At 32.2% G+C, this 144,179-nt stretch overlaps 6 protein-coding genes across 8 annotated transcripts in view; 2 read left to right on the forward strand and 4 right to left on the reverse strand.

Moving 5' to 3' along the window:
• Positions 1–21,720: 21,720 nt before the first annotated feature.
• LOC143081472 (allene oxide synthase-lipoxygenase protein-like) lies at positions 21,721–57,835 on the forward strand. Its single transcript, XM_076257361.1, has 15 exons — positions 21,721–22,231; positions 32,888–32,932; positions 35,507–35,635; positions 37,533–37,630; positions 38,468–38,603; positions 39,511–39,606; positions 41,285–41,381; positions 43,291–43,408; positions 46,243–46,335; positions 46,661–46,721; positions 49,692–49,800; positions 50,486–50,577; positions 52,355–52,528; positions 54,839–55,002; positions 57,488–57,835. Exons 1-15 carry the CDS (start codon positions 21,773–21,775, stop codon positions 57,600–57,602), a joined length of 1,986 nt encoding a protein of 661 aa, XP_076113476.1. The 5' UTR covers positions 21,721–21,772; the 3' UTR covers positions 57,603–57,835.
• A 15,802-nt stretch (positions 57,836–73,637) lies between these two features.
• On the reverse strand, positions 73,638–79,879 carry LOC143081488 (death-associated inhibitor of apoptosis 2-like). Of its 2 annotated transcripts, XM_076257362.1 has the most exons (5): positions 78,385–79,879; positions 76,405–76,586; positions 75,668–75,812; positions 75,247–75,423; positions 73,638–74,238 (listed from the first exon to the last, which is right to left on the reverse strand). In XM_076257362.1, the coding sequence occupies exons 1-5, from the start codon at positions 79,739–79,741 to the stop codon at positions 74,039–74,041; spliced, it is 2,061 nt and encodes a 686-aa protein (XP_076113477.1). In that variant the 5' UTR covers positions 79,742–79,879; the 3' UTR covers positions 73,638–74,038. The 2 variants fall into 2 exon arrangements, with proteins under 2 accessions (XP_076113477.1, XP_076113478.1); XM_076257363.1 differs by lacking the exon at positions 78,385–79,879 and having other exon boundaries at positions 76,405–76,610.
• An 8,475-nt stretch (positions 79,880–88,354) lies between these two features.
• LOC143081514 (baculoviral IAP repeat-containing protein 7-like) lies at positions 88,355–93,306 on the reverse strand. The gene is made up of 5 exons (XM_076257364.1): positions 91,948–93,306; positions 91,152–91,333; positions 90,838–90,982; positions 90,235–90,414; positions 88,355–89,242 (listed from the first exon to the last, which is right to left on the reverse strand). The coding sequence occupies exons 1-5, from the start codon at positions 93,254–93,256 to the stop codon at positions 89,043–89,045; spliced, it is 2,016 nt and encodes a 671-aa protein (XP_076113479.1). The 5' UTR covers positions 93,257–93,306; the 3' UTR covers positions 88,355–89,042.
• A 10,460-nt stretch (positions 93,307–103,766) lies between these two features.
• Positions 103,767–116,707, reverse strand: LOC143081557 (mediator of RNA polymerase II transcription subunit 8-like). The gene is made up of 7 exons (XM_076257367.1): positions 116,561–116,707; positions 115,724–115,842; positions 114,972–115,116; positions 112,324–112,464; positions 111,167–111,251; positions 109,316–109,477; positions 103,767–104,172 (listed from the first exon to the last, which is right to left on the reverse strand). Exons 1-7 carry the CDS (start codon positions 116,564–116,566, stop codon positions 104,090–104,092), a joined length of 741 nt encoding a protein of 246 aa, XP_076113482.1. The 5' UTR covers positions 116,567–116,707; the 3' UTR covers positions 103,767–104,089.
• LOC143081530 (nuclear transcription factor Y subunit gamma-like) lies at positions 116,621–129,006 on the forward strand. Of its 2 annotated transcripts, none has more exons than XM_076257366.1 (10): positions 116,621–116,741; positions 120,903–121,031; positions 121,698–121,769; positions 122,230–122,343; positions 122,956–123,051; positions 123,452–123,626; positions 124,666–124,730; positions 125,198–125,386; positions 125,717–125,851; positions 126,737–129,006. In XM_076257366.1, the coding sequence occupies exons 2-10, from the start codon at positions 120,915–120,917 to the stop codon at positions 126,833–126,835; spliced, it is 1,062 nt and encodes a 353-aa protein (XP_076113481.1). In that variant the 5' UTR covers positions 116,621–116,741; positions 120,903–120,914; the 3' UTR covers positions 126,836–129,006. The 2 variants fall into 2 exon arrangements, with proteins under 2 accessions (XP_076113481.1, XP_076113480.1); XM_076257365.1 differs by lacking the exon at positions 116,621–116,741 and adding an exon at positions 117,151–117,180.
• Positions 129,007–143,273: 14,267 nt separating this feature from the next.
• The window catches only part of LOC143081572 (dnaJ homolog subfamily B member 4-like), a 3,818-nt gene continuing 2,912 nt past the window's right edge, over positions 143,274–144,179 (reverse strand). Inside the window, exon 2 of the mRNA XM_076257373.1 lies at positions 143,274–144,097. Within this exon, the coding sequence (XP_076113488.1) occupies positions 143,864–144,097 (234 nt within the window). The 3' untranslated portion in view covers positions 143,274–143,863. The remainder of the gene's footprint in view (positions 144,098–144,179) is intronic.

Raw genomic sequence — 144,179 nt, forward strand, 5'->3', positions numbered from 1 at the left:
ATATGTAACGCAAAAATGCACCCGCTTTCAAACGACCTAAATATTTTTATCGGATAATCCATCAACGACACAAGCTATCTCCATACATAGATATAGAAAGATGTGGTATGAGTGCCAATGAGACAAATCTCCATCCAAGTCACAATTTATAGAAGTAAACCATTAAAGGTCCATACCTATGTTGAATAAGTTCGACGAACAACGAGAATATTTAATACCTAAAGCATGTATAGATATTTTGAGTATTGCAGAAAATTGGTATTTAGTCAAACTAGCTAACCAACAAAAGACGAAATAGCGGTCCACCTACTACAAGTCTATCTGGCAATTAGCAAAGCAATAAAAGCCACTGGACATATACATTTGTCTAATTGCGCAGGACTGTGTATAGTTAACCCTCTACCAAACTGATCGGTCTTAGATGAAACCAAATGAATTTCTACATATTTCTTGTAAATTTTGACATCATTTTGTTTAAAGCATGATTTGTAGAACATGCATTGCTCATATTTTGAACTGTCAACTCCCCAACCATGCATAAAAAGACCACGTCAAGCCAAGGAAAAAACCGCCTGGAATAGCCTAGCTTTGTATGCAGAACTTCATATACCTGATCATATTGACAAAATACGATGCAATATCTCTCTTAAAAAGTCAGCCTAGTGTCCATCTGAAGCAACCTTGAACGCTCAAAACCATCGCTTACTATTAATTTTTAGTAAAGTCTTCATAATCATTTAGCTTATTGTAAATGCTTAAGCCTGATCAAGCCTGATCGATGTGTACGTATTGTTGAATGAGCAAATCCTAATTTAACATATATGCAGTAAGAGCAACAATGTCCCGCAAGGACGAAAGCTATACTTTGGCAATACCGAAATCTTTCCTGAAACCATTTAACAAATTTAAAGCCCGGGTAAACTTTTCTGTACTATCAACTACCGAATTGTTTATTTGAAAGTATATTCCAGTTTCGAAATGACCATATGAAAGTTCATATTAGGAATGTCTGGTATAATAAATGCTTCCGGTCCCAATGTACGGGAACGGATCACCCGAAAACGAGACAGAGAATCTGCACCTGCATTACTTGAGCCTGGAATATACAACGCTCGAATCTGAAAATATTTACTCAGTAGTAACAATACTAGAGGACGAATCAACATCCTTACTAACTTTGATTTTGATATTTGCTTGTTAATTATCAAATATAGTGCTTGGTTTTATATATATTCTTAATAAATAAAAAAAAATTGTTGCTAAATTGAGAGGTTCAAATTAACATTTAACAAACATTTAATAAGATTAAAAGTATCCGATCCCAGCTCTGGATTGATTTTCACATGATAATACGAACTTCCGTGCTTAAGACATTAAATTTATTTGCGGTAGTTTTTAACCTTCATATGATAACCTTAAGCCAAAAGTAAACCCCTCAGCCGGAGCTAGGAATCTACACTTTTGTATAACCCCCAAGTTACATTCTTTTAATTCAGTTATGTTTAATGGAGTCCACCCTTTATCCAATAGATGATACATCAGTTTGGATTCGAAATCAATACAATCCAAATTCTATACAAAAATAAACATAAGATAAATATCACAAAAATTCTCAATTTGATATCTCTTTAAGATCAATTGTAATTGCATTTGCTAAAAATTCACTTCATATTTTGCCCAGTATACGAGTTCGTACTGATGGGATACTGCAACGAGTTTCTTACACGTGCCTTTTATCTCGGTCTAAACTGAGGTCTAGTTTGCTTTAATCTTACATTTTGCCTGCCTTCAGGAAACAGTCTTGTCTGGGGCACTGAATCATAAGTGGGTGCTGATCAAAGCATCTTAAACAAGAATGAGTAAAAGCACATCATTGATTCACGCATGAACCTTGGTAATTGAATACGTAACATTTTAAGCGCCCAATGCTTATTGCCATTAACAATACTAGATGGAGGATACATATTGAGCAGCCATAAGCAAGGTCAACGACAGCCTAAAAACCAGCTGGATCCTGTGACATTCTGAGACGAAATTGTTCATTGTACGACTTCCATCCTAGTGCTGACCGCTTACCGCCTAGCCGTATACTATGCATGTACTTGAGTAAATCTTGAAAAACAGTCGAGTGAGCAGTAGTACAAAATATACTAATATAGACTAAAAAACGCATCTGTCCAGTTACACAATGTACCTATTGTGTAAATTTCTTTTTTTTTTTATACCCTGTTCTAACCAGAAAACATTGCAAAACATACCCTGTTCTAAACAGAAATATTGAAAAAAAAAATCACCTGTTCTAGACACGCTCGGAAAATGTATACCTTGTTCATGACGGAGACCTATATTTTCTAGACTAGTTCAGAAATATAAAACCTGTCACCAAACAGTTTAATAATGTAAGCAAAAACATACTTGTGTCAATATCCAATATCCAATCTGTCCTTTTTAAATCGATTGTTTAAAAATAACCCTGTTCTAATCAGCAAAACATGAAAATAAAGGACCCTGTTTTTGTGTCACATTCGTATATATAAAATTATAGGAAGAACACCCCCCCCCCCACTTCCGGGGTATCAAAAGTTCCTGTGAAATAACGACTTTCTAATTACCCCTAGAAGAGGCCTGTGAATAAAGTAATGGTAAGGCTAGATCAACATATTCTCTTGAAATGTTTTAACTTCATATCGACATTTCTTGCAAGCTCATCATTATCCTTACTACACGGAGATGGGTTTTGAAAAAATTGGAAAATTACCTGATTATCATCAGCAGAACTAGAAGTAACGGTCGTGAATACCGGAGCCATAATCATAGACATAACCTCTGAACTGTGTAAAGTTGTTGCTACTGGACCCTCTATAGATCTGTTAACACCCGAATCTCCATCAAGTTTGAACGCAAAAAAGTTTTCTTAGCCGATGTTGACCACATTGTCGCCTCTTCCTACCAGATACCCTAAGCATTTTAAACTGAAAAAGACATGCTATGATAAATTATGTAAATATGTATATGAACATATAAGAATTAAAACAATGCAAAAGAAACAAACAACAAAAAAACGTTAAAAAAAAAAAAAAAAAAAACCCAACACATCTGCTGATTCTGCTGTGGCCGATCGTGTCTCCGAGCACGAGAAAAAAAATTGAATATAAGATTTGCTAATGGCCCATCCATCGTAAAACAACAATATTTTTTATTTTGTATTCAATAATCCAGCCATCTTAACATTTTAACGTGCGTCTCTAATCAACCAAAATAATGCTAAATTTAGATTTAGAAGTTTGCTCTAAATTTAAACTAAATTCAAATTGTCAAAATTGCATATCGGAAATAAAATTTAGAAATAATTCGAAGTAGAAGTAATTTATTTTCTTCTCAGAATGACGACAAAACCTGACCATGCCGTCTGCTAAGAATCATAATTTTGCCATGACCCTTCGACAATTGTATCCATCGAGTCAAAATAAACGACAATTAAATCCTTGATAAATATTGTTTGAAACAGTTTGTAAAAAAATAAGGTTTTTAACAACTTATGTGTCAGATTGGTGTCGATTTTTTAGAAGATAAATCTATGGCTAAAAATGCGTCTGCTTTTCCTAAATGTCGACGTCAAAAGGAGGATTATGGGTAAATCAATCACTTGCAAAGATCGATAATCCAACAAGAAACCAAATACTATTACTTGACGAAGTAGTATAACGACGGACAGTGGTATGAGCACTACCGATAACTGATTTAAAATTTAGATTTTAAATCCTATTAACGTTTTATCAAGCTGTTTTGAACGTTAGTATCTTACTTGACTTTTTGTACTAATGTTTGCAATGTATATGAGACAATATCTGAAAAAGTCTAATTTTTGCAAATAAGAAAAAACAACATTTTTTTTTAGACCCAGTATTTTAATCGCACAAATCGAAGAACACACATTGGGGATCTAGGAACTGTTGTCTGTAATTCAAACAATTGTTTAATAAGGAAACAATGGCTATTTTAAAAATGGTACAAAAAAAATCCAGTTCTTTCCTGTTACCAAAGTGAATCAATTTTAAAAAGTTTCTAATGGGAATAAGGAATAAGTTTAAGACACTATTTGTGGTTTACTAGTATATCCTGCAATAGTTTATCAAATGCCAATTATTGATTTTAGCATTTGCAATACAAAAGGTTTAGAAATATACGTAAATATAGTCAGATATGTCGGTAACATGAAAGAATATTGAGTAACAGCACACCGGTAACAGGACAGAGTTGGTAACAGAAAGGATTTTTCTGCTTTACTTTAATGTTTAAGAAAAATACATCATTTTAAATTGGTCACAATTGGAAGATAACAGCAAACAATGTCATTTATCCTTTGAAACTGTATTTGCAAGATGAAAAATCTGCCTAGGTAATGAAAAATTCTAAAATAAATACCTTTCTGTTACTATCTACTATACTAGAATTGCACAATGTTCTCTGCTGTTATCAAAAGCAAAAAACCTATTTTTTTATTCAATATACTGTATATTATTTTGAAATTTATTTAATATGGTGGTGATAACTTATATTAAATGAAATGGTTGGCATATAGTAGATTAACTTTTCGATTCTTCAGTAAAATTGTCTTGAACATCCTTCCTGTTACTGATGATGGTTATGCTGTTACTTTTTATCAGGTAACATGACAGAACGTAACAGAAAGGAATTACGCGATAGTTTTTGTCCTTTTTATCACATTAAATGTAAGTGTATTTCCTGTGACATATAACTTTTAAAAAGATGATATAAAAACACACTTAATGCTGTGGTGCACACTTAAAAATATTCTCAGAAAGTATAAGAAAAGGCTGTAACAGGATAGAACACCAATAAGTATTTTTCTATAAATTCTTACCTTGGATGGGCTTGAATTTTCAAACCTGGCCGCCTTTCCAACTATTTCTTTGTACTAATGCATTCAGGAAATGATGCTCTTCACAATACATAATGGGAAAATAACTCTTGGTCTTGTAAACGTTTCCACAGGTAAAAAAAAAAAAACAGTGGTAACAGGAGGGAAATCACCCCTGGGGACATTTTTTTTTTCTGTTAAAATTTGCACAATTTTATTACATGCTATAGTTATAACATAAAAAGACAAATTAGGGGCAAGTTTATTATATAATATATCATATATGTTAGAATTGGACGCCTGTTTAATTAATTTGGATATTATTTGAATGATTTAGTTTTCAAAAAACACAGGGGACAACATGATTTTAGGGGGGGTTGAACATTTAAATTACAATATTTTATTGGAAAAAATATAAGAATGAGTGTTTAATTGGCAGGCCATGGTGCATTATATAATTTAGTTTATACTGAAACTTAAAATTTTCAAAAAAGATGGTCGAATAAAAAAATAATTGCTGGTGAAGTGCGGGACATGGAAATTAGACTTTTTCAGATATTGTCTCATATGTCTGAATTTTGTGTATGATCTTTCAGATGAGGGTCTCAGCTAACTGTGTAACCCTCTTAATATAAAGTATTGCTGTTATGTTGTAATTACAAACTAGGCAGTGTGGGTTATTTGGAAAAAAATGATTTGGTATCGTGTCATGTCGGCACGTTTATGTATCTAAAACTTCGTCGAGATTGTCTTCTAAATTATTGAAGAAATAAAACTTTAAGCTTTAAGTAATTATTGTTCCCATTGTTGCAATCAGTATCAAAAAAGAAGATCTGGTATGAATTCTAACGAGACAACTTTTTCCAAGAGACCAAATGACACAGAAATTAATAACCATAGGTCACATTTCCCAAGACAAGGTAATGTTCGCGCTCACTGAAAGTTAGTTAAACTAAGGATACAAACAATTAAAAAGTATATAAATTATATACATGATGTACGAATTTGATATTAAGTGACATACACACATCCAGTTTGCATTCCCCCCTCTTTTTGCTTGGACTTTTTTAATGATTAATCATACTAGACTTCGTGAATTTTGCCATTTCCCGTGTATACTTCTAAAGATATTTTTCGCTGGTATTTACTGATTATGTCAATGTCATGTTATTCGCTGTGGTGGAGTTGACCAGTTCGTCGAAAAAACGTCACTCAGTCATTTTGAAATTCAAATTACAGTAGCACATTGCATAGGCTGAGGATGACATGCAATCATGACACATTCAAAGCTACACATGATTGAGCATGAATGTATTAACTTCTTTTTCTTAATTTATTATTTTTCTTAAAAGTATCCTGGATTTCTACCAAACTTGGACAGAAGCTTGTTCCTGATCATATTAAGATAGTATCCAGAAGAAAATTTTGTTAAAATTTTGTACCTGTTTATCTGTATTTTACTAATAAATGGACCCTTAAAAATTTTATTATAAACAATTTTAAATATGTAGAATACAGCATAAAAAATGTCCAACCCTTACACTTTAACTATATAATATACATTCCCACGTCAGGAACCGTTTAAAAAGTGCATTTTATGTTTTTAGCCAATAAATGGTCCAAAAAAATTTCGCCTCGCTCCGCTTAGCGACCTTTGAGAACTTTGCCCCCTTTCCAAAATCCTGCATCCGCCCCTGCACATCGGCTGTTCTTTAATTTGGATAGTGTTCATTTTTTTAAATTTTTCCCATCTGTGTTGTCTGAAAGTGATTACATTATAGGTTTGTGCGATAATAATATTCATACGACTTAAGTATCTCGCTTCTATAAAAAAAAAAAAAATGCTAAAATGCGACTTTTCGCTCGACATGCATGGTAAAATCGTATGAAAATTGTGTCCTGCATTTTTTTAGTTGTGATCTCTGTCCTGTCTTTATATGGTTCACTCTAACCGATCCTGTCTATTTGTTCTCCTTACTTTTTTACATAAATTGTCATCTTATCTTTTTTTATTTTGCCAAGTTGCTCATCCTGACTTTGTTTTACTCAAAACTCCTGTTATGCCTTTTTCAAATTTAAAATGGGGGGGGGGGTCCAAACCCAGGACAAAAGGGGGGGGGGGGTCCAACTATATGTCCCCATTGATCGGACAAAAAAGGGGGTTCGAAGATCGACTGGTAGGATCCAGATTGACATTCCTTATTTCCCAGTTAGTTTTCACCATGATATTTAATACTTCTAATTTGCCACTTAAATTTTCCTTCATTCAAGTTTGCATTTCTCACTTCCAACAGGACATTTTGAACTTGTTTCAAAATGCTTTTTATGTTTTGGCCGTCATGTGTAGTTATTAGAGTTATAGAAGCGTATGTTGATAAGTTACGGAATTTCTCCCGCATTGTTTTACAGTTCATTACATGGGTGTGTTTGACTTCGTGTAATTCCTGTCATTAATGCATGACCAACCATTGTTGATGATTTTCTTTAATTTCCAATGAACGTAAGTATTGTTCATATTTAATCAAGGAATACCTTTTCTGATAAAAATATCATATCAAGACCATATTTAAAAATACTTTATTGCTAACCGCGTTACGACGAAGGTTATTATAAAATTCATGTTTTTTAAAACACTATACACGGTGGGTAAGGTTGTCCTGCGAGAAAACGTTCTGTGCTGGTGATTCGGTCCTGACTGTTGCTGGTGATCATTGAAAAAATGTAAACAAAGAAGAAAATGATGATTTTTGACGTTTTCTCTCATAAAAAATGGAAGGAAACAGTTGAGATTTTTCAATTTTTTTTCTTATGGGTTCATAAACAAACCATTAAAACATTGACCCTCTAAACTGTTTCAGTAAGCGTAACACAAAAGTGCTCATTTTCAGAAAATCTAGAACTGGAAAAATAAAACAAAAATGCTCATGAAGTCCGCTTTTTATACTCAAATCCAAAAGACAAAATTATTTTGTGAAAAACCCGTGCAATTTAAGAAAATTTTGCATTTTCTCAGTTTATTTATGTCCTGATACTGTGCTGGTGGGTCCTGTCATTGTGCTGGTGGGTCCTGTCATTGTGCTGGTGCTGGTGATTTTGGGTAAAAAGTTTGTCATATTTGAAACAAATGTTACAAAATCAATAAAATTTGGCTGATAATTGTATTCAATCGGATCTATGACTCCTATTTTTACTTTAGTACATCCATTTGGCTGTTTTATAAGCGTTTTCAAATAATAGTAACTTATATTACACATTACACAAATGAGCAACATCTTCCGTCCAATAGCAGATAAAAATGTATCTAATTAGAATAGTTTTATTCAAGATATTTAACGTCTTTGAATCGATGATTCTTTACATAATATGTTAACTTAAACAGTTTTAAAAGGTGCATAAAGTAAAGCGACATTTATAAGAGGGGGTCTTTTATTGACATTAAGGTTTGACTGGTTTATTCAGTTAAATATGCGTTCCACACACCGCTCGCAACTCCATCAAACCAACCCCTCCTCCTTTCCTCATTCATTGGTACAGTGGTGTAACAACACAACAATTTATCACATAAAACAATAACATTAAGACACAAATTATTGAACAACGCATACTCGCAGCTACTGTGAAAGCTAGTTCAAAGCCGCATTTTCTACTAATACCGGTAGATAAACCAAGTTATCTTAGATAAAAATCTCAATCGTACCGATCATAAAGTTCATGTTTTAATGTTTGATAAAGCAGAACTTTGAAAGTGTGCAGTGAATCTCGTGCTCACAACAGTTATTTCATAACTATGTATAAATCAGACATCTTAATAGAGAAGATACCGAGAAGTATTTTACAGTTAATGATCATGAAGGGGTAGAGATTGTATAACCCCGTGAAATTGCGGCATAAGTCCGTGAACTTCGGCACGGGTTACATTAAAGTCTGTAGGTCTATAATTGACACTATGGCTGCTTTAAACGCAAGACCGTATAAAATATATATACAAATTTATTCACAAGTTTACAGCTTGAAAGCTAGGGGAAGACTGCCCCAGCAACAGTTTACAAAACATATAAATTAAGTCCAAGATAAGGGTATTAAAACATTATAAAAGGTTCTCATGAAATATATCTATCATTGTCTAATCTTATGTAATAATAAACGGATTATTGTCCTCCGGCTTAACTTAACAAAATAGCGATAATTGCTTCTTTTGAAGTTGAGTGTAAGTTTAGTACTTTTGACAGCCATCGGATTAAGTTGTAAAATAGTAAATATATAATCTCTTTGGATATTTGAAATAAGAAACATTATATTTAAGAAAACAGGAACCTTTAAAACAAGAATATTCAACTAAAACTAAAATGAGAAATATTCAATTTAAAACTAAAACGAGAGTTCATAGAAATAGAAAATCAAAACGAGAGTTCATATAAATATTCAATTCAAAACTAGAGTTCATGTAAAAGCACTTTGCGAATTATTGTAAAAGTTCCTAAAGTCACTTTTCTTCCGGTTATATTCTCCACTACTTCCCCGAAGTGCTCGTCCCGAGCACAAATTGCTATATTTCGTATTTGGGTTGGTAATGTTATTTCATCTGTGGGTAATTCGTCCTTGGGTAATTCGTCTATGGGTAATTCGTCTCTCTGGTTGCTGAAAGTGTGTACATACTGAAAACATCACGAACATAGAAAATGCACATATTGGAGCTTTTAATAGATATACAAAGGGGGTATGTGGAGGGGATAAACATAAACATAGTAGGTATTCTGAGGAGGGGGACTACTGACATAAGTATACTATACTCTGAGGAGGGGACTATTGACATAAATATACTATACTCTGAGGTGGGGGACTACTGACATAAGTATACTATACTCTGAGGAGGGGGACTACTGACATAAGTATACTATACTCTGAGGAGGAGGACTATTGACATAAATATACTAATATCTATTTCAACTTCACAACTCAAAAGAGCATGGCTCTATTATATGTATAGATATATAAACAACAAAGGGTGCTTTTATCATAATCATAAAAGTAGAACTAAGTATCTGAGTATTCAATGAATTGCGGAAAAAAAAGGGCGGGCAATAATGATCATTGGCCCGTTTAGGATTCTAACAATCTACACTATACTGTCTGGAAGGTTTTCGAAAACACTATCAAGAATTTAAACCGATTATCAGATTATCAGTGGAGATATTTGTACCTTGTAAGTAGGTTTTGATCAAACATAATAATACATTTTTCTGACATGTAGTATACAGGTCGTCACTCCTGTACACCCATGGAAACAAGAACACAAGATAGGTGACGAGTCCATCTTGCACTCCTGTTTCGGACCAAAATTGTATTCTAAAATGATTTTGTTATCCCACTGATAATCTTTGTATTAGAAGGAAACTCACACGTGTAAATTCAACTTATTATACCATGTTGCGTGAAATGATACAAAATAATAACGACAACTAAACAATAATTGTGGTTATTTGGTATACTATAGTCAGTGATCTTTGTTCAAAGTTACAACCTTTACTTGTGTAATACACTAGGTTCTATGATACAACAAAGATACACAGACTTTAGATCGATGTATTGGTGGTTTTCTTACTGCCAGTGACAAATATCTCAGAAAAAAGTGAATATTCATTTTAGAATAATGAAGTGTTCCTAATAAAATAGATTCTTAATGTGAAAATGAAAACAAAAATAGACTTTTCTCATTCAGTTGATTAACTAGACTCGAAAAAAAAACATGTACTGAAAAAATATTTGGCCTTATTTGTTTTCAAGTTAACCATGTCGTTTTCGCTTATTTTTACTTTGACTCTGAGCATGAAAGTGTTGGATTAAATTATTAGGTATGTTGTTTGATGGTTCCCATGTATTTTGTGAACTACTATAACCTCGACATTTAATAAGGTACTGTTTAATGTTGCCTCGCTTTCTACACTTAAGTATTCCTTCGACATCATATATGTCCTGTTGAGGGTTTGGATTTTGTGACGGTTGCTTATTTTTGTGTAATTGTGTTTGATCATTTTGATTATTTTTGCCTACTTGATTTTGTGTATGATTGATTATTGTGTCATTGACTCTGTTAAGGATTTCAGGCATGTCCATGAGTTCCTCTGGGTTTAGATCGTGATCCTCATTAACTTCATTGGGTGGGTTCGTGGGGCTATTCTTGGGGTCGATCGAGATACTTTTTCAATCGATTAGCGTGTACTGGAGCCTTCAATATTTTATCGTCAGAAGCTTTGCGCAAACGGTACGTATATTCGCCTATGTGTTCCGCAATATAATATGGTCCAGTCCATTTTCTATGAAGTTTTGGCGACAAACCAACTGGTGTCCGTGTACAATAAAGCCATACTTTGTCTAATATATAAAAACTTGGTTCCTCTACGTTTTTGTCGTGTTGCGTTTTGTACTTCTGTTGTGCAGCTTCAATATTTGTCTTGGCTATTTTTCTGGCATGGGTGAGATTATCAACGATCGATTTTAGGGCTGACTCTGCATCTTTGCTCAATCCTTTAGTAGATTCTGGAATCAGTGCTATGTCTATAGGATTTCGAGGCTCTCTTTCAAAGACCAAATAATATGGACTATATTGTGTGGACTCGGTTTGAATTGTGTTTCTGAAAGACATCATAACGCCTTGTAAATAGTCGGGCCATGTCGACTGGTTGTCATGGCAATACATTCGCAGAGATGTTGCTAATGTACGATTTTGTCGTTCGGTTACTGCATTGCATTCTGGGTGATAGAATGACGTATTGAGCTTAGTGATCTGGAAAATTTTACAGATTTCTTTTAGGAGGTTCGAAGTGAAGTTTTTCCCTAAATCTGTAAGAATTTGTCTACAAGGACCATATCGGCATATAATTTCGTTGTACAAGACTCTTGCAGTTTCTACGGCTCCTCCCGCTTTAAGTGGAAAGGCTTCATACCATTTCGAGAACGGACATACTACTAATAATATTTGGTTGAAACCACCTGCTGACTGTGGTAGGTTGCAAAGAATGTCCATGTGTATTCTTTCAAACACGCCTGTTGCCGGAAGAGGCTGTAATGGTGCTCTTTTAGAGTCTGGATTCGTTTTGCCCTGTTGACATTCAATACAGGTTTTCACATAATCTTCAATGTCTGAGTACAATCATTCTCTTCCAGTAATACTTCATTCGGATGTTGTTGTAAGTTCTGTCAATACCGGGGTGCGCTGCAATAATTGCATCATGGTACGATAAAAGTACGTCGTTACGTAATGACTTTGGTACAACTAATTGTTTGATGACCCTATCTGATAAGTGTCCTTTCCCTCTTGGATAGTAATGGTGAAATAGTATACCATTAGAAACAACGTAGTGATTTGACTCACGGACTACAACATCAGCTTTCTTTTTGTCTTGGGGTAACGTGTTATGTTCAATGTATTGTAGCATTTGTCCTGCTTCTTCGTCTTCATTTTGAGCTGCTTGGATTCTACCCTGGGTAAGGTTTGTGGTTTCGATCATCATGAGTAATGGATCTGCATTACGATATTGATTATCTGCTTCAGTGACTGCCTTAATTGCTGATACTGATTCATGTTTTGATTCGTCTGAGTGTTCTAACTGGACTGGCTGGATGACTGAACTTTGTTGATTGGTTTCTTTTCTGGATTGATCGGTTGCTGTATATGTAGCCTCGATTTCGTCTATACTGAGTCGACGCTGACGCTGGTTTTCTGGGTGCTGAATTCTGGAGAGGAAATCTGCGCATATGTTATCCTTTCCTGGTTGGTAGTGAACCTCAAAATTGTATGTCTGAAGATACATGGACCATCTTGCTAAACGTCCGGTACTCTCTTTAATGCGATGAAGATATTACAAAGCTATATGGTCAGTATAAACATGAAATTTGTTGTTTGCCAAATAAACATGGAACTGTTTGATAGCTACAACTAGTGCAAGGCATTCTCTGTCTTTAACGTCCCATCTTTGTTCTGGTTTTCGTAGCATACGTCCGCCATACGCAATAACTCGGAGTTTCTTGTCTTTGTCATGTTGACCTAGAACATATCCTATTGCAGTACCACTTGCGTCAGTATGTAAAATAAACTCTTTATTGAAGTCCGGAAATACTAGAATAGGAGCTGAAGTGAGTTTTGTCTTGAGCGTTTCGAGCGATCGTTGACATTCGTCTGTCCAATGAAATTGTTGATCTTTGTGTAGCAGTTGATTGAGCGAAGAAGTTATTTTGGAGTAGTTGTGAATGAACTTCCTGTAATAATTGCATAGTCCAAGAAACATACGTACTTCTTTGACATTTTTCGGCGCTGCAAAGGAATGTACAGATGCAGTTTTCTTCGTTAGTTTTGATACTTTCTATAAACTCAAAATTTTCTTTTAATTCTCCAAAAATTTTATCATCTTGAATTTTAATAAAATTTCCAACTATAGTATTTTGTTTCAGTGTTATTACAGCATTTGTAGGATTTAAAATTTCAAAAACAGAATTGTTATTATGTGTTTTAATTAAGCACCGTGCTCCCATTATACTGTGTTTGCCAGCAAGTGAAAAATTTGGTTCAATTATACCTGATGTGTTTTCGCTAAAATTATCTATTTTCACAGGAAAAATTACTCTTTCTCTAGGTTGAAATGTAACATCGGATAGCACACGAACAAAATTGTGGGTGTGATCCCGATCTTGGCCCTGACTTAAAGAAACTTCTGTCATTCCATTTTGTAATGATAAAACTTGTTTGGGGAAACTTATCTCAGCTTTTTGATCATGCATGAAGTCTCGGCCTAAAATAAGTGGCATATTGACATCATCCAAAATATAAAAATCGTGAAATAAAGTGAGCTTTCCTATTTCAACGGGCAGTGTGACTTTGCCTAGCACTCTGATAAAATTGTCATTTACACCACGTACACCTAACAAATCTGATTTATCTACAGGGTAAGGTTTGTCTACTTGTAATGACTTATAAGTATTTGTATTTATGACCGATACTGCTGCACCGGTATCGACAAGAGTATGTATAACCGAGGAACCTATTCTAACATTTATTTTACAATCGGCTCTTGAACAGCCTGAATTTGCGAACAGATTAACAATATTCGGATTAGGCGGGCTATTTCTAGAATTCATAAACATGTGTCTGGTTGAATTATGGGACGGGTTGGACTTGGCACTTCTTGGATAAAAATTCAATTTGTTTTTCTGAAGCCTTTTATTTGGGGGGCGTATCTGTTGTCTATTCACATGATTAAGTACATTGACAGGGGGAACGTAAAAATGTGCATTCTCAAATTGTTCGTAATTATGACAGTATGTATCACACTTACCATTACTTCTGGGTTGGTTCTGCGGTGTAGGATTGTCCTTAATAGCACTGGTGACTTGGTCTGGTTCCGGTTTCGACTTCAACTGAATTGTCATGTCTGCTAGCAATGCAGCATCGATAGCCTCACTTATGGTAAACTTTTGTTTGAGACCAGTTGCGGTTACAAACGGAACAACTAATTCTGGTCTAAGTCCTTGATATATAAAACGCTCCATAAATACGGTTTGACCTGCTAGAAAACATAGTCTCTCAACCCTAGATATGAATTGTGAAACGGTTTCATCGTCTTTTTGTTTCAGATTGGCCGCTTCCTTCCAAAATCCTACTTTTTGCATACAATTTCTACCAAAACGGTCCTTGAACTTACGGAATAGTTTATCTTTGCTGTTCCTGTCTTCGTCGTCAAGTAGCATATACCATGCTAAAGCATAATTGTCTATGAAACACGTGAATGCTCTTGGATCTCTTTATCCAAACGTCTGCATTTTCTGTTTCGAACGCGTTAAAAAGTTCCAATTTCGGTAATTCCATTTTTAAATTTTCGTATACTGGGACTAGTTCATAAGTAAAACACTCGCTTGGCTGCAAAGGTTACGGTAATCCAGGGATCCTTCCCAATTATAACCCCGTGAAATTGCGGCATAAGTCCGTGAACTTCGGCACGGGTTACATTAAAGTCTGTAGGTCTATAATTGACACTATGGCTGCTTTAAACGCAAGACCGTATAAAATATATATACAAATTTATTCACAAGTTTACAGCTTGAAAGCTAGGGGAAGACTGCCCCAGCAACAGTTTACAAAACATATAAATTAAGTCCAAGATAAGGGTATTAAAACATTATAAAAGGTTCTCATGAAATATATCTATCATTGTCTAATCTTATGTAATAATAAACGGATTATTGTCCTTCGGCTTAACTTAGCAAAATAGCGATAATTGCTTCTTTTGAAGTTGAGTGTAAGTTTAGTACTTTTGACAGCCATCGGATTAAGTTGTAAAATAGTAAATCTATAATCTCTTTGGATATTTGAAATAAGAAACATTATATTTAAGAAAACAGGAACCTTTAAAACAAGAATATTCAACTAAAACTAAAATGAGAAATATTCAATTTAAAACTAAAACGAGAGTTCATAGAAATAGAAAATCAAAACGAGAGTTCATATAAATATTCAATTCAAAACGAGAGTTCATGTAAAAGCACTTTGCGAATTATTGTAAAAGTTCCTAAAGTCACTTTTCTTCCGGTTATAATTGCATGGAAGTTAAACTAGTATAAGAAAAAAAATATAGTATGTTCTTGCGAAAGACTTTAAAAAGTCTTTGCATTAAACTCTAAACAGCTTCTTATTGTCGTAAATTGTTAAATTATCAACAAAATCTCAATAACTTTGTTGGAACAAACAGAACAAAGGTGACCTATACATGTAGTTGTTAATTTCTATGTCATTTTGGTCTCTTTTGGAGAGTTATCTCATTGGCAATCATAAGCACATCTTCTTTTTTTATATTTAAATAAAATTTTTATGGAGTTTGATTTACTTTTAAGCTTCAACCCTGGTGAGCCATGTTAATTGTCGGTATGCTGTTGCACCCATCGCACGTAAATTTTCATATTTCTATCTTTTTTTCTGATTTATTTTTTGGGTTTTTAACCGATCTATGAACATGATGAATACAGAGATATCATCAACATTCCTTATCGCTTGTTATAAATCCATTTCTTTAATGAATACTCATCGAATACTTTTTAAATAAGATAAATATTAATAACATTAAAATGTTTTGTTGTTTGTATATACAATAATATCTATGCACACGCATGGGGAAGAATATCCCAAAAACGTTTGCAATCTCAAGGAATGATAACTCTGCATGGATGATTAAACATATTTTGCGGGAAAATACGAATGTCTACTCAAATCCATTCTATTAGAAAAATCGAATTATTTCAGTAGAGTGTCCAATATGCACTTGTACTGCACTATTATTTATATAGTAGAAGAGAATGATATACAAATACATGAACATTATATATACATGTAGCTGTAATAAACAAGTATGAATATAATAAATAACGATAAACCAGTCTGAGAGTATACTGAGTTGTATCACTACAATATACAATGTAATAGTCATTACGTGGAGGTTGAATTCCCTGTCAGTAATTTATTATCAACGCACGAATTTGTCCCAGAAAAAGAAATTATATCTGTAAACAAACCTTACTTTCAGGTATAGAGATGTGATTTTTTTCTGAGACAAGTCTTTATCATTATATCCATCGGACAGCTGTCATCCGATGTTCAGTACATCAGTACTTTGTTAACTGTTATGGCTTTTAAAAGTTAAATGTACTAGGTGTATGATTTAGGGTTTTTTTTTTTTTTTTTTTTTTTTGCATCTTATATACTTTTATAATTATAACTCAATTGGTAGTATGAAGCTACGAGATATTTTAATTTTAATTTTTGAAATTAAAAGCACATTTAACAAAACCGATTTCTGTATGTGCAAACAAGTGTAAATTCAACTGAAAAAAAGTACACGAAAAGATAAAATATTGATTTTAATTTGCATATCTGACCCTCCTTTCCCATCCAGCAACAGCTCTTTTTTTTTTTTTTAACACACACACGAACTATAATTTACCAATGGCCATTTTCCTGACTTGGTAAAGGACAATTTGATAAATAAAAAAATGGTGGGTTGAACCTGGTTTTGTGGCATGCCAAACCTCCCGCTTTCATGGCAGTGTTAAATATATCATTAAAATGACAACATAACATGTCAGGACTACAATTCAAATAAATGGGAGAACATATACTGATGATATAGGACAGAGAAACACACGAATAAAAGCTAACAAAAAGTACCAGGTTTAAGATTTAATACGCCAGTCGCGCGTTTCGTCCACACAAGACTAACCAGTGACAGTCTTATAAATTTACAATCTAAAATCTAGTAAAATGAACTGGGTGACTAATTATCTTTACCATATGCATATTTTTGCCGAACCTAAAGATTACCTGACTGAAGTAAGCTGACCACTGATATTTTGGCCCCTTCACGGATTATTTTTAAACATATGGACACACTATAAATGCATAAGCACTGCTATATGTATACATTTTGGAACATTGGTGTACAATTTTTGAAGATCTTAATGGACATGTTATACCAAAATCAAAACGTAATTGGAAGTAAAACCGGTTAAATATTTAAATAAAAAGGAATTTATTCCAGATAAAGATGTTCTTTAATGCAAAATTTTACAAAAATGTAAAATATGCAAATTTTTCGTAAACAGGATATGTAGAGCTGGATATACATTTTAACATGCAGTTGAAAGCCATTCTATGCGGTACTGAATTGTTACGAGGATCTACTGTATCATGCAGAATCAAAGAGGAAGGGCCATTTTGCCGGGGATTTTTTTCACAGAAGGGCCAATTTCAAAAAGTGCCGACAGAATAAAATTCACTATAAAAACAAAAAATAAAAATGCTTTTTGATATATTTCGATTTACATATATTATGATATGTGTGTTCAATAGTTAATTTAACCCTCAAAAAGAATGAAAGTCCAATATGCGGATTTTTGGGTGTTTTTAAGTGGAAAAAACAGGGAATCCCCCCAGAAGGACATTTCAAACCAACAAAATGTTATGTTTTTTATGACTGTTGTTATTCATAATACTTTTTCCCTCAAACATGAAATTGGTTTAGTGTGTCCTTATTACATAAAAAAACAACTTTTTGAAGAAAAAATTGTAGCATCGATAAATTGTACCGATATAGCTTCTTAATAAGAAATCTAATGATAAGTATCGCCGTAGCTCCATCAGCAGAGCACAGAACTACTAATAAATGATGGTTTTGAAGAAAAGGTTCGAATCTCGCTCAGAATAGTTGCATTTTTTTGTGTTGTTAAATTAAATTCTAATGTTTCTATTATATTTTTTCGGATGTTTGCTTAATTCATATGAAAATTCTGGTTCATTTTGACTATATAGTTTACTAGACTAAGTATATCTTTTTACATGCATCAAAGAAAAAATAATGTATAATTGCTTATTGTGTGCAATCCTATGACTTCCATACTCTCGACTTACTTTATTTTCATGTGTTTATATTTATTACAAAAACAGTCATATATTCAAGGGACAACTGCCGTCAAACTGATGTAGGTGCCTGTACATAACCAATAACCACGAGAATTGATTCTATAGAAATGAAGCCTACATGTTGTGGGTGTAATATACACAAAAAGTCATAACTTATAATAAGGCCATTGTTTACAAGTTTCAAAACAACAAAAAACAATTTTCGAAACCTTTTTTGAACATGGTATTATATGTAACAAATGCAGCCAACAACAATTGTGTCGCCAATTCACAAACTGTATAGATACTAGTACTGATTTTTTTACCACCGTCCCTACACTGGTACCTAAGTCATAAAAAAAAAACCAAAAAAAACAACACAACAGAACAGAAAAAATCAGTTACACTACAAATCGTAATTGTAGGTAAAACATCAACAAGCTGTTGCATCTGTATCAAAACAAAGGGCCGATTTGTTAAAATGACGGAAAAGGCAATATAACATGTGATAGTAACACAGGGTGATCTATGACCAACTGATGTAAGATCTTCTCCGGTTAAAATATATACATGTATTATCTTATCTTATCTTAAAGACGACAAATTCAGATATACATATATTCAGAATGAGAAAGTCACGATTTGAATGTGTTCGATATTATTTGGCTCCTTGACAAGTTACGTGTTATGGCACCTAAAGGATGTTAATAATAAAATAAAATCAATATTAAAAAATCAATAGCCTTGGCCTTGTTTTTGTAGGAATACCTGTTCAAGGTATGAAAATAGATGATGTGACGTATTTTCATGTACATTGTACTATAATTAGCATCTATCGGGCTATTTAAAACATGATTTTACCTATCTTATCGAATGAAACAAATTGCCGGCAAATTGGCTCTACCTCAAATTTTAGACAAATAATTAAGTGTAACCACTCTAGACCTGTCCGATTTTTCAGTTTGTTTATCTTATCATACTAGTAGATCAAATGTAATGGATTGATTGATTTTTTGGTTGTTAACACCAAGTGGCGAATATAGCATGCATGCCAAGAACGATAAACAACTAAAAATAAATACAATATGTACATGTAGGTCCTGTAATAGGAGCCGCCCGGGATGAAGGTCGAGAAATTTGGACTGCAAATGTAAATAAGCGTATATTGGATAGGGACAGAAGTTTGGCCTTGCAACAGGTCACCTACGGACCTTATAAACTGTTGATACAAGGGTTCTTAACGTGCAAAAAATGCGGCACTCTGTCTTCTCGAGTCATCGGATTTAACGTCCCAATTCTGACTGGATATGGCTGCCTATTCATACATCCCACATAGCCAAATAGACACCGCACTTTCTCAAGGGTTTCTCTGCCGGTCAGAAGTCAGAACACAATAAGTGATAATATTGATAGATTTCTTAATCGCCCTTATGAGGAAAATAACTGATTACAGGAACAAAATTAACCGCAATCCTGTAAGCCCGTCTTTATATCCTCAACTGAAACACAACAGAATGCGAGTTATCTTCTTCTCCTTAACTGAGACATAATAGAATGCGAGTTATCACCACAAGCGAAATGGGTTACTTTTATTTTAGTAAGTCATTCTCTATTATTTGTGTATAAGCTCTTACAAGCAAAATAAATTTTGTATGAACTTTTGAAAACATGTATCGTTAAAATTCCCCCTACCGATGAAAATTATATAATTTGACGTCACAAATATTCATATCTAATTATATTTACTAAATGTATGATTACTTAAACTCGAATATATAACCATTTTTTATGCAAATTCGGCAAATACTTATGACTAATTAATACATGCGAGTAGATTTCGCTATCGTGGTGGTTGTCGTTGCCTCCGTTAGATTAGCAGACATGTATATCGCCTTCTGGTTGCTGTCTTTCTTAGAAATAACTCGGTAGAATTATGCTTTTTTTTTTTATTCTTTAGAGGAAGTAGTGAATAACGGAAGTGAGGGATAAGCAATACATACGTTCACAGGGACAATTAAATACTATTATGCAATATGAATATTTTTAATATAATTATGGTCCGTCTGCAATTCGTCAAACAATTTCTTTTCTTTTCATATCGTTTTTTATTTTCTTCCCAATTGCATTGTAAAACAACCCTTTCGACACCGGATTAATATTTATATATCGAGGAATGCAGTATAAATGCTTTTTTAAACTTCCTATCGATTCGGAATTGTTTGTCAATCATAAATAATCAAAAGTATAACATATTGTCCGAGTTCACAGTTATTTCGTAGTGCATTTCTTTTAGACAATAAATAAAAATTAAAAAAAATCCCACCTGCGTTTTCTCAATAATATTTGTACAGTGTGTTGTACTACATTTGGAAAAAATTATACCAAAACTATAGAATATTTCATCGACTCTAACTCAAAATATAGACAGTTTTATATTAAGGGGGTCTTGAAATCTATTAACAGCTTTCGAAATTCTAAATTTTAAACTTTTGCAGCTGGACCAAATCACTACTTTACTTGAAAATTCATGACCCAATTTTTTTTTACAGTTTCATTCCGCCCATTTTACCCCCCATCCCACCCCCGTTCCCCCTACTTGCTATTTGAGGCATTAAACATGGAGAAATAAATTTGGAAGGGGTATAAAAAAAATTGGCAAGTAACACACTGTCCACACTAAGGACTATATTCGTACAACGCAGGCGCGGATCTCGGGGGGGGGGGGGGGGGGATCCGGGGTTGTAGCCCCCTTTTTTGGACGATCAATGCATTTGAATGGGCACATGTAGTTGGACCCCCCCCCCCCCCCCCTTTTTTTTGTCCTGGGTTAGGAACACCCTTTTAAAAATGGCTGGATCCGCCCCTGCAACGAACAATGAAAATCAAAGGACGTTAACTGTGTACTCGGACCATTTTGCCGACTGTCATTTTCATTGTAATTACTTAGTCCAACTCATACCTAGTCCAAATGAAAATGACGCCTTCAAAAGCTGTTTTATAATTTTGCATGCTATTTATTTAGTTTTGTGGCCAGATAAATGTTCACTTGCATGAATATTTATTTTACTTGTTTTTGAATTTGATCAAGAATACAATGCGTGTTACCGCAGGTTCAATACCACCATGCAAAATCCAGATGTACATAAGATTTCATAATAAACGATTTTAATATGACTAGCATGCGTGTTTACAGGGTGCATTAAAACAAATATCTTAAGATTTTCAATTCAAGATTATTACCCAGCTCTACGATCGAGTTACAATAATTCACGAAGGTTTACATAATAGAACAACAGAAACAGATTTTGTTATGAACGTCTATTATCATAAAATTACATTTAAACTTTAAAATTAAAATCGGTTCTGCTTGTTGTCTGTTTATTTAATACACGCATGATGTACATTTTAAAAATCAACAGGTAAACGTCTTGTAGACTGAAAGTCCTGTCAGTATGGTGTCTTATAAAATATCCGTAAAAACTGGAGATAAAAAAGGAGCAGGGACCGATGCCAATGTTTATGTAATACTGCATGGAAAAGGTACTAAAACAAGCGAGCAGAACCTTGATACTTTCTTTAAAAATGATTTTGAAAGAGGCAGCATTGATACGTATTCAGTTGATTCTGATATCAACATACCCGAAGTTCAAAGAATCGAGCTATGGCGAGACAATAATGGTTTACTCAGCAACTGGTATTTAGATTGGATTGAGGTTACCAATGTGGAAACTGGTATCACGTCTATATTCCCTGCGATGAAGTGGATCAAAGAAGACAATCATTACTTTTTCAAACACATCGACACTTGTCTACCACAAGATGATCCTTTTAAAGATATGAGAATGCTTGAATTACAGACTATACAGAAAGACTATCAGTTACAAGTGAAAGTGCTAGGACTACCTGCCCAGGTACGTGTCTTTTTGTTTTCTTATTCTATTTTAGATATTACAGTGGAACCTGTTTAAACCGAACCTCTTCAGGACTTAAGATTTTGTTCGGTTTTGGCCGATGTCCGGTTTTATCAGGTTCACAACGCACTTTATTTGATATGATGGTACTTACGAACATGTTTGGTTTAGGTATAAAACCACTAATTCATAGCCCCATTGCTTTCTATGTTAAATTCTGCAATTTCAAGAATTTATGGCTACTTTGTCGTAAGTTCAAATAAAGTGGCAGTTATTTCATGTCAAAACTGTACCTTATCCTGACTTGTGCTGCAAAAATCAACATACTGTACCTTTAATTGCATATTAGGGCGTACTGGTTCCCTGAAGTTTGATACATGTAGTACAAAAACAGGAACGTCTGATCTGAACAACCGGTCAAATGTGCCCTTCTATAAAATTCCATATACTTCTTTATTATTAACATAAATCTTTCAACAAGGTTTGTACAGTGATTCCAAGTCCACAAGCTTTCATTTGATACCACAATTAACCAAATATACCCGCTATTGACAAAGCTACAGCTATGCGTAGGAACTACTTTGTTTAAAATATGTACTACTTTCTTGTATGTTCTTTTCGACCGGGCCTGAATTAGTGGTTCTATACCTTTATACAGGTTTTCGGTTTATACAGGATTTGGTTTATTCAGGTTTCACTGTAATGCGATACAAAACATAGATGTATAGTAAGTTGAAACTTACCACACCCGATTAATAAGATGAAATGCAGATGTGTTGTTAAAAAAGCTATATGCCATTATTTTTTCTTTTCTTCAAATAATTGCCTCTCAAATATGAGAACACTGAAACGATTATGCATTAAAAAAATTAAAAAAACAAGTTTAAGATCATATCAAATGACTTGATATTATTAAACGAAGACGAAAACTGATTGTTAATGTAGGCCCATCGGATATCCAGTCGGAATCAGAAAGAAAGATTTTTTAATTACTCGTTAAAATGTTTGGTTGCTCGAAGTTTTCTTTGTCTAGTTTGAAAAAATGAAAATACTGAATAATGAAAAACAGGGACATAACTGTGCGTGCAAGATAAACGATTTTAACGCTTTTTGCAAATATTTGTATGCATAGTCATTTTATATTTCTTTAAAATGTTTAAGAATGAAATATTTTTGCAATATCGAGCGACCGCCTTTTATACAACCGAAAAATAACAATAATTTTTGACCGTCCTTGTTTTTGACAAAGTTGTACTAACAAAGGATTAGTGAATGGGCAACTAGTATTTTCGGAGTGACACGCCCATGAATGAATTTAATTGTACTTTGCAATTCATTCTTATTCCTTGAAATGAGGAAGTTTTGTGATAAATAGTTCCAATGTAAAGACCAGAAATACATGTAGTAAAAAGACACCCGATTTACACAAAAATGGCTGCCATGGTCAGGATTAACCTAGTCAATTGTCAAACTTGAACGTCTGAACTGGACGGAACGAACCGCAAAAAACATTAGATTTCAGAATTTAATCATTAATTTTGCAGTTAAAAAAAAATGACCGAGCAGAGTTTTGTAACTTTGTACAACACTGAATATAAATTACAGATTTTACAAGCTTTTGTAAACAAAGTCATCAAAGGACGTCGCTATAACCAACATGAAATGATTTGTATCCAAAGGCAACAGATAGCTTTACTTTCATCATAATTATGAATGTGGTTACATTTGTTTGTAAGAATGTCCATCATAGAGTGGGTTTTTACGAAAGCCGAGAAGGATCATTCAAAATTCAAAATTCAAAATTCAAAATTTAAAATTCAAAATTCAAAAATAAAAAATCCTACATTAATCTATCATGATTCCCCGCGCTTACGAAAGCCAAAAAAGATCGCACTTTACACTTTAATATCATACTGAAATCTATTTTAGAAAGTTTGTTAAGAACACGAACCCATTGAAACAAGGCAAAGGATCTGTTAAACCTTCATAGGGATACATCCAACTTTACCATTTGAAACCCTTGGTAACACAGCGTCCTTGCAAGTAGCAACCCTCTATCAAGAAAATAGGAAAGGAAACCCGTGCCCTATACTACTACATGTAGCTGGAAAGTCGCTTCACTGAAATGGAACGTTCACAATGGAAAAATTGAAATCATCGCTTTTTCGTAAATTTTAAATATGCATGAAATATTTACCACTGGAGGTTAAGCAAACAACAACAAATTTCTTATAATAACCTAGTTTTCTAACGGAAGAATCTAGTTATTTTAAAATATGTATATACAAAAGACAGATTTTGTGTATCGTTTATCAAATTCTGATAATTTTTTGTTGTTATATCAACAATAATTCGTGTTAAGTTTTTGACGATTTTTCTTTATGTTATTTGGGAGTTACGGTCTATGATTGACGAAAAATGATACTTTTGGCATTTATTTATGTAATTCCATTTATTACAAAAGCGTATTAGGGTCATCCTTTTTATTTATTTTTTTTCAAATTGTCGACTTTTATCTTGGAATTATCAACTTCAATCTTGCAATTTCCAACTTTAATCTTGGAATTATCAATTTAAATCTGGGTGGAGGGGTTAACTTTGATTTTTTTTTGGTAGGGGTGTACTATGTATGTCTAAAACAATGTACCCATTTTTATATAATATGAACAAATATATGGTACCTATATTTATATATTAAAATTATCACCCGCCATGACATTTCCAGGCTTATGGAGGTAGAACGTCATTGTTAGAAAAATTATAAACATGATAAATATCGAGATTCAATGAAATACGTATTTGTGAAGAAGAGATAAACACTTTCCTTGGCTTCTTTTTTGCGGACGCCGAACTATACATTATATATAAGTTTTGAAGAAGTTTTACTTTATCGTTTGAAGTGAAAAATATTTGAATCTACATTTTAAATTGATACACAAAAAAAAAAAATAAAAATTCTCTGCTCTATATATTTTATTTCATAAAAGGAGTCTGAAATATATCCATAACAAATTAAATGCACCGTATCAAATGCATATAAGAGAACACCTACTTATAATGTTACGCGTCGCTTACTATGTATAGAGACATGCATAATAAACCTTAATTAAAAGAAGGAACTCTTAAAGCTTACTTTGACAAATTTTAAACTAACTTCATTTTAACAAGTTTAAATTACATATTCTAAAATAGAGCTGCCAATAAAAACAAAATGCTCTGCTCTATAGATTTTCTTTCATAAATGAAGTCTGAAATATATCCATAATAAATACACCGTATCAAATGCATATATGAGAATATCAAGACTTTTAAACTGTTACGCGTCGCATACTTTGTTTAGAGACATGCATGATAAATCTAAATCAAAAGACAAATTTAAAAAAAGGAATTCTTAAAGCTAACTTTGACAAATTTCAAACTAACTTCGTTTCAACAAGTTTAAATCACATGTTCTAAAATAGAGCTGAGAATTATTTATATTGAATTTATGAGCCGTGTTTCTATTGATAAAGATTTGAACGAGCGATGAACTTTCTCCAGCTGTTTAAGATTTAAATGTGTGTAACGGTACAGATTAGATCTGTCATAGATACAGACTTACAACGACTGATGAAGTATAGCAAATTGCCACCTAAGTTAAAGTAATCAAATCAATTAAGAATGACTAATATTTATTATATATAATTACACAGACTTGTATTCAAGTTATAATATATACAAAAGAACTAAAAAACATAATATAATATAATACAAAAATATAAAATTGGCGTTACGGGCAACATGCTAGCAATTGATATGTATTTAAAAAATAAAAATAATACATATCTCAATTAAATTCACATTATTCGAGCATCTATCGCGGCACTTGCACTTGACGACAGAGTGTAGATGTGGTACCGTGACTTCAAATAACTTTGACCATATACTTTAAGGAGAAAGTCACGAGCCACTTTAGTATACATCAAACAGAAACATAACTCGTAGAGTATTGAATGAAACCTCAAACAATGTGAACCTAATAGCAAAGCGAGCTTTTTAAAAGAGAGTATTTACAAGAGCTCGAAGCATAATTCAAAGAACAATATGTTACTTCAAAATACCTCTCTACGAGTGACATGTTGAGTGCTGGCCCATCCCATGTCAAACATAGGTAACTCAAGTATACCCACTCTTTTAGTTTATTTTAATTAATTTTAATACCTGCATGTTGAGCGCTGACCCAGCCCATGCTTAGAGGGTATTGGCTCACTTTGCAACCTGAGACGGATAACCTCGAGTGAAAAAACCATTTGCACACTAAAACATGTATCCAAAAGAACTGTCAAATGGACAAACAAATGATTCGTTCACCCGACGAGAGGGCTGCCTAGTTATCCATTTTATTCAGGGCTGCCTGAGAACTCAGGTAATAATTTTGTGACAAGTAAAGAATGGATGAAATTCATTATTACATTGCCCAAACGAAATGCTACACATGCTGCCCTTGTAACGCATTGAGTATCCCCAAAATTATTCCGAGAGAGTGGTTGTGCCAAATTGAATATTGTTACTTATTTACATGTTTTCGACTAATTAGAGCAAACTTTACAAAAATAAGCAGAAATCGATTAGTCTACTAAAATACATCAAAAATGATTATAATGAATCACTAATAAAATGCTTGAATCGTAATTATTTACACATTTTCAACAGAGCTTGACGAATGTCAACTTCAGATGTTCTTATATAACGACTGTAACAGTCAGATTTCCAACGTCCTAAAGTTTGAATCATATGATCTTGGATACCATTAGAACTACAAGTTGTCGCTGCTCCTATTCGGAAAGAATGTCCACTATATTTATCGGCATTTAAACCTAAGTGTGATAGAATTGTTTTCAATTTGTCTATAAATAACGATCTGCGTAAAGCTAAATTACTACTGTCAACCAATAGCGGATCATTATCTGTTGCACCGTTCATATTTCTGGATGTTACGTATTTTGACAACTGTACATATGGACAAATATTTTTATTAGTTTTAAATAGTTTAATGATTACTCCATGACGAAAAATGTCGGTTTTGGATGCCTTCAAACGTAAATTAACTTGACAATCAGTTACAAATACTACATCATCCATAGTTAAATTCAAAGCTTGATCGAATGACTGTTTGCATGTAAATTCAGAACAACGCAGGAAACCGAAAAAACCTATAACAGCTGCAGTTAACATAGTAAAATCTAAATGCGGGTCAAAAATACTTTTCTGTAAATGTTGGTAAATCTGTTGAAGCACACTATAAGTAATCGGTAGTTTTAGTCGCACACTTTTGTTTTCAGATTTCTTTATACCATTTAGAATATTTTGTAACCGTAGCAAAGGCTTACCTACATTATCTACTAAAGGATTGACACTACAATTGGCAATAGAAAAATGACGTATTCCAGCAAGATATAACTTGATAGTTGAATATTTCAAACCTAACACTGACTGGCAATATGATACAAAACAAATTAATATATCCTCGGAAATATTAGACATTACATTTCCAATATTTTCTCCCTCGAATTGAGAGGTAAAATTTATATTGAAGTAAATTCTTTGAAATTTAATTCTTTGAAATTTAATTCTTTGAAATTTTATTCTAATACGCTATTGAACATTACTAAGAGCCAATAAATACAATAATTTTGTATATTATAAATTAGTTCCTTCAATAAATAAAAGTTTTAACGCTTGTCTGTCTGTACGTCCGTACGTATTCATGGGAAAATTTACAACTTGGACGTTTCCGCAATTTAACTTTATTTTGCCTCAAACAAATGCTATGAAACTTGTACACATTGCTAATTACCACCAAACTGAGATGAAGTTTAAATTTGGCTTGCATCACTTTCACCGTTCAAGCCCATTTATAAATGGAAAAAATGTTAAATGTGTCGTCTACGCGCTCTTACTTTATTTGCCTCAACCAAATGTTATGAAAGTTACATACAATGCTTATTACCACTTCAACAATGAGCAAACCCCATACCACATAGCAAATCATATAATACCCTGATGTAATTATAAGAAAAAGAGGACTGCTTCAAATGACATCAGTACCACTGAACCAGTCCTTCAGCTGGCCCCTAAACAAATATATACTAGTTCATTGATAATGAACGCCATACTAATTTCCAAATTGTACACAAGAAACTAAAATTAAAATAATAAAAGACTAACAAAGGCCAGAGGCTCCTGACTTGGGACAGGCGCAAAAATGCGGCGGGGTTAAACATGTTTGTGAGATCTCAACCCTCCCCCTATACCTCTAGCCAATGTAGAAAAGTAAACGCATAACAATACGCACATTAAAATTCAGTCCAAGAGAAGTCCGAGTCTGATGTCAGAAGATGTAACCAAAGAAATAAACAAAATGACAATAATACATAAATAACAACAGACTACTAGCAGTTAACTGACATGCCAGCTCCAGACTTCAATTAAACTGACTGAAAGATTATGCTTTCATCATATGAACATCAGGCACAATCCTTCTCGTTAGGGGTTTAGTATCATACCATCATAACATATATGAATAGAACATAACCCGTGTCATGCCAACAACTGGTTTTTGAATAAATGTGTTTAGTTCCGATGCAAAGACCCTATAAGTGAATCAATATTAACGCCAAAATATGCAATCTTTAATGACCTGACAACAGTATCGTAACTATATCCCTTCTTAATAAGTCTATGCAAAGGTTTTGTTAGTTTTTGAGGTGAATACTGACACCTTTGTGCTTTATAAAGAATATTTCCATAAAAAATTGGATGTGAAATACCTGAACGTATAAGAAGTCTGCATGTTGAGCTATATTTACGAATGCTGTCCTTATACCGAAGATAAAATTTAGTAAATGTTTTGACTAGTTTGTGATATCGAAAACCCTGATGTAATAATTTTTCAGTAATACATAAATTTCTCTCGTTAAAATCTAAAACATTGTTACATACACGTACAAGTTCAGATATATAAACACCGTAAGATGGTGACAAGGGAACGTCACCATCTAAAAATGGATAATTAACGATAGGAAATGAAAAATCATCTCTTTTATCATAAATTTGAGTATTCAGCTTTCCATTAGTGATATAGATATCAAGATCGAGGAAAGGACAGTGGTCATTGTTAGTATTAGCTTTATTTAAAGTAAGTTCAGCAGGATAAATTTCTTTAATATACATACTGAAGTCGTCATTACTGAGAGCCAAAATATCATCCAAATATCTAAAAGTATTATTAAATTTGTTTATCAGATGTTGTTTCGATGGGTCTTTGCTTATTTTTGTCATAAATTGTAACTCATAGCAATACAAAAACAGGTCCGCAATAAGTGGTGCACAGTTAGTCCCCATTGGAATTCCGATAATCTGACGATATACGGAATTCCCAAAGCGAACAAAAATGTTATCTAGTAAAAATTCAAGGGCATATATAGTATCAAAGCATGTCCAATTGACATAGTTTTTTTGTTTATTGCTACTAAAAAATGACCTAAAAGAGTTTGAACATATATATTCACATGACTTTTAATTAGCATGTTCCAGAGAGGTATTCAGCCGGCAAAAACATAAATTAAAGCTGGTACTCCAGGAATTTATTCGCATAGAAGTATTTTCACCTAATTCGACACAAAGCTTCTTTTTTTATCTTTATTATACACAATATTTCTGTAGCCTGTTGTACTCGTCGTTTAATTGCTATTTTAGGGGGGAAATGATAACTTTATTTGGAAATGTTGTTTTCTAGGGCAAATCTTTTTTATTGAATTTGTTTCTACCAGAAAGTTTTCTTGTGAATTTTTAACTTATAGTGTCTTTGTTAAAACAGAACCTACATTCAATTTGAAAGATCACGTTTTCAGTGTTTACTTGGAAGGTAATATTTTGACACTAGATTTCCCACTGACAGCAATGAAAAATCCGAAAACCCTGGGTAAAATTGATATCCAGGAACATTGCAAAACATTTTCACCAGTTTTAAAGACGGTTTCGGGTTAAAGAAATAACAGAAATAAATTGATAAATAATCATTTTAAAAAACAGTTGAAATTTTATATTACAATCAAATATAGTATGTCAAAACAATGTAAGCATCCTCTACAATGAAATTAAATTTGTCTTTTCGGACACAATGCCAAATGCTTAATTTTTTACAGCATAAAACTCTCAATGTGTTCCCTGTGTGGATAAAAAAAAACAACACTATGATCTCCATTCTTCGCCTGCCTATTCTCTAATTTTACACCTGACAATAATTCTCATTCACTACAACGAAAAGTACACGACATATTTTTTGTGTTGTATAAATGAGGATGGTGCACATTCTGTATGTGTCTGTCCCAAGTCAGGAGCCTGTAATTCGGTGGTTGTCGTTTTTTGCTGTATATCAAATTTGTTTATTCGTCTGAATTGTTTTACATTTGTCATTTCGGGGCCTTTTATAGCTGACTATGTGATATGGGTTTTACTCATTGATGAAGGCCGTTCGGTGACCTATAGTTGTTAATTTCTGATTCATTTTGGTCTCTTGTGGAGCGTTGTCTCATTGGCAATCATACCTCATCGTCTTATTTTATATAACGAAAGATTCTCAAGATTCTCATAAAAAGAAAAAAAGGAAAAAACATTCGAATAAGGATTGAAGTGACACTCGATATCTCTCTCCCCCACCCCCGAGTAAAAGTGATAACAAGAAATGTTTCACTTGTCTGACATAATGTCGGCACATATCCTTTGACCTTTGAAAAGTGTTATAATGTTTGTCTGTGCATAATTATATTATTAATCTACGGTATATTTTAGAGATCAATAAGACAATATTTGTTGTTTTTGGATTGCAACAGTACTGCAATAAAACAGGATTATCTTTCTTGATTTGCGAGTTTTGAATTCTGAATTATGAATGATCCTTCTCGGCTTTCGTAGGTTTGTTTTATAATTACGTAAAATTTTGACAAAATTTGTATGAAATTGCGTTGTTTTTTTATATTAAGTTGAGGTTTTTTTTTTTTTTTTTGGCGTTCATAAAGTTGTGTGATTTGTTAAGAAATTCAAGCCATGCTTTTGCTAGAATCGGTAAGGGCACACATTGAGCCATGATACTGTGAATTATGCAAGCATTAGGAAAGTCTTTTTGGGAACGGTCCTAGTGTGAAATAAATTTATATAAAATTTGTCAGATTAAATTTGCCGTATCAATTTTTAATATTTAGTATATCGCATTTCGTCATAGCAGAGCTACATAACAATTTACTGCAGGTTGTGAATTTTACCATCTTTTCAAATGCTATTCATACAACATGTACTTAAATATTGTAATATCTTCAAGATTTATTACTAAACACTCAAACACAATTTTATGTAATAACGTTATTTTAAATATAGAACAAATTAAACTTATTCAAGTCAATTTAGTTGGGGGGACGATAATGTGATATTATGAGTAACTAAGGCTGGGTCAGGATGTTTTTCGCCATTTTCTAGGCTGGCTTATCTTTTTATATTATTCGATTTTAAACACAACTATTTCAGAACATCAAATGAACGTCTCCATATCGTGCTTACTTTAGGGGTAAATTCGGTAAATAAATATACGTCATCAGGGAGAGCTTTCTGTATAACACTGAAGTCATATGCTCTTCTGATTGGTAGATAATGTTTGTAATAAATATTTTTTGGCAGATGGATCAAAACTAGAGTTGAAAAAAAATAAAAAATAAATGCTGAATGTACTAATTTGTTTTACTACAGGGTTGAAAAGTAATGGGGGTCAGTATAGGAATTCAGTGCGAATCTACATTGTTTGTAAACAAGGACATCCGAATGCCCAAAAATGCCGAATGAGCCGATGTTTTTATTAGTGCAAAAGATAGCCTAGGGCTACATTTGTACTTTCATGAATGTTATATGAAAGATTCCAATTTCTAAAGGTAAATCAGGTATAAATTTAATTCCATACATAGATTAGCATTAAAGTCAATGGAAGATTTTTTACTGAATTTACCCCTATACGTTTTGATGAGTTACAGGAAAACAACTGATCAATGATTCAATATAACATACTAACAAGTATAGGTTTTTGTAGAGTTTGATACTCCTATTACTACCGAGTATGAAACAAATCTTTAAACTTAATGATATTCGGAAAACTTCTGCACAACCTTGGTAAAACTATGTGCTTTTTAAAAATAAATAATTTAATTTTGGATGTAACGCGTCCTCTAATTGGCTGACGTTATTTTGTTATCAGCCCATAGACATAATTTAGTCATGTGACCGTGACGTCATCAACGTTTTTTTCATGGTTTTCTACGGTTTTAAATGGAATTTAGAATTAAACTATAAGAAATGACTGTAATATTTTTTCTGTCTATTCGAAATAACATGAAAAATGTGGTGCACACTGTTAAATAACCCGTCACGCGCGTTATTCAGTGTGCACCAATTTTTTTATGTTATTTTTTCATAGAAAAAATATTACAGTCATTCCTTAAATAACTTTTTCATATATACTATTTTTAATAATTTTAATCACTTTATTTACATTTTCTATGCTTGTTTCTATATGGCCCCAACATAAACAAGAATTATTTATTGTATTAAAATAATATTTGATGCATTTTGCAGGTTAAAGAGTTACCAGATGATGAACGTTTTTCGTTCGATTATAAAGTGAGTATATGATTATAAAAATTAAGAATAAAAGAATTTCTGGAAAATATTATTATTTCCAATTCATTATGTCAGCCGATAAAGAAACAACTCCAGGTAAGTAGTTCGCCTTTTCAGAATCTAAAGGACTATGGGTAATCTCATTGTTTGTACACTAAAATGAAAATAACGTTACGTCATGGCTTGAATTTCAATTATTTAGAAAGTTTTAAACCAATCACGTTTTGGTGCACATTTTTGAAAATATTACCCAGAATGCATTAGATTCTGAATAGGCTCATTCTGAGAGAGGTAAATTGACCATTTTCGTCACGTTCAGTTTCTTTATTCAAAATAACTTTTTTAACAAAGCTGTGATGTTTTGTAGTTTTTTTGTGTGTTTTGTTTGTTTGTGTTTTTTTTTTCAAATTTGAAACATATTTTATTAATAATCACCTGTTAGTACAGTGTTACATCAACCATAAGTTGCCAACGGAAGCAACTAATAGGCCACGATATTTACAGTCTCATTTCTTGGGGGAAAAGCAAAAAAAAAAAAGCTCCCTTTATAAATAATTTACATCTATCTTTATACATAGCATATATCGTTGTACAAATATTTTAATGTACATGTAATTATCATTTATCTGTATATTGAAAAAAGAAAAAAAAATAAAGGTAGAAAAAAAATATTTACAAACAATTTCAAGCTAACAAACTAAAAGACCAGAAATTTAATATAACAGAAATTAACATAACAAAAGAACGGGTTGAAGTACTATAAAATTGAAACTGGTTAAATCTTGTGAGAAAAAAAAATACAGATTGAATGAAGGGACAATGAATACTTTATTCAAATGCATATATATGGTGTGATGTATCAATATAAAGATAAATGATAATTACATCTACATTAAAATATTTGTACAAAGGTATATGCTATGTATAAAGATAGATGTAAATTATTTATAAAGGGAGCTTTTTTTTTCTCATTGCTTTTCCTATAGGTATTATGTGAGTGTTGTTGTTTTAACATGTTGTTGGATTTTTACGTTATATCTTTATAGACCATTATTTAAGTATGTGCCTGTCCCAAGGCAGGAGCCTGTAATTCAGTGGTTGTCGTTTGTTTATGTGTTACATATTTGTTTTTCGTTATTTTTTATGCCCACTTAAGATAGTAGAGGGGCATTATGTTTTCTGGTCTGAGGCTCCTTTCGTCCGTCCGTTCGTTTGTTGTTCGTTCGTCCCGCTTCAGGTTAAAGTTTTTGGTCAAGGTAGTTTTTGATGAAGCTGAAGTCCAATCAACTTGAAACTTAGTACACTTGTTGCTTATGATAATGATCTTTCTAATTTTATAGCCAAATTAGACTTTTGACCCACATTTCACGGTCCACTGAACATAGAAAATGAAAGTGGGAGTTTCAGGTTAAAGTTTTTTGGTCAAGGTAGTTTTTGATGAAGCTGAAGTTCAATCAACTTGACACTTAGTACACTTGTTGCTTATGATATGATCTTTCTAATTTTAATGCCAAATTAGACTTTTGACCCCAATTTCATGGTCCATTTAAAATAGAAAATGAAAGTGGGAGTTTCAGGTTAAAGTTTTTGGTCAAGGTAGTTTTTGATGAAATTGAAGTCCAATCAAATTGAAACTTAGTACACATGTTCTGTATAGTATAATCTTCCTTATTTTGATGCCAAATAATATTTACCCAATTTCACGGTTCATGGGACATGAAAAAGTATAGTGCAAGTGGGCCATCCGTGTACTTTGAACACATTCTTGTTTTATATAAAAAGGCCGTTAGTTTTCTCGTTTGAATTGTTTTACATTGTCTTATCGGGGCCTTTTATAGCTGACTATGCGGTATGGACTTTGCTCATTGTTGAAGGCCGTACGATGACCTATAGTTGTTAATGTCTGTGTCATTTTGGTCTCTTGTGGACAGTTGTCTCATTGGTAATCATTCCAGATCTTCTTTTTTACATGTCCTTGTGTTGGAAACAGAAATATTTATTCATAGTTGCATTTGAGTTGCAGAAATGTCTTCGAAATACAACCGCTAACTAATAGTCTAATTACTTTTTATATTTAATTTTGTAATTTCCAGCATTAATGGCTATTTTCTCATGTTAACACTATATTTACATTATCCTGACGAATGCTGAAAAAATAAACAAATTAGAGTGCACTGTGTCTCTGAAGTTTAGAATTGCAAAAACAAAAAACAGGTCTTTCCAATCTGCACAACAGGGCAATTGTACCCTACTTTTATGATTTCATATTTTTTTTATTATTCCAAATAAACATTCAACAAGGGTCTTATTATCATCTATGTTCCCAAGCTTTCAATACTTATTGATACCAAATGTATCCAAATGTTTTACTAATTGACATAGTCAACCCTATTTTGTGTACAAAACATGTACTTCTTTCTTGTATGTTCTTTCTGACAGGGCCAAAATTATTGATTTTCTATCTTTAATAGAATGATTTGTTTTGATAGAATGATAAACACAAAAACCAAAGTAAATTCATTAAATTTTAAAACAAATGCTGTGCTAGATGATATGATATGTATTCTTCAACAGTTCAACATTGGAATGAAGACACAAAAATATAAAGAAGAAAGTAAGAAATTAGTTATGGCCAGTGGCTACGATTGGAAGGATGTAGATGACGTCAAGACTGTGTATACGCCAGTCTTTGGAGTTCCACAGGTACATTTTGTAACATCTTAATAAAACATGTATCATTTACCATTTATCATTGATAGATGCTTTTGTGCGTTTTAGTAAAATTGTTTCTTTTAAAGTTGTAACATTGTGATGACTGCTGTACCCTTAGTTTGACTATTTTATTTAGTATGTCTGTTTTGTTCATGCATCGTTGTAAATATAACGGAATTTGATGAGACTGTCGTACAAGTGAGAGGATTAACGCTATAAATCGTTCAATCCACCATTTTCTACATTTGAAAATGCCTGTACCAAGTCAGGAATATGACATTTATTGTCCATTCCTTTTCGATTAGGGATTTTCCGATTGAATTCTCCTCGGAGTTTTGTGTTTTTGTGATTTTACTTTTTACCCTCTTAAAACACCAGTTAGCAGTCTATCCTAAAAATTCAAATAAAGTTTTTTTTCACAATAGTACTATCACAATTAATTATACAACAATAATTCGTCCATAGTGCATGGATGCCCTACAATCATTTTCTATGTTCAGTGGACCGGGAAATTGGGTGAAAATTCTACCTAACTTGACATTAAAATTAGAAAAATCATATAAGGAACATGTGTACTAAGGGTGCATTTCTTTCTAACCAAAATTTTGTTAACGTTGAGTGGCGTTTCTTGTTGTTTTCTAAACGCTACAAAAGTAGAAACAAATACATTGTTTAATCAGTGTTTACTGACCTTGTTTAAACTCTCAATAATGCATGCACATGTTGTTGGTAAACAGACATTTTTTACATAAGTAGAAACAAATACAATGCTTAATCAAAGTGAAGCTAGACACAAATGAAGCGTTTGTTCTAACAAACGGTGACCGACAAACTGTAGACGCATTTTTAGCGAGTGCATAGTTTGTCAAAGTTTGCAAACGTAACTATGTAAGAAACAAATGATCAAAACATGTGCGCGCTAAGACGTTTGCATTGTTTGTGTCAGAAATAAATGCACCACAAGTTTCAAGTAGATTGGACTTCAACTTCACTAAATACTATCTTGACCAAAAACTTTAACCTAAAGCGGGACAGACGGACGAACAGACCAACGATCCAATCAACTGACTCATATACAAGATACCATAATGCCCCTCTATTATCGTGGGTGGGGCATAAATAACATGAGTCGAAAAAGTTGAAACTTCTGCATATGAATATCTTATTTGAACTTGTTGGTTTTTTTTTTCTTTTGAACACTGAACTGTATCTATGAGTTTGACTGTCCGTACTATCGTAGGTGGGGCATAAATAACATGCATGAGTCGATACAATTGAAACGTCTGCATATGAATATCTTATTTGAACTTTTTATACTTTTTTTATTTTTTAACACTGAATTGTATCTATGTGGTTGACTGACCCTTTGGTACATGTATCTTTCGCCCCTCTTTTGCTTTGATAGGACTACTTACTGTAAATCACTTCAGAATTTTACACTTCTCAAGTATTATCACTACACAATGTTACATTACCATTATAAATACTAGAAAATATTCAATTAACGTTAATATAAAATCGACTTTGTCACGTAGATGAGATTATGGTTAAATGGATCGAACAATAATATTAAAATCAAGTACCAATTTACTCATCATAGATACCAGGAATACAATTTAATATTAACGCAAGACGCGCGTTTCGTCTACAAAAGACTCGTCAGTGAAGCTCAAATCATAAATGTTAAAAAAGGTCAAATAAAGTACGAATTTGAAGAGCATTATTCCTAACAAACGGCCAAGGCAGCCCCTGATAAATATTGCATAATGAAAGTAACACTTTATAAATTTCCAGGGGTGTACTATAAATCGGTATAAATGGTAACAATTTTTATCAAAGAAGATTTAACATTTTCCGCAATAATCCGTATTATTTTCTCTGTTTACAGGGTTCAGAATATTTTAATGATGATGCAGATTTTGGGAGGCAGAGACTTGCTAGTTTGAATTCTTCTCTCATCACCCTATGTACAGCAATCCCAGAAAAGTATATCTCTACACATATTTTAAGAATTATAGAATTGTGTGATAATTATAGATTATCGTTGGTTATCTCAACGAGATTAATTTGCTCACGGCGAAAGCGAGAAAAGCAGTCGAGTTGAGATGACCAATGATAATCTGTTTATGGCTATTTTAACTATAACGACGTTGTCAATTTCATGTCAATTTCATTAGCAACGCCACATGGTTCCTTAGTTTCTACCGATAATTTTCCATCTCAAGCGAGTAGAATGATATGAAAAATTTTCACAAAATAAAATCAAAGGAAAAATACACAAAATTGCGATAATCAAATTAAATTTAAATAATATTGTGAAAGATCTGTTGCTGATTGCAGAATTCATAAAGAAGTTATTATTATCTTCTTCATGTTGCTAAGATATTTGTTTTTCTATAGAGCCAATTTATCATTGTCTTGATGTTTTCAGTTGAAAGAGGATTAGTTGAAAGGGGATCAGTTGAAAGGGGATCAGTTAAAAGGGTATCAGTTGAAAGGGTATCAGTTGATAGGGGATCAGTTGAAAGTGGATCAGTTGAAAGGGTATCAGTTGAAAGGGGATCAGTTGAAAGGGTATCAGTTGAAATGGGATGAATATACCAACAATGAGTTCGTATTACAAATTAAAAAGATTTTCTCAATGTTCTTGTTATATGGTAGCTTCCAAGAGGTTTGCTCTATAACGTTTAAATTGAAGGGTGATACAATCTTGTTAGAAACACGCGATTTAAACACCCAAATTTGTATCATAAAGTAAAAAACAAAAAACAATAAAAAAAATATTAAGTAAAGTGTGATTTAAATTTGTTGACATTTTTATAGGTTTGGAGTTACTGAAGAAATGGTTAAACCATTTTTGGAAGGCAAGACTATAGCTCAAGCCATGGCTGATAAAAGACTGTTCATTATTGACTTGGCAATTTTAGAAGGATGCCCTGCAAAGTCAGAGGACATTGTTGTAAGCGACATTGATATCTTGTTATTCATTTGAGCGTCACTGATGAGTTTTTGTAGACGAAACGCGCGTCTGGCGTAAATTTTAAATTTTAATCTTGGTATCTATGAGTTTATTTGTAATAATATAAAAATAATGAAAGCTCTATGATCGAACAAAGCCCCAGTCATGACACTGCATATTTTTTGTTGCTAAGATGCGTTTTACTGTTGAATTGCATCAGTAATATTATTGATTTCATTTGTGAAAATGAATTCAGAGATAAAGACGGGAGTTTCTTTTCAGAATGGTGAATATATTTAACTAGTATTGAAGTGCAGAAAAACGTAAAATATATATATACGATATATATTTCAGATATAATAGTATTAAACATATGTACTCTGGAAGTTATTTAATCGTAAACTGGAACGATCAATCTAAAAATAAAAGAAAAAAAGTCCGAAAATGCAGAGTAACATAATTTCTTGATTTATTGGATTAGGACCCTTAATGTTGTCATTTTCTCATTTATAACTTTACAATGTTCGTTGTCAAAATATTTAAAAGTTGTATTTTTTTTTTAGATAAAATCTTAGAAAACCAACATTATGTAAACCATCCGCCCATGGAAGGAACGAATTTTATAGATATTCAGGATATAATATATTAAATTTGATGCGACTGTCATACAAGTGGGAGGTTTAGTGCAATAAAATCAGGTTCAATTCACCATTTTCTACATTTGAAAATGCCTGTACCAAGTCAGGAATATGACAGTTGTCCAATCTTTTCGATGTTTTTTGTCATTTGATTTTGCCATGTGATTAGGGACTTTCCGATCGAATTTTCCTCGGAGTTCAGTATTTTTGTGATTTTAATATGTACTATAATTTGGTATTCTATTGATCTCTTTGTATATTATTTGTAGATAACTTGCCCTTTTGCCTTGTTTTATTTCAACAATGCCGACAATCTTATGCCGATAGCTATACAGTTATTTCAGGAAAAAGGAACGAATAATCCAGTAAGTTGATTATTTACATGTGTCACATGTCTGTCAATACCGTACCTCAAGATTAAGAAAAACAGAGTCACCTGAAGTTAGCCGATTGGATTAACTTATTATTTTCCTCTAAAAAGGATGACGATAAAATGAACCCTATTACTATCCTTTCACTACTTCATGTTTTGCTAAATAGATTGTGTCCTTTTGATGAATAATTTGAAGTTTGATTATTATACCGACTGGTCCTTTCGTACTATATTTAAAGAAAGGAAACTACAGAAATAGTCAGTCTGCTTCGTAAAATTCTCATTCACCCAGAAATAACTTACGGATCTATTGGGTAGCATACTTTATAACAAACATGACTTCAATATTCCATATGTGAATTTTCAAATTATTTTTTACACGTGCGAACATTCCGACAGCGTATAAACAGTATATGTCTACTTATTAAAACGACATGCTGCGGATAACGACAGAACTGTCCCAATACCATCCTTGTTTTCATTATATAACTTAATCCTTTTTTTCATTTACAACACGACAACTTGTCATAGCTTATTTTGTGATTGCTTTGTACTTTATTCATAATGTTTATAATGGTCAGTCTTTCACGTTTGGTTTAAATTTGTGTTTGTCTGTCGTTTGATCGCATTGCTGTTTATATTCAGTTGACTATCGATTTAAATTGACTCTTGACTCTCGTGTTCATTTCCCAAAACATTCTGAAAATTAAGTATATCATAAAAATATATGTTCATTTGACTGTCTGAAGATATAAACCTCTTAAGGGGTTTTCTTCTTTTTTTATACATTTTTCTGTTTTTGTTGTCATTAACGGACTGACTTTTAATAGGAAATCTTTCCTAGTCCTGTTTGATATTTATATCGATGAATATAAACATTTTCTTTTTTTCTTCATATAATGCAAACTCGTTTGTTTAGAGTGAAAATCCAAATTTGAGGTTAGGCAGTTATTTTTGTTCAGTTTCACACGTCTGGTAAACTTATTCGGACATCTCTTGAAAGACTTCCTAATTAACTAACTGTGGTAGGTTCGGTTTTTACAGACAAATCGATTATATTTGAGTGTGCTTTGTTTAATGTGTCCAGACCTTTCAGTAGTTAGAATTTTAAATGTACGCTTCAATATCATATTGTATTTTCATAAAAGCTACTGGACGATACTGAATTGACAACTAGCAAATCATAATTACAGGGCCAAATTTACCGCAATGAAGAAGTCTTATAATTTACTGAAAGACTGAACATAACTTTAAATTTATTGCTCAGACTTTTCAGGTGTTGTAAAGATAAAATTGACCATTTATAAAGACTAAATGCCATTAACCAGCGTCATATTTGCAACATAATGATCTGTGATCATAGTTTTACGTATTTGTTACAACAAATATGAGACTGGTCTATGATGTCTGCTGTGAAAATCGTTTAATGTAAATTGCGGCTTTTGTTTTGATAGAAATAGGACACAGAAATATATAAAAAAAAATTATTCCCGCTATGTAGATATTTGTGGTTCTTGAGTAAACGTTTTTATACTTTCAATAAATATATAGTATATTTAACTGAATGGCATTGTTAACTCTGATCCAGATATATAACATTTTTATACACGATACTGGTGTTATTTTTTATTTTAAATTATTTCTTGATTGTGTTCTTATTCTTTAAACAGGTCTTTCTACCATCCGATCCAGTGTACACATGGATGTTGGCAAAGATGTGGTACAGTCTGGCTGATGCGACATATCATCAAGGTCTTACTCATTTGAGTACGTAGTAAACTATTTCACATAAGGCCTGCTGTAATATAGTCCAACTTCTCATTCATTTTAGATACTGTTAAATATTGAAAAAAATGAATGATCTTTAAGCGTAGGTCGTATGCTACGTAAGTCGTAATAAAAAAGTAAAAATGATATAATGATAACCTGACTCATTAAGACTGCTATCAATGTCGTTATCTTTGTGTATGTAATCAAAGTGTAAAAATGCATCATGCATTCAAAACTATGGTAGTAACATATTTTCAACACGCGTGTGAAGTTTCGCGCCTAGTAAAATAAATAACCTTCCAAGTGCTTTCCGTGGTTTAAGGAACGCCCGAGCTCAAAAATTAAAAGTCAAGGATGTAAACATACTTGACAAACCTTTACTCAATTCATATAATACAATTATCGCCCCGCTGGTAATTTATCACATTGTGATGGGTTTAACGGCGTCACGTGGTGACCCCCTATGAGACCGTAGGGGGTTAGTAAATTTCATAGGGGGTTCATGTCGCTTATTGGTGACGTCATCTATTAATGTAGTTGTGTTTCATTGTTTATTTTTCCACAAAACGCAGCAGTCGAGCGTGCGATACATTCGTTATACGATTAACTACTGACCCCCTACGGATCCAGGCCCCCTGCGTCACCCCTATGGATTTTACTAGCCCTCTATGAATCCGTAAGGGGTCAGTAGCGAACCATATAAGTTCGAAAATCAGCCCTTACCAGAACTACTCCTTTTTCCATATTTGAACAGAACTTAATTGTATTGCTATACACCTGAACATTAATAATACCTACGTTCTGTCTACAGCTATATTTTGGCATTGCACAAGGTCATGCTTTTTCTGTGTTGTTGACACTTATTTTCCCTAATACCATTGGATGTTGAAAGTGGGTCTCATTGGGGTCTAAACGTGACGCGGGGTTGCCGATTTTTTGTAAGTGTGACACGTGAAAGTCAAATTATTGTGTCGTGAAAACGGGAAATGAGGTCTAGCGGGACCCGGGAAATGACAAAAAAAAGTAGAATTGCTTACGTATATAGTGTAAGCGGGATACGGGAATCTGACAAAACAGTAAGCGGGATCCAGGATCGGAACCCCCCAATGAGACCCCCTTGAAAGTGTGCTGATTGATATGTATGTGTTGATTTATTTTTTCTGTAACATTTAACCATAAAGCTAATTGATTTTATTATAATCCATTAACAGTCTCCGGGACAAGTTTGCAATTCCGCTGAGTGCAAAAGTTGTCACCTTAATTAGTTTGTATCACTTTATGCAACAAAACTGTTCAGCTGTTGAATACTTCTCTGTCTGTCTTTTAATGTAATAATAATGGACAATAACAGTTATAAAATCAATATACATTTTCAAACATCTAACACAGGAATAAAAAAAAAATATTTCTAATTTAAATGACAGATAACCTCAAAGCTTTGATAAATGACAAAGAACAATTAATAGATATAGGCAGATGTGGTATGATTGCCAATGAGACAACTCTCCATCCAAGTCACAATGTATAAAAGTAAACCATTTCAGATCAAGGTACGGACACGGAGCCTAGGCTCACACTGAACGGCAAGTTATATAGGGGCCCAAAAAGTACTAGTGTAAAACAATTCAAACGTGAAAAAGCAACGGTCTAATCTACATGTATATAAAAAACGAGAAACAAGAAACACTTATGAACTACATAAACAGACGACAACCACTGAACATTAGATTCCTGATTAAGGACAGGTGCAAACAATTGCAGCAGATTAAATGTTTTAATGGTACCAAACATTCTCCCTTTTCTAAAAAAAAAACGTATAACATAACAACAACTTTTTTAATTGACAGAGAACCTTTAAACTTAAAGAAATGATTATAAATTGACAACTGTGTTTTTTTCTCTCCAGATTTTACTCATTTCATGATGGAAGGAATATGTGTTGCGACAAAGAGAAACCTTTCACCGTCACATCCTATTCTGAGATTACTTAATCCTCATTTTATCTACCTAATGGCTATCGATTTGTATGTATTTCATTATTTCATTTAAAATGAAGCCTGTTACAGTTTCCATGAACAAAAGATTAAAATTCATATAACAGTGTGGCAGTTCAAATTGAAAGATGAACAGTTTTTCGGGGATTCAATATTTTGACATATCATTTAATTTTCCTCCTGTTTTTCATGGTTATTTATTATGTTCACGAGAACCATAAAACAAATTATCAAAGGGGCACTAGCTACGAGATAAAAAGTATAAAACATGTTTTTGTTCAATCATTAATGAAAGGGAAATAGTGAAACATTAGTTCGCTTTTAGTAGCCAGTATGGTCCAGTTTTGTCAAAATGAGCTAAGAAATATTGATGATTAATTATTCACTTGCAAGTGAATAATTCGACTTCATTCAATCTGTATTTATGTGAACTTCAATTTAGCCCTTTAGGAAGAGATGGATAACGCATGAATTATTTGCCCAATTGATTAATTAAAGGAAAAGAATGTCAACATTGAAAGTGGAACAAAAAAGGTAACTCATTTGAATGACTGATTCGATCCTCAAAATAATAATTTTTATACAGGTAAAACTGATGATTAATATATATCTTTAATCTATAAATGAAATTAAATAGACATGGAAGAATCAAATTGCACGAATTCCGCTTTTTAGCTCACCTGGCCCGAAGGGCCAAGTGAGCTTTTCTCATCACTTGGCGTCCGGCGTCCGTCGTCCGTCGTCCGTCGTCCGTCGTCCGTCGTCGTCGTCGTCGTCCGTCGTTAACTTTTACAAAAATCTTCTCCTCTGAAACTACTGGACCAAATTAAACCAAACTTGGCCATAATCATCATTGGGGTATCTAGTTTAAAAATTGTGTCCGGTGACCCGCCCAACCAACCAAGATGGCCGCCATGGCTAAAAATAGAACATAGGGGTAAAATGCAGTTTTTGGCTTATAACTCAAAAACCAAAGCATTTAGAGCAAATCTGACATGGGGTAAAATTGTTTATCAGGTCAGGATCTATCTGCCCTGAAATTTTCAGATGAATCGGACAACCCGTTGATAGGTTGCTGCCCCTGAATTGGTAATTTTGAGAAAATTTTGCTGTTTTTGGTTATTATCTTGAATATTATTATAGATAGAGATAAACTGTGAACAGCAAAAATGTTCAACAAAGTAAGATCTACAAATAAGTCAACATGACCAAAATGGTCTGTTGACCCCTTTAGAAGTTATTGCCCTTTATAGTCAATTTTTAACCATTTTTCGTAAATCTTAATTATCTTTTACAAAAATCTTCTCCTCTGAAACTACTGGACCAAATTAAACCAAACTTGGCCACAATCATCATTGGGGTATCTAGTTTAAAAATTGTGTCCGGTGATCCGGCCAACCAACCAAGATGGCCGCCATGGCTAAAAATAGAACATAGGGGTAAAATGCAGTTTTTGGCTTATCACTCAAAAACCGAAGCATTTAGAGCAAATCTGACATGTAGTAAAATTGTTTATCAGGTCAAGATCTATCTGCCCTGAAATTTTGAGATGAATCGGACAACTCGTTGATAGGTTGCTGCCCCTGAATTGTTAATTTTAAGGAAATTTTGCTGTTTTTGGTTATTATCTTGAATATTATTATAGATAGAGATAAACTGTAAACAGCAAAAATGTTCAGCTAAGTAAGATCTACAAATAAGTCAACATAACCAAAATGGTCTGTTGACCTCTTTAGGAGTTATTGCCCTTTATAGTCAATTTTTAACCATTTTTCGTAAATCTTAGTTATCTTTTACAAAAATCTTCTCCTCTGAAACTACTGTACCAAATTAAACCAAACTTGGCCACAATCATCATTGGGGTATCTAGTTTAAAAATTGTGTCCGGTGACCCGGCCAACCAATCAAGATGGCCGCCATGGCTAAAAATAGAACATAGGGGTAAAATGCAGTTTTTGGCTTATCACTCAAAAACCAAAGCATTTAGAGCAAATCTGACATGTGGTAAAATTGCTTATCAGGTCAAGATCTATCTGCAACAACAAAAGAAAGAGAGTTTTTAACGACCTCAGCTGGCTATACAACCCTTGCACAATCAACTGAATTTTGCAGAAATCATTAATAGGATAGATTGCCCTTATATGATAATTTTTTATTACCTTTTTGGTTTTTTTTGGCAAAGTGGGGGGGGGGGGGTTGCACAACAACAAAACTACTTCACAACTTTCTCATTACTTTGCATTTCTTGTTAGATAAATTTTACAAAAATTCTCCCCTGAAACAACTGTTGAATTTAAACAAACTTGGTTTAAATCACCACTAGGATATCCAGGGACCACTGTGTATGATGACCCTGCCTGCCCACATGGCTGAAATAAAACATAGGTTTCAAATGCACTTTTTAGTATTATATCTCTGAAACTAAACGACAGTACAACAGTTGCATTTATCATGCAACAATTGTAAATAAAAATATCAGGTGAGCGACACAGGGTCCTTGGACCCTCTAGTTATTTATATCTATATTTATGTTTATGTCGCTGATATGGGCATCGGTGGTCTTAGGGAAGTCAAATCGACAATTAATTAGGTGGCGTCTTGACTAAAATACACACGAAACGAATCTACATATAATCGAGCTCATGCCTTGTAAACTGTAAACTTTAGACTTAACAATTTGGATAAAGGTTTACATTGTTATAAAACAAATATAAGAGTTTGAGTCAAATCGGGGAACTAGAATTTGACAGCTAATGCCCCTTTAAGAAGATTTATTTTTGTGGTGAACGTATATAGATAAAAACAGTGAAAAAGTCCTGATAATGCATACTTTTCAAACCTCTCAAAAACTTTATTCTGTTTAGCCTTGGTCTTGGTACTTTGGTTAACCCAGGAGGTTTCTTCGATCAAACTTCAAATGGTGGAATTAATGCTGCCTTCCACTTAATGCGAAAAAGGTGAGAACATTTCATATATTTTTTCAAGCCAGCTGAATTTTACCAACACCTTTAAAACAAATAACAAATGAAAGTGATGTTGTTTTTTTTTCTGCCAGTAAAAAGCTTTTGCTTTAGTTAATTACACGAATTCCTTTTGAAAATTAAAAGATAGATACAAATATCTATACTTAAAAGTCTTAAACTCTTTCATTTTTCTAATTATGTAATTTGTATATTTTCTTACACATCGTTGTATCTGTGTGTTTAGATGAGACATACTTTTTACATTCTAATGTAATAAATGTACATTATTTTTAATTAATTTCTACTTTACATTTTTTAGCATGGAATTCTGGAGATTGGATTTGAACGGAACTTTTCCAGAAAGTTTAAAGAGCAGAGGGGTTCGTTCAGATATATAATATGTTGTTACATACGAGTTTGAAGGAATAAACTAAGGGGGGAACACTTAAAATCTAAGGATAAAAATTCACACATTAACGGCAAATGGGATAAAGATCAGTGGCAGTACACAAAAACTACATAAAAAGTTAGAAGTATATAAAAGTAATATAAATCGTATGAAATATGGAGTTATCTCAAGTGCCTCGAAAGTGAAGTAATACTTTCTGTACTACTTGTGCCCGGCTAGTTCCTCATATTTGGTGATTGAATTTGGTTAAAAGCCATTTAGGTAGCATAATACAAATATACCTCCAATTCCCCAGTTTCAAAATTCTAAAACTTTATAAAACTTGAAAATTTATAAAAGTGGTATTTATGGATAGCTAACAGATTACTCTTTCCAAGTAACGCAATGTTAGTATTATACAACAATTATGTAATCAATTATAATGTTAACTGTGTCGACAAAATTCTACAAGAAATTTCAGTTTTCAATTAAAATTAGCCCTTCAAGGATAACTGGAGAGGGTTGATTTTATTACATGTTGTTCCTACTTCTAGAGCCATTATCTACAAAAGGGTGTCTCAGATTTCGGATACAATGTATAGATCAAATTATACACCTAATCAAACATTTCTTGTGTGTGGTTAGGATGTTTACACTAATAACAGATTTATGAGAGAATGAAATACGATAGCGATAATTTGAGACACCCTTTTGTAGCTCCTGTTGTGTTGTTTGAGATTTCGTTGAAATTTCCTGTATAGTTCTAGAAAGAGCTAAATTCATTCAAATGAACTGACCAAGATTTTGCCATTAATTGCATAAGAATTGATTACATAATAATTGCATAACAAATATATTGCATTCAAAAAGATAAATTTTTCTACTATTGATGTATACTTCCTTAATTAATTTAAATGCAGTCTTAAGAAAGTAAAAGCATTTTGGCAGATTGGCAGTAAAAAAATCTTTAATAATGGAAGACAGGATTTTGTCTCCACAAAATGGAACATTTCATTGGTTATCTGTCAGTGTCCATTTAGGTGCGCTGAATTGTTATCTTATGCAATTAATGGCAAAATCTTGGTCAGTTCACTTGAATGAATTTAGCTCTTTCTAGAACTATACAGGAAATTTCAACGAAATCTCAAACAACACAACAGGAGCTACAAAAGGGTGTCTCAAATTATCGCTATCGTATTCCATTCTCTCATAAATCTGTTGACAAAAGAGATGATTTCAGCTTTCCAATTGTGAACTTTCCATTTCTAAGTAGCAACATTCCAGCAGCACCTGCATACGGGGTATATATCTCCCAATTGATACGATATTCCCGTGCTTGCATTTCCTATCATGATTTTCTTGATAGAGGTTTGTTGCTCACAAGGAAGCTATTAAAACAAGAATTCCAAATGGTGAAGTTCAAATCATCCCTTCGTAAATTTTACGGACGCCATCACGAGTTGGTTGACCGTTATGGAATAACCGTTTCACAAATGATATCGGATATGTTCCTTACGTCGTAACTACAATCCCCTTCCCTTTCATGAATATGACCTACCGAATTAGACTATTTACCGGATTTGTAATCACATAAGCAACACGACGGGTGCCACATGTGGAGCAGGATCTGCTTACCCTTCCGGAGCACCTGAGATCACCCCTAGTTTTTGGTGGGGTTCGTGTTGTTTATTCTTTAGTTTTCTATGTTGTGTCGTGTGTACTATTGTTTTTCTGTTTGTCTTTTTTATTTTTAGCCATGGCGTTGTCAGTTTGTTTTAGATTTATGAGTTTGACTGTCCCTTTGGTATCTTTCGTCCCTCTTTGATAGTTTTTGGCATTCCTTTTGAAAATCAACAAACAAATATTACATTCAATGAAACGTAAAAATTACAACTTGACAATTTTATTTGGGTTTTTAAATAATTTCATCAATAGTTCTTGTTTTTTCTCTCTCGGTTTAATCATTAGATCATGTATTAGATTTCAAAACTGATTGCCTCTTCTATAGAATACCATTTTAGCCTCTGAGTGAATATGACATTTTAAGGTCTTACATTCATTTCGCCTTGTGGAATAAAAGTCTTCAATGCTTGCGTAATACGTAATTTATGCCCTCTCGAGTGGAGAGTCGATCACGGGGAGGGACTGACATATGTTGGTTACTTGTATGCATACATATACTGATTTATTTATTTTTATTGATTTCTGTTACGACAAAGGTATATCTTGTATTTCGTTTTATAATAAATCGGAATTTTAATCATTATATCCTTTTAAGTTTAAGAATGTTGGCTAGAAATCTATTCAGTGCACATTTACGTTACCAATTCAATATTTGACTTTTACTTCCGCGATTTTGAATAAGCTCTACGAAAACAGGCAGCTATGGGGTGTTTTCCATGAGACAAATGTCTATTTTAAACAATAGAACCAGGACTTTCAACAGCTTGATGACATCGTAGGTCTTCAAAGCACGTACTGTAAATAATTCGGAGACACATTTCATTGTTAGTTTTTTCGATACAGGTGAACCACATAGTCAAATGTTCAATGAAAAAGTTTTCCTCAATACATGAAAATTGATACCAACGAACATAAAGGAATCCACGTTTCGTTTGAAAAAAACTCTAAGTTTAAAAGAACAGGACCGAAGAATGGCAAGCCTTAGCGTATGTCATACATTTCTATACTATTTTTGTACAGTAATGTCTTATTCGTGAATGATATTACTTTGTTTAAAATTATTACTAGAGGATAGTTAACCCATTTGCTGGTGATAGTGCAAATATATTGCATGACATGGGGTTCACTTAATGCTCACACTAAGCCATAACCTTTAATATGATGAGGTAACATATAGACTTTTGTATTATAAAATTCTATAAATTGTTTATTACTCGTCATATTTGTTTTTGAATGCATGGGAACCAAATGCGTCATTCACAAATGTTTATGTTTTCAGGTTTTTGAAGAATCTGTTTTAAAAGGCGCCTATCACATGAGGGATGATGGGCTTCTCCTTTATGATGCAATCAAAACTTACGTTCAAAAATATGTGGCTCACTATTACTGTAAGTCCCACTAAATTCATGATAATTAATTGACAATATTAACCTATTTTTCTGGAAATTCGTGAACGTTTTATTTCTATATTTGCACTTCAATTATATAACATATCTAGATTCCAATCCAAATTTGGAAACAGTTTGTGTCTTGCATTGCAGACTTTCATTGTGTGTCTTTTATTCCTGAATGTCAACTGTGTGTTATTCATAGTTGCTTTCAATTGTGTCTTTTGTCAGCGCTTCTTGTATGACTGATTTCCAACCCTGTTTCGTTTAGCAATTAATATTTTTTTCTTAATTATTATTCTAGTTTCTGCATTACAGATAACTTTAAATTGGTCCAATCATTTATAGTGAATAATAATACAGTTTTGTAAGGGTATATTCAATAATATTCAAAAGTATTTATGTTGTAACTTTGATTTTAAGTTGTTGTTTTTTTTACATTTTAAATGCTAGTTCTAAAGTATAAACAACCTCATCCGTCTTGAAAACGATACCAGGCTTGTAGATTTTGACGACGTTTGCGTGTTTCGTCTCATAAGTAACGCTCAAATCAAACAAAGTTGAGAGTCTTAACACATGACACAGAAATAATCAGCTATAGGTCACAGTACGACATTTAACAATGAACAAAGCCCATATCGTAAGCCTATATTAATAGTTATCACAACTTCATTTTTATTTTTAGCCGTAGAAGGTTCAATGAAAGCTGACTATGAAATACAGAACTGGGGCGCAGAAATTGTGAAATCAAGGGATGATAGTGGTGTAGGAATTTTGGTTCGTATTTTCTAATTAAGTTGTATATATATTACATCGTTCTCAATATTCCAAAAACATTACAATCATTGCGCCAATTCCTTGAAAAGAAATCTGTGAAAATATGACCTCTCATAATTGTTTACTTACATTAGTGGTAAACTGAAATGCAGTTTTAAACGGATAAATTATTTTCTTATTGTAACGTTACGGTGATAAACCTTTTATTGTAAATAGTATCCGTGTCAGATTTCCAATCTTATAATAACTTGTTCATTCGTCTCCTTGTATGTTCTTTAAAAAAAGTCAACTAGACTGTATAGAACTTAATTAAAGTCAACTTATCGATCTTCGATGTTTGGTGTGTATTTCTGGATTCAGTGGCAACAGGAACTCTCAAAGAAACAGTTTCAGAAAACAAAAAGTCTTATAAATGCAATTAAAACTATAATCTCATAACTAACGAATAATATCAAAATTCAAGATCGTCTATGGTCAACCAACAACTAATGAGTGGCAGATTACAAAATTAAGCAACTTAGAAATAATGCAATACATCATTGCTAGTGTCAAAAAGAATAACTACATGGTGAATGTATCTTTGAAATCCTACAGTTAAGTAAGTAAACAGCTATAATATTAACTGTAAGGTATATCACATATTCAAATACTGGTATATTGTTCATTTGTTTGGTTTTTTTGGTGAAGTAACAATTGATATAAGTACTCTTTATTTTATTGTATGTATGTTCCGGACCATATGAGTATTTGGACCATACGCGTATGGTCATGACCATATGCGTATACTCATATGGTCCGACCATACGCGTATGGTCCGACCGTACGCGTATGGTAGGACCATATGAGTATAATACTCGTTTGGTTATTAACGGGCCGGACCATATGAGTATTTGGACCATATAGGTATATTTATTTTTCCAAATTACATTATAAACGTTTCAATAATACAAGAACTTTATCTAAAAAAAACAGTGATGGTTTAAAACATGACAATTTTTTAATTTTATAATAAAAAAAACTACGTAAAAATTTAATATTGATGCCATAGTTAGTTTTCATCGCTAGTTACATTAGTGCATGTAGGCTTGGATGACATTCACTTCCACACGGTATCATAGCTTTTTTGCATTTGCAAGTTTTGTGCACGATCTTTTTCATTTACACATTTTTTTTGCGAGTGAAAAACAAGCCTTTTTTGCAGCTGCGTACAGTGATACCGAGGTCTTTGGCAATTCTGATGTCTACAGTGTTTTTAAGAAGCTCTAGATCTCAAATATCGTAAAATGGTTGACTGCAATACACCATCTTCACAACACAACTTAAATAAACTAATAGTATGCTACTTTCCAGTGACTTCTTATGTAACAGTTCATTAAGAAATTTTTGGAATTTAATTTTTTAGTCGACATATTGCCATTTACTCGTAATAACAAATCGGTTATGACCATCGGTAATGACCATCGGTATAAAATGTGTATACTTTAAATTTGACAATTAAGTAAAATTAACAATGTGAAACTTCTTATTTTTATTTAGCTTATCTTTTTATTATAATATAACGATAAAATTACCTATATGATAGCGTCTTTTGAATGAACGGTCATACCATATGAAGAGTTTAGAAGTATTAAAAGTAAACTGTAACATAGTGTTAATTAACCCGACCATACGCGTATGGTCCAAATACTCATATGGTCCGGAACATGTATATATTAATTAGTAAGTACATGATTTTTTCCCCAAAAGTAACACCAACATATAATACAACATATTGCAGGGTGTTCCAAATAATGGTCACTTTGAAACAATTGACCAACTAGTGGTGACATTGACAGCCATTATCTATACATGCAGTGTCGCCCATGCTGCAGCTAACTTCCAACAGTATGACGAATATAGTGCTCCGTTTAGATTCCCATTCACCATGCATGGAGTTCCTCCTAAGGATAAGGTAAGACCTGTTCGGGGTTTTTTTTGTAAAATTAATAATGAAAAACCAAATAATAGCTTACTTAACACGGGAATGCAATCTAGTGACACACAGAGATATGAGCATATTAAAAATGAAAGGGACTTTTTATTCATCTGTACATAAAACAATGTAAAAGGATTCGCCTTCTTACTGTACAGTTCAACTGATCACATAAACAGTAACACCTAATTCCTCCGAACAACACTTGATCGATAGAGTCAGACTGGAGCTGCAAATAATGATATTACCTTGAATTTTACCAAGCGTCAACGAAAACTGCAACAAATATTTACAAAATCAAAAAAATGTTTACTCTAAAAAGGAAAATGACAAAAACACCCAACTCCAATGTAAGTTCAGAACGGAGAGTTCCTAATCAAATTACAAAATATAATGTGCAAACATATCAAACGAATGGATGATACCTGTCATATTCCTTACTTGTTACGGGCATTTTATTATGTAGAAAATGGTGGACTAAACTTTGGTTAATATAAAGTTAAACCTCTCACTTGTATGGCAGTCGCATACAATTCCATTATATTGACAACGATGTGTGACCAAAACAAACAGACATAATAGAAGACCAATTGGTGGCCTTCGGCTGTTGTCTGCTCTTTGTTCGGATTGTTGTCTCTTTGACACATTCCCCATTTCGATTCTCAATTCTATATCGATTCTATAATATATCGATAAAAATGTTCAAAATAGAGATTTCTCGCTGCATTGAAGACCCATTGGAGGCTTTCGGCTGCTGTCTGCTCTATGGTCGGATGGTTGTCTCTTTGACACATTCACCATTTCCATTCTCAATTCTATACAACAAAGAAACACAAAAATGCATATAGGAAAGCACATTTGCAAAACTGAAAAACAACAATACAAAAATTTACCATGGCACAATAACACAATACCTAGATGCATAAGTACCAAGCCACGTCAAATGGATATTACTGCAAATAAATTAAACAGTAAAAGATATATTCACAAAGACAAATAAAAGAATACGATAAAACACATCAGTTCCTATAAGCTATACTTTAAGACCATGGTGTATTTTGTGAAGTTGATAAGGAATATTTATCAACAAGGTCTTGGTACCTTCAGATGAATATGATTCGAAAAAGAACGACAAGTCTTTGGTTCATCTACATTCTGCTCAAACACTGGTGACATTTTATAAAGAGTCGCAACTGCAAGCTCTTGAATGTCGATATGTATTTCCCAAAAGCAGATGAAGTTGGTATATTGCTTCAAAGATAGGGGAAATTGATAATTTCTTGAAATCTAAATCGTCTCGCTTGTCATATATTCTGTAGTAAATAATTTGAATTACATGACAAATATTTATAAGAACATGTGATCAAGTCTCAATTTGTAAAAGCAAACCAGTATAGTTCAAAGTACGGTTGCCAACAAAGACCCTGGGTTCACACAGTAAGCTATAAATGGCATAAACTATGACTTGCGTAAAGCTATTCAAACGGGAAACCAAGGGTCTAATATATATAAAAAAAATAGAAACGAGAAACACTTATGAACCACAGCAAAAAACGACAAACCACTGAACATCAGGTTCCTTAATTAGGACACGTGCAAACAAATGCAACAAGTTTAAACGTTTCAATAGGTACAAACCTTCAATCTTACCCGAACCAATAATGTCACATGTACATCGCAACATAGAAAGAATGCTTTCTGCTTGTTTCATTCGACATAAAACAAATGTATTTGTTGTTTCTTCTTTAGATCCTCTTATCGAAAAAAAATTAGTGGTATCATCGGGGCTAGGTGTCAATCAGTAGTGTTATCAAAGCATTAGTTGTGATAAACGGTTTATCAAAGTTCCATCTGGATTATAGTTTTTAAGGGTTGACACATATTTGATTACATGACTCAAAATTGGTGCTATAATAAACAGTAAAAAGATCAAATATATCTTGATAATAACGCATTAAAACAAACAAGAACATCTGAAAAGTATCTTTATTGTACATTTTAACACATGTCGTAGGAAAGTTTAATATGAACGTCCTGTGTCAAGGAAAATCGCACGGATTCCTCTTTGGATACTTTAGTTGACAGGATACATGTATATCGAAAGAACAGTCTGAGTGTAAAAAAAAGAAAATCAAAGATTGACAGTTCATGTGAGATACATAAAAATAGACAAGAATAAATAACATCTCTCGATAATAAACCCTTTATACATTGATAAAATAGCAGCCTTCATATTATTTAATATGAAGCTTCTCAAATATTATTTTTTTATCATTTTATTTATTTTAGAGTCCAGTAGTGATTGAAACTATCTTGAAGTCTATTGCTAATCGAGCTGAGCTTCTCGGAGTAATGTCAATAACAAAAGTACTTAGTGAGAAGGCAACACAAAGTCTTGGTGATTTTGAAAAGCAGTTGATTGTAGATCCACCGGCAATACAAATTGTAGATGAGTAAGTTTAAACTTTGTACAGAGTTAATATTTCTGATGTTTCCTTTCTAAATTATTAAGGATATTAGTAATAGAGTATTCTTTATGGTTGTAAACTACTTTGATAAATGAAGTTTTTATATCATGCCTTAGCATCTGTTACGAATCTATGCCCTTTTGTAAAAGGTAGGTAACAAATGTTTTTGTAATTTTAAACATAAAACGTGTACTTGCATTAAAATCGCCAGACGGACATGCAAATATTATAAGAGTTTGGTCGGTTTAATGAGTTAGTATATATAATACAAAACATTCAATATTTTCGCCAGTTACAGATTAAACCATAGGGTGGTCTATCTCATTTACAGCAGCTGTATAAATGTTTTGCTTATTATATTTTGTTCTGAATAAGAAATAATGATTGGCATTTCAAACACCTCGCATAATTTACAGTCAGTGCTATTAGTACTTACTTTAAGTTTTAGTAAACTTTAATGTAGCTTCAAAAGTGGTAAATTTCTCAACTATTTTATGAAGGACTTCTTTAATTAGATTGTCGAAGCTATTTACTACCTGTACGAACTGTGACGCCCGTATATGACACGGAAACCAGGCGTAAAAATCATACTTTATCCTGGCGGCATTGCAGTGTTTACTGAATGCATGTCCAGGCGTCAACCAGGCGTAAACCAGGCGTAAATTAGGCGTAACTAAGGCGTAAACCAGGCGTAAAATTAGGCGTAATATTTAAATGAGTACGCCTGGTTCACAAAAAAATAGGCGTAATATGCAAATGAGTACGCCTGGTCAATAAATAAACCAGGCGTAATATCCTTACATAATACTACACTTATTTTAGTTCAGTGTATTAACCCTAAGCTGTGTACTTTTGTGTATCGATACAAACTTCTGTACTGTTGCTTTTATTTCTTATTGTTTGACAAAAAACTTGAAATATTAACCATTGAAGAAGCTAATATAGAAATAAATACATTTTATGCAGACAATGGCTCAAATAAGTTTAAGTTTAAATCAGAATTATAACAACTATTTTTTCTTGAAATAGCATTTTAACTAAGTTGTTTTTGAAAATTATTGTCTTTTGAACTAATTTATAAATGATAATACTGCAATTTAACTTTAAGTAAAAGATTTTAATGTTATTTATCCAAGGATAAAGGTTTTGGGATTTCAAAAATTCTGATAGAACATAATACTTTTAAATAACTTAGTTATACTCACATTATTATTATTTACCATGCATAACTACTTTCCTTTTATTTCACAATTTTCATTTATTTATTAGATTCAGTATTTCCAATTTCAGATTCTTCCAAAAAGCACAAAACAAGCAAATTATCCCTGAATATATGAAGCTGCCATGTGTCCAACCTTTACACACTAAAACCAAAGAGCCAAATTTTGAAAAAAAAATCCCATGATCCTTTAAACAAAGCATTATGGGTATTTCTATTTACGCCATACCAACAGTTTTACGCCCGTAAGAAAATTTACGTCTTGCCTATTTCAATTTACGCCCGTAAGAAAACTTACGCCTTGCTTATTTCAATTTACGCCAGGTTAACTGCTTTTTTCTACGCCCGTAAGGACTACAAATTTACGTTTCCTGCTCCCTTACGCTTGGATCTAGACACGTAACTACCACTTACGCCTGGTTTACGCCTTATTTCCAGGCGTAATACGCCTTATAATTTCGTACGGGTAAGTGCATTTCAAAAGTAAAACCACAAAAGTACTGCACTCCGAAGAAAAATTCAAAACGGAAAGTCCTAATCAAATGATAAATTTAAAAGCTCAAACACATCAAACGAATGGACAACAACTGTCATATTCCTGACTTGGTACACGCATTTTCTTAAGTAGAAATTAGTGGATAAAACCTGCATTTATAGCTAGCTAAACCGTTCACTTGTATGACAGTCGCATAAAATTCCATTATATTGATAACGATAGGTGAACGTTCGTGCGTTCGTCCGTCGATTCGTGCGATCATCCATCTGTTCGTCTGTCCCGCTTCAGGTTAGTGTTTTTGGTCAAAGTAGTTTTTGATGAAGTTGAAGTCCAATTAACTTGAAACTTAATACACATGTTTCATATGATATGATCTTTCGTATGTTTTTACCATATAAGAGTTTTGAACCCAATTTCATGTTACACTGAACATAGATAAAGATAGTACTAGTAAGGCATCCGTGTACTTTGGACATGTTCTTGTTTGTTTTTCTTGAAGACGTCTTCTGACAAACACGTTGACTTCTTCATCGGCATGTAGACATAAAAAATTTAGAAAATACATAATATCAAACCTGAAAACAAATGTTTGGTATATTATTCTTGTGGGTCTTTGAACGGAATTTTATTTTTTCGATGTTCAAGTTCATATACCAGACAACACCACTGTAATAAATCGTGCAACTGTTTTTTAAATTCTTAAATACTTTCTTTAGTTGTTTGTTCATTAGTCCGTCATCTTGGTGTCTTTGTAGATTTCGACAAAGCTTATGGGATGTAGGGAAAAGGATTGACGAGCGCAACAAAAGTCGGGAGCATCCATATGAATGGCTTCATCCTTCTGCGATACCAAATGCCATTAGCATATAAAGTTGTGTCTATGTTGTATTAACTAAACACTATCATACAGAATATTTACCATATTAATAGTAATTTCTGAGGATCAATCTATATTTGTAAACTGTTGGTTTAATTATATGATTTGACCTCACCATAACTTTATATGTTTCTTTATATGCTTGGTATACTTAGCCTACTTGAACCAGCATCTTAATAATTTTTTTTATGTCCAATGTACATGGAATTAAAACAAATAACTAGCATCAGTGTTTCTTGTATTTTGAAACGAGTCTCTTATTCAACAAATTTAATGGCATTGTTTTTGCTGAATAAGTTAAACTGGTCTGTTTTAAAGAACTCGTGCTTCCCTGCTATATATTATTAAAATCAAAAATATTAGAAGATATAAGGTGTGCGTCGTTGACTTTGATAGATGAGAAGCTGTTAACGTTATTTTTTGTTAGCTGTCGTAATGCCAAATAAAGTTATACTTCAGGAGTACAAATCAATTCACAAGTATTGCAGGTACTGACAGTCGCATCAAATTCCATTACATCTACAACGATGAGTGAATAAAACAGACACAATAGGCAAAAATGTCAATATAGGTGTACAGCAGTCAAATAAATTTAATATGTAATCTACGTCAGCATGTTATACCCTGTTTAGAGAATACGACCAGAATGCTAATGTTTGGTTTTGATTTAAACTATAGATCGTTACAAATAACCAATACATAATTACTGATGTGCCTACGCGTTCAATTTTGTCAGACCTGGATTACATTAGTGATACTGTTATTGAACAGATAAAGCAACTCGAACAGCTGACACACCCTTAAATATATATCAATAATTGGGTTGCTGGACATAGGTTGTTTTAATAATCTAGTGAAAGTTCAGAGGATTACAAAATATAAAGGGAACATTAAAAATCAACACCCTTAATCGTACCATTTTGAACATACTTTTATCTTCTTTTGAATGTCTGTCAGGTTGTTTGCCTGTTTCGTGGAACTTTTATTTTTGGGGTGGAAAAAATATAGCCATAGTGGAAATTTGAATTGATTTTTGTTCATCATTATGCTGCCTGCTATATTTTATGTGTATTTTTGTACTCCAGTATTCATGTTCACGAGTGACGTTTTTATGAATTTAATGCTTAGTTAAAACAAATACACTAGAGCTTGATTATTGACTCCTCTTTTTTTAATGTATGGTGATGTAGATTCTTTCTTTAACATTTCTTTGAATTGTCCTTATTTTCATGTGTTCATTCTTCTTTGCATACAATTACAGTAGACGTAGTTCAACATGTCCAAATTTACTACACCTTCCTCATTTTCCTCGTTTAATAAATAGTAGGAACGAACCCTGTACTTTGTGCTCTTTGATGAATTACACCCAAAGACAATGGTGTTGATTTGTGTGATCTCAGCAAAGTGTAAAGAAAATACTGCAGCGTACGTCATGACAAACTTTTGGGTACAGTAAAAGCAACAGTAGTATACTGCTGTTCAAAAGTCATAAATTGAATATGAGAAAACAAATCCGGGCTACAAAATTAAACCGCGGGAAACACCGAAACAATAGAAACACTAGAGTGCACCAAAAAGAAACGGCAATGCAACATAACAAAGAAACGAACTATTATATTACAACTGTCATATTCCTGACTTAATAGTGGACATGTTAAGAAAAAAGTTAAAGGTTGAACGCGGTTAAACATTTTAATGTTGTGTCGTTGTTCTCCTCTAACATTAAATACGTTTCCCTCAGTTTTAGTTTGTTACCCCGATTTTGTTTTTTGTCCATAGATTTATGAGTTTTGAACAGCGGTATACTACTGTTGCCTTTATCTAAATTATTGAAATAAAGAGCCGATACATAAAAAATACAATAAATATGACTATTTGCTAGATATGTACATCTACTATCCTGATGCAGATTTGGTTTTCATATTATTAGTAGTATATCCTATTAATAAATTTTCCTAGCTTACATAATTAGTTTTAATTTCTAAAATGCCTGTGTCAATTGAGTCAGTTCTTGCAAGAAATCCATTAGCGAAAACACAGCCTAAATTATTCCATAAGCTTTCAAAAATAGTAACATTAAACGTCGTCCAAAATAAACTACATATATTCATTCTTAAAAGAGGGACGAAAGATACCAAAGGGACAGTCAAACTCATAGATTGAAAATAAACTGACCACGCCTTGGCTAAAGATAAAAAGACAAACAGACAAATATTAACCAATACCATCAATTATCTACTTTTGGAAAAAAGTAAGGTTGTTATACATATATAGAACATGTATAAAGAAGCAATTCTATCTGCTTATTTAACGGCACTTGTTGATGTTTCGGGCTGATATCGACTGGTAGGCTTTATAATTATAACCGATTCCCGTTTGGAAATAATTATACATTTTGGTTTGAAGTTGATAACATTTACATTTTTGTCATGAAATTGATATTTTTTCTGATAACAATTGTTATAGTCATCAAAACTGCGAAACAGCAGTTGCATTGGATCGCTTGACTGGCAAACACCCAACGTAGCGTAGCAAGAAAAACGTTACAACTGTTGATAATCATTACAATATGATTAGTCTGAAATGCATATATTGATGCAGCTTATAAAAGAGCGCTTTGATTTATTTATTTTCAATCCTCTTCGTGCGCATTTGCACATGACGCCACCGCCAAAGCCCTCCACTGTTGCCTGTCTTGTGCCTTTCTTTCTGCTTCTCCCCGTGTCATTCCTATGATTCTCAATTCACTCTCTATTGTGCGTCGCCATGTCTCTTTCGGTCTACCTCTCTCTATTTCAAGAGAAATTTATGTCATAGTATACAAAAAAAAAACCAAAGCATCCCGTGTGATATGATTGAAAGGACATATAGAGTATACGCTAATAAGACATAAAGTAATAGCAGCATATCAAACTCAATCACAAATTAGAACATATTTTATTATATTTGATTGATTGATAACTGTTATTTACAAAACATCCAGAAACTTATATTAGACACATGTGTATACGATGAAAGCAACTAAATATGACATCAGTCGTCATTCTGAAATAGAATAAATAATAAAATATTAAAAAGAATGCACATAAAAAAAGAAAGCATCAATTAAAAAATTTGTATCGCTATAATGTATACAATAGTCACATTTATAAAAACTTTCTCTTTTAAATTAAGATAAACTTGTTCGATTCATGAATCAACATACATAACCTATGTTAACAAAAAAGGTAGAACATGATTTCCTTCATCCAAAAAAAAACAAAACATTGAGATATTTCCAACTTATATTTCCGACAAGACTCGTGTCGTAATGGCAATCAAAACATGTGACAGGGTTCAACTTTTTTCTACGATACACATCGTCAACGTTTTGATATCAATCAGATAAAATACGGAAATGAACATACACTTAAAATAAGTACATTGTAGTTCTACAGTCTAATTGACGAATGACGTAAACCCGAAATCTGTTTTTGTTTACATGAAGAAATAATTTCATCTGAAACTAGATTTAAAAACAGAAGTTAAAGTCTCATTTTATTTTATATTCTATTGAATAAATAGTTCATGTCCTATGCGTCCTTTGTGCAATAACAATGAAACTGACAAACTTACTACTTATATTCCTTGATTGATTATATAAGGCTACATCTTCTCATAATCATAATCAACAAATTTTAGGTTATATTTGACCATTTCTTAATAACTTTGGGTAAACGTAAAGTTCGTGAAGTTCACTTTTTATCTTCAACGTAGTAATCTGCATTGTCAAATTATCAAAATGTAAAACGAAGAACAACTTTGTTTATTTTACCATCAAATGAATAAGAATTAAAGAGTTATCTTTCTTATGCTAACATGTCGCGTTAACCACTTTCATATACCTGTTCTTTCAAAAATCAACATTGATTATTATTAAAAACATGCAGTGATAATAATGTACACATTTTAAAAACAAAACATTTTTATTTGTTTATTTCGGGGTTGAATATGGTAATTTACACTATTTATTTTCACGAGCTGAAAGGCAGTTAAGTTTAAATATGTAATGTTTTTGTGTGTTTTCTTTGTTTGAGCTACTTGAAATTGTAAACACGTATTATATGGAAGCCGATATGCACATCAAAGTTAAAGACATATAGTTAAGAAATTAGAAATATACAACATTTAAACAATAAACATTATTCACATCATTTATATGAACTTATCAATCCGGGGCCCAAAGGTTATAAGATAATCTCTGAATAACACTTTTGGAATAGGTTTTTGCAAGGCAAACATGTATTTGAAATTAATGGTTTAAATTTGTAGATAACATATATCTTTAGTATTACGAATTTCGAAAAAAAAAAATGTTTTTTTTTTTTTTTTTAATCCAGCATTATACACGTTAACTGCAATAATCATGATATATTCATTTGGAATCTGGATTGCTTCTGGTTATTTGAATAGATATAGGAAGATGTGCCAAGGTGACAACTCTTCATTCAAGTCTCAGTCAATAAGAGTAAACCATTAAAGTTCAAGGTAGGGGGAACATAGGCTATAAAATTCCTCATCAATAAGGGTTTTCGAAAAAAAATCATTTTAAGTTTTTTTTTTTGGGGTTATTTTTTTCTATTGTATGGTCTTTTGATTGAGAATATTTGGCTTGATTTAGTTTATCAGCATTACATTTTTTAAAATGATCAATAATAGTTTTATAACGACGAGTTCTTTTAACTGAATTTAACCCGATTGTTTTACATTATAAGTATCAAAGGGGTAGGCACACGAAGGTTAACATTGGCTCAATAAATAAAAATTTCTAGAAATCTTAGCAATGCAATTAACAAAAGTCTTTAAAAAACGGAAACAATATTGTTATGTTTGCAATTAAATCCGAGCATATTTATATAAAATATGTCAACACTTCTGTTCTAATGTATTGCCTAAACAATGGTTTACGTCTTAATAGACGCTTAAATAAATATATATACTAACCATTCGTTTGTATTTGGTTTCCCAAACTTTTCATTTTGATACTGAGCAAGTTCAATGTCCATGTTTCGTGGATCGCAGGAATCGGAGGAATTCCATGTAAATCTTGTCATTTGATTATTTTTATCCTTTTGTCCTGGACCAATATGAATAGTTAAAATCAATGTAGATCTGTCTTGGGCTGTCCGTAGTTTAATCTGCAGTGATCCTGTGAAAACATACTATATATATATTACTATTATTTTTTATCAACGAGTATATAATAATTTCATTTTTCATTACTATTATCTTCTTCTTCATGGAATTGTACGCATGAGTGCTACAATTGATAAATCATTTGTTAGAAACAGGTGTCTGCTATAAACAATTACAAACCAAAACAGTATTTGTCTCTTGAAACAAATAACTTAATTAATAATTATATTTTTGGATTTCATATGGTATTCGCTGGATTGTTTATATTTAGTAGAAACTGGTGAGTCTTTTGTAGACAACAAGCCAGTCTGGCTTAGAAATATATCAGCCTGATATTTTTTATGATTTTTCTATGTTTGGTAAATATTCTATAATCATTACAAATACCAGGCTGATATCAAGGTTCCAAACTCATAAAGTGTCGATTGTGGAGCAGGATCTAATTACCCTTTCGGAGCACCTGAGATCACCCCCAGTTTTTTGTGGGATTTGTGTTGCTCAGTCTTTAGTTTTCTATGTTGTTTTTTATGTATTATAATTTGTCTGTATGTCTTTTTCATTTTTAGCCATGACGTTGTCAGTTTATTTTCGATTTATGAGTTTGACTGTTCTTCTGTTATCTTTCGCCCCTCTTTTAAAGGACATCAAAAAACATTATGTACTAATATATGACCATGCAAATCACGATAGCTATGATTATATATTTCTTACAAAATTGTTAAAGCGTACATGAATTATCTTACATAAAAAATATGTTATTAAGTGTATGTTGATATAGCATATACATACCAATCTCATCATCAGAAAACATGTTCTGTGCAGTCGATACCTGAAAGAAAAGCCTCTGTTATGAGTTTTGATAATGTCAGATGTCAGCTTAAGTAGTAGTATTAATGAAACTGAAAATAAGTTAAGCATCATACATTTTAACATTTCAAGCATTAGGGGAATTAAGATAATGATATATACTTGTAAGCTGGCAAATCATTTACTGAATTCAATGACACTGGTTGCAATATTGTATTATATAGATTAACGAGAGTGTTCGTAACACATTTTCATTATATAGCCTAGAATATGACGGTCTTTTTATACTTATATAATCCCCTAACGTGGTTGCTAGTGATGGGGATTATAGATTGCCGATAAAAATTTCAGCTGCAAACCTCATTCGTTTTTGGGATAAGAACATGCTAATGAGATATGATTATTAACCCTGTTGTTTACTAGACCGACCGTCACGGTGCGTATTTCAAACGTTCTTGAATATTCTGCATGTATTTTGTTGATAAAAAAAACATGTGATTGCCCAATAGACACTTAATGCGTGTTTCTATCTTATCCTTTGTCAAATACCCTTTTCCCTTACTTTTTTCAAAATTGAAGGGTATAGTAATAGCCATTTAAATTAATCGCTTTTATTTCCGAATCCATTTAGTTTAAAGAATCTGTTACAGAAATTTAAAGCAGATAAACAAAAATAAAAATTCACTTATTGCAGACAGTGATTCACATATCGTTCTTTTTTTATTATATGAACACACCTAAAATAAAAAAGGTTTGCATCATTGTTATATCTACGCACATTTTCTGTTAGAAAAAAAACAAATGTAAAACACATACACCGAATCTATTCCTGATGTCTTTCATGATTCTTTGAGTTCAAGCGTGTTTGTTTGAGAGAGTGTTTTGTGTAAGAAAAATCCAGAATATGACAGTTGGTCTCCATTCTTTTGAAGTGTTTGAATTTTCGATTTTGACATTTGTTAAGTGACTTGACGAATTTTCCTGAGAGTTCGGGATTTCGTAGCATTACTCTTTCTATACTTGTTCTATCAGTACAACCAGTACCAATATTGTAGAAAACAAATCGATTGGTTAACAAAGAATTAAAACAAAAATATGAAAACTTTGAATTATAAACATTTTTGTATCTATTACGGACCAAATAAGTGATTTTAGAGTATATTTCATAGTGTAAAATTTTCTTGCAAAAATAAACGCTACGTTAAAAGATTACCACAGCTAGTATTTTTAACCATTTCTGTTATAAATGTAGTATCTTTAAGATTTGGAGTTAACATGGATCGATAAGATGCGCTTTACATCAAATATAGAAAAAAATCTTCATAATAAGTTATTTTGCATTATTCAAGTAAAACGTATTAATATTTGATAGAACGCGAACGTAAACCATAACACTGAACATGTTTAATATGCAGAATTCACTCAGTTGCATCATGTGCATAGAACTAACACTTTGCTTATATCAAAATGCACTCACTTATTAAGCTTTATTTAAAAAGTTTCTTATTATAAATTTTACATTACCGTATACTCTGAATTAATATTGATGCGAGTGTACTTCTTACGTGCATTAATCCGATAATGAACTAGAGAGTCAGGATAGTTCGTTTTTATTGTTATCATGATATAAATACAATTTACATGAGTTAAGATTAGTTGAAGCGGGAAATTTTCAAAATTTTAGTTCCAATATGTTACTATTTATACATGTAATATTACTGAACAGAAAATTATAAAGAATAACGTGTAATAAAAAACAAATTCTCCAGATTTCGAGTTTAGTAATGCGTGGGTTTCGTTTACATGAGGAGTTATACTGAGAGTTCGATCAAGGAAGTATATTAGATGTTAGTAGAAACGTCCTTGGTTCGATGTATTTATACGCCTCTGCAAAATTTGATAACTTGTATACAAATAGGAAATATAATGTTGACGAAACGTGAAATCTGGGATATAATAAATGAAATTTATCTATAATTAGAAACAGTTAATACTGAATACGTTTCTTCATATATTGATAATCAAACAAATGACCTGACCGAGGACAACATTTTTCTTTTTTTAAATCTAAATATTTTATCATACAACAATTACATAGTTAGTTACTTATAAAAAAAAACAGTGCTTTACAACCAAAGAAAAAAAGAGATGTTGTTTACAATCGCATAAAATTGTCAAATATATGACGAAAAAACAATGAACTATTGCATTATAAAATTACAAAGCTAAATAGAAAAAAAAACAATTATAAATCGACAAGTAATATACTGTAGACATGAATATGTACAGGAGTTCTTTAAACAAATGCATTATAACAGTATTAGGAAATTAAAGAAGTTGTCAGTGGTGGATCCAGAAATTGTCAGAATGGGTTGGGTCGCTGACTGCCTAAAAGGGGGTCTGCTCCAGTCCTGCTTAAGTGATTCCCTATATGATCAACAATAGATTTTACACTAAGGGGAGGGCGGGCAACTTGAACAGTTTTTATCCGCATCAGTGCGACGTCCATTTTCACTGAACTAGTATACATAATTGTTTAGGGGCCAGCTGAAGGACGCTGGTTGCAATATTGTATTATATAGATGTAACGAGAGAGTTCGTTACATTTTTATTATAAAGCCTAGTATATGATGATCTTTTTAAACTTCCACAATCCCCTAACGTGGTTGCTAGTGATGGTGATTATAGATTGTAGATAAAAGTTCAGCTGCAAAACTCATTTGTTTTTAGGATAAGATCATGCTAATGAGATATGATTATTAACCCTGTTGTGTACTAGACCGACCGTTCGTATTTCAAACGTTCTTGTTATCAAGGTAATAGTCTGCATGCATTTTGTTAATAAAAAAAACATGTGATTATTCAGTAGACACTTAATGCGTGTTTCTATTTTATCCTTTGTCGAATACCCTTCTAGCTGACTTTTCAAAAATTGAAGGGTACAGTAATAGCCATTTAAATTATTCGCTTCTATTTCCGAACCCATTTAGTATAAAGAATCGATTTCAGAAATTTAAAGTAGATGAACAAAAATACAAATTCATTTATTGCAGACAGTGATTCACAGATCGTTCTTTCTTTTTGTAATATGATCACACCTGTTCAAATAAAAAAGGTCTGCATCGTTGTTATATCTACGCACATTTCTACTCGAAAAAAATTACACCGAATTTATTCTCGATGTCTTTGATGATTCTTTGAGTTCAACCGTGTTTGTTTGAAAACGTGTTTTTGTGTAAGAAAAATACATTATATGACAGTTTTTCTCCATTCTTTTGAAGTGTTTAAACTCATGATTTTGACATTTGATAAGTGACATGACGAATTTTCCTTAGAGTTCGGGATTTCGTTTCTTAACTCTTTCTATACTTGTTTATCAGTACAAGCAGTTACCAATACTGTAGAAATCAAATCGATTGGTTAACAAAGAATTAAACAAAATTATGAAAACTATTAATGATGGTATCTTTAAGATTTAGAGTTAACACGGATCGATAAAAGAGGAACGAAAGATACCAGAGGAACAGTCAAACTCATAAATAGAAAATAAACTGACAACACCAATTGCTAAAAATGAAAAAGACAAACAGACAAACAATAGTATACATGACACAACATAGAAAACTAAAGAATAAACAACACGAACCCAACCAAAAACTAGGGGTGACTGCAGGTGCTCCGAAAGGATAAGATACGCTTTACATCAAATACAGAAAAAAAATCTTCAAAATAAGTCATTTTGCATACCTGTATTTTTCAAGTATAACGTTTTTAATTTTTTGGTAGAAATCGAACGTAAACCAAAACACTGAACATGTTTAACATGCAGAATTCACACAGTTGCATAGAACTAGCACTAAATTGAATGCAATCACTGTTTAAGCTCTATTTAAAAAGTGTCTTATTATAATTTTTACATTATCGTATACCCTTAATTAATATTGATGCGATTGTACTTCTTACGTGCATTAATCCGATAAATAACTAGAGAGTCTTGATAGTTCGTTTTTATTGTTATCATGATATAAATACAATTTACATGGGTTAAGATTAGTTGAAGCGGGAAATTTTCAAAATTTGAGTTCCAATATGTTACTATTTATACATGTAATATTACTGAACAGAAAACTATAAAGAATAACGTGTAATAAAAAACAAATTTCCAGATTTCGAGTTTAGTAATGCGTGGGTTTTGTTTACATGAGGAGTTATGCTGAGAGTTCGATCAAGGAAGTATATTAGATGTTAGTAGAAACGTCCTTGGTTCGATGTATTTATACGCCTCTGCAAAATTTGATAACTTGTATACAAATAAGAAAAATAATGTTGACGAAATGTGGAATCTGGGATATAATAAATGAAATTTATCTATAATTAGAAACAGTTAATACTGAATACATTTTTCATATATTGGCAATCAAACAAATGACCTGACCGAGGACAACATTCTTTTTTTTAAATCTAAATATTTTATCATACAACAATTACATAGTTAGTTACTTATAAAAACAGTGCTTTACAACAAAAGAAAAAAAGAGATGTTTACAATAAAGAAGTTGTCAGCGACGGATCCAGAAAATGTCAGAAGGGCACTGACTGCCTTAGAGGGGTCTGCTTCAGTCATGCTTCGGTGATTCCCTACCTCATCAACAATAAATGTTACAAAAAGGGAACGGCGGGCAGCCTGGACTGATCTAACCCGATTCTGGTTGTTCATTAAAAAAATAAGTGTAATTTTCATACATTTGTAGGACTCCAAATTGCGATGGTACCCTAAAGAGCGAGGGTCTACGCTAAAGTACGATGGTGTCTTACGCTTTAGTACGATGGTTGATTGTTTGCTAAAGTACGATGGTATAACATGATAAAGTGCGATGGACCAAAAGGGTAAGATTATAGGGCTAAAAACGAGAAAGAACATGGATGTTAAAAAAAATGTATTTTTGCAAAAGCAAGGAAGCTAGAGTATAAGTATGTTATAGTCTTTATAATTTACCGGTAGGCTTAAGTGATTGTTCTTTAATTTAGAAGACCGACCACGTTGTTTGTATTTCTTAAATGGTAAAATGGTGTCACCAAAAAAATCCAATTCAGGCGTATCAATTATTTGGATCATTGGTGTAGCTTACCGTTCACACTGTCTAACAGTTATGTTAATTAACACATCCCCCAGGCCTAACTTACGGTCGTTATTGTAAATAACTGATACAAAACTCGTACACCATAGTTTTCTGAATGTATGATGTTTATTGCATAATACTTTAATTCAAATACGAGAGAAAGGAGATGTTGTCCAAGTTTTCTACATTTTCGTAGAGAGAAAAAATACATGTTTTTTTTCTTACAATGTTAAAACTAGTGATTGAGCGGAAAATCTATTATAATTTACGCCTGAAAACATGTTCCTTTTTTAACAGACGCTTCTTTTCGATAAAATCTACAATATTTTAACCGCGGAGACCGCAAGTAATTTATCCTGAACTGCAATTAACGTACAAATAATTATTGTAATGTATCCCTTGGCTCCAAATAAAAGCAGGATACAGGAAACTTATGCGTATGCTATTTTGTATCTATAAAGTAAACTTCAGATTCATATCCTCATTCAAACAACCTATAAAAAAGCCCCACACATTTGCTTCAGCCGACAAAGCACGGTAAAGTTTAAATTAATAAAGGTCTTCCAGCATGTACATTTATGGTTTGTATAAAGGCCTGTTTACGTCATAATCAAAACAACGTTTCGTACGTCTATATTTTCGTGGACCATCGCACATTAGCGTATGGGGGCATCGGACTTTAACGCAGACCATCGCGCTTTAGCGTGACCCTCGTACTTTAACGCCCCAATCGCACTTGAGTCCTAAACATTTATACAAGAACTTGAATAATTTATTATTACTATTATTATACTGTTTCAAAACATATATTTACCAATACACAGGGAACAACACTTTGGAATTTGTTTGTGTACTCTTAATCTTTACTTGTTTGTTTTACTTAGCAAAATCAAAGCTTTAAGACCAACTAGGCAAAGATCGTTATAAGACAGCTTCAGTACATTGTTTCATTTTGGTTGACATACATTATATCACGAATACAATTAAAAAAGAGTTGACTTAAGGTAGATCATAAGTAAATGTTTTTTGAGACAGAATTTTTTTTTATAATTTGCCAAAATGAAGAGTTTACTACGCTTTTTTCAAAAATATAACAAAAAGTATGGGTCACGTGCTATTTTTGAAAAAAGCGTATGAGTCGTTGAAAACTGCCTAATTTTGGTTAGTTTGTTCATGAAAAAACACATAAGAGTGCATAAAAAAATTCAATGAGATAGAACTTTGAAATAAATTGTGAGAAGATAGGTTTCATAATATATTTTGAGAAAATAAAAAGAAAACATGGTGTCACCGAATTTTTTTTCTTGTCACAAGTAAAAATAAAAAAAAATTCCCTATTAGTCCAGTATAAATTTTGTACTAAAAGAATTACCTCCCCTTAAATGGTTCATTTGAAAAAAAATGATTTTAAAAACCAAAAAGCTTGATATTTGTTAAAATATTTTGAATTATACAATAAATTTACAAGTTTTCTTAATATAGATAAACAGTCTAACCATTAAATTGTAAATCTGTTTCCAAATTTGTTGATTTGGGCAAATAACTAAACCGATTTTGGACTGTAATTGTACAATCCAAGATGGCGGTATACCATGAATCTACCTTAACTTTATGTGAAAAGCTTTTTCTGTATTACAATTATTTCCCTGCATACATTTTTATTCATTAACCTTCAGGTCAATCAGAGTGGTAATGATGTGCATTGCTATAATTCACATTATCTTATTCGGATTAGATTATAATTGCGTTCATGCATCCTCATGCAAATATGTATTTCCCTAAATATGCATTTTATGCAATATAATATTTTCCACAGCAAGTAACCAAGGTTAGCGTGTAATAAATTCTTATATTGCACTTGTGCAATAAATCATAAAATTCATGACGTCATGAACGACAAAATCTTAATTTAAACTAATTCTTACTTTCAAATATTATATTGCTATATAATAAAAGGGTTATTGCATGAATATTGGGAAATATTGTCCCTCGTAGAACATATACTGCACTCGTAAGCTCTCGCAATCTGAAATTCTGCTCGGGACAATATTTCACAATCGTCATACAATAACCCTATATTATAGGGGTTTTTTTTCTAGCGAGACTGTCTATAAAAACCAGATTTTCTTTATTCTAGTAAAAACAAGAGTGCACACACTGAAATGTCTCGCCTTCTATACTTATCATTGATATTATGTTGATAGTCCAAAGTATAAAGCTAAGCTTTATTACAACTGTCACATAAACTTAACATTAACCAAGATAACTAAACAAAGACCAATGAACCTTGAAAATTAGGTCAAGGTCAGATAAACCATGCCAGGCAGACATGTACAGCTAACAATGCTTCTATAAAACATATATAGTTGACCCATTACTTAAAGTTTAAGAAAAATCTAGACCAAAACACAAAAACTTAACACTGTGAAATGAACCGTGAAAATGAGGTCACGGTCAAATAAACCCTGCGCGACTGACATAAAGATCATAAAATATTTCCATACACCAAATATAGTTGACCTATGGCATATAGTATTAGATAAAGAGACCAAAACTCAAAAACTTAACTTTGACCACTGAACAATGAATATGAGGTCAAGGTCACATGACATCTGCCCGCTAGACATGTACACCTTACAATCATTCCAAACAACAAATATAGAAGACCTATTGCATATAGTTTGAGAAAAACAGACCAAAACACAAAAATTTAACTAAAACCACTGAACCATGAAAATGAGGTCAAAGTCAGATGACACCTGCCAGTTGGACATGTACACCTTACAGTCCTTCCATACACTGAATATACTAGCCCTATTGATTATAGTATCTGAGATATGGACTTGACCACCAAAACTTAACCTTGTTCACTGATCCATGAAATGAGGTCGAGGTCAAGTGAAAACTGTCTGACAGACATGAGGACCTTGCAAGGTACGCACATATCAAATATAGTTATCCTATTACTTATAATAAGATTACAAAAAATTTGAACTTTTTTTTCAAGTGGTCACTGAACCATGAAAATGAGGTCAAGGACATTGGACATGTGACTGACGGAAACTTCGTAACATGAAGCATCTATATACAAAGTATGAAGCATCCAGGTCTTCCACCTTCTAAAATATAAAGCTTTTAAGAAGTGAGCTAACACCGCCGCCGCCGCCGGATCACTATCCCTATGTCGAGCTTTCTGCAACAAAAGTTGCAGGCTCGACAAAAACCGGTTCAACCCACCATTTTTTATCTTAAAATGTCTTATACCAAGTCAGAAATATGGTCATTGTTATATTATAGTTCGTTTCTGTGTGTGTTACATTTTAATGTTGTATTTATGTTGTGTCGTAGTTATCCTCTTGTATTTTATGTGTTTCCCTCAGTTTTAGTTTGTAACCCGGATTTGTTTTTTTCTCAATCGATTGATGAATTTCGAACAACGGATACTACTATTGCCTTTATTTATTGCCGGTTATGTAAAAGAATTTAGTTGTCAATATTCTTACACATCACATGCTCTACTTGATTGTTGGGTTAGTAAATAGATCAATAACCTTGAACTATATATTGGTCATGTTTGTTTACAAAATTTTATTTATATATAGATTTTAAATTGTTAACAAAAAGTCGGTCAACATTCTAGAAAATAAACTCATCATAGATACCAGGACTAAACTTTGTATATACGTCAGACGCGCGTTTCATCTACAAAAGACTCAGCAGTGACGCTAGAATCTAAAAAAGTTTTTAAAAAAGGCCAAATAAAGTACGAAGTTAAAGAGCATTGAGTACCAAAATTTCTAAAAGTTTTGCCAAATACAGCTAAAGTAATATATGCCTGAGGTAGAAAAGCCTTAGTATTTCAAAAATTCAAAATTTTATAAACAGTTAATTTATAATTCATAACCATATCAATGATAATTCATGTCAGCATAAAAGTGCTGACTACTGGGCTGGGGAATAAAATCTCCACCAGCGGTGAAAAAAATCTTTGTAATTCTAGGACAAATTTACAAAAATCCAATTTCTAATTTTAACTTAATTTTGTCATGCACTCTTTCTCACTTTAAAACACAAGAAAAAAGATGAATTTACTTTATATCTCTGAATATATTTCCGTGTCAAAAGTAAAGGTATTGGAATGTACGTATCATATGTCAATTTCTGATATGATAAATTAATTATTGTTTGCTTAAGGAACAGAGTCAACTATTCCATTGATATTCAAGAGGAATACAAAATTTCTCAATTCAGTTTAGTAGGACGAGTGAACATTTATTTTACAATTGGAAAAAAGAGGGTAGATGGACAGACGTTTTGTTTCTCAACAGGAAACAGATGAATCTATCAGCGATTTGGTAGAAGGTTGTATTTCCTTTACATGTAAAGACCCTTACATTCTCTTTACAAGAAAATCAGGCGATATCATTATTTCTGCGTTTATGATAAGACGGAAGTCGATTCAGTTTTGTATTGTACTATAATATTTATATTTTGAGTTATCAAATGTATCAGGATTATAATTTAGTATGCCAGACGCGCGTTTTATCCACATAAGACTCACAAGTGACGCTCAGATATAAATAGTTATAAAGCAAAACAAATACAAAGATGAAGAGCATTGAGGACCGAAAATTCCAAAAAATCTATGCCCAATACTGCTACGACAATCTATGAATAAGAAATCCTGAGTGTTTCAAAAAGAACAAAATAGAAGGGCATATCAAATGTTCGTTCTGGGATATCACAAAACTTCTTAGTTGTTTGTGTAGATGTTTTGTTTGTTTGTTCACATATAGCCTTTGTTAATGCCTATGGACCATTCAGAATTGGACTTGATGATGAAGTTAATTTTTTTTCTTTTTGTTACATTCGTCTGCTATGTCATTGAAGTAATTTCAACATCTCGTTTCATTTTACAAATCGACACAAAATCAATACAATTTTATTTATTCACTTAGGCATAAAAAAAAATCCAAGTAAACGCGAGTTGTATTATGGTAAATAATCACAAACAAACAAATATAAAAACGGCAGACTATATTTGAGATATGCCATTTCATATACAGAAAACTGAATAACCCAGGATTATTGTTTTCATATTACTTTAATAAATGAAATATATCACTGATATCCCTTCCAAGCTTTATAGGGATAGTTGGTGAAAGCTTCAGAAACAGGATGTCTCAATAAACTTATGTTTCAAATGTTCGTATACATGCAAAGATCGCACTTCTTGACATTCCTTCGTTTGTTTTACTTCGTGGATGCATGTTTAACCATTGCAGACTGTCGTGGACTTCTAAAAGTCCTTCTCCAGGGCAGCCTTCTTAACACATTATTGCCTTCACTGTTCCTTTAATGAAAGCTCTGCAGATAGGACATCGTCTTAACGCAGGGGCACAGTTAATACATGCTGCCATGTGCCCACAAGGTAAGAAAACGATTGACACGGGTTCATCTAGACATATTTTACATGTTTGTTGGTCTTTCAAGTTCCTATTTTCCTCTTCAAGACATTTTACTGATACTACAAAAAATAAAAAGAAATCCTGTTTATTACATAAATAAAGGCTACAGTAGTATACTGTTGGTCGAATGTCATAAATCGATTAAGAGAAAACAAATCGGGGTTACGAACTAAAATCGAGAGAAACACAACAACTATCAGAGGAAAACATATAAACAACGAAAACACTGAAGTTCAACAAAAAACAAATACAACACACACAGAAACGAATTATAAGATAACAATTGCTCTAAACAATACTACTAATATAACTTTAAAAGAGGACGAAAGATACCAAAGGGACAGTCAAATTCATAAATCTAAAACAAACTGACAACGCCATGGCTAAAAATGAAAAAAAGACAAACAAACATTAGCACACATGACACAACATAGAAAACTAAAGATTAAACACGAACCCAAAGGAGTGTTATTAATTTCATTTACATCTTGATTCGAAATTCTAGATCAAATAGTTTATTGATATGGTCAGTATATCAACACATTTTTCATTATCTATATATATCAATATGCGATGTGCCGATGTGCACTTTTAAAATATGAAACCATAAGTTAAATATTTGCCTATTATATCAAAGATGGAAGCAGCAAAGATAAAGATAAAACCAAATTTACGTATATAAAATTTAAACTGAGCACCAAAACCATGATGACCGGTAAAAAAAACTTAAAGAAATTGGAGGCTCTTTGAAAGATTAACACGTTCATGCTACTTCAATTTAACAAAAAGTAAATTGTTTATATCAAACAGTAATAGCAAATTATCATTTTGACTAACTGAAATTTCTACTTCCATCATAACAGTTCTACAAATGCCGCAAAGTTCCTTTGATTGTCATAATGAAGAAAGCATAACAGTTATTTTCTGTCAATGATATAATGATTTTGTATTAAAGAATATTTGGAAATTCACTTCATGAAAGACACCGTTGAAAATGTCTTAAATGGTTCTTTTTTAGAGAATAAAGTATCTATCTATTTATCTAGTGTAAAATGTTATACTATTACATTCAATGTCTGGATCAATATTTATCTGTTCGTCTTTAGGTTTAGCCTTTATGTGATTGTTTTCTTCGGGTGCAGCTGGTTTATGACTACTTTTAACAGGATGATTACAGGCCGATTGCGGTTGTTCTCTTTCTTCTTTTTCATTAATTTTTTCAAACAATAAACTTGCTGTTATATCTAAAAAAAAAATCCCATTATAAAATATGTATATAGATATGCATGATGGAAAGTTACATTGAGACCTGATATATTCTAGATATTGCACACTGATTGTTATTTTATTTGAATGTGCTACAACGAAACAAGTAAGATTGTTCGTTTGAATTGATTTTTTCTGCATATTTTGTTTTAACTGAATCTTTATTTGAGAAATGAGTATTATCATTATGTCGATTATCATATTATTTACTACTGACGTTACCTTGAACTCCAGCTGTTTGTAAGCTAGTATAAGCTGATTTGACAACATTTGGTTCATATCCAAATTCTAGGATTGTTTGTACTGCTGGATTATTGGTGTAACTATTTAACCCTTTTGACTCGATTTTTTGTTCCGAATGTGAGCTCTGCAATACAAATATTATCATTCAAATTATTTCCGACAGCTTTTATTTATTTATTTATTTTAATTTAAATGTAATAATTACTTTATTTAGCATTAGTAGTTAGTTATCAAAAGTACCAGGATTATAATTTTATACGTCAGACGCGCGTTTCGTCTACATAAGACTCATCAGTGACGCTCAGATCAAATTAGTTAAAAAGCCAAACAAATACAAAGTTGAAGAGCATTGAGGATCCAAAATTCCCAAAAGTTGTGCCAAATACGGCTAAGGTAATCTACTCCTGGGGTAAGAAAATCCTTATTTTTTCGAAAAATTCAAAAGTTTTGTAAACAGAAAATTTATAAAAATGACCATATAATTGATATTCATGTCAACACCGAAGTGCTGACTACTGTGCTGGATATTCCCTTAGGATACATTATAAAAAAAATAATCCAGGATAAAAGGAGTTTGCTAAAAAGGCAACCTGTACTTAAAACAATGTTATGTATTTGTCTAGATTTGCCAAGCATTCACAAAGTTAAAAAGTCAGACAATCTTATGTCGCAAAAATTCTATTTTTGTTATAGACTTGAAACATTACATTACTTACATTTGAAATATTTTCGGGATCTTTTCCATGCTGCACATCTTCAATGAATTTTTCTCCCATACATTGTTTGACAAATTGGCATTTTGGATACCACCGCGCATGCTCTGTCCATGGCAAATCCCCAACTTCCCATCTTCGCAGACCACCTCCGCAAAAGAAACATCTGCAGTGATCTTCTATGCCTAAGTTAAAAAAAATGAATTAAAAACTTATTGTTTTAATTATCATGGTCAAATATCACAATTTTAGTTAATGTCTTACCATTTTATACTTTTAGGACATAATCTCTTGTGCAAACATTGATAGTACTAATTTTACTGCACCTATTTCGCATTTCACCAATTAATGTCCGTTCAGCGGTGGTTTAATTGAACCAAGGACGTATAACTAACGTCCTTGAATAGACAAAACGTAGGGTCAACACAGAAATGAATCTAAGATTTACATCAGGGAGATACATTCCTTAAGTAAAAGTGTTTAACAGAGAATAATTAAAGAACCTTAGTGAGCACGCTCACATACCCCACGTACCCACATTGTCATTGGAGAAATTAAATAAGTGTAAGAAAAATAAATCGTATAAGAAAAAATATTGAATAATAATTTCCTGTCAATATGCACATCAACATAGTATGTCCTTATTATCTACAAAATTTCATGAAATTCTGTTGTGTGGTTTCAGAGGAGTTGAGATGACAAACTGTTGCAGAAGTACATTGAAGCAAATAAGTTCAATGGGGCGTAACTCCTAGAAAAAAAAATTGAATCGTAATTTCCTGTCGATATGCACATCTACATAGTATGTTCTTATTATCTACAAATGTTCATGAAATTCTGTTGTGTGGTTTCAGAGGAGTTGAGATGACAAACTGTTGAAGTAGTACCTTGAAGCAAATAAGTTCAAAGAGATGTAACTCCTAGAAAAAAAATTAAATCGTAATTTCCTGTCGATATGCACTTCTACATAGTATGTCCTTATTATCTTAAAAGGTTTCATGAAATATTGTTGTGTAGTTTCAGAGGAGTTGCGATGACAAACTGTTGCAGTAGTACAATAAAGTAAATAATTTCAAAGGGGCGTAACTCTTATAAAAAAAATGAATCGCAATTTCCTGTCGATATGCACAACTACATAGTATGTCCTATTCATCTGAAAAGGTTTCGTGAAATTCTGTTGTGTGGTTTGAGAGGAGTTGCGATGACAAGAAACAGGACTGACTGACGGACGGACGGGTTAAAAACATTATACCCTCCGCATATAAAAATTAAACAAAATCCGTATTTTCATGTCAATCCCAAATCTTAAAATATATCAAGTAGAACGCATTCTTGACATCGTGCACATGAATGTTTTCGGTTGCTTAAACACTAACGCTCGCTTGTCTTTTCTTTTTTCTTTCTTTTTTTTCTATAAAATTTCGCTAGCGCTTTTTTGAAACGGTGTTAATAAAGCGTTAATTTCCCGTTTGCATTGATAAAATTATTGCTCATTTCAGGGTATTCTATACCTGAGTATACGATGTGTGATGTGTGTGTGACGTAACGGTGTCATATAGTTCCTGCTTACAACCAAGTTATTTGGATTCTGGTGCAGATTTATTTCAATGGCGTACTTACCATATGTCTTTTTTCATAAACAATATATGCGAGAAGTGTCATGTAAGATTTTTTCGTATATTTTTTAAGACAAAATGATTGAAGCCAAAACATAAATTGGTTTATTAATTACATGTTCATTTACCGTTAAAATAACTGTCAATGTGTAATGTTGAACTTGTATACTAATATATAATAGATATCAGTGCACAACGATTTATCTTATATTTTGTTTCCTCCAATATCATATCATCATATTCTCAAACATATCTGCGATATATACTCTTACCAAGAAATATTCTTCTTTATTTCACAACAGATTATACTTATATCAATAAAAACAACAATTCAGATATGCTGACTTTATTACAAAACTATATTTACCGGTATAAAAGAAACCTGCAGTCACCAATTCATCTGGTGTTTGAGAAAGATAAGAAGGCCAATTTGCAAATGATGACAATCGAGTTGTCCTTATAGCATATTTTGAATATTTGGGCTTCTCTAGACAAACACCCATGCTCAGTGCCTCCATATTTGAAGTGAGTGAGCTGACAGGGACAGGTATGCGCGGTGATTGAAGTGGTGACTCCAGGCCCCTGTTGTTTTCTGGAATGCTAATGAGACCATTTACGTTGTTGCGGGAAAAAGCTGGAAACTCCCAATTTGCTCTCCTGGCAGATGAGCTGTTTTCTATGCTCTCCTTTTTCAACCTACTATCGTCGCCGGCTGTAACATTATTTTCTATTATACATCTATTCCTGTCAATGGCAACATTGTTTTCTGAACATGTTTCGTTTGTTTTCTTGTCTCTTGCTGAAAATGTTTCTTCTTTATTTTCCTTTACTTCAGATAAGTTTGGTGCTACTGCGGAGTTTCCACATGCACCAACAGAAATGTCAGATGTCGGTCTGTCATTGGTTCTTGTTTTAATATTTAAGTTATTCACAACAAAAGAACATTGAGGTGCATTGTCTTTATGTATTTGTACTGGGCTTTCGTTTGACTTCCAATTTTTATATTTCAATCCACAAAAAAAGCAGACAACCTCATTTTCGTTTCCCTCATAGTGAAATCCAGCTTCCGCAAGTCGTATCACTGAAATTTTAGTATTGGGATAATTAGCAAAACTTGCTAATCTGCACCATTCAAACTGCATTGATTCCTTTAAAGACGACGTCAATCCAGTCGTCTGTTCTTTGATAAAATTGCTATAGTTCTGTGGGTTTAACACATACGTTTGAACAACTGTCCTTGGAATGTGATAGAATGTTTTAACAAGCTTGTTAATCCATTGCCGTGTCTTAGGATGTTCCTTCAATTCTTTAATTTTTGCTTTATGTTTAGAAAATATAAAGTCAATGTCAATTTTGGACTTGCTCATTCTCTTATTTTGTTCTTGCCAACGTATTCGTTTGAAACTCATCATTATGCAACCAAGAACACATATAAGAACTGCGAAGTTTGTCTTTCTTGTAATTGGTTTTGCAGGAAAGGATGTAGAATTATCGGGCTCTAGATTCTGAACAGATAATACGGTTTCGCCACAAGTACTGCTCTCACTGTCTGTTTCAACAACACTGTCTTCCAACACTTTATTCTTATCCTTCATATGTTCATGAACATACATGTCAACGTCAGTACTTTCGTCGCTATTATAGTCTGGAACAGCCATTTTGTTAGCTAATATATACAAAATAACAAGAGTTTTTATCGGTTTTTCAATTTCATAAAAACTCATCAGTAGAACTTATGTTTGTATAGGTCTGTTCATGCATATACATCCAGCGCAAATATATTGCTGGTGTATATTTAAAGAGTAGAGAAATTTGATTTGCTTGATAAAATACAGCGGGAGAAATTTGAAATGAATATATTGGCCATGCTAAAACACACGACAGGATAAAAGTAACGAATATGCTATCCTTTCAAAGGAAAGCAATAGTTAAGTAAAGTATCATATGATATTTAACGAAATTGCGCGACCTAATAGGCCGTCGTAACAGCAGCTTAAATGATTTTTTTTATAATCAGTCTCCGAGAAATTGTTCTCCGTCCTCTCCAAAATACGCAAAGTACAAGGTACGATAAGGCCCGTTTTTGGTCCACCTATTTTCTCATTTTTCTAAATGTTGCTTTGGAAAACTACTTATCACATTAAAATATTCACTTAGGTTTGAAGTTTGTTTCAATGAACTTCAAAACCATTAATTTCAGAAATCAGAAAATGGGTGAGGTTTTGAGGGTAAAAGGGCACCAAAAACGCCAAAAGAAGGGAAAATAACGATGTTTTGCCATTGTTTCTTAAAATTTAATAGCGTGCGCCTACGTAACCCGGAAAAAATTATGGCGATATAGACAGCAAAAAGAGTTCTCGTGACATTGGAATAAAAGAAATCCTGGGTTACGTTGGCGCAGGAATTAGAAAATAAATTGGTTGTAAAATCACCTGCAAAATGAATAATAATTACAATATTTGAATGATAACAGAAAGTTAACTCCACTAACCTCACCCAGTTGCGAAAATTAGTGGTTTTGAATTTAATCAAAACAAACTTCAAACATCATGCAGGGAATGTTTAAACATAATAAGTACCTTTCCAAAACAGAAAAAAAATAAAAATGAGAAAATAGGGGGGCCAAAAACACATGAAACAGGCCTTATCGTAAACGAAATCTTATACACAAAACTATAAAAGTATGCAGCATAAAAATTCACAGACTCAAAATAAGTAGCATACATAAAGTTTATTTTTATAGCTTAATTATCTTTATTTTAACATATTTTTATTTACCCACATTCGACTTTTTTACTCTGCTTATCGAAGACCGAAAACTTATCTATTAAAAACATTAAAGAACATGAAGATAAAGAAAATAGGTAGCAAGGTTACTAGTAGATTACTTAGTTAAGTTTGCTGTGTGATTTTGAAAACAATCAAAATAGATATTTGTTTAATATATCTTTATTTAGTATAAATTTATTTTGCTAACACGAGCTAATCCTAGCAGTACTTACAGCAAGTCTTCTTCGTTTTATCAAAATGATATATTCTATGTTTACCTCCTATTTATATGGTTGCATCTAAATATAGCAAACCATGCGAGACTCTTCTAGAATGTTCAGTTAGTAATGGAAAAATACAAATAACTGTTGTTCGTAAAACATGAATAAATCTGTTAACTAAAGTCTAGGGAACCCTCTGTTTCTTGTCTGATATACATTAAGTTGCTGTCCGTGTAAAATGTTAATTGTGGATTGCCAAAAACAAAGTTGTTTTATCAGTAAAAATAAAAGAAAACATTTGGTTTCAAAATTTTTTCCTTTGGTTACAAACTTCATAGAATACTACACAGTTTTGATAATGTCGTAAATATAATTTTAACAATGTTAAAACTATAAATTGATTAACCTATTAAAATATTCAAGACAACGACAACGGAACGAATGATCGCTATGTATCTCTAAAAAATAAAGTAGCACATACAAAATTTATTTTAAAGCTAAATGATATTTTCTTAATTTACAAACACTTGACTTCCATACTCTCAAATGGTACTCCGGTTATTCGAAGAAAACATATTTGCGTACATCATCTTCTATATGATAATTATAAAAACAAAAACATAGATCTTTGTGATATATATATATATTTTATTCAATCAAAAATTATCTTGCGGACGCTATCAATACTTACGATAAGTCTTCTTCTTTTTATAAATATGATTTTCTCTATGTTTACCTCTTATTTAAATATGATTGAATCTAAATATAACATATCATGTGATACCCTCTAGAATGTTCTGTGCGTGAAGGAAAAAAACAAAGAAATGCCGTTCGTGTTAATCTATAAATAAATGTTTATAGATATAATTAGTTTTTATGTTTTGACTCATAACTTAAATGCGACTATGAGTATTGATTTATAATACATAACATTTGAAAACATTGCAGTGTTGTCTTAATATGGACAACGGACGGACGAGGAAGAGGATTTGTAACACATCTTTCGACTGGTACAATGTAAATATAATTAATTGCGCTTGTTATTTCTTTAGATTGAATCCCCCTTTTAAAAATATTTAACACCCTTTATTCCAAGTAGTACTAAATTTAGTACCAACGATTATTTATTACTGTCTATCAAATTGTCTGTCTCATTTTCAAGTATTCAAAATTGCCAGTAAGAAGATTGATGTTGAAACTGAAATTTTCCTTTATAAATCACTTTGAAAACTAACTAAATCTGGTTTAAACCCAAAACTTACCTGTGATGACATTATAAATGTATTAAAGGGGCACTAGCTGTCAAATTCAATGTCACCGATTTGACTCAAATTCTCAAATTCAATTTATAACAATGTAAAACATTTACCCAAACTATCAAACGTTTAAAATAAACAGTTTACAGAGCATGGGGTAGATAATATATAAGTTCGTTTCGTGTGTATTTTACAAAATGTTTTAGTCCAGACGCCATCTAATTAACTATCAATTTGACCTCATATGACCATATAAGCAATGCAAATATGAATAAAGATATGAATTAGATTAAACCAACACGTGCAATTGGATTTTTATAGGTCTGTTGGATTTTATATTATAGATTAAAAATAGATGTTTCTCATTGTTTTTAACCGTATAAGAATGATTTTATGTGCATCGAATTAGTAATTTTGTAGATTTACTGTAGTTTGACTTTCATTGTTGACATTCTTTTTTTTCTTTAAATAACCAGTGCACGTACAATGCATGCGTTGTCAATCTCTAGCTTAGTGTTAAATTGAAATTCACATGAATACGGGTTTTAAAGAGGTCGACTCATTCACTTGCAAGTGAATAACTAATAATCGATGTTTCTTAGCGTAATTTGACAAAATTGAACCTTTTTGGCTGCATTGTTATTTCACTATTTCACTTTCATTATTGATTGAACAAAAAAAATCAAACTTTAGATTTGTTATATATCTCGTAGCTAGTGCCCCTTTAATAAAATTGAGAATGAAAATGGGGAATGTGTCAATGAGGCAACAACCCCACCTTAGAGCAGACAACAGCCGAAGACCACCAATGGGTTCCTCAATACACAATGATACAGCGAGAAACTCCCGCACCCGGAGGTGTCCTTCAGCTGGCCCCTACACAAATATGTATACTAGTTCAGTGATAATGGACGTCATACTAAACTCTGAATTATACACACAAGAAACTAAAATTAAGTGCCAGTCTTTGTAAGAATCGGGCAATTTAGGTAAAAATCAAAACATGATCAGAAAAAACCCACCGAGCTAATCATGCTATTTAATACTAGTCATCATCCTGAGTTAAAAATAATTGGTCATTCTTTTATGTGTGTCTGGTAATATCAAATAACTTGGTTAGAATATTGGTTAGAATGATAGCAAATTACAGAGTTATCTCCCCTTATTCGTTAATTTCTAGTGCATTTCAACCAAATTGTATCTTCTATTACCAGAACAGAAAACAGGAATGAATTTTATTTTTGTGCATAACTACATTTTATGAACTGAAATGAATGTCAAATTGGGTGGGGTTTTTTGGTCATGTTTTCACCACTGCCTGATTCTTAGGCAGACTGGCACTTAAATATGACACAAGACTAACAAAGGCAAAAGGTTCCTGACTTGGGACAGGCGCAAAAATGAGACGGGGTTAAGCATGTAGCAAACAAATACAACAGTACGCATAGTGAAACTCAGTTTAAGAGAAGTCCGAGTCTGTTTTATGTTTCAGAAAATTGATTAAGAACTTTGAGCAAAGTAGCAGTTTAAGAAAGTCGCATAAAGAATTATCATATCTACATAACGAGATAGGGTATTTTATATACAGCAGAATATAAACTAAATTACTTATATCTCGAATTTGACTTAAACGGTCATCTCAGTACCAGAATCTATGACAAACGAGACGGTTTACATTTTGAAATAATAAAATTCCCCCCCACCTTAGTAGCAATATACCAACTTCACCTGCATATGGGATATATATTTCCCAACCTTTTCGATATTCAAGAGCTTGCAGCTCCTACTCAGACTTTGTAAAACTTCATCAGTATCTGAGTAGAAAGTTGATGAACGTCTCGTCCTTTTTCTAAAAAAAGTTCATCGGAAGGTACCAATATAGACCTTGTTGATAAATATTCCATATCAACTTTACAGATAATACATGATGGTCTTGATGTATGGATTCTGCGTACTGATGTTGTTTATCATCTTAACAACGTGTTTTATTTGTTTTTAATTTGTTTTTGTTCTATTATTGATAATACTTTTACTGTTGGATTGTTTTATGTGATATTCGTTTAACGTGGCTCGGTACTTATACATCCCGTCAATGTATATGTGTTTGTATTGTCTTTCAATTTTGGGGGTGTTTTGTATATGCGACTTTTTGTATTTCTTTATTTCTTATAACGGGACTCTGGTCTTTAAAAGATCCCGTCAGTATGATATTGTTCTATTTCATGTCATTATGATATATTTCTATTATGAATTACAAAATACGTTGAACCACAAACGTCAAAATCATTCAAACGCGTACTGGAAAATCTATTTGTGGATTCTTATAAATTCTATATAACTTCTGGACTATTTTAAATCTCGGTCTATTTCTAAAATATTTTCTTACATACTTTTGATTTTATAACCCTGTATGCTAACATTGACTTTTTGAAATTTTAAAATTGTGTGTATGTACATTGAACGACAAATATATGTGACGTATAAAAATTTCTGACGTGAAACACGCAAATCAATGAATGTGTTTGTGTTCTGTTAAATTGTTCCTATTAAAATCGTTACACGATGATGACTGCTGTACCCATATTTTAACTATTTTATTTATTGTGTCTGTTAAGTTCACGCATCATTGTAAATATAACGGAATTTGATGAGACTGTCAGTAAAGTGAGAGGGTTAGCGCTATAAAACCAGGTTTAATCCACCATTTTCTACATTTGAAAATGCCTGTACAAAGTCAGGAATATGACAGTTCTTGTCCATTCGTTTTGTTTTTTTGATTTTGTCATGTGATTATGGACTTTCCGAATTGATTTTCCTCTAAGTTCAGTATTTTTGTGATTTATACTTTTTATACTAATGATGAAGATAATTTTATGCTTGATTAACACATGTAACAGAAATTTAATACTATTTTTATTGTTTATTGAAACTGAGGGAATTTGTCGATAAAACAAAACTTTTGCTATCTATTTTTAATCAAATGTACATTTAATCAAAATAATAGTACACTTACGAAGATGTGGTATGATTGCCAATGAGACGACTCTCCGCAAGCGCCCAAATGCAACAGTAATAATAGTCCATAAAGGACAGAACTTTCTTTTCTAATTAAAGATTTAAAAATGTCATTGTTTTCAATTGAACTCAATTAACCTGTAATGCTACTTTTTGTCACTACATTATATAACATTGACACTTTATTTCCATCATGTAGGGTATCATTTCGTAGTGTCAAATTTGATACGACTTTTCAGAATATGTTTAGCTTGCAATACTGTTTAAATTCGTGTTTGATTTGGCCTTTCGTGTTTTAGTTGAGTGCCAATAATAAGTCTTAGGTTGACGGAACTCGGATTTAACGTAACAAATTATAAGCCTGGTATCAATGATATGCTTTTATACATCTCACATTGTATAATAACTTTTAAGATATAAAGTGTTTTTGGTAAGTTTTATTTTAGATACAGCTTATTATAATTATTGAATTTATAACACCAACACTTACCTTATATACGTTATCTGTATTATTATATTATGAGCTCTATGTATTTTCTACTTTTGATTGAATCTTGTTTTTATATATTGCCAGATAAAAGAGAATGCAAAAGATACGAAACGGCTAATTATTTTTTTTAGATGAAGTTATATCTGACAATATCATGACAAAGAACAAAAAAAGAAAGGACAAAATACTGTCTGCAAAATAACTTAATAGAACACTAAAGACTTAGAAACACGAACCCTTCCACAAACAAATTGGGAGATGTAAAAGGTGTTGAAAAAGAATAAGCAGATAGAACATGTTTTATGTTTTACAAAGTTCATTCTTATCTTCATGATAATCAAACACATTTTGCATAGAGTCCAATGAAAAACTTCTGATGTAGCAATGCAAGAGATGATCGTGAAACGGGTAAAAGTTTTATGTACATAAATTTATCTCTTGAGCATGATGTTCTTATTTTCAACCGTGTGATGAACATTTCATCATCTATGTTTATTGTTTTATGTTCATTTCCGTCTACTGGAACTTTTTCTTATGATGTATCATGTCAATTATATAAACCGTTACTTACTATTATAGTTAACTTTAGTATCAAAAGTAAAACGAAAACATGTCGTTTAAAAGCTTTGAAATTCACTAACCAATAAAGTATTATGAAATAAACTTGAATAATATAATATGCATACGATATCATTTAAGTGCATCGCATATACTGTATAGTTTAACATTTTCTAAATACGTGGCATAATGTTGTTTCAAGATAACAAATATAAGTATTGAATTTACTATTATAACGAAGTGAAGGACACATCATGTGATTATTGCATAATAAAACAATTAAAGCCCGTGTGATACAATTGTCTTTGTTTAGAGATGTAAAAAATTCGGTAAAGTGTATGCACCATTAGTGTAACACCTGATGTAACGACAAATTTGCACTAAAATGTTCAGTCAGCATATAAGTCCATTTCACAGGGAAAAAACGTTTTAAAAGAGTAAACAGCTATTACTATAAAAGAACACAATTTGAAGAAAAAAGGACATGATAGCCCAAACAAACCACTATCTCCAAGGAAAATTAAAAAAAATCATTTTGCTTCTTGTAAGTAAATGTCGGAAATTACTCGATGAAAAGAATGCAGGATCGTGTTAATGACAATAAAGACAGAAAACCTCTCTGTTATCATCTCTTTTACAGATATTTTGAACGGTCAATTAGATCATGATGGTGTTCTATATATATATTTTACTCATCTTCCACACATCAACTTTGAAATAGTATGTACAGAAAATAAAACATTTTACTAGTTGGGGCGCAATTGATTTTGATTTTGATTTCTTTTAATTTTGTTTATTCGATATGAATGTATATTCTCTAACTATCAATCAATATATGTGAAATTATATGTAGGACTCTTAAGTGCGATGAGAACGCTAAAACGCGATGGTCACGCTAAAGAACGATGGCCTACGCTAAAGTGCGTTAGTTTTATACGCTAAAGTGCGTCTGGTCGCGAAATTATGGACGTTTAACGTTAAGTATCATTATGACGTTTCAAGACGTTTCAGTACAAATAGAAATAGACATGCCGGTAAAAAGAATGTTTGTGCAGATGAAGGATTTTTTAAATTGAAAAGAGAAACAAATTAAATGATCCGAATCCAGAAATTTTGGTCGGTGCTAGAAGAATGTGTATGCAGAGGAGTTATTTCCCCAAAATATCCTCAACAGTAACAGGTATGCAAACCTTTGATCTCGCTGTGTAGGCGGGGATAAAGGTGTTTTTGTTAGTGTACGGAACAAACAAACTTCTCATAAACAGAGAAACTGACGATACAAAGGTGTATACTGTAAAAAAAAAAAAAAAAAAAAAAAAAAAAACGACAAAATACACAAAGTGTCAAAGTACTTAATTCTTCCAAATTTAATTTAGGATATGTTATCTCGCCTCATGTTCTTGCGTGAAATAAAAGCTACTTTTTAACTCTCTAATTGAATTATTTTGTAAAACTTTTTTTTTTAAATATGGTTCCATTATTTTTGTGAAAGAGATAGATACTCGTCAACAAGACAGAAACTAACGACCAGATGTGTAGTATAGAATACTATGATTGATAATGTTCTATAACGACCAAAGGCAACAAAACGACCAGTATAAAGCAATTCAAACGAAACAAATAACGGATTGATTTACTTTACAAAACAATAATCAAACAAAAAACAGTTAAGAAGATGTGGTGTAATTGTCAACGAAAAAATATCCACCAAAGACCAAATGCCATTTATGAATGCACCTAATAACATTGTGACCTTAAACAGTTATATAGGACTACAAAATTACTATTGTAAAACAATTTATAAGAGAATTTATAAACAACACAAAAGACGAAAAACATATGAACACAGCAAAAAACAAGAATCATTGCCTGAACCCCATTCCCGTTACATCATCGTACTTTAGCGTGTCATATACCATCACACTTTAGCGTCTAACACCATCGCACTTAAGCGTAGACAATCGCACTTTAGCGTGACCATCGCACTTTAGAGTCCTACATATATGCTGATAATAAATGAACAAGAAAATCAGTCCTGGTGATTTTATTTAGTAAAAGAACAGTATTTAGGATAAAAACAAAGATAAATCATAATTTAAATACAGGTTCTTAAACATTAACGGTACAAACATTGCATAGGCCCTTTTCATTTAGACACTTTTTTGCAACTTTTATGTTATTAGTTCTTAAACACGGATAATGTATGATTACATGTATACGACATAACCATACAGTATAAAATGATAGTGAGCTTATACTAACAGCATATGTATGATTGATTGATTGATTGTTGGTTGCTTTACGCCGCATTAGCACAACAGCATATGTATGACAAAAGGAATTAGTAATACATAATACAATTTATTAATAGTGACTGTCATTAATATAACCATACAGAAAATTTGTGATGATAATTAATAACAAATAATGAATAATAATAAATTATGAATAATAACAAAAAACAAATAATAATTGATAACAATCAAAAAATAATAACAAATAATAATTGATAACAATTAAAAAATGATAACAAATAATAACAAATAAACAATAACAACATCTTGCTTATCATAATACATTTTAGGTTCATGAAATTGTATTTTTACATCTTCTCTAACAATTTCAAGCTATTTTTTTCCAATTCTATTAACATAAATCGACATTTGAATTGAAAACTAAAATTGTTTCTAAAGTGTTTAATCGTTCTGGAAATATTTCAGCACATTATAGCTTTTACAGTTCCTTTAATAAAAGCTCTACAGATTGGACATCTTCTCAAAGCTGGAGCGCAGTTAATACATGCAGCCATGTGACCACATGGTAGGAAAACGATGGCCACAGGTTCGTCTAGACAAATCTTACAGGTTTGTTGATCTTTTAAATTCCTGTTCTCTTCTTCAAGACTCCTGATGGATACTAAAAGTATAAATTTACACTTAGATATGCAAATGAAATATCAATGCAGTTCATATTAAAGATATTCATCAATACTTTATCCTAAAATTACAAATGGTCAATGAAAAATATACAAAGATATAATAAAACGTGATAAACTAGAAGGCTAAGTTTGTATCAACTATTCTCTAATTCGTATTCGATTTTTACGTTTCCTGACCTGTTGGTTCCTTTGATCTCAGTTGTTCATTGGTCAGAATTCGATTATGTCGTCAAATTTTCTTGCTTTCATCTGCAATTCCTATTGCGACGTCATGAAAAAAGCGACCATGCCTAATGGCGTCCAGTAGAAAGAACACATATTTTTACCAGACGTTCGTAAAGAATTATTACAATTACCTCCATATCGTCTAAGAATCGTTAGAGAAACAGATCAGATTCCACCACCAAATCTCGTGTAATACGATATTTAACCACTCTCGACAGTTGAATTTGAAACAATAACAACAAGAACGTGTCCCCAGTACACGGATGCCCCATCTGCACCATCATTTTCTGTGTTCAGTGGACCATGAAAATGGGGTAAAATCTCTAATTTGGCATTAAATTAGAAGGATCATATCATAGGGAACTTGTGTACTAATTTTCAAGTTGATTGGACTTCAACTTCATCAAAAACTACCTCGAACAAAAACTTTAACCTGAAGCGGGACAGACGGACGAACGGACAAACGAAGTTCGGAACGAACGGATAGACGGACGAACGGACAAACGAAGTTCGGAACGAACGGACAGACGGACGAACGGACGCACAGACCAGAAAGCATAATGCTCATAAATGGGGCATACAAAATTCGGTATCACACTCGATGCAGTGGTAGAATCTTTATATCTCCACTGTCGTCTAATAGTAACACGCTACAAATTAAGTTTTTTATTGATTTTCGTTTGTCTTAAATGTTTGTTTTTCAGGTAAAACTCTTATATATGTTAATGCATTTATTCATACTCACATTCAAGTGTTGGGTCGATTTTCTCAATGGTGTCTGGTGTTTTGATGAAATTTTCTGTATCGTCTGCTTGTTTTTCTTGTGTTGTGCTATGACTAGCAATAGTCTGCTCAGAGGAGGCATGTTGATTGTCACTCTCTTCTTTTTCACAAATGGTCTCTAATAATAGTGATGCTGTAACATCTGTAAAAACAAGTTTTTGCTTAGTTTACACATATTGGCAAGTAGCTAAGAACATAAATTTATGACAATTGTCTTCTTGTATTTGTTCACTCATATGACTACAAACACACTGTCAATGCACTATGTGTTGTCTTCTTATGCAATCACTGTGATTTTATGATAAATAGTTACATAACACAAAAATGGTAACTTTGTTAAAAAAAAAAGACGCGTGCTTTATCTACAAAAGACTCATCAGTGATACACAAAACAAATGTAAACACGGTTAACCTAATTCCAATTCAACGATGTTGGTATTCTGTCGATGTAATATTACCAGTCCTATATGAAGCCTAAGGTATACATTCTATAATGTCTACATCTTTTTATGTAGATACCTGCATGACACAGAAATCATTGTTAGTAGTATAAATACGTACATACCATGTATTCCGGATTCTTTTAATCTTGCATAGGCTGTCTTTACAACTGCACATTCGTACCCAAAGTCAAGAATGGTTTGTACTGCTGGATTATTTGTGTATCCATTTAATCCACTAGGTGAATGCTTGTGTTCTTTTTCAGCCACCTGAAATATTAAGCACAACAAACGTCAATTGATGGAATCAACAATAAGATAAAAATGCAAAATATATGCATACAAAAATGATACAAATAAGATTGTGTTGTCTACGTTACATCAGCTTATTTTTCATAACGTAATAAATTGAAGTGTCCACTATTTGATTTATACTTACATTTTTAGTTATCTCTGGATTTTCCCCTTGTTGAACAGCCTCAATAAACTTCTCTCCCTTGCACTGTATAACAAATGGACACTTGGGATACCATCGAGCATGTTCTGTCCAAGGCAAATCTCCTTCCTCCCATCTTCTTAGACCTCCTCCACAGAAAAAGCATCTGCAATGATCCTCGATACCTTAATATAAAGATTTAAAATTCATTGTTTCTATAATGTTAAATACGAAAATATTTGTTCTCGGAAAGGCAACGAGGAATCTTTATAAACCCGTATATATACATACCTCTCGTTTTTCGGAATTATTAAGATGCCTTTCCGTCTCAATCTTCAAAACCTGGAAAATAATCTTAAAAAGATATTGATTGGAATAAAGTTTCACGTTAAGTTTAAATATGTTTCTTAATGTTAATGTATTTTTTTTAATATTGACAGCTTTATCCTTAGATATAAAACCGCTACATAATAAGGCAGCAACCATTTGAATTTCGGGGGGGGAGGGGGGGGGCTATGGATTTTTTTTTCCAGTTTTTGGAGAAAAAAAAATTGTTTTTGACCCTCAGATAAAAAAAATTGTATGTTTCACCCTCAGCTGCCACTATATGTAATGCTAAAATTGAAAGAAAAAATTGTTTTCGACTTGTCGCCAGAAAAATAGTTTGATTTTCGCCAAAGGCGAAAAAAAAAGTTTGTCCAAAAAAAAATCCATAACCCCCCCCCCCCTCCCCCCCCCCCCCCAGAAAATCAAATGGTTGCTGCCTAAGATTTAATAAAATTAATCAACAGAAACTTACCGGTGTAAAAGAAACCTGCATTGATCAGTTCTTCTGGCGTTTGAGTCAAGTATAAAGGCCAGTTATCAAATGATGACAATCGAGTTGTCTTTATAGCAAATTTAGGATATTTAGGTTTTTCAAGACAAATGCCGATGCTCATTGGTGCCGTATTTGAAGCCGAAGATCGCGCAGTATTTTCAATTGCATGTGTTGAAGTAAGTTGTTGGGCAACATTTGTCGCCGGTATGTGAATGAGACCAGTTGTGTTGTTTCTAGAGTAAACGGTTTGCGTTTGGTTCGTCTTTATCTGTGAAGAAAAGTATTCTGCTCTTTCCCGCGGCATTGACCATGTTGAAGATTCGGTATTTTCACGATTTCTGTCAACCGCAACAGAATTTTCACGATTCGTGACAACTGTGAATGTATTTTCATTATGAACTATTGATTCATTTCTATGTTGTTCTTTTACAAACTCATAATGTTTCTCACTGACCACTGATAAATTTTCAGAATCTGCAGCGTTTCCACATGCGCCTCCCGATGATGCATGTCCACCATATGTAGAATAAGTCCGCACATCATCTTGCTTTGAAATTTCACTTATATTCTTCATAACAAACGGACATTTAGGTGCCTTTTGCTTGTGAATTAGTTTTGGATCATCTATTGGTTTCCAATCTTTATGTGTTAAGCCACAAAAATAGCAGGTAACTTCGTCTCCGTTTCCGTCATAGTAAAATCCAGCTCCGGCCAATCGTATTACTGAATGACATGTCTGTGGGTACGATGCAAAACTCGATAATCTACACCACTCAAATTGCATAGCTTCCTTTTTACTACCCGAATGTTTCTGCTTATCCACAAATTTATGAAATTCCTCAGGTTCCAACAAATACGTATTCCAAAACGTTTTTGGGTAGAAATGCAATGTTCTCACAAATCTGTGCAACCATGCTTTACTTTTTGAAATAAAATTAACCTCTTTTGCCATGTTAGGCTTCATTTGTTTAGTCCTCATTTTATAACACGCCAAATGACTTTTCGTATATTTATTTGATGTATCCATGAATTCGTTTTGAAATGTTTTGATACAAGCCACAACACAGCTAAGTATTTTAACAGCTGCTGCAAAGTTGGCTTTCAGTTTTTGCTGTTTGATGAAAGTTTTCTCTGTGTCATCTTTGCTTGTTTCTGATGTCACTGAATTCTCATCATTTGTAATCTGACCATTTCCTATGTTCGAGTTGTTTATGTCAAGATGAATTACGTCCCTTGCAATGACCTCGTCTTCTTGCTCTCCATTATTTATTGGTACTGCCATATCCATTCAAATAAGTTTTTCTACTAATAAAAAATACAAACCTTAATAAAGCAGGCAATTATTTTGTCGTGTATAATGTATGCATATACAAAATAAATAGTATTTTAATTCTTTTCGGCATATATTTATAAAATAATACAGAGTCGCCAGTTTATTCCGGAAAAACTAAAACTGGTTTTATGCGGTATAAGTTAGAGTTATCTTTCTTTATATCTTATACAGTTGTTGAAAACGTGCAAAATCGATGTTAAATATCTCCTCGTTTTTAGTAACTTCGTGTTTGTAATAAGACTTGAGATTAAAATCAATAAAAGTGTATATTATGCACAGTACTAAATAACGCAGTTTGAAGTAATCAGACAAGGAAGATTAAATTAGCCAGTTAAGTAAGCAAACGACACTGGTATAGACATTCGTGGCTATATTACTTAAAAGACCTACTCTGACAAAAACCTAATTATATTCACCTAAAAATTCTAAAAACAGATAACCCGTTAATAACTATCTTAAGATGGTAATGACAAAAATCAACACATTTACCATTAAACCAGTAACGTTTTATTATTTTATATTCCTATATTCTTACAGAACGATAGCAAAATGGATAGGTCATTCTTTCAGAGAATCAACCCGGACGATACCATGTTTCAATGAAATCTGCTTCAAGGCATAAAATAATGACCCATGTGAGGTAATTATTTTCCTTGATAAAATTGCAAACTTTAATTTACTTTAAAATTTAGTTCGTAAAATAGAATGCTAATTCTGCAAATCTTTGTTGAAAATAATATTTATATATATATATAGGGAAGAACCAAAAATTTGCGAAAGCACATTTACAGATCTAACATTGTTGGGTTGATGTTTAGACGAGTTGTATATATATATATATATATATATATATATATATATATATATATCATATCAGATAATGCATATTTTAAGGTTTTTCTTGGGGTAGAACCTCGAGGGTAGAACACACCTCGGGGTGTCAGGAGTGCCCAAAGAAAGATCTCCCTAATGTCGTGCTTTCATTTGATCAATCCTGACACCCCTCGGTGTGTTCAACGACGAGAAAAACCTTAAAATATGCATTATCTCGGACATGCCAGCATCGTATACATGGTATATACATTCAAATGTTAAAGTGTGATTATTTTAATTATACCAATTCATAGTTACTCATTTAGTTTGAGTAGATGTAAATGATTACGTGAATATTGACGTAATGTATAGCTCAATTTGAGTTAAGGGTTTATGGTTTTAAAAATATCATTTTATTAATGATCGTATGTATATGTAGCATGTTCTTACAATAGATATATGTGTGTTGCATTCCTATAACATTTTAAAAGTTATTTTAAAGTACACATTGCAAATTATTTAATTTTATTTAACTTCACAAATAAACGATTATTTTAAACTTACCTTGATAAAAAAAACAAGGAAGTAAAATCTGTAAACAACAGTTGTAATCAGATTTTCTTATATATATATAGTACTCATTTGACCTTGAACTTGTTTACATTTTCTACGTCTTTTCCATATGATTGCTGTAGTTTTCCAGAATCATCGATCAATTTCTGGCTGCTTCGACATCGATGTATTTTTTTCGACTTTAATTTGAAATATGATATAAAAAAAACTTCCTCAAAGGAAAATTCAAAACGGTGTCCCTTGTATAAGGCAGCAACCATTTGATTTTCTGGGGGGGGGGGGGGGGGGCTATGGTTTTTTTTCTGGACAAATATTTTTTTTCTAGCCCCCACCAGAAAATCAAATGGTTGCTGCCTAATGACAAAAATCAAAATTAAATACTTCTTTCAGTACAGCGTGTTTCTTCTATATATATAAATAAAGCAAAAGAAAACATTTCAGCAAGCAAAGAATTATAGTAAAAAAAAAACAGGGGCAATGTTTACTTATAAGCTATTAGACCAAGAGTTTCCAATGGTGAAGTTGAAAATTTGTAAATTTTCGCGTCGTAAATTTTACGGCCGCCATAACGAGTTGGTTAACCGTTTCACAGATGGTATCGGATATGTGCCTTATGTCGCAACTACAATCCCGTTCCCATTTCACGAATGTGACATACCTAGTTAGACCATAATATATATAAAAAAAGAAAGATGTGGTATGATTGCCAATGAGACAACTAACCACAAAAGACCAAAATGACACAGACATTAACAACTATGGGTCACAGTACGGTCTTCAACAATGAGCAAAGCCCATAACGCATAGTCAGCTATAAAAGGCCCCGATAAGACAATGTAAAACAATTCTAACGAGAAAACCAACGGCCTTAATTATGTAAAAAAAAAAAAAAAATTAAACAAAAAATGAACGAAAAACAAATATGACAAATATAAACCGGGTTTGTTATAACACAAGCAACACGACGGATGCCATGCCACATGTGGAGCAGGATCTGCTTACCCTTCTGGAGCACCTGAGATCCCGAAGTTTTTGGTGGGGTTCGTGTTGCTTAGTCTAGTTTTCTATGTTGTGTCTTGTGTACTATTATTTGTCTGTTTGGCTTTTTTTAATTGTACCAATAAACCAATTTTCTAAGACGTTTCGGCCATTGGCCTCCTTCAGTTCTTTATTTTCCTCACAACTACGTTTTTTTGCCATGGCGTTAACGTTGTCAGTTTATTTTTTATCTATGAGTTTGACCGTCCCACTGGTATCTTTCGCCCCTCTTTTATACTTTTGAAGAAGAAAAAATTGAAGGTAGGGAAACCAGTCTTAATTTTTATTTAAATACTATATTAAAATTGCTTTAAATAACCACCCTTTCCAAAGGAACAATCAAAAAATAATGTCAAAGACACACAAAACGGCAAATAAAAATGAAGAAAGAAAAAGCCCACAAATCGTTCAAACAACTATAGACTGAGCAACACAAACTCAATAAACTGTTATCTTAGAGATATGTCTCTCTTTTTTGTAATTTTAATAATGCAAATGTTGAAATTAAAATAGCAACACTTTTAACATGTAAATTTTGCAAATATTCAAGGTCGATGAACCATGACTGAAGGTACAAGGCTAAACAATCTCCATGGAAATGTGCTAATGCTAATACAACTGCATACCAAATACCATTGACTTATCATAGGTAGTTCCCCATAAACTGACCTTAACACAAACTAATACATGTAAACTAAGTAAAATTTCAAAGTCAATTAATAAACCATAACCGAATGGGCAGGGTCAAATAATCTCCATGGTAATAAGATGTGCAAATGCTAATACAACTGCATACCAATTATCATTAATTTACCACTAGTGGTTCCCCATAAACCGAACTAATCACAAACTAATACATGAAAACTAAGCAAATGTTTCAAAGTCAATTAAGTAAGTAAGTAAGTAATTTTTTAAGTAAGTAAGTAATTTCTATTGGTTTAAAATCCAAAATTTCAGGATTGATACCAAGACAATACAAATTTGTTATACACAAACATACAAACATATATATATATATCATACCAAATTTATAAACATTATATGAACATTATATGAGGAGGTGGTACCACAAAGTTATTTAGTGCTTAATAAAGCATTTCTAGAAATGTACATGTCGCTTATAAATTTAACAATAATTCTAATTATATCAGTCTCAACACACGTATACAAAAAATAAATAAAGTCAATAGACCATGACTGAGGTGGCGGGGCCAAATAATCTCCATGGTAATGAGATGTGCCAATATTAATACAACTGCATACCAAATATCATTGACTTACCACTAGTGGTTCATCATAAACTAGACCTAATCACAAACTAATACATTGTTGACGCCGCTGTCGCCGCCAACGCCGGAAATAGCATACCTATGTCTCGCTTTTTGACTCCGTCAAGCGAGACAAAAAACAGTGATGAAATCCGATTGTATGGTGATCATGACAGGTTACAATTAGTTTATAAGTCGAATTCAGTGGAAAAGAGATCAGGATAATTGTTCTTTCAACTGTCTATCTGCATGCTGAAATATTTTACAGTACCATGAAAATCATATTAAGCATCGCAAGTCCTGGAATAACATATGAACCGGAGGATATATATCACTTTGTATGCGAAGCTAGAATGACGATACACAGAAATTCATCTAGAAAAGAAATCATTTATTGTCGTATATCAAAGTTCTCAAACGCGTCTCATTTGCAATTAAAATGTTAAAAATTAAAATTATAGGATTAAAGTAACATTTGTTAAAAGAAAATATATATAAGTAAACTACTGTTAGTCACTTACTGTTTTCAACAATGTTGTGCAACAAGACATTTTTTAAGTACACTTTCATCTGTATATACATTGTAATTTTCATAAACTCGTCGTCATCTTCCTATCAAAAACAGAAGGAAAAAATACCAAAAATGTAATTTAAAAGCATAAATAATGATGTCGAATAAGACCGGCAAAACCATTCAGTAAAGAAATTAAAACGACAGACCATAAAACATTTCACGGAATCAAAGTGCTTGCAAGCACTGAAGGGTAAAAACTGCGTTGATTTATCAGTGGGAAGTTAAATTAAATATCATAGTGTATTGGCTGAAGTTGATTAACTACAATTATGGACAAAGGAAGATAAAGCCAAATTTTAGAGAATACTTATGGATTTACCTTCACCAGCAACACGAAAAACTGAATAGTTGAACAGCAAGGTATAAGAACCAAAACGATGAAGAGTAAAATTGAGAAAGGAAATGGGGAATGTGTCTAAGCGACAACAACCCGACCAGCTCTACGGAACCTACAAATATTCAAGGGATAACCTTCTAAGACCAACTTTGCCTGAGAGATTTTGAAACTATATTTCTTATGATTTCTAAATTTAGTAACAAACAATGCAACAAAGGACAGAGCTGATGATACCCTCGGGAATCATCTTTCAATTTTATTTTTTAATCTTAAGTCATTGTCATGATGCCCCCGCTTGCATATCATATAAAGTTATAAAGGAACATAACTAAAGAATGCTACCATGTTTTGTACTTGATCTTAGTTTTGTGGTAATACGTATTGTGTATAAGTCTCATAAAATTTGTTTGAGGCGAACTTGTGTTAGAGAATAGAAACGATAAATTCAGCAATGTTTATGTTTATAAAGGGGCTTAACTCAAGACATTCAGCTCTTTTTCCATTTGTAAAGGGGTTATACTCTATAACGCTTATAGTGACGCCTCCAAAACGCAAACTTAAGCTTGATCTGTGTTTTGTGGTATTAAACAGTGTGTATAAGTTTCATAACATTTGGTTGAGGCAAACAAAAGTGAGAGAACGGAAACGAAAAGTTCAGCAATTTTTATGATTATTGAGGGGATTAAATAAAGAACTGTATAAGTTACGCCACTCAATTTCATTCTTAATCTGTATAATGTGGTAATAAACATTGTGTATAAGTTTTATAACATTTGGTTGAGGCAAACTAAAATAAGAGGACGGAAACGCAAAATTCAGACATTTTTATGTTTATAAGGGGGCATAACTCAAGAACAGTAAGAGTGACACCACACAATTTCAAATTTGATCTGTATTATGTGGTACTAATATAAGTATTGTGTATAAGTTTCATAACATTTTGTTTAGGCAAACTAAAGTTAGAGAACAGAAACGAAAAATTCAACAAAAAAATCAACAATTTTTCCATTTGTACAGGGACGTAAACCTAGAATGGTTATAGTGACGCCACCGAAAGTCAAACTTGATCTGTTTTAGTATTAATAAACATTGTGTATACGTTTCATAACATTTGGTTGAGGCAAACTATAGTTAGAGAACGGAAACCGACTTTGGAACGTACGTACAAACGGACAAGGGTAAAACTTAATGTCCCAATCCGCAACGGCGGGGGCATGAAAATGCATAATTAGGTATAAACTTATAGACAATGTGATCATGAATCGTATCGGGCATGTTTTGATCTTAATAATTTTAACATCCTTTTAACAAGAAAGGCACTGCATGGTTCATTAAATTAAAGCAAAAAATAAGGACTCGTTAACGCAAATGACTTGTCTCAATTTATAGAATGAAATTTTTTTGCTCTTCAAATATGGCTAAAAATGAAAATAAAACCATAGAAATTATATACAGATTGCGATTTTTAATTTTTTCAACTTTTTGACAATTATCTAGATTGAGTCTAGATTCTTCCCAAAATTGAAAAAGATTTATTTAAACTAATATTGTTAAATAAACTCATCATAGATACCAGGATTGAACCAGATGCTCCGCAGGGCGCAGCTTTATACGACGGCAGATGTCAAACCCTGAACAGTTGGGGCAAGTATGGACACAACATTTTAGCTTGATACAGCTCTGAATTTGGATTGTGATTAAATAGTTGACACAACATAGGTTTCTGACACAGAACGAATGTGGTCTAAGAACTTAAACTTAAAAACTTAAAAATTTTAAATTGGACATTTACCTATTATGGTCCAATATCCAAAATCTGAATACATGGTTAGATTCAGCATATTGAAGAACCAAATATATTCAATTTTTGTTGAAATCAAACAAAGTTTAATTTTGGACCCCGATTTGGGCCAACTTGGAAACTGGGCCCATAATCAAAAATCTAAGTAGATGTTTAGATTCAGCATATCAAAGAACCCCAAGGATTGAATTTTTGTTAAAATCAAACTAAGTTTAATTTTGGACCCTTCGGACCTAAATGTATACCAATTTGAAAACAGGACCAATAATTAAGAATCTAAATACACGGTTAGATTTGGCATATCAAAGAACCCCAGTAATTCATTTTTTGATGAAATTAAACAAAGTTTAATTTTGGACCCTTTTGGCCCCTAATTCCTAAACTGTTGGGACTAAAACTCCCAAAATCAATCCCAACCTTACTTTTGTGGTCATAAACCTTGTGTTAAAATTTCATAGATTTCTATTTACTTATACTAAAGTTGACTTACAAAAACCAAGAAAAATGTTTATTTTGGACCTTTTTTTTGGCCCCTAATTCCTAAACTGTTGGGACCAAAACTCCCAAAATCAATCCCAATCTTCCTTTTGTGGTCATAAACCTTATGTTAAAATTTCATAGATTTCTGTTTACTTATACTAAAGTTATTGTGCGAAAACCAAGAAAAATGCATATTTGGGCCCTTTTTGGCCCCTAATTCCTAAACTGTTGGGACCAAAACTCCCAAAACTCCCAAAATCAATCCCAACCTTCCTTTTATGGTCATAAACCTTGTGTTTAAATTTCATACATTTCTATTTACTTATACTAAAGTTATAGTGCGAAAACCGAATGTCTTAGGACGACGACGACGACGCCAACGTTATACCAATATACGACCAAAAAATTTTCAATTTTTGCTGTCGTATAAAAATTGTATTTGCGCCAGACCACGTTTCGTCTACAAAAGACTCACGTTTCATCTCCTAGAGACATAAATTGGGACTGTTACCATTATGAAAACATACTATTGCGGGGGGAAATGTATTTTGAAGGAGGCAAAATGTAAAGGTAGAAATAGTACATAATTTTAGTATAAGTTTGAACACTAACAAGTTCATGGCATATAAAATATTGAAAATATGCTGCACAGCCCTATTTTTTGACATTTCAATAAAATAGTAGTGCATATAAACCTTCTATTCCAAGATATAATTTTTCACGAAACATTATAATAAAAGTGTCACAGTTTTAGCCCCCAATTAGTTATCAAGGGTACCAGGATTATAATTTAATACATCAAACGCGCGTTTTTTCGTCTGCATAAGACTCATCAGTGACGCTCAGATCAAAATAGTAATAAAGCCAAACAAGTACAAAGTTGAAGAGCATTGAGGACCCAAAATTCCAAAAAATTGTGCCAAATATGGCTAAGGTAATCAATTCCTGGGATAAGAAAATCCTTAAGGGCGTTCCTATGGGGAATTACAATGTATATAATTACAGAAATGCAACCTATAGGGCCAAATAAGTAGGAAGTTGAAGAGCATTGAGGACCAAAAATTCCTAAAGGTTTTGCCTAATACAGCTGAGGTTATCTATTCCTGGGGAAGAAAGGCCTTAGTATTTCAAAAATTCAAAGTTTTGTAAACAGTTGATATATGATTATGACCATATATCAATGAGTATTAATACCAACACAAAAGTGCTGACTACCGGTCAATTGATCTGTTGATCAAATTCGTCCGTTATGGCAGAATGATCTTGATTTAACATTGCAGGAACACTAAACGCAATCATTTGAAAAAAAAGGACAAAACAATACATAAAATTGTGAGGATATTACCAAAAAGTACATAAATTGTGTAGCCAATTTTTTTTAGTTACGATTGATGATGTTGGATGTTGTGTTATGGTCTTTTGTAGTTTGAAATTTGAATTTTCGTTACATTTAACATACTAGGTCTGATTTGTCAGTATAGTTAAGTTAATTTCCATTTTCTTTGGGTAAAATATCGTTTTAGTCCAAATATTATGACGTCGGCACAGCATTAATAAAAACAGATTTCAAGCCCGTCTTAATATTTATTTGGACTAGCATTGTCAAAATAATTATAAATTGTTTGGGTCTTGTTTCATATAATAGTAATCTAATGAATTTAGAGATTATATTTACGTCACTGTTTGTGGTGTGCTATGGTGTTGTTAAAGGATGATGACCATTGTTATTCTGCGGTTGGCATGTTGAGATGCACTATTATTTATGTATTTGTTTCTGTGCTGATTGTTATTGCGTTTGTTTGTACTGTACTGTATTCCTATCATGTAGTGTCATTTTAGTGATACTTTAACATTGCTATATAAAGGGGAGGTTTGGTGAGCCATAAACTAGTTTCCACCTACCGTCCAAGTCAGGAATATGACAGTTGTTATCAAATAGTCCAATTCTATGAATGTAAGCAGTTTCTGTTGTTTCATTGTGTTCCTCTTGTAGCCATAATAGTTTATGTGTTTCCAAGGTTTTAGTTTGAAACCCGGAATTGTTTTCTCTCAACCGATTTATGACTTATGAACAGCGGTATACCACTATTGCCTGAAATTGTACATGTTGATATCGAATATTTACCACACTGAGGCTTTACAAAACAATAGAGTTACTTATTCTCCAAGAATGAAGATCAAGGTACAATGGACCAAGTCAGACAGATTGAACAATTTACAATCATTGTATAACCAAATACAGTCGACTTGCATCTAAGTATCTCATAAACTGAGTAACTGAGAAACTGACCTAATAAGAGCTTAACTTTGTACAAGAACCTAGAAAAAGAGCTAAAAAAAATTGATTCTTCATATACATCCCATGTAGTGCTTCCCTTAATCCTTATGAAATAGTTGACAAGTTACATGTTATTCTATGCAAAATGAATTTTCTGGTTCTCTGACAATGACTTCTAATATTGAGTCTCTAAAGAGTCTGTGTTGCTTACCTAGGTCTATTGAAACTTTATCAATGCAATCTCCAACATTTTATACTAGAAATGATTTCATGACAAATGTTCTTTTTTGTTGATCTTGTATGTCTGAAAAATTTCTTTGTTAACAGTTTATCTCTATCTTTAGTTGTTACTGTTTATATTTCAGGCAAATCACTATATTAAGAGTCAACTCAACTCATTTGTGAGTCTTGTCTTGCTGCTAAATTTTTTATGTCTATCTTTTATAGCTTTCAAGATAATAGACAAATAAGTTAAATTCTTTGTCATTTGGTCTTATCTCCTCTTTGTAAACATACAAAACAGTGGTAAAAGTCGGGTAAAAATCGTCATCAAAAAGCAAGAAATCCTTGAATTCTCTCTTCATGCATTTAGTATTCAAAACGTAAAGAAAGATTGGAAAAATTGGTTCAAAACTGTTTCATAAAACAGAATGGACGACACATATATATATCTTGTTTTAGAAAAGGACAGATTATACTTGGTAAAAAAATCATTCTGATTCCGACAGAAAGGAAACTGACATCTTCAAAAGCTGGATTTTGTTTTACTTGAAATTTATATGCCTAAACATATGCCCCTTTAGTTTACTTTTTGCTTTTACTTAATAAGCAAGCATAAATAGGATTTTTAATAAATTTAAAAACTCTATTTCTTTAGTAATTGTAAAGGCACAGCTATAAGATGTTGTTTGGTTGGTGAGCAAAACATACAGTGCATTGGGAGTCCAAAAACCAAAATATAAATGTTTTCAGTCTAAGAAAATAAGAGGAAAAAAAAAACGAATGTGAAATTTAGTTTCCTAATAAATATCTTTTAAAGTTTCCACTGTCACAATACTTGGTAACAATTAATCCTTTAAAACAAGACATCTGTAAATCACGATGTTATCAACATTTTAAGGAAGCTTAAAACGCTTTAATTTGAAACCAGACATAAATAAACTGGCAAGAATTATATTGTGTAGACAACAGCATTCCAGCAACTGATGAAGGAAATATACATTTGTATTTTGATTGAAATTAAATTTGGCCCACATAACTTTCTATTATACAATAAAAGGGAAGTAACTGTGAAATAAATAAGTTTTACAACAAAAGTATATTTATTTTATAGCATTAAGCTGACAAATATGAAATCATAATCAAAATTTCTTTTCATAGCACTTTATCATTATTGCACTTGTGTACTTTTAGAGAATAATGGGTACAATCTTGATATCCCTCCTTTCTTTCAACTTTCAACCTCCTTTCACATTTTTTTTAAACACAAGCTTCTTTAAATAGTGTACTTCAACAACTGATGTAGGGAAACATCCATCATAGATATAGGAAGATCTGGTGTGAGTGCATGTTAAAATTGGTCTTCATTCTTCAGTCTTATCCAAAACATTGATACCGGTTCACAAATCAAGGTCTTTGATATGGGTGTGTACTGGCTGCAGACTTAATGTTTGTTTTTATTGTACTTGGTGCTTTTCCTATGTTTTGTGCTGAAAGCAGAAGAAAAACTATTTATATAAAAAAAGAAGAGTCCAAAATGACACAGAAATTCACAACTATAGGTCACTGAACGGCCTTCAACAATGAGCAAAGACCATATCTCATAGTTACCTATAAAAGGCCCACTACTGACAACAAAAGTTTGCTTACATAATCAGATGTTGTATCTTCAACAATTAAAACCCAAATTATGACTTAGCAAATAATTTTTTTATTTTTTTTGGTATTCTTGGAAGTTTGAACGTTTTTTCAATAACCCAGTGCTCTAATGACTATATTTGAACGTACAATTGACACCTGACTTGAATTAGGTTTTGATTGTCTGCATGTAGGTTAGAAACACATTCATTCCTGCTGACCATCTGTTTAGGTCCAGCAAATTTAAACAGACAGAAAAGGATAACATGGTACTCAGAAAATTCTGAAAGTGGTGTTGCACTTTAATATCACTATTTTAATCTCCTGTAAATTCAAGGCAGACTAACATAAGCACTTCTTGCTTCATCCTAATTGTGAATGTGTATATAAAATGTATTTGTATAATTCATAATAAATCTTTTTACATCAAATTCAGAAATCATTGTAGTCCGGCGGCTACAAGCATATTTCAGACGAATTGTGCACATCCTGTTACAAGCATGAAATTTGGCATAGACCTTCCTCAACTATTACTCTTTTATTTCAGATAGGGAGGCATTTGAAAAAAATGTCTCACTTCCGGTAAAATCCAAAATGGCGGACGTCATACTTAAATCAGCCCAATATCGAAGGCTAGCGTGTAAAAATGTGTTATTATCATGCTACTATCATAATATTTGGTACAGACCTTTGTTTTTTACTACTTTTGGATAAATTAAATAGATTAGATGTCTTCAGAAACCCAACTTTCGGTTAAAATCCAATATGGCTGACATTGTACTTAAATAAGCTTATTTTTTAGGGAGGGTAACTGAAATGTGTTTTAACGTATTGCTACTATCATTACATTGTGTATGAACCTTTCTTTGGTGTTTCTGATGGATACAATGCATAAGACATATGTCTTAAAAACCCTTTCTTCCGGGTATATCCAAAATGGCGGACAGAGAAATATCAATTTTTTATTCAAATTTTCATTTTTTTCAATATGTAAAGAAATGATTTTATTTTGTGCTGGTCATTAAACTTTTGGCTTAAAGTTATCCTCAAAACCACTTATTCTAGCATGTTGTAAATATTTAGATATAAAGTTGACACTTCCGGTTAAAAATATGACGTAAATTTCAAAGATGAGTCCTCAATCTATTTCTTCGATTTAGAGTTTTGGATAGATTGATTAAAACAAAATAAAATCACTATAGTACTAAAAATAATTTAAAATTATTACTATTTGGCCAAGAATACATGTTTATTCACAGTCACCATGACATGCACACATCGCAGTGCACGGGATACCCGATTTTCCACATTAAAAATGACCGCGGAATCCTTTCTTACATCCACAATGTATAAGCTTTTGACAAAATGATGAGGCCTCAAAAAGAGTTTTTCAAAAGTTATCCTCTTTGTCCCCGCCTGGAGTGGGTAGCATAAGAGCCAATCCCAAGCTCGTCTCCCTAAACACCTGCCTAAGTATATTGCATTATTTACATGCTGGAAAAGACTAGACCAAGTTGAAGGAATAGCCTCGAAAAGCCGTCCCTGTTGCGCAAATAGTTATTTTCTTGCTTCGTTAACCATGTTATACCCATCTGCTAAGTTTGTGCGATCTTACAGTAAAACCCCGCTGATTTAGTCTGATTAATCATCATTCTTTTTGTTAAAGTCACATCTTCAAATGCAATCAATGTCTCCCACACAGTCGTTTCCCCCCTTTCTAGCAAAGAGAGAACCATATCACAACAGGTAAAGACATGGATAACAATAAGTGCTTCAGATCACCCAGATCACTCATTGCCTAGTGCATTTGAAAGGCCATTGATAGATATTAATCCAAAGTCTTTTGCCCTCCCAAACACAACGTCTACCCCTATGTCACGGAATAGCGAAACAGTATTGACAACATCATCATTAACGACTGTTCGAATCATGACTCGTTTAAGTGCGTGTTTCACTGCATCAGACACATGCACCATGATTTTAGTGTCTGCCTCTAAATGTGAACTTGGTGCTGAACTTGAAATACATTACGTGGTGGATAAGATAGAATATCCTGACCATTTGTTGCTATAACTACCATACGCATCCAAGACTTCATCCACTCGTATTTCAGTTTCAAGGTATTTTATTAAGGTAAGGACATAATACCCAATCAGCATACTCAGTAGGCCGCAATTCACAATCGGAGAGCTGATTTCCAACATTTACAAAGACTGTGGTATTGTTTCTCACATCTTAATAAATTCTGCAAAAACACATATTTTCTTGCCTTGTTAACCTAATCTGTTTCTTTTTTTTTTTTATCTTCCAACAAAACCACGTATCGTTTTCAATGACATTAAACATCAAATCCATATGGTGATGTTGGCTGGTCAATCATCATTCTAAATGCTATAGTCACATCTTCAAACTCCATTAATGTCACCAACGCAGTTCCTTTTCCAGCGAACGTGTTATCTTTTAATGCCTAGTGCATTTGAAAGGTCATTGATTGATATATATCTTATACTTTTCCCCTTCTAAATGCAAACCAAAGTTTGTCTGCCCTATGTCACGGAATAGCGAAACAGCAATGACATCAGTATCGACTGTTTGAGTCATGACTCAGTTAAGTCTATGTTTCACTGCATCAGACACATCTATCTTGATTCTAGTGTCAGTCTCTTCGTGTAAACATGGTGCTAAACTTGAAACATCATCAAGTGGTAGATAACACTAAACATCCTTCGCATTTGTTGCTTCAACTACCTTGTACTCAAAATTGTATTGAGCAAGCTCCTGTGAATGAAAACTTAAAAGTTCTTTCTTACTGTCGTCATCTCTCAGAAAACTTTCCCATCTTTGAGGATGTTTTTAATCCTGGGTTCGTCTGTGTATTCCCTTTCCCCTAAATGTTGCCCTTGCTTCTTTTAGCAGCTTTAAAACTACCAGTATTTCGCTATTCCGTAACAAAGGGGCAGACGAACTATTGATTGTATTTGGGGAGGCAAAAATCTTTGGATTAATATCTATCAATGGCCTTTCAAATGCACTAGGCAATGAGTGATCACACACTTTTATTTCTGACCAATACCTTATGACGGGTTGTGATACTGTTCTCTCTTTGCTTGAAAAGGGAAAAAAAGACTGCGTGGGAGACATTAATGGTATTTGAAGATGTGACTTTAACATAAAGAATGATGATTGATCAGCCTAAATCACCGGGGTTGTACTGTACAAACTTATCAGATCTAACATGATTAACGAACCAAGAAAGTCAATTTTTGCACAAAAGGGAAATCTCATTTTAAGTGAGGCTTTTCCCACGACTTGTTCTAGTCTTTTCAAGCATGTAAAACGTGTAATATACTAATGCAGGTGTTTAGTGAGACGAGCTTTGGATAGACTCTTATGCTACCTAGTCTTGTCACTAATGGATTGCGAAGGGACAAAGAGGGTCCCTTTAAAAAAAAACTCTTTCTGAGACCTCATCATTTTTTCAGAAGTTTGTACATTATGGATGTAAGAAAGGATGCCGCGGTTATTTTTAATGTGTAAAATCGGGTCTCCCGTGCACTGCCTTGTGTGCATGTGGTGGTGATTGTGAATAAGCATGTATTCTTGGCCAAATAGAAGTAGTTTTAAATATTTTTTAGTACTATAGTGATTTTATTTTGTTTAAATCAATCTATCCAAAACTCTACATCGAAGAAATAGATTGAGGACTCATCTTTAAAATTTACGTCATATTTTTACCGGAAGTGTCAACTTTATATCTTAGCATTTACAACATGCTAGAATAAGTGGTTTTGGGGATAACTTAAAGCCAAAAGTTTAATGACCAGCACAAAATAAAATCATTTTCTTTACATTTTGAAGAAAGTTGAAAATTTGAATAAAAAATTGATATTTCTCTGTCCGCCATTTTGGATACTTCCGGAAATAAGGGTTTTTAAGACATATGTCTTATACATTGTCTTCATCAGAAGCACCAAAGAAAGGTTCATACACAATGTAATTATAGTAGCAATACGTTAAAACACATTTCAATTACCCTCCCTAAAAAATAAGCTTATTTAAGTACAATGTCAGCCATATTGGATTTTAACCGGAAGTGGGGTTTCTGAAGACATCTAATCTATTTAATTTATCCAAAAGTAGTAAAACACAAAGGTCTGTACCAAATATTATGATAGTAGCATGATAATAACACATTTTTACACGCTAGCCCTCGATATTGGGCTGATTTAAGTATGACGTCCGCCATTTTGGATTTTACCGGAAAAGAGACATTTTTTTCAAATGCCTCCCTATCTGAAATAAAAGAGTAATAGTTGAGGAAGGTCTATGCCAAATTTCATGATTGTAACAGGATGTGCACAATTTTTTACAAAGCCGCCGGACTATTGTGTGGGTTTATTGTTGTGATTTTTGTAAGGAAGGACAAAAGTCAAATTAAATCATTGCCCTTCAGGAAAATCTGACTTCAGTTATTTGTATCAGATATCAGAATGAGAGTTCTAATCAATATGATTTTCACTCATTATCATGATTATACACAAAAATAAAAACCTTGAACTAATTTCTAAATTTACAGAGTATGATCATGATGATCATATTCAAATAATTTCCATTATCTTATTTTATGTATTTAAAAATTTAAAAATTGCGTGCATTTATTATTGTGATTTTGTTATTTTAGACTAAAATGCGATTTAAATTTTTGCAACATTGAGAAAAATCCTGTTAAATTCATATAAAAAATTCATAATGCGAGTTATAATTATTGCGATTGTAACCCTGTCCATTTTTCATAATATTCATAAAAAAAACATCGCAATAATTTCTGAATTTACAGTATTGTGTTTAATTATAACTTTTAAAATAAAAACATTTGAACAACTGCTTATATGAAAAGAAAATTCTCTGTCTGCATTTAGTTAGGTCTCATACAAATTTAAGAATATTTTTTTAGCTTGATGTATCAAATCATGGAGTGATGCATAAATATCTTACCCTGTTGTTTCTGTTGTTGCTGCTGTTGTTGTTGTTGTGCTGTCATACCAGGTCGAGAATCTTGTCGTTGTATTGATTTTAGTCCCTTACCAAACATCATGGCTGCCACCATTGAACTTGTATCTGTTGATGAATAAGTCTGTGCCATCTGGGCTTTCTGATCTAAATAAAAACATTTTTTCCATTTATAAAAGGGGAATAACTCTAGAACAATAAAAGTGATATAATAAATGAATACACATCAGTTTTGAAATAGTTGTTAAAGTTAATCTTATATTTTAAGTTTATACCTCAAAATTTGAAAATTTGTTGATACAATTCAAAATGAACCTACCAGTTAAAAGAAAAATAGTTAATACATAGTAGTTTTTGTCTGAATTTTAACTCAATCTTCCAATTAAAAAAAAATGAATCAAGAATAACAAAAAGTAACAGTGTTTAGTTTCCACTGAGCTGTGAAATTTGTTTAAGACATGACATTTTACTTATTGCTGAGGATAAGTTGCCCTCCTAATGCATGAATATAGCTGCTACATTAGATTTATTAAACCTTGATGTTCAAATTCAATTTGAAATATGTGTGTTGGCAAGACAGTTATGATTTATTTTATAAGAATTTGAAAAACTTAAAGGAGACAAAATAAGTGTATGCTAATAATACAAAACAAGATTCTAGCCTTAAAACTGATGGAGAAGCTAGCTTGACAAACCATTAAACCAACGTGGGATGGACATTTTGTTGATGAGGCAATCTTTTTTAACTATCATGTTATTATAATGTTTGTATGACTTCATAACTTGAAGATGCAGGTAGAGTCATGAGCCACTGACATTAAAATTTTATGTCTAGTTATACTTCTGTACAACCACCTTTCTGAATAATGAAAAAAATATTCATACTCATACATCACCACCATAACCAACAAGCAAAACTGAATTACATTGCAAATTGAGAGGATACTGTAAACCAAGTTATTTTTGGGGATACTTTAGTATGAAATTCAAAACAGTGTAGCTGTGGCCATTGATTGACCCATCAAAATCATCCATTGACTGGGACAATTTACGTGAACGTTTGTCTGTAACAACCACTGTTCATGACGTACCTACGATAGACATTTAAACTGTGGGGTCAACAAAGGTTTCTTAACGCCTTTAATTATAAAATAATTCGAAAAATTAATCAGGAATTACCTTTGTGTTTTGATTTATATAATTGATATAAATCAAAATATCGTGTTATTTCTGATTAATTTTTCGAATTACTTTATTTAGGTGTTGAGAACCTTTGGTGACCCCATAGTTTAAGTGTCTTTAAAAAGTACATAGTGAGCATTGGTCGTTACATACAAACGTTCACCTAAATTGTCCCAGTCAATGAATGATTTTAATGTGTCAATCAATGGCCACAGCTACACTGTTTTGAATTTCATACTATTTTGCGTTTTACTCTTTCTAGACCACTTCGCGGCTATTTAATTTTGAGATTTTCTGACTTACTTGATGAAGTTTGATAAGGAATGATCCAAGTTTTAAATATTTGCAATGATTTATATTCGTGTTATTTTTTAACTCGCGAAAGTCGTGATATTAAATCGGTCTTGAAAATAAGTTGGTTTACAGTAAATAACATCTTCGTCTCTGCTAGCTAAGGGTTATGATCCAGTCCCTTTCTATTTATCCTTGGCATTTTAAGATAGAATTTGGGAGACACTGGGTAATGATTTCTATTGGTTGCAGTTGTAACTGGCTGCATCCAATCAAAATGCACCTTTAAGATGATCACATGTATATGTAGAATATAAATGAACAATTGCAACATGGTGATTGTATAACTAGTCTTTAACTTACTTGCTTCACTTTCTAATTCTTCTTTGTTGGAATTTATGATATCCAATAAATTACTGGTGATCTTGTTCATTGAGTTCAGCTGTTTCTAAAAATAGAATACACACAAAGCTGTATTGTTAATCTCTACACCTACATACCTGCCAACTTTTCAAAACGATCATAGAGGTTTTTACGCGCAAGATGGCTCTTATAATCCTACAAAACCTTCTAGGGGGCCTTCAAATATATTCTAATGTTGTTTATTGGCTTCTTCATACTATTAAAAGCCTGTAGCCATTGAAAATTGTTTTGTTCAAAATTGTGGACAAACTGCCCATTCAAATTTTACATTTGGGAGCCTCCATAGGGAATACCCCCTGCAAATAGTGACAGCTGGCAGGTATGCAACTGCTAATTCTGACCTATATATCAATGCAATGTGCTGATTTGGTGGGTGACCTGACATGCAAAACTTGACCCCAACAAATGTATTCACAAATTAAAGATTTAAGAATTCTATACATCAAGTATGTAGTAGTTATACTTCTAGGAAGTCAGTCAAAAATTTTCAAAATAAGTGTTGAATAAATGGGTGTAAAAAGCAGCCAAAATATGGAACTTTTCACTTTAAATTGTGATTCCCTAATTCTGTTCTCAGAATCTGTTTAAAGTTATATTTTATTTTTTGTACAGAATGTGGGATATGAAAATAGTGTGGGCTATTGAAAATTATTTTTAAATTGTGGTGAGGATTTATATAAAGAAAAAATAGATATGGCTTACTCTTCATGTAACTGCTTCCATCTTGTAGGGAATAAATTCCCTTCCAAATATTTATGTGATATTAAAGAATTCTTGATATCCAATATTCTTAGATTGTACTTTGTTTAAACATCAGAATTTTATTTAAAGGCTGATTTTAAACAGTTTTTTGGGGAATTGAAAGCACAGACGATTTTTTTTTTCAGTTCATCTTCAATTCTTATCAAGCTTACAGGCTGTGAAGATAAAGATGAACGTTTGAGGGTACAATACCTGTATGTTGGTTTGATGTCACCAAAGTAAATTTTTCAAAAAAAAATATTTTACATATATGTAGTTGTGGATGATCTATTAAAACATATTGTAATATAGCTACTAAGTGTATTTTTCTCAAAGAAAAGACTTAATGTTCTTACTTGTGCCATGTCTGCTTGCATTGCAGCTGATTTCTGAACAACAATATTAACTTTGTCCTCGACCTCTGGTTCTGGTTTGGTACGGAGGTAGTCTGGTACAACTTCATGGTTAAAACACATTACTCTTCCTTCGGTTAGTTTCTACAGAGAAAATACAATGAATAAAATTTTGTGCATGACTAGTTAGAGGTGCATATAATAATTAGATACATACATGTACTTAAACAAATAAATGTCTGCAATCATTTTTAATACTTTTTTCTCCTCATTATCTTAAGGATGTTGGCTCCTCTTGTTTTTTAAGTTTTGTCAGATATTCGAAAATCTTGTTTTAAAGTCCTTATTATCTTTCCATACTTTTTAAAAGAAAAAAGTGGCCTATGTTAAACATGTTTAATGTATGGAAATTCTTGAGAGAATCATTTCCCTCCAAATTTTCAACAGCATATCTTAGAAACAAGGACATGGACCCTTCATTTTTTTCTGCTATATCACATCCATGGATTTTTCTAGCATTCCACTGAGTCCGGTATTCGGACCCATTCCCAATGGCAAAACCCCTATATTTTTCCCAATTTCAGGTGTAAAAATTCCCAAACGTAGTCAAAATTTTATATTTGAAAAGTCCGGATTGAAATCCGCAATTTAGCCTTTCCAAAACTACGCTCTTCAATTTAAAGATAAAAAAAGCGGGAAATCCTTATCACATGTGCGCTTTAAGAAGCCACGAATTTTGATAATAAAATAAAATATTTTTTAACTTCTTTCCTTTTGTAAACATGTCGTCTCACAATAGTAAATACTATGTGAAGAAATTGAAAAACACAGACGGCAACAAATCCCTTAAAATCTTATCTTTTTTCAAACCAAGAGCTGTAATTGACGATGCCGCAACTGCATGTAATGAGTCAGAGGCAGCGTTATCTGAGACTGAATCAATTGAAAATGTTACCGATGTTGTTGATGTTTCTTCCAATGACAATTTAATTTCAAATGATGATCAAAGTCAAACCAATACCGATTCGCTACTGATACAACCTGAGGACCAAGCTTGTAAATTCCAAACGCAAACTGAAATCTGTAAACCAAATAATGAAATACCAACAATGAAACCTAGTAGTAGTAAAGTCATGACTGTGTTGGGTAGTACTGACAGTAAAACTGCTCTTAATGATAAATTAAAAGTATATGATGTATCTGACAGACGACTTTTTGATGCAAGGAGGTATGAAATGACATATAAATGGTTATACTATAATGAATCCTTAGAGGGATACGTCTGCAAATATTGTGAGTTATTTCCGTTTGGTAGTACTGACTTTAGTAGTAAGGGGGTAATTTTAGGGGATCATCCTACAAGACAATTACAAAGACATGAGATCAGCAACATGAGCAATAAACACCAGCAGTCATCTGAAAAATATGCTGAGGCCAATATCAGTTTTGCATACAAGAAAACAACTAGTAAGCCTACTGTGTTACAAATGATAAAAAGTTCCAGTGAGGAAAAACAGAAAGTTGATATTGCTCTTAACAGAAGTGTGATGAAAAAACTTTTTAAATGCACAAATTTTATCGTTCAAAAACATTGGGCCCAGTCCAACTTTGAAGATTTTGTCAGATTTGTTGCCTCCCTAGGTGTACAGGACTTGATTAATCACTTAGAACTTGCTCAACCACAAGCTACATACCTGTCTAGCACTACTGTAACAGAACTTATTGAAATATTAGGGAATGATATTGAGGTTGAATTGTTGAATTCATTGAGAAACAGCCAATTTTATTCACTCCTTGCTGATGAAAGTGCTGATGAGGCAAACCGAGAGCAACTAAGCATATTTGCAAGGTGGCCATTGCTTGATCCTAACACATCAAATTTTCATGTTGTTGATCGTTTCTTAGGACTCGTCAATGTAGAAAAACTTGATAGCGAATCGCTCTTGATAGCTATACAAGAATTTTTAGTTCACAAGAATATTGATGTTACAAAGTGCCGATACATTGGACTGGATGGAACGAACACTATGAGTGGTCAAGTTTCAGGTACACATTTCTATTATATCAATTCAATCAGTCATCTATTATTTATAAACATGATAAAAGTCTTATATAAACAAACTGATAAAGCTTGTTATTTAGAAGCAGAGAAGCGAACATCTTAAATATTTTTATCGCCTATTTTCATGATTTTCATTGAAACAAATGAGATAAGCAAATTTCAATTGATATTTTATATTGTGTCTTTCTGTGTTGTGATGTTACATTATTGTTTCAGATAAGGGTGAAGGTTTGGTACCATGTAAACAATTAAACCTACTGAAATTGTTTGCACCTCATGAATCTGATGTTAATTAGTTGTTGTTTGTTGATTTGGTTCATAACATAAGTGTTTCTCGTTTCATGTTTTTTATATAGATTAGACCGTTGGTTTTCCCGTTTAAAAGGTTTCACACTAGAAATTTTTGGAGGCCTTGATAGCTTGTTGTTCAGTGCAAGCCAAGGCTCCGTGTTGAACACCTTAATTTTACCTATAATGGTTTACTTTTATAAATTGTGACTTGGATAGAGAGTTGTCTCATTGGCACACATACCACATCTTCTTATATCTATTAGATCATAAAATAATGTATGATTTATCTTTTCAGTACCTCAAGTTCAGCATCTCTATCAGGTCTCAGTGCCAGCGGTAACAAGAGATGATTTCGAAGATGTGGTGATCTGTCATTTTTCAGGACTTTACCAAGACTATTTAGCTGACCAGATATCAGAGCAAAATTATCCAGCACAGATGGCCTGAAAACAAGAAGGGATATTTTAAGACATTAACTACATGAACATGCTCTCTGATTAAAAGAAAGAACATATCGAATTTTTAATCATTATCATGATAAAAGGTTTAAGCAGATAGTAGCTTTTAAAGTAGAATTTATACTTCAATAAAAAAAAAATGACATATAGCTATCATGGCTATAGTCAAGTACAATTCATTATTTACAAGTAACTTCTATAATAATTTTAGCTCATTTACAATGTCTAATATATCAAAGTTTGTTATTTTTTGTACATGTTTTTTTAATTTTATTCTGCCACATCATGTTAACATTTGCCAGATGGTAAACATGGTAATTGTACAAAACAGTTTTTAAATTTTAATAAAACATTTGTCAAAGAAATATATGCATCTTGTATAATTATTGTGAGATTCCCTGGTCTTGTGATCTTTTTGTGCTTGATTCTTATTGTCTGTTCCTTCATTGAACTACCCAGCTCCTTTGCAACTTCTGAGTTGTGTTAAGAATTTTATTATGTATAACTCAGTGTTTATATCAGTATGATCATGTGTCCACACTTTGTCTGTTGTCTAAAGGAGCATATTAACCATTAAAACATAATGTCCTACCAATTCAATGTTTGATATTCATTTTCAAGCTTAAAGAGAAACGATGCAATGGAATTTTTGATATCCTGAACTCTGTGGATCAAGGCATCTACAGTGGCTTCTAATTGCTTTTCTTCTTTCTGGAAAAAATCAAATGATATATGTACATTGTAGTTGTAGTTATGGTAGTTTGTAAAGCTAGTAAAACCGGTCTTTTCAGAATAAACATATTCAGCCATTTACTGGTCTTAGCCTAACACTAATTTTAATTTCACAAAATGTATGTACTCTTATGATAATTTAATCCTTTCATGTATCCTTTTTACATCCTTGTGCGCATGCTGAATGTATCCGTTCGGCACACCAGTGTAGATGCCGAATTCGAAGGCATCCTTTTAAGGATACGATGTACATAAGTTTTCTATTTTTAGACTATCACAATCAAGAGGGTAACGTAGAATTATTAAACTGTCTAAATTATTTTCAATAAGTGTAAAAGTTTAACAGCCAAGGTGAAAAAAATGAAGACCACAACAAACAAGGCAGACAAGATTGACAAAGTCAACTTTCTAGTTAATTCACCAATGAAAGCATTATAAAATTATAATATTATGATGGAGTGCGGAAACTGAAAGAAGAACATGGGAAAGATACTAATAGTATTTTGCTGTCAAACACATGCACCTTGTTTACATGATAAAATGAACAGCATAAACATGATAAACGTGAAGTTTTCTTTTAAAACTTTTTTTTTAAACTCCAAAATCCTTCAGGGATAACTATGCACTTCTTCCAAGAGGTGCATGCCTTCTTTATAACTGTTCCCTCAAAACACACTCTATAAAATTAGTTTTTAACCTGCATTTTTGTTTTTCTTTATAATAGTTTCTTGATTTTTAAACCGGAAATACAATACCGAATTCACGCATGCGCAATCGGAAGAATTTACCAAATCGCATATCAGCCATTATTTTGAAGGTTCTGAAAAAACAGAATTTTATTATATAAAATTTATATCAAGAATATTCAAGACTGAAAGGTAACTGTTTTGAAACCCATACACTTCCAGCTTCTACATGAAGCTACTTTGAACCAATCCGCGCACCTTGTTTCATTGAATAATTCTTTGTTCTCATTGGTGGGTAGGTCAGTGTTGATTGGGTGTCGATTCCCGACCAATTTATTGGTCCACTCTTCGACCCAATCTCCAATGATAATTTACAAACATTTCCCTGTATCAAAGAAGTAGCAATTTATAAATGAAATAAAATGTTTCTCCAAATAAACTCTCTGTGATCAGCAGTCATGTGTTGACAAATATCCCCTCACGGACAGAACAAAAATGGCTTCCTTAAATTGCTTTCTATTTTTAGAATGTTACTACAAAAGCAAATTCTGAAAATGAATTTCCCATATTTTATAAACCTTTGGTGTTATCTCAGTAAATATTGGAACTATGCAGAATGAGACTGATCAAAGTAAGACATTGATATACATGTATTAATATTTAATATTATTCATTTTTGTACAAGAACAACCCCCTTTTCCTCTTTTTCATGCATATATTTGTGAAATATAGAAAAAAAATCTCTGATATGAATAAATGTCACTCAATTTAGGCTATATCATACTTCAGCGGTGGATCCAGAATTTTTCATAAGGGGTTGGGCCACTGACTGACTCGGATGGCCGCTCAAGTCATGCCTCATATACATACCTGTACAGTGTTTCCCTGCATGTAGAATCAACCAATTTACCACAAAAAGGGGGGAACTTGCCCCCCCACCCCGCCAAATCTGCATCTAGACTTAGATATTAAAATGTATTTTATACAGGATTGCTTAAAACGCTAAAATAATACTTCATTCATTTTATGTTTGGAAATTTAAAAAAGATATAATTTACCTTTTTACCCTTTAGCTTTATCTTCGAGTCCTAAAATAAACTTACAGCTTCTACTGACCCCTCATCTTGGAATGTCTTTCTCGTCTCATAATAATTGCATAACAATATATTTATGTATATATATATTATATTTATTAAAGAATAAAATATATTTAGGGAATATGAAAAAGAAATTTGAGTTGTCTCCCTGTTTTTCCTCTAAAATTAAAATTAACACTTTAAATTTAAATCTTTGCATTTAAGTTTTAAATGGCAACAAATATTTTATGAAATTATAATTTACAATTTTCATGTCATATCGCTTTCATGTTTGACATAGGCATACCTCAAAATTTGAAGTAAGTAACAGCAATCAAATTTTATAAATACCTTTGAATAAAAGTATCAAAAAAGTGATAAAGTGTGTGTTGAAAATACTTGCCTCAACATATATTAAAAAACTACTTCTTTTTGAGCAAATAGACTACTAACCAGTAGTTGTTGAATAAAAGTGAATATGCAGTGTGTGAAAAATTAAAGATGATGGTCTCAAACTGGTAGACTGACAAGACTGTTCATTTACTCTTGAGTATGTAAATTTTTGACCTGTAACCAAATCTGTGGTAGGACCTTCTGGTACTGGATCAAGTAAGAGCTAAGAGAAAAATCATGCTGACAATCACATGAAACTGTGCAAATTGTGAATTCTAATATGATGTTTAATTGTAATTGCAATAAAACTGTGCTACATATGATTGACATCATAATTGAAATTGCAATGTCAGTTGTACTTTGAACAATGCTCTAGATCTAAATGAACATTTGTGTTGATTTTGCTTGCTAGGAAATTAAATAAAATCATTTTAAAAGTAATTTTATCCATTATATGATATATGATATTATATAGATATAGGAAGATGTGGTGTGAGTGCCAATGCCCGTTTATGGGATGTATTATTGAAAACCGTTAATTGTCCGTCCATCCATTGTCATGTTGGACATTAACTTAAAAATGTTTAAACCAATTTGCATGAAACTTTTGTCAGGTGAATTGTTTATATCTGTTTGATTTATTTATAAATTTTAGATTTTACATTTCTGAGTTTTATTCATTATAAAAGGGGGGATTTTTTCAACAATAACTCAAAAACACTTTCACTAATTTGCAAGAAACTTTGGCAATTTGTTTATTTACATTGACATTTCATTTTTGTACAAGAACAACCCCCTTTTCCTCTTTTTCATGCAAATATTTGTGAAATATAGAAAAAAAATCTTTGATATGAATAAATGTCACTCAATTTAGGCTAGACACTTCAGCGGTGGATCCAGAATTTTTCATAAGGGGTTGGGGCCACTGACTGCCTTAGATGGCCGCTCAAGTCATGCCTCGTACAGCGTTTCCCTGTAGAATCAACCAATTTACCACAAAAAGGGGAGGGGGGGGGGGGGGGGGGGGGGGGTTGAGTCCCCACCACCACCACCACCAAATCTGCATCTAGACTTGGGTATTAAAATGTATTTTATACAAGATTGCTTAAAATGCAAAAATAATTCTTCATTCATTTTATATCAATTTGCATGAAACTTTGCCATGTGAATTTTTTATGTCTGTTTGATTTTTTTATAAATTTTTATATTTTACGTTTCTGAGTTTTGGGGTTTTATTCATTAAAAAGGGTTTTTTTTTCAACAATTATCCAAAACACTTAAACTAATTTGCAAGAAACTGTGGCAATTTGTTTATTTACATTGACTTTTATCATGTTTATCATGTTTATATAAGCTCCTTTTCAATTTTTATAAATTTTTGAATTTATATTTTTGAGTTATGGGATTTAATACACAAAAAAGGTGATTTTCAAGTTTTCGAACACTATACATGTACCTAACAAAATGTAAAGTGCCTTGGGCAGTTTTCTATGATATTGAGAAGTTATTGAACTTTATTCTCTGAAAACGCCACAGGTGTATCATGTGTCGTGGGGTGCAGCTGTTTATTTTTTTATTGTTAAATAAAAACATGTTGAATTGTTGGTTTTCTATAATGTTTTGGTAAATCACATCAAAATGGCTACCTTTCAAGTATGTATAATAGGTCCAAATTGAAGTACAAAAGTAAAAAATTTGCCTATCAGAACATGCAGAATAGAAATAATTCTATCATGCCATGCTGTATATTGTATTTGCTGATTTTAACTTGGGTAGGTAATATCTTTGTCTATATTTTAATCTAATTAACACTCAGTATAAAGATATTGACAAATATGATACCTACATGTATACATGTTAAAATGATCATGGCATGAACAAATTGTATCATAAAAGATTAGCTAATTTATGTTAGTATAGACACAACAAAATAATAGAAAGGCAGTCAAATTTCTCCAAAAATGTCCCCAACTGTAAGCTCATTTTACTTCTTTCAGTGCTCTTACTGGAGTTTGTGACTGTCATATATTGACTGAGTGCCAGAATATCCTACATGTACCACAGAGCAGAGGTTTTTTCCCATTATCCTCTAGTCCCCATTCTAAGTCGTACCCTCATATCTCCTATTTTTACCAATTTTGAACAATTGCTATTCGATTTAAGGTACTGCTCTTTGTGAAACTTCATTTCAGGAAAAGTATTTTGTGTTAATCAGGACTTTTCCATTATAAATTAGTTTCCTGAACTTGAAACAGGATATATATATGTTCTTGTAATGTAAAACACTTACACATAGTACAATGTATTTCCTATTCATGCTATTGACATAGATGTTTATCATGTTTTTCATCAAATTAGTACAACACATATACATGTATATAGAAACACTGAAAGGTACATTTGACTCAGGGATTATGTAAGAAGGATAAGATTTTTATGGTACAGTATGGTGGAACTTAGTTTTTTTACTCACACATGCACATGCTACAGTACAAATGTATATATGGAAAGTTTAAATCAATAAAACAGTTTTATTTGTCAAAAAAACACATATACATGTACATGTATAAGCATCATGTAAAAAATTAATGATTTTGATCACTATTTCTTCATGCTTTTAAAGTTTTTCTACAAGGCAACTGGTCCACATTTTGGGGTTTACAAGAGGATATTTTTAAAGACTAATGATATTAATTGGATCTTTTCCCTTGACATTGAACCATTTATCATTGCACTTTTAAAGTTAATTATAACATGTTTTTTAGAACACAAACAAGGAAATGTCAAATAAAATCTATAGTGATATGATATTATAATATAATAGTAATTAGAGGGAAATTTAAAATAGAACGATTATTTCACATTTGAAAAATTATTTCTGCAGAGAGTTTCCAAGATGGAGTATCCAACATCAGGACAGTCACCTAATGCTGCATCAATAAGTGGTGAAGCTGCAGCCATGCTGAACACATTCTGGCCTGATGCAATGAAAGATATCAGAGACCTAAAAAATGTAGGTAGATTTGTATTTAACAAACAAACTTATTAATTAGTTTTAATGTTAACAATTAAGCGACATTTTGCATTTGCACCGATTTTTTCTTTCATTTGCGCCGATTTTTCTTTTTAATTGCACCGATTTTTTCCAGGTAAATTACAGGTGAATGCTTTTTTTCATGTATCATCATAAACATCTTCCATTAGCAATTTTACATATGTTATGAATTGTCAGTCAATTCGGATAGCCATTTACCAATGTCACTCAATAAAAAAGATGATGTGGTATGATTGCCAATGGGACAACTCTCCACAAGAGACCAAAATCCTATCCCCCCTCATATTTGACAGGAAGTACAAATTATATGATTATAGTAACATGATTCAGATGAAGCACATGTATTAAATAATTTTAATAACACTTTGCAAAATTTTGCTATTCAAGTAAGTGTAAATAAATCGGAAGTAATTTTAAAACATTTGGGTTATTATTTAAAGGTAAAAAATTTAGCTCTTGCATTGTTGAAAAAGGTACATTTGAATAAGTAATGAAACTCATCACCAAGTTCATTAGCATTACAAAGATTACAATGTCTTTCAGTTCTTTAAAACATAAAGTATTGCAATATTTTGCAGAGTTGTCTCCCATTGTACAGTAAAAATGTTTGATTTATTTTTGTAGGATGATTTCAAACAACAGATACTTCCTCTGGCAAGGATAAAAAAGATCATGAAACTAGATGAAGATGTAAAGGTAGGTTTTATTTTGAACATTTATGTCAGGGGCAGCTCAACCTGAGACACCCAGTAAAAAATGTAATGCATAGTTAAAATTACAGAGGAACAAATATACATGATATAAGACACATTAAAAATAGCATTTTTTTTAACAATTTCAAAAATTGATACCAATGAAAAAATATATATATTAAAATTAATATCATGCTCATATGAGATTTAGACTGTGGTGCTGGTGGGACTTCAAGTTAAGAACATCAGTATTTTGTATGGTCTTATAAGTTTTAATTGATCTACCGGTAAGTGCATGTGTTATTTTATAGGCGTCTGACATTAGAGGTTTATTACTTAGGATCACTTATCATTGCTAAAACTTTATCTAAGTCATTGTTAGGTACTTATAAATTGTGATAACCTTGTGGGAAATATTTTGCTCATTCAAGTCTTATGTAAAAATAAAATTGCAATCTTCATAGATGATCAGTGCAGAAGCTCCAGTATTATTTGCCAAAGCTGCAGAAATATTTATCAGTGAGTTATCACTTAGAGCCTGGATACACACTGAGGACAACAAAAGGAGAACATTGCAGGTATGATCTTAAAAAAGGTTACTGATTAAAGGTATAAGTGGACCAGACATCAATCCAGCAGTAAATTTCATAATGAAAAAAAGGTCTAGGGTTTACATCAATGATACTGCAGTCTTACAACACGGACATGTAAGAAACAGTTAACAGTAAAAAGTTAATACATCATATTAATAATCATGGAAGTTTTTTTGGTTTCAATTAATGTAAATCTGTTCATGTACAATTGAACAGAAGAATTATTTACACTGTTGATTTTATGAAACTTAAAATGAGAAAAAAATTGTGTACTTATAGGTGTTTTTTTTTTTTATTCCTTCTGTTTTGATAGAAGTGGATCATTCTTTTCTCCTCAAAGTCAAAGAGACATACAAGAACTTGCCTGCAATGGAAGTTATTGCTCTAGTCTTTAAAAGAGTACCAGTAAGCTAGTACATCAGTACTTCTGTCTGACATTCTGGACAGTCCTTGAAAAACTAAAGGTCAACGAACTCATTCTTTACAGATTTTATTAACACCTTATTATTATTTAGTAGAGTTATTCAAAGATTTATCTTAATATTAACTACCGGTATGTCAGACTATTTATATAAATTATTTGTTTGTTTTTCTTAGAGAAATGATATTGCCATGGCTATTTCAAAGTTTGACCAGTTTGATTTCCTGATAGATATAGTACCTAGAGATGAACTTAAACCTACCAAACGAACTGTAAGTGGTTTGATATAGTGATCCAAAGATCTTTAACTGATTAAGCAGAAAAGTTAGTTTTTATTGATAGAAGATAAAAAATATAGAAACCTGTTTTAAGAAGGAGTTATCCAAAAAAAATGGTTTTATTAATACTGTTAAGTTTTTGCCATGATTTTTAATTATTGCAAAATTTGCGGTTTGATGGGATTCCCCCAAAACAATGTATTTTGTTTTTTACAGCATCATTTGTTTGCAGATTTTCTGTAATTCTTGAACATTTAAATTGATGATATATACATGATATATGTAAGCTTAGCTGTTTTTGAGATGTGAAAATGTTTTAATTTGGAAAATAATGTGTATTGAAATCAATGAAATGATAGTAATAGACAGTAACCCAGCTTGATTTTATTTCTAGGAAGACACATCAAGAACTAACAACATGTTGCCAGAACAAATACAGTATTATCTACAGCTAGCTCAACAACAGGCACAGCAAGCACAACAACAGCAACAACAGCAACAACAAACGACACAACCCACACAGCAAGTCACCACACAGGTGTCACAGCCAACACAAATACAACTGCCAGGTACTTATAAAACTCAAAATGTTAACAAATGTAGTAACTTTCTTTCCTTTTATGAGCCTCTTAAATTAGGAACTTCATTATTGGGTAAAAGAAACATTATAACAGGTTACTAAACTAAAACAGAAAGAAGTTTTAAAAGTAAATGTTATATGAAAGTAACTATGTAGTTTTGTTACAAGTGTAAGAAAAAAAAATTCAAAGAAAATTTGAAGTAAACCACAATTGTGCACATTAAGGTGGTACCCAACACTTTCACTAAAATTAATTTGGCTCGTTTAATTTTCATAAAATTTTGTTAAAGTATTTACTTTGACACTTTAACAAAAATATAAAAATTTTAAAAATTTTGAACCAAGCGTTTTATCAAAAAAATTAAACTGGTTATATAGCAGTTTGACAAACACTAATTTTGATCATTGAGAAGCTTTATATTGCATTCACAAGGCAACGTAATTAAAACGTTTAGCTGATATTACAGAGTTATCTCCCTGTAGTGTTAGGTACCACATTAAGTACAAGAAGAGGATTAAGGTTAAAGATACACACAGAAAATCCCAAACATATGATCGACTTACTAAAACCAAAACCAAGGTGAATGTGAAATGTTTGTTACAAGGTTTAACCAACAATGATTATAAGATATATTTTCATCTTCAAGCACAGACAAATATGGGACAAAACAAATAAAACAAATCTTAACAAATGTGCATGACTAAATTTCAAAACTTTATAGAGTACATAGGAAAAAAATATCATTATAAATGTTGTTGAGTATCTCACAGGATGCATAAATTGTACATTTTTATATACATAGAAAGTTAATGTTGTTTGATTTAGATACTTCTTCAAATACACCATTGATACCACCTTCTATAACTAGTTGATGCACATTTTATTAAAAATGTAAAGGGAAGGTTCAATTGAAAAAAAGATGAATTTCAGAATAGTCTTGACAGAAAAAAAATCAGTAAAAGTATACTTCAGTAGTAATGGTAGTTCAATATGCAAAATATATAAACAGATTTGATTTTTCTTTCAGGTGGACAAATACAGAATGTTATACAGCAACCCTCCTACCAAATACAGTCAGCTTCTAATACTCTTGTAAGTCATCTAAAAAAGATTTGTCCATACTTTAAATATTTTTTAAAAAGATAATTTATGAGGATATGCAGTTTGATTTTGATTTACCATGAGTTAAATTTGTCCTCCTACTGGATCATACCAGATTTAAAGGGGGAATTTACTTAAATTATTAAATCTGAAAAAAATACATTATTACATAAAAAAATCAACTAGAGACATCAAAGTAAGTACAACAACCAAAAAAAACAATATACCTTTGAATAGTGCAAGATTGCACTGAATTTAAAAGATCGCTTGGAATTTTACAACACTAATTCTACAAGGAAAATGTTCCTCAAAGTATTTGTGGCATCTGTTAAATAAAATGATCAGTTGTGCACGAGTATACAAATTACCTCAATCGATTACATGCAGCAACACAAGTTAAACCTTGTATTTGTCTTGATCAGAATTGCTCTTGCAAAAACTTTTCTTTTCTCTTACAGCAACAGCCACAGGTGATACAGATCCAAGCTCCCTCTGTACCACAGCAGCCACAGGTACAGACTGTGCCAAGCAACCAACAGATTCAACAAGTCCAAGTTCAACAACAACAACAGCAGCAGCAACCCCAACAACAAACACAGGTCTATCAACAAGTAATAACAGCTAGTGGAGAAGTACAAAATGTTCCAGTAAGTCTTTTATGAGTCACAGAAATTTTGTACACTTATTGAAGTTTTCCAACTTTCATTATGGAGTTGTAGAACTTTCCCACTATTCTTCTACATATAAATACTGTTGCAATTTTGATAATATTAAAAAAAATCACAAAAATTTCTAAGTACCTGAAAAATTTATCCTAGTTTTGCTTGTCTTTTATATAATGCCATTGTAATAATTTGATTTAGTTTTCATTTTATCATGGTTTTGAATTTCACATAAATTAACACATTTTGTATGATGTACATGCACAACGCAGGCATAGTCTTGTAGAACTTCATTTGATACTCTTTTACTTCCAGATACAATTAACACCAGCACAGCTACAAGCCATACAGATGCAGTTACAAGGCAAACAAACCAATCAAAATGTTATAATTCAACAAGGGGCACAACCAGCTGTTCAAACAGTGTCAGCAGATTCTCAATTTAATCAAGTAAATGATTGTTATTAATGTCTCCTCTATTTACAAAAGCTTTGATATTACTATTATTTCGTACATACCAACAAGTCAAAATGATCACATTCTACCTTGTTTTTTAGGAGGAAATATTCACAAAATTAAAATAAGTAAGTCAATGATAAATGAAGAAAGTTCAGAAATATTTGCAAGGTCTTCACTTAATTTGGGAGTTCCAAACCAGTTCAACTCAAATCTCTGTCAAATTAAATTTTGTCTGCGGCTCCTTTTTATAGTGCAGATAGATTATTCTGAAAACAGCTCCAACCCCTTTTATTTATCTTCCTGATGATTCAGAAAATTCCGAGTTATTTCAGAACTCACTAAGGGACGACATCAAAAGATCGATGTAGGATAAAAAACTTAAATCGAATAGTTTGGGGGTGGGGGGGGTCAACATTGCTCAAGTTTTGTTTATCTAAAATCGATTTTACATATATCCATATAGGTAAATCAATTTTTCACAAATTAAGTTAAGAAGGGGGGTAGGGGGGTCAGCAAAAAAACTATGTGAATTAAGTTTTTTATCCTACATTGAACTTTTGATGTCATCCCTAATCAAGTGTCACTCAATTTGTTGGTGAACCACTTTTTAGAATTTAATTTTGTTGATATTATAACATGAAGTTACTATAAATTAAAACAACAGAGTATTATGTTCATGTTATACAAAACCAATAGATATTTCTAACAAGATGATGACTTTAAGTAAAGCAAGGAGAGTTACTGTAATGTGGAATGATTTCCAATTAAAAAAAAAATGACATTTCTGGATAGTTGTTTTCGAACATCCTTTTCATACTTGTGACTTTTCACCATAATCTAAGGGAAATAATTCAAACATTTTTTTAAATTTTGCAGCAAATGTTCCAAATTCAACAGCTTCCTGGACAAAGTGGACAGCAGATTTATATACAACAATCTGATGACCAAACAGATGGAACACAAGATGTATCATAGCTTTAGTGACAAGATATTTTAATTATCAAATCATGGTGCATCATTAAAATGCCATATTGGTGCACATTTTCTACATTGACATTCAAACCATATTTCAAGCCAAAGCTTTATTTATTTTGCATTGTTTAGTTCTTAAATAGGACTAATGACTCCTGAAAGAAAATCTGAAATATGTATATATAAATACACAAGTCTAGCTTTGATTTTTTTCTTAAACTGCCTGCTGGAAGCAGTTACTAAGGGAAACATAAGCTTTATGGCAAAATAATACATTGAAAATTGTGTTCATGGCAATCTGAGTTGTATCAGTTTGTTTTCCTAATATTTTACATATTTTACATTTGTAAGAATATCATATAAATTCTCGTTTGAAAGATTTCATTTGACACATTAACATTAAGAATAAAATTAACATGAAGCTAACATAAATGTCTTTAAAAGCTGTAGGTTCCATTTTATAATTTTGATCAATCACATCTGCTTTAGAAAAGAAGTCTATCACCAAATATAAATAAACACGTTATTGGTGCAATTCATTATTTAAATTAGTAACATTATTATTTCCGGAATTTTAATGTAAAATAAAAATTGCCATAACACAATTTTATAAAAGAATTTTCACTAAAAAATATTTTTCTGTAATTTTAATAATTTTGTTTCACATATTCCTAAATTAGAATAGATTGAATAAACTGCTGCCATTTTTTTTACACCCCCACATGGGTATAAATTGTAATCACCTTGTCCATGCATTGTCATACTAATATTTTCATAAAGCTACTATTAATGTAGCAAATTATTGAGTCGGCAGCTTTAAAAAGATAAGTTGTAAAATGCAGCTTTTTTGGATCTGTCAGAAATATGCTTCCTTTTTGCTAATAATTTTTCCAAATGTTGAATGAACTTAAAATTTTCATCATAAATTTCTCCTTTACTTCAAGATTCCCTTCATATTTAGTCGACAGCTCAACAGTGATAGTTGTCATGTGTTTGCTAATTTTAGAACTCTCAGACACCATCTTTCTGTTTTGTTTTATACTTTGAATTACAAGTGAGAGTATGCCAAGCATGAACACATGTATATTCTTGTTGTTTCAGTGAAATATTATAATTGGTTGTAGATCAAACAAAAGTTATAAATGTTTACCAATTCTTCTGCAGTAACAAAAAAAAAAAAATAAGGGAAAAAATATATAAATAATTTTTTCAACATTTTTTTAAGTAATTAAATGTTTGAAAATATTGTGAAAATATGTTTTATCACTCATGGTCCAACTTTTTAACAGAGACTAAAATTAAATTGATCAGTAAATCATTTTTTGCCTGTTGTAAGATTTATAAGAAAAAGGAAAATCTAGGTTTTTTGTACTCCTGACAAATCAAATGAAAACACACTTTAAAAATATTTAATGAACTGAGAGGCATGTTCTTCAAAGAAAAAGGAAACAAAAAATAAATGCTCATTCATGTTGTTGAAATGGAGAGTAGAAAGAATTGTGAATTAATTGTATAGAATGTGAATTATTATTATAATATTATACAAATCTTTGTTTTGGAATCTTTAACATTAACTTTTATTGTATAGTTACTGTATTGTGTTCTGACAGCTGTATCAATTTTGTAGAAAGTTTTACACATGTTGACTTGTTTATAAGAAATTGTCCCTCAAATGATAGTTATTTTGTTTTATGTAAAGTCCACATACAATTTGAACTATTAGCATATTTATTTTTAGGTCAAATTAAAGAGTTGGATTTTCTTGTATATTTTATAGAATGTTCCCCAGGAATTAATTGTTTTTCAAATTTCATTTTTTTTCTGACTAAATGAACAATGAAATAACTGAGATTTTATTAAATTGAAAAGCTAAATTAATTTATTAGACAATAATTCTCCAGTTTCTTACAGTTTGAAATCCAGCTTTTTTATACTAATTTTTCTGCAGACACCAATAGTTTCAGATCAATGAATGCTGATTTCTCTGCTTTTTTCTATTTCATTGAACAAAGATATGTGTTGCTCCTTATTTATTGTCATTTTGTGAACTTCCTCCTCATCAATATCACATTACACTTAAAAGTGGTACGTCATATAATTCATTTTAATAAGCATGTTTATTATGATGTCTTGTTATTTTATTTATGTTGAAATAAATTTTTATTTCTTTTTTATTTATTCGTTTGTATCAATTCATGGCAGGGTCAATAACTTACACTCAGCTTTTCAAGGATACAAGTATTAAATATGATAATCTTTTGTCACATGCAAAATGGTGGGAGTGTAGTAAAACTCTTTCACCTTTTTCATGTACGTAAATGTTGGCTGTGGAATATATACAGATGTTAAAGACGTAAGAGGAATATTTGATACTGGGATGTTGTCTAGTCACACATCTGTATGCATTTCCTTAGGTATAAGTTCACATGTCCAAACTTTGCTAGAGTCAGTCAATCTCTCTGATAACCTTTTAAATAATAAATATTAAGTAAAAGAGAATGAACAGAAATACCAGACTTCAATATGAATTCATAAACTCTGACAAAATCAAATGGTTGACTAAATCAACCAAACAAACAAATGTAAATTTACTTTATACTCCTGACTTGCCACAGGAATATCAGAAGAAAATTGTGGATTATGCCTGGTTTTATGCTAGTTAAACCTCCGACCTTTATAACAGTAGTTTATTGTCTAGTTTTTTTTTTTTTAAATTGGTGAGTATCCCAAACAGACATAATTGGTTATCCTAACAATAATTATGATCCAGGATCCAAAACTGAGTAAACACACATTAGATTCTTTGAGAAAAATTTTACACTCAAAAAATAAACCAAAGAACAGTACTTTTATTGTTGTTGGTCATCATTGAAGGTCTTGAATGAATATGCTGACTCTATCTTTAAATCTGCAAAATGTGTGGGCTAAAATTGTTTATAATCTTTTCAAACGAAGCATGATTTATCATTAATTTCCAGTGGCAGTCGAATTTTCAACCCTTTTTGCCAAAACCTACAATGGTGCATATAAAAATAAATTGTAAACTTGTTTTTTTCTGAAAAATGGAAGAAATAATTGCCACTGGACATTAAGAAAATGAGACTAAATCACTCGTCACAAGGAGTGAACAGTCTATAGTGCATGATAATGTGAAACTTTTGAAGAACAGTACTACAATCAAAAGATGCTTCTAAACATTCTTGTGTGCTAGGGCCAATAGGGCTCCCAATACTGTGGATTTTCGAAAATGACTTTTCCATGGAGATATGATTTCGTGATTTACCAAATTATTCATACAAGCCTCAGAGAAAATTTGTATTTCGATTATCATTTTGCTTCATGGTTTACCTTTACTCACTAAATCCACGAAAATTGGAATTCCAGGAATAATAATGAGCTCACATTACATGGATATCTATAAGTCCCAGTTATATATTATACACAATTCAAGGAAACCTGTGTTGGATAATTTCATTAGTGAAGAACAAAACACGTCACTGATCTACTGAGGAAAAGGAAGTGTAGAAAAAAATCATTTAAGGAAGAGAGGATGGAAAGAGAGATGATTAAAGTGGCTGAAATGTTGTTTAGTTGATACAAGTTTTTGAGAAAAAAGTAAAATCACAAAAATACTGAACTCAGAGGAAAATCAATTCGGAAAGTCCATAATCACATGGCAAAATCAAATAACAAAACGCATCAAAAACGAATGGACAAGAACTGTCATATTCATAAGAGCAACATTTAAAATGTCCGGGCTTTCCAAACGTTTTTTTTTTTTTCAGTGTACGGATATGGATAGTAAGCTAGAAAACCAAAGAAATATTGATGCCAACGTTAAAAACGTTAATACTGTATTCCAAATGACAGGCTTAAACTTACCTTATTCTAAATGGTTACCAATTCAACACTGTAATTAGATCTATGAATATTGTATTTATTGGTATCAATATTGACTTTTATTATCAGTAAATAACAAACAAAATAATATTATTATTACATATGCACATGTATGGCTCTACAATTTATCGGTACATGTATCTTGGCATTGCACAAAGTCGTGCTTTTTCTCTGACTTTATGACATCTTAAAACTAAATCTTTTTGGATGTGTACTGATTGATACTTTAGTCTTAAATGAATGAGTTTTGCTATTGGCTTTGATCTAGCTGTCAGTAACTGGGAGTACTCTCCGATCGGTAGTTAGTGTCTTTTTGTTAATTTTTGGGATGTGCATGTGCCCATCCGCGTCTGCTTTTGTTAGCTATGTTTCTATTATAGTATGTACTAAGTATCCATTTGATGACTTAGTCTAATTAAGCCTTCTTCAATTGATCAACAGTATAGTTTGTTCTTATGTTGTACTATAACACCACTGTCCCAAGTCAGGGGAGGTTTTGTGCCTGCTAACATGTGTATCACCGCCGCATTATGTATGTGCCTGTCCCAGCCAGAAGCCAGTTATTCAGTGATTGTCGTTTGTTTCTGTGTTATATATTTGTTTTTGTTCATTACTTTGTACATAAGTTAGGCCGTTAGTTTTATCGTTTGATTTTTTTTTTTACATTTGTCACTTCGGGGCCTTTTATAGCTGACTTTTCGGTCATTATGGGTTTTGCTCATTGGTGAAGGCCGTACGATGATACAGTTGTTTATAACTGTGACATTTTGTCTGTTGTGGAGATTTGTCTCGTTGGCAATCATACCACATCTTCTTTTTTATATATAAGAAATACGAAAACGGATAATTTGATTTAGACGAAACCAGCGCCTGGCGTCTCAAATGTTACCTTTGAAAACAAATTAAAAAAATCTTCGATAAACAAAATTTTAATTTGCTTACCGGGTCACTGTGTCTTACCTTTGTCAGATTAACATTCGCCGTTGGCTACTGCATGTGACATCAATTTTCTAAATCGTTTGCATAAGATGCTGCATTGTTCGAACGATGTCAGCTTTCTTTCTCATGCACCGATATAATAATTGTTTCATTTGGCAAGCTTTACTCAACATTATCAATTGTATAACAAGTTAATAGACCTTTCATACCTATTGATAATGGTGTAATTTTTCAATTTGTTCCCCACTTAAAACAAATTTAAAATGTACATCTGTATTTCAATATAAACAATATTTCGGAGATAGTGCTTGCCTAGTCAGGTTAAACTATGTAGATGGGATTTGATGCATTTCCAAAATTTGATACATTCAATTTCAATCATACGTCAGATTATCACATACTAGTAATAGAAAAGTAGGAGATGGGGTGAACATGTTTTCTTTGAGACTCGAAAAGATAAGTTGAAAGACAAAGATGGGAAAAAATACAGGTCATCGTACAGCCTTGAACACTAAGCAAAACCAATACAGTATAGTTCGCTGTAATAGACTAATTTAAAAAGGGGAGGGGACGGAGGCACAATGTAAAACAGTTCAAAAGATGAAACCATGCAACTGCACAATTCAACTACAAATTGAGCAAAATAATAGTTCTGACAGACAGCATATATGCAGTATGCATACATGTAACATACTACTGTTTGGGACAGACACATAAAAATGTATATTTATAAACATTCAAACAAACAAAAATCAAAATGCTGAATGGTTGCAATTTGTTTGGTGGTTCCTTCTCGTACTCCGGATTCCACAACGTTAGTCTGCCTCTGAGACCTTTAATTCTTATATATATATAGGAAGCAAATTTGACAATTCACTTCAATTCAATATTTTATTTACGTCTAACCTTATGCATAAAATTACACAATACATTTATAAAAGCAGTGGCGGATCCAGGGGGGGGGGTTCCGGGGGTGCGCACCCCCCTTTATTTTTGCCGATCAATGCATTTGTATCGGGACATATGTTTTGCACCCCCCCTTTGCCCTGGGTGCCCTGGGTTAGCACCCCCCTTTCGAAAATTCCTGCATCCGCCCCTGAAAAGATACATTTTGTATACATAAGCCAATCTGTACAGATTTATGAGAGACGATAATCAACTAAACAATTTGTCTATTGACATCACGAATAAATAGTCGGCTTTCAAATCACGATATTTGATTATATTTTCCTACTATTAAATGTTAGTGATGACGAATGTACCTTTTACTGTAATATAATGCATGATAGACAAATTTGTATTACGTTTTATTGCAAGAAGTCGTTAGTGTATTCATGCATGCAAATAGATTGACTGCAATCAATGACAAAAAAGAAATATTAAGTACACTTCAGTGTGAAAATGAAAAGAATAAGTCAGGTGAATGTATTTTAATTAAACTAGTGCTTATTTTCATAAGGAACATATAAATAAATATATGTCTCTGATATGATACGGTTCATTGGTCACAGTGTCAATTATTGAGTATTCTGTATTGAAAATATATAATCATGTAGGAATATATTGGCCTTATGGTATTTTGGAATTTAATTCCCAATTTAAAAAAAAAGGAAATCCAAGATTACAATTAAATAAGCCTCGTCTCCAAAATTACTTGATAAATAACAATTATGAGTGGAATGTGAAAACTAATTATTTCAGAATCAAATTTTAAACAATTTGATTCAAAACCAATGAAGTCATAAAAAACAAATACGTCAGTGTGATTTACCTATTGATCATAACATCCTTATGCACGTTAGATAATTGTATGTCACTTAGTATATAAGATCTTAACTCGAGTAGAAAAATAACAATTTCATACTTTATCTGAACAGGGACACGATTTACGTTATAAGAGTTGATAAGGCACAAAGTACATATATAACGTACCTATTATATGTCTCTCTGTGATGCTGCTATTATTGTAAGCATGTATTCCGTCTTCTTTTCATCAAATGTGCCTACCAAAATTAGACTTATCTATAATCTTCGGTTTTGTACTTTTATAAAAACATCATGACTGATGCCACTAGTGAAGCAGGATCGGCTTACCTTTTCGGAGCATTTTAGATCACTCAGGCTTTTGTTAGAGTACATGTTGCTCAGTCTATAGTTGTGCCCACGGTTTTGTGTGCGGTTATTTGTTTGTTCGTCGTTATATTTTTTAATAAGGCATTGTCAGTTTGTTTTCGACTTATGATTATGAGTGTGAATACTTCAGATTTTGGTATCTTTCATCTCTCTTTCAACAGCCTTACTTCAAAAATACAGATCACAACGACCTACATACACTTGAATTCATACCTGTAGCACTTATAGTGACCTACTTCTATAATATAATTTGGTGTAAGGATTGTGGTTACGACGATTACCAGAGGCGGATTTAGGGGGCCCAGGGCCCCCCTTTTTTTGGAAAAAAATTGGTTGCTTATATAGGGAATCACCGAAGCGTGACTGCAGCGGACCCCTTCTTATGGTTCAATAGTTTCCATGTATGCAGTAACCCTCTATCAAGGAAATTATCATAAGAAATACAAGCTCTGCAATATCGTATCAACTATGAGATACATAATTGTATTTATACTGCACTCGTTCTATTTGAGCAGTCAAAATGCGTTGACTGCATATTTCTATGTCATATGCAGTCACTGACCCGATATCACTTTTCCTCATGAATATTTAAATAGAAGTTGCCGAAATAATATTCAATTATGCATACGACCTCTTCAACCTGTTCTTGTTTCCAATGCATACAACGATGCGTGGAACGACCCATCTTTGTTTCTTTTGCAATTATTGGAAAAACATATATCATTTGTTAATATTTTTTGTTTGCAACCTATTAATCATTATATTTTATGCTTATGGTTGATATTTGAGTCCATACTCAAACGATTTCGTTCACCATCGAGTGTGGATTTAACAGGTAAAAATGTACATTTCATTGTGTTGTATATTTCTCCGCGAGCATGTTATGAGGCCTTTTTAAAGGGGATTTTCCCCAATATTTAAATCAAAAAAATAACCTAAACGCATTAAACAACAATTGATATGTTTTTTTTTTAGATTGCAGTATAAAGACAATAATAGTGCTTTGACTTGACATAGCACTATGTCGGCACAGCCTCGCATTTCCCCGTTTCTAAGCCTCATCCTTATATCGTTGATACGTCAAGTCAATACACTATTATTGTCTATATAGTGACATACTTCATATGCAGGCGCTGCTGGAATGTTGCTACATAAAAATAGAAAGTTTACAATTGTGAAGCTACTCTCCCCAAGAAACATTCCAATAGCAAATTATTTAACAATAGGTCTGATATCTGAATACGGACGAACAACGCAATCAAATTAAAGAAGCTTCAAGTCCAGAGCAACTATCTTTTTTTCTGGGAGGATGCTATGGTATACCCCGTTTGCATCAATACGGCAGCAATTAATGATATAACTTTAGCAGGGGCGGATCCCTCCATTTTAAAAAGGGGGGTTCCTAACACAGGACAGAGGGGGTCAAACTACATGACCCCATTCAAATGTATGGATCGTTCAAAAAAGGGGGTTCCAACTCCCAGACCCCCCCCCCCCCCCTTTGGATCCGCGCCCGCTATATGGTAAACTTAGTAAATGCATGCATGCTTGAGAACTTTGTTCGATGCAATAAAATATTAATCGAATTAATGAAATGAAGTTTTAAATTCTAAAACCATTAAGTAAACAAATTGAGTTTCTTATGTCATCTTTTTAGTCTCTCGGTGGCGCTTCTGAGGTTCATGAGTTGTGATCATTGATGTAGATTGTACATGTTCACTAATGTTCCACTATAGATAGGTTTTGATATTCTTTCACCAAATATCTCCCAGTATTAGAGAAAATATTTTTTAAAGAAAAACTAAACAAGCATGACCAAATCAGATCTTCCTTTTGTAATTGATTTATCATTCATGAAAGTTTGTTTGGTAATACGAAATAGAATATAAGCTACAGGACAATCTAGACTTTTGTGTTTGTTTATTTAAAGATAAGATTAGTAGGCAGACAAAATTCGGTAATGTTGACTAACACTTTATGTTGTAATGGTTTTAAGTTTAAACATCACATGCCTTGTCGTATCTGTAAGAAGATTCTCTCAATTTTCTTTTAAAGTCCACCCGTTTTATTCAAATCACAAATTTATCTTCAGGCCTCTCGAAATTTAATTGATGCTCTTCTGGGTTTTTTTTTCTCCAAATTTCTTAATAACTGGATTCTTGGGAGGCGGATAATTTTGTTTTTTTTTCAAAACCTGATTTTTTTTATTCCATTTTTTACTTTTTATCTCTTTGTTTAATTGTTTTTACTACCATTCTCTATTCTATAAACCCGAAAAACATTTCCGAAGAGTTCGGCAGATGCATACAAGGTATTTCGAATGCATGATTGTAGAACTATAAATAAAATCATAAAAAGATTGCAGAAAACAAAACGAGCGAGTCTGTACCCCTGTTGCCTATCGGCTGCATGGATAGCCAAATAAAAATTATCAAAACGTCTGCGATTATATTTCAAATAGCAGATACATAGGATTTTTTACTGCTCTTAGTCTTACATTTAAGGGCATATCCAATAGTTTATTTTTTACGGTGAGAATTTTTTCCCGTAAAGATATTTCATTCTTCAATTGACAGAGAATAAAATTTTGCCAAAAAAAATATTTGTTGTCGATTTCGTTTTTGCAAAAACTACTACTGAAAATTGAACATTTTTGCAATTTTGAAGAAACAAACGTTTTTTATTTTAAAAAAATTAATATGATTTTTTAATCAACATATACTTATATAAGGGAGCTCAAATTGAAGCAAAATAGTTCAAGATGGTTAGAAAAATCTAACTCTACCATTTAAAGAATTAATTCTTACTCAAATAAAGCCAAAAACGTTATGGTTACTCCCCAAAACGGCAAGAAATGAACATTTGAAATGCACATTTTAGATTTTTTTAAATATTTCTAACGGTGTCGATTTGACCAAAGTAAGATATGTTATTCTTTGAAAAAAATGGAACGTCATAACGTTTTGAAAAATATTTGTCACCATACTCGTTTTTGAGAAAAATCGAGTAATATAATATTGTTTACTCAATCCCTTCCGTAAGCCTCACAAATTGCGCCAAAAATTAAGACGTTTCGGGACGTAACGTTATATTTCCCCGCTAATTTTTCTTTAGGCAGTGCGACGGTGTGGAAGACAAATGTATTTTTACACTGTAACTTTGTTGGATAGTTGTCTCGATAGCATATCGCATCTTCTTATTTATAATGGACAAGTATATGTACGAGCTAATAATTCAGTTAGCTAAATACTATAGTGTTCGTCAAAATTGTGAAACCCGGGTGTGAAACATGCAAACCATTAACCCGAATAACTCAGTCGTTATATTCCGCTGATCTACGATTACTACCTCGCAAGTAGGAGAGATCGATTACGGGGAGGGACTGAATTATTCGGGTTAGCAAACCATGGAATTACAAACTACTAAAATAGTCCCCGGCTCTGGTATACGGTATTTCATCCCTCTTTTAAAACAAACGAATTATACGTTAGAAATCCGTTTCTGTGTGTCGGTCTATAGTACAAAGCAGGGTTAATTTTCATATTATATTTACATTTGATGTTTTTGTTCTGATTATTCATTTAATATGCCACTTGACGTCCGTCATCCATAATCATTATTTATTTTACCGTTACTTTACAAAGACGTGTTTTTCTTACACTGATTTATATTACACTGTCTATATAATTTCACATATCGAAATCAATAAAGAGCACTTGAAATTTTGAAACCAAACACTTGACTGTCTAAAATCTCACCGACTCCGTATTTTATATTCATGTTGCAGTTTTGGTTTTTTTTTCTTTACAGGCTTCTACCTATAGCAAAAATCTGTATGTTGATTCTTAGTGTTTTGAATTATATGTGTCGTTGGGTTGCTGTCGTATTAATGTATACCTTAAACATTTTTTTTTTCGTAAAAAAAGGATTGATTGTGTATAGAAATATTCACATCTCTGGACTGCTCCCGTCCGACAGTTACGTGTATATATTTGCTAAAATTGGGTGCGACCGTTTAGCTGCTCGGATGTATAAATTTGCAGCCTCGTTTAGTCGAAATAAAAATGTCGTAATATCAGATGCATAGAGTAAGGAAGGAGAGTTTTGCGCTATCTATACGTTAAAATACCATCTAAATAAATGGTTGAAGGGATATACGAACTTCGAATAAAATATCTAAACGACAACAAAGGTCACATGAATCTTCAAATAAGTCGCATCTGTTGCGCCTTTTGCAGTTGTAGATGAAAAAAATACGTTGATTAACAAAGCAGATCAGTAAGACATTAACTTGAGAATAAACGAAACGGCCGAAAAATGTTGAATGTTATTATAAATTGTGGCCATTTTTGTCGTGTGTTTTTGCTTTTATGACATATTCACAATATATAAGTAAATGAAATTGACACAGTAATTTTTCCACCTAAACGAGCCTGACTGCCCTGGTTTTACGCTTCAATATATGAGTTATTGCATATATACACAATGGAAATTGTTTTCTGTTCTACTGCCCTCTACATGTTTGGCTGCATACAATGTAACCACTGATGTAGACTACTATATTATTATTGATTATTCAAACAAATGAATTCAAAGAGAAAGATGCGGAAAGAAATTCTAAAATTTTCGTTTAGAAATAAGATATAAAATAAAAATAAAATACCAAAACTGGAATACTCTCTGAGACAATTATAAGTTGAGAACTAATGATTATGCATCACTATATGAAACTGATGAATTGATTGGTCCCGTGCTCCAGTGGCAAATATATCACGCATATTTACGACGAGGCGATAGTAGATCTGAAGTAAATGATTGATACATTATCAAGATATAAAGAGTGTACTAGCGGTAAAACGTATGCCGTACTAGATAAAGTTGAATAATGATCAAAATCTTGAGTTAAGCTATTAGCCCCTTTTTTTCCCTATCCTGTTATGGACCCGCTGATTTAAGAGGGCGTGTCTAATTAGTCAAGACCTACACTGGTTTTTTTTTTGTGTTAAATTATATTTGTTTCCTCGTACATAAGTAAACACCAACATCGTCAGATATTTTCTACTTGTATGTCAGTGTATATTATATTACAATGTTTTCTTATTTCAATATTTTTTTATTACTGTGTCATCTTTTGTTTTACATTGTTTATCGGTTAAAGGTCGTATGCATTTAAAGAGTTTATTAGCACTTCAAAGCAAAGCTAGATGCATGATCTTTCTCAAGTAAGTAAGTAAGTAAGTAATGTTTATTGGTTTAAAATCCAAAATTACAGGATTGATACTAAGACAATACAAATTTGTTATACACAAACATTGCATTATACTGCAATAATAAATCATTACGCATTTGCTGTCGTTGTTTTCTACTGTATTGAAGATAATTTTAATAAAACGGAAACTTAAGTGAGTATGGTCTAGTAAAGATTAAGATAATTGCAGTTCTTTTATAATAGACCAAAAGGACAAAGATAACTATTAAGTTTTGAGTTCTAGTTCTGTTAATATTCTGTATGAGTTTTTTGCCGACTCCCGCCGTGCCCAAGAAACCGCCCTTTCCAGACGGCCACTATGACGTCGTTGAAACACCGTGAAATTACGGGAAACAATAGACGACGGTTACGTTTGTTATTACCTCCCCTGAAACTGTTGGATATGCCCTTAATTTGTGTTTATATATTTCAATATGGTATATGGATTGCAATATGCAGTATGAATTTTGCTCATTGTTGATGGTCGTAAAGTAACGTGCAGTTGTTAGCTTCTATGTTATTTTCTCATATTTCCCCATACCACATGCATTTTTACAGCACTAGTATATATATTGCTTTTTCAATATTTGTAGAGGTGACAAAGTGGAAATCTAGTTTGTAACATTCTTTATACTCATTGCAGTTCAAGGCAGCAGATTCCATTTCAGCTACATATATATAAATTCCTTATCGTACTTAATGTCAGATAAAAGATCTGATACAACATGAATTCAAGGCATGATGTCTTGTAGCATCAACACCAACACAGATATTCTGACATTCGTATAGTTAGTTAAATCATTATATAATTATCAGCTTTAGATATTGCGGTTTAGATATATGGAATTGCCAAAAAAGCTTACGAATCCAACACTTTATTGTACGTTCTTTTCGGGTATTTGTTTTCTTCAGTACAATAGTAGTAGTACTGTCATGTAACTGTATATTTTTCCAGTACACATTGCTCAATTTGTCCATAATGCTTATGTTAACGTCCAATGTCGGTACCAGGTTAGGCCCCAAGATGGTAAAGGCTGCAGGGGCGGATCCAAAAATTTGGAAAGGGGGCGGAATGTTTAAAGATCGCCGAGCGGAGCGATGCGAACAAAATTTGGGACCTTTCTTGGGCTAAAAAACTATCTTTTTCAATTATCAACATTGTTTTTTCCGCTCTCTGGGGCTGCAATTACCATGATGCAAGGTGCCTTCACAATGTTTATGGATGTACCGGGGTGCAGATAAAGAAAACCTGAACAATTCACTATTTTAAAATTATTTTTGCCAACTATTTCTCGAATAAACGTTTGCATTGGTTTTTTAGCTCAACAGAAAGTTACAGAAATCTAGAAGAAATTATGAAGATCAAAATTCATGGAAGGATTTTATAAGCTGACTCCACTAGTCATTATGATAAATTTCTAGATTACTAAATCCATGTATTCCTTCATACTGAGATTATTTACTGTTGAGGTTGACACAAGGGGCATATCTTGCTAGATAACGATGATGATGGATTTGTTTTATGTCAGGTGGGAAATATTACATGCAAATCAGGATGAGAACATGCTAATGAACCTTGATGTGTATTGAACCAACATGCTGAGTAGGCTTTAATTAAATCTCGTTCAAAATGCATGTTTGTAGGAAGACTTGACGAGCTATCCTTCACCAAGACTAAGAGCAGCAAGTTCTAATTTTCAAGTGTTTGGTTTAAACCAAAACTCAAAACTAGGAATTGAACCCAGTCTTACACCATGTACACTCAAGACAATTTGCTCTTTGTGTTGAAGAATTAACTATTGGTGCCCTTTGGCTGTTTTCTGCCCTTTGGATGGGTTGTCTCCAACATATTTCACATTTCCATTTGAAACCTTTAGTTTAAACGTCTGAACAAATAATATACATGTACTTGTTCTTTAACTTATGTATATACCTTCCATCAACACTTGAAAATGTCTGAATATTTCACAATGTAAATAAGGATTAAACGTAGGTATATTTTGTAGCTTGTTTTGTATATCATGCATATTATCCAAATATTGTGTTAATCTTGGAAACAAATTGTTTAAAATTTCAGACACAAAATTTATAACATGTACAACACTTTCTTGTTAAATATAAAATAAGATTAGAACTTGTACTTTCTAAATATAAGCTTCAGACAATTAAAACAACACTTTGTGAAATTTTAAATGGGATAGGAACTTGTATCTAAGCTTTAGACATAGGTCTATCTGGTACATGAAGTACATTAAAGTTGTAGATGAGACATTCAGATATATTTTAAGAAATTTAAAAAAATCAGTCTGGCACCTCAATTGGAATTTTGCATCAATCGCTGCATTTATCATGACCTAACTTCACAAGTACAAAGGTATCACTCAGATGTATACATGAAGTACATGTAAACCATACATTGAAAGATATTCTACGGAATTAAAATATCATTGTCTGGCATGCACTTTTACCTGGAATTTTTGGATCAATCGCAGCATTTAGCATGACTAACATCTCAAGCATTTTAAATGAAAGAAATACCTTAGTAAATATATAATATTTTTATTAATGGATTGCAAATAGTATGAGCAATTTCACGCAGATGCATTTTTTCATTTTCCAAGTGCATACCTCAACCACACATATACACCAACTCATAAACAATAACATCATCAACTCCCTCGCCAATATTATTGGCAACATATACTACTAAACAATTATACACAAACAGGTAACAACAAAACATATGTAGATATCATCAATTATCCTTATATAAGCTGCTTAATTAAGCAACATAACAAATCTTGTGAACAATCCTTTTGTAAGGCCATCCCCAATAAATGTTAAGTTTAACAGCAGCATGCCTTTATCAATGTTTATTAATCCTATCAAGGATTGAGAAAAGATTTTTTAGCCTTATACTTGTACTAATGGTACTAGTGTACTCATCTTTATTGGCAAGTACATTTTATTATATTTTTAGCAAGAATGCAGAAAATGAAGACAGAAAATCTGTTTTAGGAGGAAGAAAAAAACTATTTTAATGATGGATAGATTTGGTGCTTTATAAAAAGAACATCTATTTTAACATCTTCAGAAATAATTCATTGGTCTTTATCCAAGGTAAGGTTAACATAGACATGAAGACCATGGCCATTAACCAATTTTAATCTAATTGTAGTACTTCATTAAAATTTTCAGTCAGGTAGTGACTATTGCATGAATGGACGTTTAAATTGTATTGTCTGACCTACCCAGGTTATGGACATAAGGAGCTTAAATTTTAAGTTATTTGACAGTTTACATACTAAACAAAGGCAATGCTACTACAATGACCTACAGCTGACTAGTATTTAAACAGTTCCTTTACCATAATATTTTGCTAAGAGTATTACATACTACGCTTTAAAATTTCAAAAGAAGACTTGTGATTTTGTAAAAATTAATTCAATACTAGTCTAAATAACAGTTTCATATAATACAATAGTTTATGACCTTTAACATAGTTTACAAGTCCTTACATGTATGAAATTAAGGGCATTGAAGGGTGTGTGGAATAATTGCCAATAAAACTATTCATCAGAAAAAAAAGGACCTGGATCAGGATGTAGGCAAATTTAATAGGTCACCTTACAACCTGGAACAATAAGCTAGACATACTATATACATTTGTAATAGTAAGCTGCAGATATAACTGTACATGAACTAAATGTATATTTGCACTGGAAGGTCATTATTTTTTATACAAGGTACATGTATACCCATGTTCATGATGTTGCAAATTCAACAGCAATAATTGTACAACTTTAAAATCTTTTTTGTATTTTATTATAAATGTAATTACCTGTCAGACTTAATTGTGTTTACATTTGTATAACAATTAAACTTTTTCAAAGTTCTATAACAAGAAACTAACAATATGACAATGTTATCTTTTTTGGCCTTAGGGGAAAGAACAGCTTGATACAAAATTTGTAAATCGGTCAACACACAATAGATACATGTAACATGTGTAATTTAAACTCCCAAAAAGAATTACTCCTTGTGTAAAAGAAATATATTACAATGGCAGATCATACAATACAATATGAAATATAAAATATTGAATTGGACAAAATACATTTTTTTATACTTGTACAGTTATACATTAAATTTTTAATTTCAATAAGCACTTTTAGACCCTTTTCAAAAAGCAAAAAAAAAAAGGAAATAAAAGAAATAAGATGAGAATTAATGTATTTATTATTTAACACATATATTACATGGCCCTATCCTGATTTTTTTCCTGTATTTGTTACAGTTTACATGTACATCCTGATGTTAAAGTAATAAATTAATCCTGCATGCATGTTAAACTTTCTTTTCATTACAGTCACAATTATGTCTATTTATATCACAACTGGACTTCCCCCTACAAACCAGTTCATGATGTTCTAATTAATCATGGCTTCTTAACTTCTGATTCTTTTGTATAGGTACAAAGTATTAATGTAAATACATGCATGAATCATCGCACTACTTAACTGGCTGCGCTCCAAAGAACATGAAAAATACACCTACAAAACTTATCTTATACCCTGTAGCTAGGTTTGTACATCTTGTCTAGATAAATAATCATAAACAATGATAACCAATGATAACACTACCAACTTTTTTCTAGAATCATAGCTTTTTAAAGATGATAAAATTCTAGTACATAGAAAATGAGAATGTTTCAAGTTCATCGACACAAAGTTTTGACACAGTTTTCCTCGAACAATGACTTGTTGATTTCACAGCTTCTAATTAATAACGATAATTAAATAATTAATATTCTATGATCGTGGTAGACAGTCTGAAAGAATTTCTTTAGCACTTTGCGACAATTGACTAGGGAAAGTAACGTCAAATTCTATAATTAAGTCCCCTCTCCTTGAGGGTTGTTTAGGTAGTGGAAGTCCTTCTCCCTGAATTCTTTTGACAGAGTTTGGTTTTATCACTTCCGTTAAACGCAATGGTATCCTCCTACCATCAATGGTTGGTATCTGTAATGTGGCTCCACACAAGGACTGAAAAAAAATATAACCTCATTAATTTACAAGTCAAGAATAAGCGTGTACAATAAGCATGTAAGATTTTAACTCATATTTG

Source organism: Mytilus galloprovincialis, chromosome 1 (assembly GCF_965363235.1).
Source record: "Mytilus galloprovincialis chromosome 1, xbMytGall1.hap1.1, whole genome shotgun sequence".
Classification (NCBI taxonomy): domain Eukaryota; kingdom Metazoa; phylum Mollusca; class Bivalvia; order Mytilida; family Mytilidae; genus Mytilus; species Mytilus galloprovincialis.

Bases quoted from the DNA above. Each gene is read 5' to 3' on its own strand.
- LOC143081488 (XM_076257362.1), bottom strand. From the start codon at position 79,741: ATGAGTTTTTATGAAATTGAAAAACCGATAAAAACTCTTGTTATTTTG. The intron at 76,587-78,384 runs GTAAATATAGTT...TTTTTAACTTAG, and splicing joins TGCAGGTTTCTTTTATACCG to GCATAGAAGATCACTGCAGA. The intron at 75,813-76,404 runs GTAAGTAATGTA...TTTGTATTGCAG, and splicing joins ATCCCGAAAATATTTCAAAT to AGCTCACATTCGGAACAAAA.
- LOC143081557 (XM_076257367.1), bottom strand. The intron at 112,465-114,971 runs GTACTGAAAAGA...TTTTCTCTGTAG, and splicing joins ATAGAGATGCTGAACTTGAG to AAACTAACCGAAGGAAGAGT. The intron at 104,173-109,315 runs GTAAGATATTTA...TTCTGCTTTCAG, and splicing joins GCAACAACAGAAACAACAGG to CACAAAACATAGGAAAAGCA.
- LOC143081472 (XM_076257361.1), top strand. From the start codon at position 21,773: ATGGTGTCTTATAAAATATCCGTAAAAACTGGAGATAAAAAAGGAGCA. The intron at 46,722-49,691 runs GTTCGTTCAGAT...TTATGTTTTCAG, and splicing joins AAAGTTTAAAGAGCAGAGGG to GTTTTTGAAGAATCTGTTTT. The intron at 49,801-50,485 runs GTAAGTCCCACT...TTTTATTTTTAG, and splicing joins ATATGTGGCTCACTATTACT to CCGTAGAAGGTTCAATGAAA.
- LOC143081514 (XM_076257364.1), bottom strand. From the start codon at position 93,256: ATGGATATGGCAGTACCAATAAATAATGGAGAGCAAGAAGACGAGGTC. The intron at 91,334-91,947 runs GTAAGTTTCTGT...CTTTATATTAAG, and splicing joins TGCAGGTTTCTTTTACACCG to GTATCGAGGATCATTGCAGA. The intron at 90,983-91,151 runs GTAAGTATAAAT...TTAATATTTCAG, and splicing joins ATCCAGAGATAACTAAAAAT to GTGGCTGAAAAAGAACACAA.
- LOC143081530 (XM_076257365.1), top strand. The intron at 121,770-122,229 runs GTAGGTTTTATT...CAATCTTCATAG, and splicing joins AACTAGATGAAGATGTAAAG to ATGATCAGTGCAGAAGCTCC. The intron at 125,852-126,736 runs GTAAATGATTGT...TAAATTTTGCAG, and splicing joins CAGATTCTCAATTTAATCAA to CAAATGTTCCAAATTCAACA.